The sequence below is a fragment of the Pogoniulus pusillus genome, chromosome Z (genome assembly GCF_015220805.1).
Source record: "Pogoniulus pusillus isolate bPogPus1 chromosome Z, bPogPus1.pri, whole genome shotgun sequence".
Classification (NCBI taxonomy): domain Eukaryota; kingdom Metazoa; phylum Chordata; class Aves; order Piciformes; family Lybiidae; genus Pogoniulus; species Pogoniulus pusillus.
Genome location: NC_087309.1, coordinates 112,340,736 through 112,453,143, shown reverse-complemented (window position 1 = coordinate 112,453,143; position 112,408 = coordinate 112,340,736). Strand labels below are relative to the sequence as shown.

Sequence of the window (112,408 nt, the reverse complement as noted above, 5' to 3'; positions counted from 1 at the left end):
TTATTTATAAGCAGGGATAAGATCCTCTCTCAGTCTTCTCCAGGATCAGAAGCCCCAAGTGCCTCAGCCTCCATTCATGAGAGAGATGTTGTAGTCCCTTGATCATTTTTATAGGCCTTTGATGTACTCTCTCAAGCAGTTCCCTGTCCTTGAACTGGGGAGCCCAGAACTGGACACAGTACTCCAAATGAGATCTCACCAGGGCAGAGTTGAGGGGGAGGAGAACCTCTCTTGGCCTGCTTGCCAAACTCTTCCTGGGTTTGTCATTAGTGTTTGGGATTAGGGTTTATAGAATCATAGAATCAACCAGGTTGGAAGAGACCTCCAAGAGCATCCAGTCCAACCTAGCACCCAGCCCTAGCCAGTCAACCAGACCATGGCACTAAGTGCCTCAGCCAGGCTTTTCTTTCTGAACACCTCCAGGGATGGTGACTCCACCACCTCCCTGGGCAGCCCATTCCAATGCCAATCACTCTCTCTGACAACAACTTCCTCCTAACATCCAGCCTAGACCTCCTCTGGCACAACTTGAGACTCTGTCCCCTTGTTCTGTTGCTGGTTGCCTGGCAGAAGAGACCAACCCTCACCTGGCTACAGCCTCCCTTCAGGTAATTGTAGACAGCAATGAGGCCACCTCTGAGCCTCCTCTTCTCCAGGCTAAACACCCCCAGCTCCCTCAGCCTCTCCTCATAGGGTTTCTGTTCCAGGCCCCTCACCAGCTTTGTTGACCATCTCTGGACACCTTCCAGCACCTCAAAATCTTTCTTGAACTGAGGAGCCCAGAGCTGGACACAGTACTCAAGGTGTGGCCTGACCAGTGCTGAGTACAGGGGCAGAATAACCTCCCTTGTCCTACTGGCCACACTGTTCCTGATGCAGGCCAGGATGCCATTGGCCCTCTTGGCCACCTGGGCACACTGCTGGCTCATCTTCAGCTACTCTCTACCAGCACCCCCAGGTCCCTTTCCTTCTGGCTGCTCTCCAGCCACTCTGTCCCCAGCCTATAGCACTGCTTGGGGTTGTTGTGGAGTCTCTAAGGTTGGGTTTTTTTGGCTAAGTTTAGGTCCTACAATTCACTTTTGTTAGGCTTGGGCTTAGGATTTGCGATTTGGGTTAAGGGTTGGGGCTAGGGTTACGATTAGGGTTGTTAGATTTACTCTTAGGGTTAGTGTTAGGGCCTAACGTTTAGGTTTGTGGTTAGGGGTTAGGCTAAGGATGTGTCTCAGTGATAGGCTTAGCATTAGAGGTTAGGGTTTAGGGTTGCAGTGCTTGCAGTGCTTGCAGTTAGGGTTTAGGGTTAGCATTATGCTGAAGCTGTGCTGAGCCTGTTGTGGTCGTTTTAGCTTTCAGATTTGTCTCTCCAGCTGCATTTTCCCTTTCCTTCCTGCGATGTCCTGTTTCTCCTCCGTTTGCAACCAACCCGGACAGCTCAGACACGAACTCCTGGTAGCTGTCTTCAACCCTGGGCTCTGCTGCCACCTAGCATTGGAGTGAACTCAAGTGTCTGAAATGTCCTGCCCCAGACTGCTGATCTCTTAATATTCCTGGTGGAAAACAAAGACCCGTGTCCAGGGACTCCACCATCTGTTGGAAGCACTCAACCCTCGTGTCCTCCAGCTTTTAGAGGATCTTCCCTGTCATAGAATCATAGAATCATAGAATCATAGAATCAACCAGGTTGGAAGAGACCTCCAAGATCATCCAGTCCAACCTAGCACCCAGCCCTGTCCAATCAACCAGACCATGGCACTAAGTGCCTCATCCAGTCTTTTCTTGAAGACTCCCAGGGATAGTGACTCCACTACCTCCCTGGGCAGCCCATTCCAATGCCAATCACTCTCTCTGTGAAGAACTTCTTCCTGACATCCAGCCTATACCTACCCTGGCACAACTTGAGACTGTGTCCCCTTGTTCTGTTGCTGGTTACCTGGCAGAAGAGGCCACCCCCCACCTGGCTACAATGCCCCTTCAGGTAGTTGTAGACAGCAATGAGGTCACCCCTGAGCCTCCTCTTCTCCAGGCTAAACACCCCCAGCTCCCTCAGCCTCTCCTCACAGGATTTGTGTTCCAGGCCCCTCACCAGCTTTGTTGCCCTTCTCTGGACATGTTCCAGCACCTCAACATCTCTCTTGAATTGAGGGGCCCAGAACTGGACACAGGACTCAAGGTGTGGCCTGACCAGTGCTGAGCACAGGGGCAGAATAACCTCCCTTGTCCTACTGGCCACACTGTTCCTGATGCAGGCCAGGATGCCATTGGCTGTCTTGGCCACCTGGGCACACTGCTGGCTCACCTCAGCCCTCCCCCGGGGCTCCTTACACCCCCACTATTACAAAGAGCCCTGATGTTTTGAACTACCTGCATGGCAGACAGCTGAGCTGTCACCACCTGGTGAGAAGGCTGCTCCGTGAGGTGGATCAAAATCTGCTCGACGGCAGAGTTCAGAGGGCTGTCATCAGTGGCACTGAGTCAAGTTGGAGGCCTGTGGCTAGTGGTGGTCCTCAGGGATCAGTACTCAGTCAATATCTTTACCAGTGACTTGGGTGAGGACAGTGAGTGCACCCTCAGCAAGTTCACTGATGATACAAAACTGGGGGGGTGGCTGACACCCCTCAGGCTGTGCTGTCATCCAACCAGACCTGGACAGGCTGAGTGCTGGATGAAGGCAAACCACAAGAAACTGGGATGTATCAGGAAAAGTGTGGCCAGCAGGACTGGGGAGATTCTTCTTCCCCTCTACTCTGCCCTGGGGAGACCACACCTGCAATACCATGTCAAATTTTGGGCTCCCCAGTTCAGGAGAGACAGGGACCTGCTGGAAAGAGTCCAGCAGAGAGCCACAAAGATGACTGGGGGACTTGAGCATCTCCCCTACAAAGGGAGACTGAGAGCCCTGGGGCTGTTTAGTCTGGAGAAGAAGGCTGAGAGGAGATCTGATCAATGTGTACAAATATCTGAGGGGTGGGGGTCAAGTGCCTGGGGCCAATCTCTTTTTGGTGGTCAGCAGCAATAAGCCAAGGAGCAACAGCTACAAACTGGAACAGAGAAGGTTTCAGCTCAACATGAGGAGAAACTTCTTTTCAGTGAGGGTGATGGAGCCCTGGAGCAGGCTGCTCAGAGGTTGTGGAGTCTCCTTGTGTGGAGACTTTCCAAACCCACCTGGGTGCATTCCTGTGTGAACTACCCTCGATGATCCCTCCTTGGCAGGAGGTTGGATTCAATGATCCCTGGAGGTCCCTTCCCACCTTTAAGGCTCTGTGATTCTGTCATTCTGTGATATGCATATGTACAAACATATATAAACACAGGAATTTCGATGCCTTAGTTGATACCAATTCCCTAAAGGCTCTCTGGCCTATCTTCTGCAAGCACAATTGCTTTTCCTTTAACTTTCCTTTCCCTGAAACAAAGACTTCAGGACATGAATAAATTTCATCTGATGCAAATATGTGTCCCTGTGTGTATATGTGTCTTGTCTACATATATAACTAGGGGAGAGTGATATGTCTCCTGTAAAAACAAGGTAGTATGATTGTTTTTAACTTCAATTTTGACATTAGGTTGCAGATGTTATTTAGGATTTGTCTGAATGCTTTACTTTCCCCTAGGAACTGCTATAGGATCATAGAACCATACAATGGTGGTGGCTTTAAAAGACCTCTGAGATCACCAGGTCAGACCATCAACCTAGGACCACTATGGCCATCCAATCATGTCCTAAAGTGCCATGTTTACACATGAAGTGACCTCAACACCTCCCTAGGAAACCTACTCCAATGCCTGACCACTCTTTCCATAAAGAATTTTCCCTAATAGCCAGTGGCAACCTCCCCTGGCACAATTTCAGGTCGTTCCCTTTCTCTACAGCACCTGATACTAGGAAGAAGAGACCAACCTGACTCCCTCCTCACTACAACCTTCTTTCAGGTAGTTGTAGACAGCAGTGAGGTCTTCCCTCAGCCTCCTCTTCTCCAGACTAAAGAATTCCAGTTCACTCAGCCTCTCCTCCTATGCCTTGTTCTCTAGACCCTTCGCCACCTCTGTTGTCTTTCTGTGGACACTCTCCAGCAGCTCAGTGTCTTCTTGTCAGTGAAGGCCCCAAACTGAACAGAGTATGAGATGTAGTTTCACCAGTGCTAATGACAGGGGCACAATCACTTCCCTGCTCAAGCTGGCCACACTACTCCTGATCCTGGCCAGGGTGCTGTTGGTCTCTGCTTGGCCACCTGAGCACTTTGATGTGCAGTACTCATACAGCTATCAACGAGTACCCTCAGGTCCTTTTCCACCAGGCAACTTTTCAGCCACTCTGCCCCAGGCCTGTAGCTTTGCATGGAGTTGGTGTGACCCAAGTGCAGGACCTGGCATTTGGCTTCATTAAACCTCATACAGCTGACTTTGGCCCATCAATTTGGCCTGCCCAGATCACTTTGCAGAGCCTTTCTACCCTCCAGCAGGTCAAAGCTCCCACACGGTTCAGTGTCATCTGCCAACTTAATGAGGGTACAGTGTAATGAACTTTAACATCCTAGTTGTTGTACTAGCAGATTTTCATTAATGGTGGGGAAAGCTTCCACTCTTTATCTCTGTTCTTTTCAATGATTACCTGTTGCCTGTACATCAGTCTGTAGCTCAGACTTCAATGCAACACAGAAAAGGGAAAGGGAAAAAAAAAGAGAGGGGAGGGAAACTGCCTTCAGTTGTATTATTCTTCAGCAATTTTATAACAACAAGTCATTCAAATAAATTATTGTTTACCCCTACAGCTTGTTCTGTCTGGTGTTATCCTGGAACACATCAGGGAGTGGTAGAAGCTGGGACAGATTATGATGAGCTATTTCTCTCCATCGTAGCAAGGATGTTTCTCACAGACATTCTGGCACTCCAAAAGGAAAAAAAAAAACCACCCAACACAAAAGTTATTTCTTATCTCATAATGGTATCCACTGCTGTGGTGTTTTTGTTGGCATTGTGTAAGTCCAGAAGTAAGTGATTAGTCAACAGCACCCTTCAGTAGTTTCTCGTGCACGGCGTTACAACAGGTAAGGAAGATAAAAGAAGCCACACAGCATGTTCTCAAAAGGAAACCACCAACAGCTGCATGCCTGTAGTAAAGGTTTGCTGGCATATTCCTTCCTGCCAGCAGGTAATCTGTCAAAAGAGATGTCCCAAAATGGATGTGGATTTATCTGCAGGGTACCAGCGTAGTCATAGAATCATAGAATCAACCAGGTTGGAAGAGACCTCTGAGATCATCCAATCCAACCTAGCACCCAGCCCTATCCAGTCAACTAGACCATGGCACTAAGTGCCTCAGCCAGGCTTTTCTTGAACACCTCCAGGGACAGTGCCTCCACCACCTCCCTGGGCAGCCCATTCCAATGCCAATCACTCTCTCTGCCAACAACTTCCTCCTAACATCCAACCTAGACCTCCCCCAGCACAACTTCAGACTCTGTCCCCTTGTTCTATTGCTGGTTGCCTGGCAGAAGAGGCCACTCCCCACCTGGCTACAGCCTCCCTTCAGGTAGTTGTAGACAGCAATGAGGTCATCCCTGAGCCTCCTCTTCTGCAGGCTAAACACCCCCATCTCCCTCAGCCTCTCCTCATAGGGTTTGTGTTCCTCTCACAGTCCTCTTAAAGATGTGGCATAACAAATAAATATAGCACACACACACACATGGTTTTATTCTATCAATAATCTAAACATTACATTGCATAGATCTGACACCCACATAGCATAGATCTGATAACCACTGGAGGTGTTGATAGCCTCTGGTGTATCCAAAGTCTGGCCATTAGCAATTAGCAGCAGCTGTGATACTGTGGAGCTTATGTGTCCACTTAATTTAATGAAGTACTTCATTACACCCTCTAAATTCTGAGCCTTGGGATTAAAAAGAAAACCAAACAACCCTCCTTTGTTTCCCCGTGTGCTTATGGATCAGAGTAGCACTGTAACAGTGCTATGGTTAGCCTTCCTAGCATGTCCAGCAGCTCTAGGGAGGTTCTACTCTGCCCTAGGGATACCACACCTGCTATACTGTGTCCAGCTTTGGCCTCCCCAGTTCAGGAGAGACAGGGACCTGCTGGAGAGAGTCCATCAGAGAGCCACGAGGATGACTGGAGGACTTGAGCATCTCCCTTACAAAGACAGACTGAGAGCCCTGGGGCTGTTTAGTCTGGAGAAGAGAAGGCTGGGAGGAGATCTGATCAATGTGTACAAATTCAGGTGAGAATAATGAAAATCTGTGACTTCCACTTCTCTTTGTGCCTACAAAGTTCAGCTTTACAGAGAGTAATTAAGTCCTTTTGGCACTGGCCACCTGGGTAAGTGATACGAATCCTTGTGGAAAAAAAGCATCCTATGTGAATAAAAAAACCAAACAAAATCAATATGAATGTATCTCCTCGTGTGGTGGAGGAAAACACAGTTCAAAGACACTTTTAGAGGTCTTATTGTATCTGCAGTACCTATCCAAGTTCTCCTACAATTTTGCTCTTGATACTTAAGCTGAATACTGCCACAAGCTTTGCATGCATTCAGTTGTTCTGATGCAACCTGTAAGTATAAAATCTGAAGTAGTGAAATGCTGGTTACACAGCAGAGTGCTCAGTGTGGCCACTATGCCCAAAGGCATCCTTGCCTGTGGAAAGAATAGTGTGGCCAGCAGGAATAAGGAAGTTATCATGCCTACCTACTACCTGAAGGGACATTGTAGCCAGGTGGGGGGTGGCCTCTTCTCCCAGGCAACCAGCAATAGAACAAGGGGACACAGTCTCAAGTTGTGCCAGGGTAGGTATAGGCTGGATGTTAAGAGGAAGTTGTTGGCAGAGACAGTGATTGGCATTGGAATGGGCTGCCCAGGGAGGTGGTGGAGGCATTGCCCCTGGAGGTGTTCAACTGTTGACTGTCTGAGGCACTTAGTGCCATGGTCTAGTTGACTGGATAGGGCTGGGGGATAGGCTGGACTGGATGACCTTGGAGGTCTCTTCCAACCTGGTTGATTCTATGACTCTGATTCTATGCCCCCTGTAGTCAGTGCTGCTGCAACTGCACCTCAAATACTGTGTTCAGTTTCGGGCCCCACGCTGCAAGACAGACATTGAGTTGCTGGAATGCATCCAGAGATGGGCAACAAAGCTGGTGGAGGGTCTAGAGAACAAGTCTTGTGGGGAATGGCTGGGGGAACTGGCATTGTTTAGTCTGAAGAAGAGGAGGCTGAGGAGAGACCTCATTGCCTTCTACAACTACCTGAAAAGAGATTGTAGTGAACTGAGTGTTGTTGGTATTTTCTCTCCAGTATGAAGCAACAGAACAAGAGCAAATGGCCTCAAATTTGTGCCAGAGGAAGTTTCACTTGGATATTACAAAGCATTTATTCAGTGAAAGAGAGGTCAGGCATTGGAATAGTCTGTCCAGGGAAGTGGTGGAGTCACCATTCCTAGAGGTGTTTAAAAGACATGCAAACATGGAACTTGAACACGTGGTTTAACAGCTGTGGTGGCATAAGACCAACTGTTGGACTCAGGGACATTAAGGGTCTTTGTCAAGTGAAGTGATTCTGTGGTTCTGTGATTCCACAGGTCTCCCTTGCTGTGAAAAGCAGAAGGGAAGGGCCAGAGCACTCACAGAGAGCTTTTTAATAGTAACAGGACACATAGGTACAATTGCAGTGGCACTTGCTGGTGCTGTCTTACCAGTAGCCATAATCACTTCCCAGACAGGTTACTGGGACACATTTCATGGTGTTTATTTTCACTGAACTAATGCAGTAAATGCATGTTCTTGAATATGCAGAGAAATGCTAATGGCAGCAGCACCTAACTATGTACATTTCAGGTCACTGCAGCAGGCAAATATCTTCTGGATGTTAACAAATGTGCCCTTACAGCATTACAAGGAATAAAAATTAATCACAGAATGCCAGGGGCTGGAATGGACCTTGAAAGGTCATCCAGTCCAACCCCTCTGCCAGAGCAGGATCTCCCATAGCAGACCACACAGGAGCACATCCAGGCAGCTCTGGAATATCTCTAGAGAGGGAGATCCCACGACCCTCCTGGGCAGCCTGTCACCCTCACAAGGAAAACATTCCTCTTCATCTCTACATGAAACCTCCTATGCCTCGGTCATTATCCTATTTTACATAGTGAAAACAACAAACAGAGAAGAAAAGTGCTCAGAGCGGCACGGGGAGCATTATGCAAAGGTGGGAACAGGCGGCACTTAGACCACAGGCATTAACTCATCCCTATTATAGCTCAAGTTCCTACACACAGTCTTTCCCACTGTCACCAGGCTGGCTCTTCTTGTGATCCAAAGAAAGGAAAAACAGCCTTCAGGAGAGGCAGAGGGGCTTGGACTTTAACCTGGTCTTTGCTTTCCTCTGCAGCCTCTGTAGAGACTGCCGTTAAGCTGAGCTATGGCAAAACTGATTGCTGGGGAAGATGCTGAGTGCTCCCCAGAAATCTGATAAAGGAACTTAGAGACTGAACCCTGTGCAGTTAAGATTAGGGTTTCACAGCGACTGGGACACTATATCACTCTGAAATAAGCTGCTCCACAGTTGACACGGGTAAGGAAGTTCCTACACACACACACACACACACACACACACACACACACACACACACCCATCTGAAATGTACCAGGCTAGCCCAGAGAGCTTGGAAGTAAGATGAAGCTGCATTTACAGCATGGGAAGATTTACAAGCATATGCACACAACAGATGCAAGTCGCTCCAATTATATGCAAATTAGGAGCAATACTGAAGTCCAGACTCCCTCTGGGACAAACTGCCCAGAAGGGATCAATGCTACCCTCTCTTTCTCCCGCTCTGTCTCCTTTCCCAGCCAGAAACCAAAACAAGTGAGTCAACAAAGCTTACCTTGTCAGTTGTTAGCCGAGATTAGAGGAGAGATACCAGAGCAGATCAAAGGAGAAATGAACAGGGCAATGTTACAAGGCGAAGTGAGTGTCCCAAGATGAAGTGTTTATATTTTGGCTTTGTATCCCTCTCATCAAACCAATGAATGATACAGACATCATCATTACTTTCTTTTCACGACCAATGACCTAATTTCTCTCATTAAAACACTCCAATTAGCCTCAGGCCAGCACACATGCACTTAAAGATCTGGTGACCAACCCACAGCTCGTGTTTGTAAGAAGTGCAGTGATAACAGAACTTATTTCAGTGTTTGGGATTTGGAAACTGTTGAGGCACCCATGCTGGAGCACACATGAGCACATCTGCATTGGTGCAGCCACCTAGAAGCGAGGCTTTGGCTGTTTCTGTGCTTTGATAGGAAGGGTAAAACACTTGAATTCTGAATCAGAATTAAGACCACGTTTCTAGCCTGAAGCAGCACTGGGGTAGCTGGGATTTGCAGTGTAACAAGGGTTTCAAACACAGCTAGTTTCAAGCTTCTCAGCCAAATTCTCAGCCAGTAGGACAAGGGAGGTTATTCTTCCCCTCTACTCAGCACTGTGTCCAGTTCTGGGCCCCTCAATTCAAGAGAGATGTTGAGGTGCTGGAAGGTGTCCAGAGAAGGGCAACAAAGCTGGTGAGGGGCCTGGAACACAAACCCTATGAGGAGAGGCTGAGGGAGCTGGGGGTGTTTAGCCTGGAGAAGAGGAGGCTCAGGGCAGACCTCATTGCTGTCTACAACTATCTAAAGGGACATTGTAGACAGATGGGGGTGGCCGCTTCTCCCAGGAAATCAGCAACAGAACAAGGGGACACAGTCTCGAGTTGTGCGAGGGGAGGTCTGGGTTGGATGTTGGGAGGAAGTTGTTGGCAGAGAGAGTGATTGGCATTGGAATGGGCTGCCCAGGGAGGTGGTGGAGGCACCGTCCCTGGGGGTCTTCAAGCAAAGCCTGGATGAGGCACTTAGTGCCATGGTCTGGTTGATTGGCTAGGGCTGGGTGCTAGGTTGGACTGGATGATCTTGGAGGTCTCTTCCAACCTGGTTGATTCTATGATTCAAATTAATTTTTGCCCTAGGAAACTCCGTGCTTTAACACCTGAGCACAGATAGTTGGCTTATGTGAGCTTTTCCTGAAAGTTCCAGATTGGTTTAACCAATCAAAATTGCTCTAACAAATATGGAGCCTGCCCTTTTTCAAAAGTAAAGTCTGCTTTCACTTCCAAAACCTTCTGAAAGGAGGACTCACTCTCCCTGGGAGATGTTTGACATAGAAAAGACACTGGACACATCTATATTCTCAAGACAATACAGCATTGAGATGAGAGATGAGAGATGCTGAGATACTGGAATGTGTCCAGAGAAGGGCAATGAAGCTGGTGAGAGGCTTGGAGCACAGCCCTGTGAGGAGAGGCTGAGGGAGCTGGGGGTGTGCAGCCTGGAAAAGAGGAGGCTCAGGGCTGACCTCATTGCTCTCTACAGCTGCCTGGAGGCTGTAGCCAGGTGGGTTTGGTCTTTTCTACCAGGCAACCAGCAACAGAACAAGTAGACACAGTCTCAAGTTGTGCTGGGGGAGGTCTAGGCTGGATGTTAGGAGGAAGTTGTTGGCAGAGAGAGTGACTGGCATTGGAATGGGCTGCCCAGGGAGGTGGTGGAGTCACCATCCCTGGAGGTGTTGAAGCAAATCCTGGATGAGGCACTTAGTGCCATGGTCTGGTTGACTGGCTAGGGCTGGGTGCTGGGTTGGACTGGATGATTTTGGAGGTCTCTTCCAACCTGGTTGATTCTATGATTCTAAGAGCACATCTACTAAACCTTAGTAACCATTGAGCTGTATTTCTTGAGTAAGATTCTTGACAGGTTTGTCATGGAGGTGACTTACTCCATGGGAGCTGGCTGAGAAAAGACTCTTTCCCTGCTGCTGCGTTGGGTTATGTCAGATGCAGTGCTGAAGGAGTCAGCAGGTCTCAGACTAGCTTGTCAGCGCTGTGCTGCTCCAGTACTTCCCTCAGTGAAAACTAGCCATCTTTAAACAGGGCAACACTTTAAACACTTCAGGAATAAATTGGCCAACCCAGAATGCTCCTAGATGAGACAGGGAGATGAACCCAGTAACAAACCTCTCTGAACGTCAGGGAGGTGCTCTCAGGTTGTGGCTCAACATGAGCTCGTACACAGAATCACAGATCACAGAACTTTAGAGGTTGGAAGGGACCTCTAGAGATCATCAAGTCCATCCCACCTGCCAAGGCAGGATCCCCTAGGGTAATTCACACAGGGATGCATCCAGATGGGTTTGGAAAGGCTCCAGGGCTCTCTCACCCTCACTGTAATGAAGTTTCTCGTCATGTTGAGCTGAAACCTTCTCTGTCCCAGTTTGTAGCTGTTGCTCCTTGGCTTACTGCTGCTGACCATGGAAAAGAGATTGGCCCCAGGCACTTGACACCCACCCCTCAGATATTTGTACACACTGATCAGATCTCCTCTCAGCCTTCTCTTCTCCAGACTAAACAGCTCCAGGGCTCTCAGTCTCTCTTTGCAGGGTTGATGCTCAAGTTCCCAAGTCATCCTCATGGCTCTCTGCTGAGCTCTTTCCAGCAGGTCCCTGTCTCTCCTGAACTGGGGAGGCCAAAATTGGACACAGTATTGCAGGTGTGGTCTCAGCAGGGCACCACAGTTAACACTGTTTCTCATCCTGAGCAGCCACTTTGCTCTGTGGTGAGTGGCTGATACCGAGACAGACACTACTTTTGCCATGTCAACTTTTCAGCACATTTCAAGTGGATGGAGAAGGCTTCAGGACTCAGAAATGGCCTTGGTGATCCATAGACTCCTGATTCAATGCTGCAAGCAGCCTTCACACCAACAGATGTACTTTTCCAATACTGGGGCACAACATAAATCTTGGTCACAAGGGCATTAAACCCAGAGATTTCTGTTCCTATTGCACTGGGTAGGAGAACTCTCCTGGGAGAGGAAATTTAGAGTAATGACAAAACTCACTGGAAAACACCAAAGTGAGGGCATTGGGAAGCATGGGAGAAGGAAGAGAAATTGTATCATATGAAGTCACTGGACAATATATTAATGAATTCCTGATTTCTCTCCACTTCTGTATGGAGGCACTGGCAGCAGCAGGATATTTGCCCCCCTACATTTGCCTGGATCTGCTTCTTTTTCTTGGAATGCTTGGTACAACAGGACTCTCAGGACTAGCAAAGACTGAGGAATGAGAACACTCCAATCATAGAATCATAGAATCAAGCAGGTTGGAAGATACATCCAAGATCATCCAGTCCAACCTGGCACCCAGCCCTGTACAATCAATTAAACCATGGCACTGAGTGCCTCATCCAGGCTTTTCTTGAGCACCTTCAGTGACTCCACACCTCCCTGGGGAGCCCATTCCAATGCCAATCACTCTCCCTGGGAAGAACTTCCTCCTAACATCCAGCCTAGGCCTCCCCCAGCACAACTTGAGACTGTCCCCCCTTGTTCTGTTGCTGGTTGCCTGGCAGAAGAGACCAACCCCACCTGGCTACAGCCTCTATTCAGGTAACTGTAGAGGGCAATGAGGTCACTCCTGAGCCTCCTCTTTCTCCAAGCTGCACACACCCAGTTCCCTCAGCCTCTCCTCATAGGGCTATGCTCCAGATCTCTCACCAGCTTCGTCACCCTTCTCTGGACATGTTCCATTACATTGATCAGGCAGAACTTGCTCCAGCAAAACAGAATCACAGAATCACAGAATCAGTCAGGGTTGGAAGGGACCACAAGGATTATCCAGTTCCAACCCCCCTGCCATGCCCAGGGACACCCTACCCTAGAGCAGGCTGCACACAGCATCAGCCAGCCTGGCCTCAAACACCTCCAGCCATGGGGCCTCAACCACCTACCTGGGCAACCCATTCCAGCCTCTCAGCACTCTCATGCTCAACAACTTCCTCCCCATCTCCAGTCTCAATCTCCCCACCTCCAGCTTTGCGCCATTCCCCCTAGCCTGTCACTCCCTGGTAGCCTTAAAAGTCCCTCCCCAGCTTTTTTGTCGGTCCCCTTCAGATGCTGGAAGGCCACAAGAAGGTCACCTGAAAGCCTGCTCTTCTCCAGACTGAACAGTCCCAACTCTTTCAGTCTGCCCTCATAGCAGAGCTGCTGCAGCCCTCTGAGCATCCTCCTGGCCCTGCTCTGGACACGCTCCAGCATCTCCACATCCCTCTTGCAATGAGGGCTCCAGAACTGGATGCAGTACTCCAGGTGGGGTCTCAGCAGAGCAGAGTAAAAGGGGAGAGTCACACCCTTGACCTGCTGGCCACATTTCTGATATAGGACATCTCCTGAAACCAGGATATCCTCTGTCACAAGAAGTGAGGAGTAAATATAGTCAGAGATTAATCCCCTTGCATTCTAGCAGAGTTTTCAGAGATTTAGAGGGGCTAAGTGCTAGGACTTCTCTCTCAATAGGTATGCTAGCTTGGAGAGGTTGCTATAGGTCCAACACTACACACACTAACATCCCAATTCTTGCAGCAGGCCCTTTGAAGGGCACCGTTGGATGCATGGATAACAAAACAATTCCCCATGGTCATGGGTCCAACCCCAGGTGAAAGAACAGCTGCATTTCCATCTGCATTTCAGTAGTCAGATGTACAAATAACATGTTTTATTTTCAGTTGCAACATACACACACATCCTTTACAATGGTCAGTGAGAGAAACTTAGGTGGACAAAGGGATACACAGTGTTAAGAGAATACAATCACAGAATAACGTAATTACCCAGGTTGAAAAAGACCTCTGAGATCATTGAGTCCAACCTATCACCTAACACCTTCTCATTAACAAAACCATGGGACCAAGTGCCTCATCCAGCCTCCTTTTAAACACCTCCAGGGATGGTGACTCCACCACCTCCCTGGGCAGCCCATTCCAATGCCAACCACTCTTGCTGTGAAGAACTTCTTCCTAATATTCAGCCTAAACCTGCCCTGGTGCAGCTTGGGGCTGTGTCCTCTTGTTCTGTCACTGGGTGCCTGGCAGAAGAGACCAACCCCACCTGGCTACAGCCTCCCTTCAGGTAGTTGTAGACAGCAATGAGGTCTGCCCTGAGCCTCCTCTTCTCCAGGCTGCACACCCCCAGCTCCCTCAGCCTCTCCTCATAGGGTTGTGCTCCAGGCCCCTCATCAGCCTCGGTGCCCTCCTGTGGACACGTTCCAGCACCTCAGCATCACTCTTGAATTGAGGGGCCCAGAACTGGACACAGCACTCAAGGTGTGGCCTGACCAGTGTTGAGTACAGGGGCAGAATAACCTCCCTTGTCCTGCTGGCCACACTGTTCCTGATGCAGGCCAGGATGCCATTGGCTCTCTTGGCCACCTGGGCACACTGCTGCCTCACGTTCAGCTGTCAACAGGTACCTCCAGGTCTCTTTCCTCTTGGCTGCTCTCCAGCCACTCAGTCCCCAGCCTGTAGTGCTGCACGGGGTTGTTGTGGCCACAGTGCAGAACCTGGCATTTGGCCTTGTTAAAACTCATGGCACTGGACTGTGCCTGTCTGCCCAAACTGGTGAGGTCCCAACTTGGTGTTGTCTGCAGACTTCCTGATGGTGAAATGCACTTAGACATGTAATTAACCTGGAACAAAATATATTCAATAGCATAGCTGAGGAAGCTACTTTGCAAAAGATCATCTCTTCTGGGGAAGGTAAGGAGGATTAAGCCAGTCAGTGTTTCCCCAGGGCTTGCTTGAATTCTCATCCACAATTTGGGTTCCAAAAGGACTACTATTTATACCTTGGTTTTCTATTGTGTAAAGTGTGGAGATGAGACTGTAGAAATATCAGTAAGTGACCATTTCAGTTGCACAAACATTTCACAGAATCATACAATCATACAATTGTCTCAGTTGTAAAAGATCTCTTAAGATCACTGAGTCCAACCACCAACCTAAACCCACTGCAGCCATTAAACCATGTGCTGAAGTGCACCCTTGCTACCAGAGTCAGCTTGCTCTTCCATAGTCCCTTCACTGTTCTGCCTGAGTCCACATTTAACCCCATCCAGCAGCCCATTTCTCAATGGGCCTTTCACACTTCATGTCTTCCATGGGGAAAAATCAACTTCTGCTGGGAAAAGTTGGTTGTGGATGAGAATAGTTAACTACTGTGATAAGCAGGACAAAAGGAATGCCAGGGCCACACCTCCCCAGTCAACATTCCTTTTTGATCCCATCACAACAGAGCTGGGCCTTCACCCGGTTGCACTGTCTGTTTTAGACCTGGATGCCTTCCAGCAGTTAGGAGCTTTCCAATTTCCAGTATCTGCTCTTCCAACACCTTCCTACCCTGACCTTTGCAACACGCACAACACCAACAAGACTGGGTTCCTCAGCAGTTTTGTACATTTCAGGTGTTTCCTTTATGCACTGTTATGATCCAGTCAGGTAGTTGGGGAATTTATATATATATATATATACACACACATATATATATATATGAATCTTTCAAACATGTTTCTTTTAGTGACAAAGCCATACCTGGCCTGGCTCTACAACTGGTTGAACGTTCTCTGAATCATTCTTGGCTGGCTTAGACTAATTGGATAATGCAGGGAGATTCTTTTTCTTTTTTTTTGTAAACAAGACATTTATTTTTCTTTTCATGACAAGTCTCTCAGTTTTTCTGGCTAAGCAAAATTGAGGCAGTGTGAAGGGATGAGTGGAGCCTGAGACAGGATTAAGCAAGTTGTGGCAGATCGGACAGAAATGGAATTACTTTTCACGTATTAAACCACTTTGAGAAGTGATTCACTGCAATGAACACTCTTTGGAATTTTTGTCTTTTGTGCTTGACTAAAAGTGGCAGCCAGCCATGCTGTCCCACAGCTGAGAGAACTCAGCCAGATATCTGTGCAATGATTCAACAGCAGTCCTACTGGTGTGTTAAATATGCACATGCTTGGGATTTAATTGTAGACATAACAAATGAAACAGAAGACTATAAAAACTATCAAAGTTTCCAAGCTAGGCTGGAGCAACTCAGATGGCTGAAGAGAGAAGGACCAATTCTAATGTTCACAGAGGCTGGAGATTACGCTTGAATAAATGCTTTCTGCTATGACAGTGATGGGCAAACTTATCACAGAAACATTTTAGTTGAAAAAGACCCCCAGGATCACCAAGCCAAACCATTATCCCTATTCTACAAAGTTCATCCTTAAACCACATCCTCAAGCACCACATCTAAATGACTTTTAAACACACCCAGGGTTGGTGACTCCACCACTTCCCTGTGCAGCTCATTCCAGTGTCTGACCACTCTTGCTGGGAAAAAAAAATGTTTCCTAATGTCAATCTAAGCCTAATCAGTTGCAGCTTGAGGCCATTCCCTCTTCTACTATCACTACTCACCTGTGAGAAGAAGCCAGCAGCAGCGTCTCCACAATGTCCTTTCAGGTAGCCGTAGACAGTGATGAAGTCTCTCCTCAGCCTCCTCTTCTTCAGACTAACCATCCCAAGCTCCCTCAGTCACTCTTATTCTCGAGACCCTTCCCCAGGTTCCTTTCCCTCCTCTGCACTCCCTCCAGCAAGTCAAGTGCCCATTGCATCAGTGTCAAGCATCTTGTTCACAAAATGATCTTCAAGAGCAGGTGAGCAAAGAACACAAGAACATGATTAGTCCTACATCTTACATTCCTCTTCTTACAGAAAGAGAGGAATTGTTTAAAAAGCACACATTTGGCATACAGATTGTAGAATATTCAAGGATCTGCTGGGTGCTGGGGCTGTGGCTGCCAATCACCCTGGTAGAGAGTTCTCTACCGGTCTCTTTCATTTTTTTTATTTCCAGACATTCATTTTGGCAGAAACAGACCAGAGAAGTGGGACAAAAAACAAAACAAAACAAAACCCCAAATGCTTTGGTGCTTGGAGACTGAGCAGAAGAGAAAAGGAGCTGTTTCACTATTGTGTGACGGACAGAACTAAAAGACAAGAGTCTATCAATAAATTTGTTCTCAATTTTTTCACTGTATCACAGTGAACCCATAGAGTAGCCCCTGAGATCTGCACAGAAATCACTTGCTGATGTAATAAACTGGTGTTCTCAGATAACCTGGAGATGAGTATCACATCCAGCTTATGAAAGGCAGAATAGGCAGTTCAGTGGAGCACTCATTAAGAAACACAATAGTAACAGGTTTTTTTTTCAGAATAACTATCTCTATAGGTTTGGGAATGTGTGTTCTTTGAAGTCATTAGGGTGTTGCGTGCACTATGGATGATGTTCAATCTCTCACTGTACACACTGAAAGGAGTTAGATACCACTGCACTCACTGTCGTTTACACAAACAGACAGAACTGGACTTTCTTTGGAGAACCAAAGTGTTGCACAGTGACTGAGTGACTTTCAATTTACTCAGGGGTGCCACCCCATATAGTGTACTGCAGAATGCATGTCCACAGCTATTCACATGCCCATGAGCACTTCTAGTTCAACAGAACTCTTGAACCCATGGAATAATGTAATTTTGCTGGAGGTGCAGGAGTCAAGTACAGCCAGCAACCATAGTGTGAACAGCAGACTCATGCAAGATTGTTCAGACTCAGACTCTTTGTTCACACAGTCTCTGAAAATAGCCAAGAGAGTTCTCCTGCTCCCATGAACAGGCAATAAAATGTACAGAGATCAAAAGGGCTGATTTCAGAAGTGGTCATGTTGGACAGAGGTCTGAGCAACTAGATCTGGCAGAAGTTGTTCTTGTCATCACAAGCAGGGTTGTACCAGATGATTTTTTAAAGTCCCTTCTAACCCAAACTACTTTATGAGTATACCTTGACTATGATCCTATGATTTATGTTGATTTGTTGGAGGAGAAAGTCTGTTCTGAATTATTCAAAGTATCAGCTCTTTCAAAGTACCACTTCCCAGGGAAGTGGTGGAGTCATCTTCCCTGGAGGTATTTAAATGGTGTGTAGAGGTTGCACTTAGAAACACAGTTTGGCAGTAACTTAGCAGTGCTGGGTTAACAGCAGGACTTGATGACCTTAAAGGTCAAAACAGCTCTATGATTCCGTGATCACCTGCCTTTATTCATAGAGAAAACAAACAAACAAAAACCAAACCCACAAACCCAAAACAAACTCCAAACTACACAATATCATAAAAGTATCTTTTATGTTTAAAACCCTCTGCACTTCACCATTCTCTACTAAGAAAAGACCACAGATAGTAGCTGCTATACCTACACATCCTCCCTTTGAATCTGCAGTGAATATTTTAGAGGGATACAGAGAATTGCTAACATTTCTTCTCATTAAAAAAAAAATCTTTGCCCAAGACCAATGCATGTGAATAAACACTAGATTTTTATCAAGTCCTCAGTGTATAATCAGTGACCACCAGTGTCTTTCCATGGTCAGATTATGAATATTCAAAACCTGGTGAAACCTGAGGGCTTCAAGTGGACAGTGTAAAAGGCTGCAAGGATTGGGTACAGAAAGTACCTCTGTTGTTTGTGTGAGTTATGGTAGTGTAATTGACCAGTCCTGCCATTTGACCACATCTGAACAATCTGAAACTGTTTAAAGATGCTTTCATTATTTCAAAGCATGCAGCTCTGCATCTGGATTACCAGTAAGACCATTGCAAAGTTTCCCATCACATATCATGGCCATGCATAGACATCTAAAAACCAGCAGACTCCATATAAATGGAAGCCATTAGCCTTGTATTGAGTCCAACTGAATGAAATATCTGACAAAGAGGACACAGATACAAGGGATAGGAGTAATTTATTAAATAATCAGAGCAGCCTTGGTTGCCCTTCAGCATGTGTCAATGTACACATCACTGAACCATTTTGTTTAGAAGCACAATGCCTCTGCAGTGACACAGAAGTGCAGAAGGCTAGAAAATTATATTGTAAATGGCTGTTGTTGGCTCTTGCAGGTTTGAAGCAACGCTTGATCTGGATTAGCAGGAACAATATTCTTCTTTAAAGCTGCAAGAGCAGGAAATCAACTGCAAAATATACACTAACCTCCCAACAGAGGGGAGAAACTGTAGTTCTTTCTGTGGTAAACAAAACCTCAGGAGAATGAAGTAGGACAAGACCTCTGAAAGTCATTAATTCATTCTTCTGCTTGAAGGTGGGCAATGTTAAAACACAACAGGATACTCTGTTTGCATTGTAGATTTGGGAAATTTTAGAATCAAAGTTGCATGCAGAAACTTAATTCAAGACCTTACTTGCAAATGTTATAATTTAACCTTTAATTACAGAATTATGTTTACATATAATTCAGGCTCCAACTGGACCAACTGGATGGATTGCATGTTGGGAGCCAGTGTTCAACATTAACTTCCTTTCTTGTTTCACACATGGAGCAACACCTCATCGTCTACAGACCAGCTCTCAAAACAGGATTATGAAACTTCTCATATTATCCTGTCCCAGTAGTTGCCACCTGTGTATTTCAGAAGCATCTATATATAATCACTTGCCCAATTGTTGAGGCTGAACTCACTGTGCTACAGTTCCTGCACCAGCCTTTTGCAGGAATGTAAATGTTTATAGGTGGATGCCTTAATTTCATGGAGTCTCTAGATTTGAGCTCCACCTCAATTTGTTGCAATTGATCAATGCAAGTTAATTTTTCTTATCACACAGAACTTTTTATGTGTCTGTGCTAATGCTCTGCTGAGGAGCTCATTTTGAAGAGATGTTCACTTCCAATTCCTGATCAGTGAAAATTATGGAGTGGAATGATTCTGATTTTTTTTTTCTGGGAATGTACACCTGTTGACTCCTGTAAAGCACTATTTCTTATTATCACATTGAAAAAGTATTTAGTAATCCCGAGCCTGGTGTGAATAAGGGCTAAAAGGTGTCAATCAGGGCTAGATGATTTCCTGAGATCTCTTCCTACCCCTATCATTCTGTGATTCATACTTTTATAGAACAACACAGGTCACCTGTACATTAAAACCTGTTTCCTGTGTATCCTTAAGGGACACACAGACATAAATTTTATTCTAGTGTCCCAACAGCAAGTGCCATAAATAAACAACAGGAATGTGGCTTTACATTGGGAATTCTTCTGCTGACAGATAGCATCAGTTTGGCCACAAAATAACAAGCATAAACCCACACATTGTGGAAAGGTTAAGAAATACATATATAAACTTTGAAATGTACTACTAACCAAGGTCATTCAACACTATCATCTAAGTTCTTAAGGCTTTACACCACTTGAGAACTTTACACCACTTGCCTATAAGGAAATGAACAGATGCAACTATTGACCTTGCCGTACAGTGCAAGTGCCAATTTATGTGAATGTTGGATTTCTTGTAAAAGGAATTCTTCAGAGCCTTATCCTGAAACTGGAAATGTGATAATAAGCACTTCTTAAGGATAAACTAGCTCCTCATATATGCCATTTCTGAAAGCAGGAAAATCTGATCTTCCTAGTATTCCTGCATTTAGTCACACACATGCGTAGAAACAAAAATACTGAAAGCTTTTATAGCCCAGGAGTAACAACAATGATCTGTAATCATTACCTGAATGTGATGCAATATAGGCAAACAAGAGGAAATCAAATGCATTATAGATGCTACACACTCTTTTTGAACTGATATTCCAATAAGCATGTCAAGGAATAGAACTTGGTAACTGAGTTACCAAGAAGTGCATCAAGGAACAGAACATTTCTCTGCTTTCTGACAGCTGTTATTAATCTGCTAAAGACTTGTGATTTTTTGTCTAACCCAAAGCCATAGTAACCAGAAAGGTTCTTCTTTACTTCAGGCTTTGCTATGGGTGTTTCACTGTGAAGAATGATTAATTCATCCAGAAAGTTCTTTGCTCTGTATGTTACTTGTTCCCTTTTCTTCTCAATCTTAAATTGAAATGCCCTGCACTCAGTTCTGTACTGCAGCACTTATTACACGTGGGAACCACAGCATGAAAGGAAACAAATGTCTTCTGAATTCCAGAGTAGCTGCTACTTAACTTCATTACTTGATTAAGTTAATAATAGGAGTGTGCACACTAAGTCAGAACAAACAAACAACTTGCATGCAATAATACACACATATCGAATGCCAGCTCTTCCTTCAGTCTCAGTGGTGATAAGAATCTCTCTACTACTCATTCTCTAGGTTGAAACAAATTGAAACCCTCTCCTGGTACTTCTACTTTTCAGGCATCAACATGTTCAATTCAGATTGTAACATTAAGGTTTGTATTTCACAGAGAAGTTTTAAGGAAGTTAATTTTCACCACTACTCTGCCAATCCTATGTTAAAAAAGCAACCCAGAAATCAACAAAGCTCTGGAAAGATGAAGCCTACTTCCTCCAAAAAGCTATGTGTAAATGTCTCAGAGCACGGACTAGGAATGCTACAGCTGCAGAATCATAGAATCAACCAGGTTGGAAGAGACCTCCAAGATCACCCAGTCCAACCTAGCACCCAGCCCTAGCCAGTCAACCCTACACAAGCACGCATGGGGTTGGAAAGTAGCCTCTGCTCATTCAAGAATGCTGTGATTCTTGCAGTCTCAGGCTGGAACAACCTCTGAGATTTTTCATGCTCCACAGGCAATAGAATTTTTTTTTTTTTTTTTTTGCTATACATACCTTTATTTTTTCATTCAAAGGGTATCATACAGGTTAGGCTTTTCCTGGGGTTATCCAGTATGCTCATTTTTGTGTTGTCTCACATTACTGAGATGTGGTGGTAGGTAAATTAACCTCTAAAATGTTAGGGAAGTTGTCCTGCATTGATGTAATTTTGCTTACCTGTCACTCCAAGCCTGTTAAAGTCTCAGAAAATACGTGGTTCCTCCTTAAGCCACAAGGGACAGCACCTGCTTGGGTTTGGGGAACTCCTGGGGCCTTCCTCCTGCTTCCATGCCCTCATGCTGGAGCCAGCTTCTTGGTGGAAAGACTGGCAGAATAAGAATTAGAGAGCTGACAGACTTCTAGGTAACAAGATTCTTTGAGTGTTAGAGAAATTGAAACTCGTGTTGCTATGGGGGAAAAAAATGCTCTATATATAAAGTGGCCTAGAACATGACTGATAGATAGTAAGCTGAAGATGAGCCAGCAGTGTGCCCAGGTGGCCAAGAGAGCCAATGGTATCCTGGCCTGTCTCATGAAGTGTGGCCAGTAGGACATGGGAGGTTATTCTTCCCCTGTACTCAGCACTGGTCAGACCACACCTTGAGTGCTGTGTCCAGTTCTGGGCCCCTCAATTCAAGAAAGATGTTGAGGTGCTGGAACATGTCCAGAGAAGGGCAACAAAGCTGGTGGGGGGCCTAGAGCACAAATCCTATGAGGAGAGGCTGAGGGAGCTGGGCCTGTGTAGCCTGGAGAAGAGGAGGCTCAGGGGTGATCTTATTACTGTCTACAACTACCTGAAGGGGCATTGTAGCCAGCTGGGGGGTGGCCTCTTCTCCCAGGCAACCAGCAACAGAACAAGGGGATACAGTCTCAAGTTGTGCCTGGGTAGATATAGGCTGGATATTAGGAAGAAGTTCTTCACAGAGAGAGTGATTTCCCATTGGAATGGGCTGCCCGGGGAGGTGGTGGAGGCACCGTCCCTGGGGGTCTTCAAGAAAAGACTGGATGAGGCACTTAGTGCCATGGTCTGGTTGACTGGCTAGGGCTGGGTGCTAGGTTGGACTGGATGATCTTGGAGGTCTCTTCCAACCTGGTTGATTCTATGATTCTATGACATTCATAGAAATGAGCTGGGAGTCTTGCAACTGAAAGACCCTGGTGCTAGCCAGGCAAGAAATAGGACACTTGTTGGACTCTGAAGTTGTTCTGAAAAAAAAACAAAAACCAAAAAAAGTTAATAAAGCCAGACAGGATAAATATGCCAGCCAGAAATATGAGAACAGCATTAAGGATGTAAAACCATGAACATTTCCAATTTGTCAAACCAGTAAAGAAGCATTCCACCTTCCTTTCCACACAAGCCGATGGCAGCGCTGCAGGAAATCTGGGCCTCCCAGTTTAGGAGGGACATTGAGATGCTTGAGTGTGTCCAGAGAAGGGCAACGAGGCTGGGGAGAGGCCTTGAGCACAGCCCTATGAGGAGAGGCTGAGGGAGCTGGGGTTGTTTAGCCTGGAGAAGAGGAGGCTCAGGGGTGACCTTATTGCTGTCTACAACTACCTGAGGGGTGGTTGTAGCCAGGAGGTTGCTCTCTTCTCTCAGGTGGCCAGCACCAGAACAAGAGGACACAGCCTCAGGCTACGCCAGGGAAAATTTAGGCTGGAGGTGAGGAGAAAGTTCTTCACTGAGAGAGTCATTGGACACTGGAATGGGCTGCCCGGGGAGGTGGTGGAGTCGCTGTCCCTGGAGCTGTTCAAGCCAGGGTTGGACGTGGCACTTGGTGCCATGGTCTAGCCTTGAGCTCTGTGGTAAAGGGTTGGACTTGATGATCTGTGAGGTCTCTTCCAACCCTGATGATACTGTGTGATACTGTGTGAAATCCTGCCAAGAAGTAATTATTATCAAACTCTGTGTTCAGAGCAGAGGAGATGTTTTCAAGTCACTAAAGCTAACAACATATCTTCAGCAAGCTGCATGAAAATGATCAAACTGAAGGAATTCATCTGAGTTCAAATGAAAGGAGAGGCTTCATGTAGAGAGCATGCTGCCAAGTGCAAGGTTAAAATGGTCCACAAGACCAGATAAAACTTTGACATAGGAATTCAATCCATCTTTAACACATAAAGATGATTAACTCATAAAGATAACTAACTCCATTCTGCCCCCATGCCACCCAGAAGCTATGGCTGGAGCAAGTGTGTCTTATATAGCTTTGTAGACGTGCTTCAGCAGTATTAACAGGGCACTATGTGGGTAACTTGAAAGGGTTCTAACTTCTTTACCCTCCTCTACTCTTGGAGAAAATAAGAAGAGGTATATTGCCCGATTAAAAGCAACAGCACAAAACATGATTAGCTTCTGACACCTTCAACAGCAGTCTTCAAAGACTCCGTAACACTGCCTTCACATCTTCAGAATGGGCCTACATCTTAGTCATAGAATCAACCAGGTTGGAAGAGGCCTCCAAGAGCATCCAGTCCAACCTAGCACCCAGCCCTAGACAGTCAACCAGACCATGGCACTAAGTGCCTCATCCCGGCTTCTCTTGAACACCTCCAGGGATGGCGACTCCACCACTTCCCTGGGCAGCCCATTCCAATGTCAATCACTCTCTCTGGGAAGAACTTCCTCCTAACCTCCAGGCTATACTTCCCCGGGCACAGCTTGAGACTGTGTCCCCTTGTTCTATTGCTGGTTGCCTGGGAGAAGAGACCAACCCCACCTGGCTACAGCCTCCCCTCAGGTAGTTGTAGAGAGCAGTAAGATCACCCCTGAGCCTCCTCTTCTCTAGGCTAAACAACCCCAGCTCCCACAGTCTCTCCAGGCCACCTCATTTGCACAGAAAGCATGTTAGTACCTCAGCTGTTCATGTTAAAAACATGTCCATTGCTCCTAATGAAACTGGCATGCTCTTGTGCAGACTTCTGACCTGTGTGAGAACAACAGAACTCTTGAGCTGCAGTTTACCAGCTTGCTCATCTCTCTGCATTTGTGAGCTTAGAGCAACAGGGAGCTGGTGCTTTACACAAAAGCAGAGATCTGGAAAACCCTGTCACAGATGTGAATGGTTCAAACTTAAGGAATGAAAAGATAATCCCAAAAGGAAAAAAGCAACCACCTTAATACTGCTTGTATTAATGGGTCTGAACTGTTATTAGTGGAAGTCTCTCAAAGATGTAATTGTGAGGCCTCCTCCACCCTTATTTGCAGTTAAATTCTACCTGTGCAGTGCAGACAAAACAATCACAACAAAATCTCCCTGTCCCAGATCAGCCTGTACAATCAAAGTACCACAGGCCAAGCTACCATCTGACTAGTTCTTTTGCCTGCTAAACTTCTTTCCTGTGGCAGAGGTCAAAAACGGGCCTGGAGACATCACCCTAAGGATATTCCTCTCCACACCTGAACATCCACTCAATGCCTCCAGCTTTCTCTAAGGCTGGACTAAATGAGTAAGAGTAACACTCAGGTAACGCCATCACATCTGGGTGGGAAGAACATCAACTATAGCACAGATGTTTACCTTCAGGCAGATGGAGAAAGTCAAAAAGAGCAATAGAATCATAGAATCAACCAGGTTGAAAGAGACCTCCAAGATCATCCAGTCCAACCTAGCACCCAGCCCTAGCCAGTCAACCAGACCATGGCACTAAGTGCTTCATCCAGGCTTTTCTTGAACACCTCCAGGAACGGTGCCTCCACCACCTCCCCGGGCAGCCCATTCCAATGCCAATCATTCTCTCTGTGAAGAACTTCCTCCTAACATCCAGCCTATACCTACCCTGGCATATCTTGAGACTGTGTCCCCTTGTTCTATTGCTGGTTGCCTGGGAGAAGAGGCCACCCCCCAGCTGGCTACAATGCCCCTTCAGGTAGTTGTAGACAGCAATGAGGTCACCCCTGAGCCTCCTCTTCTCCACGCTGCACACCCCCAGCTCCCTCAGCCTCTCCTCATAGGATTTGTCACAGCTGTGGTGGCCCAGAAAGTGCCAAACCTTCCTGGCAATGTGCAATCTAAGCAGCATTATTCACACAGGTAGTATACCTACATCTGATTTACTGTAGGTCTCACCTAGAAACACACCTGGGAAGGACACCTACCAGGGAAATATAAAATATCTTGTTTGCTTAACATCAGCTGTGGCTGGTGGATTTAGTGCCCTTTTGGGGAGGCCACTTGACCCCACCCCAAGACTTCCTATCCCACCGAAGCAATGGGAGGGCCTCGGGTACCAGAAACGCCAGGGCCCAAACCGTGCAGGAAGTGGCTGCGGCCACACAGCCCTGGCTGCAGGTGTCCCAGCCCCTGCAGACGACGAGCCGGCGAGCAGAGCCTCAGGAAGCTCAAGCCTTCCAGGCCGGGAAAGGCGAGCAGACGTGCCCCTGCTCCTCGTCGGCGCAGACGAGGCCCTCCGCCCACCCACGGAAGCGGAGCGGAAGCCTCGGCGGGCCCCACCCGCGGCAGCACCGGCCTGGCGGGGCCGGACGCGGCCCTCCTGCGTCCTTTCTGCCGCGAAGCTCTGCAGGAAGCCGTGAGGACACTGCCCGCTCTCCACGCTTACTGCTGCTGCGCGCTGCTCCCCTCCCGGCCCTTGCGAGGGGACGAGAGGTGTAGCAGCGAAACAGGCCTCAGCACGGCGCTCGGCAGCGCCTCTGTCGCCGGCGCGCAGCGCTCCGCACAGCCACCGCCCACCGGCACCTGGCCCGGCCCCGCCCGGCGCTCCCCGCCCCGGGCCGCGGCAGGGGGCGGGCCTGGAGGGCGAGGCCTGCGTGCTGGATGGGAACCCGCCGCCCCGGTGCGCGCTGAGGTCTGGGCTGTGCGGGACAAATGCGGAGGAGTGCGGGCTGTGCTCGCCAACGCTCCGCGGCCACGGGGGACGCTAGACAGCTGCGGCCGCCCAGCTCGGGTCCAGAGCGATTCCGCCCCGCCGGGAAGTCGGGTGCCTGAGCGGGGCCTCTCCAGGCTTTGGCAGAGCAGAGCGGCGTGTGCTTGGAGGAAGGTGCCGGGTCCTCCCCCCCTGCCCGCCCTGCTGCTTCATGCCGGCGGCGGCGCCGAGCAGGGCTGGCGCCCGGCGCTGAGAGGCCGCAGCTGGGCGAGACGATGGCCAAATGGCTGAACAAGTACTTCAGCCTGGGCAATAACACCACCAAGAGCAGCCCGCAGCCGCCGCGGCCCGACTACCGAGAGAAACGCAACGGTGCCGGCAGCGCGCCCCGCCCCGACAGGCCGCCGCACCTCTACCTTCACCACCACACCTCGCCTGGCTTCCCGCACCGCCGCGTGTGCGACGACACCAGCGACCTGCTCCGCGCCTACCGAGCCCAGAAGGACCGCGATTTCGAGGACCCGTACAGCGGGCCCGGCTCGTCCCTGCTCAAGCTGCGTGCCATGTGCCGCCCAGACTGTTCCGCGTCTGAGGACGTGGGCGAGGTGAGCCCCAAGGTGTTCTCCTCCTCGTCGTGCTGCGCCGCGCCCCCTGCCACCCGTGCGGCCGGCTCCCTGCACCTGTTTCGCAGCTACAGCGAGCGCGGCCCGGCGACTCCACCCGACGTGAAGTACATCTCCCCCAGGCACCGGCTTATCAAGGTTGAGAGCGGCACGGATGGCATAGGCAAGAAGCTGAACAAGGGGTCCAAGCAGCCGGCGACGTCCGTCCCCTCTGACATGAAAGATAAAGTAAGTGTGTTCCTGCTCTTGCCCCTGTAGACCAGGTGGTAGGAGTGGGGCTATGTGAGCCGCTGAAAGGAGGCTAGCTTCTGTTTGAATACGTGTGGGGCGGCCACTGCTCTCCATCGTGCTTCACTAGGTTGCATGACCTTTTTAATATCTCGGGGCAGGGCGGGCCTGTGTAAGGCTAGCACACGAAGTGTCTTGTCTTGTCCACTGGGCTTTCAAACTCATCTCCCTTCAGATAGATTGAGTTTGCAGGTAAGCTTAGCCCTGCTCTGGGACACGGTGCCCAGTGCCAACCTCAGGAGTAGTTCCAAGGCTCTTGAGTTGGCATTCTACTGCAGAACAGGACGTGAGTCTCTGAGCTGGTACTTGGGGAGCACTAGAGTCATAGAATCATAGAATCAACCAGGTTGAAAGAGACCTCCAAGATCATCCAGTCCAACCTAGCACCCAGCCCTAGACAGTCAGCTAGACCATGGCACTAAGTGCCTCATCCAGGCTTTTCTTGAACACCTCCAGGGACGGTGCCTCCACCACCTCCCTGGGCAGCCCATTCCAATGCCAATCACTCTCTCTGTGAAGAACTTCCTCCTAACATCCAGCCTATACTTTCCCCGGCACAACTTGAGACTGTGTCCCCTTGTTCTATTGCTGGTTGCCTGGAAGAAGAGGCCACTCCCCACCTGGCTACAGCCTCCCTTCAGGTAGTTGTAGACAGCAATGAGGTCTGCCCTGAGCCTCCTCTTCTCCAGGCTAAACACGCCCAGCTCCCTCAGCCTCTCCTCATAAGGTTTGTGTTCCAGGCCCCTCACCAGCTTTGTTGCCCTTCTCTGGATGACACAAAATTGTCACCTCATCCCCTCTGCATGCAGTATGGAGCAGTCATATATAAAGCAATATGAAAAAATAAGAATCTGATGCCATCATGCATTGGGCTGTCGTTTTTAAGGAGATCATTTGTCACACATTTAGCAGTAAGTTCTTTGCCCCCTAATTCAGTGTCAAAAGCAAAGTTGTCCAAAGCCTTCTCTGAGAACAGCATCACAACTTCTGTGATAACTGTTTTTCCAACTGGCAGGTACCTGAAGCAAAATCTGTAGCTGCTGTCTCGGTTGTGAGTGTCCTCCAGTCTTCTACTGGTTGCACTGTACAAATATTAGCAAAATGCTGTAGTTACAACACTGGAAAATGCTGGGCTAAGGAATTTGGGTTATAGCTAGGAAGCTTTGTGATGGAAAGTGGTGTTAATTATTTTATGAGCACAGTACATGCACTCCTACCTCTGCTGGTCCTGTGACTACAGGCCTTTTTTTTTTATTATTTGCTACATTAAAAGTTAATATTTCTCCATTTTGTAAATCAGCATTTACGACTTCAGTGTAACAGTCACATCAGAGGAATCCTAAGCATGTCCTGAATGTTATCAATTTAAACGATCTGTTTGTACATGTTTAATTGCGTAGTAGGATTGCATCGAGTAGTGTCACACTTCCATGGCAACTCGATAAACTATATCCTGTCCAGGTGGAATTCCAAAGAAATCAGCCTATGATGGCAATGATACAAGATTAAAAGCCTGAAATTTACTGTGGTGTCATTTTAACTGTGATTGAGTCCAGCATCAGTAAGTTTGCAGATGACACCAAGCTAGGAGCAGGTGTTGATCTGTTGGAAGGTAGGAGAGCCCTGCAGAGGGACCTGGACAGGCTGGATAGGTGGGCAGAGGGCAATGAGATGAGATTTAACAAGGCCAAGTGCAGGGTTCTGCACCTTGGCCACAACAGCCAAGTGCAGGGTTCTGCACTTTGGCCACAACAACCCCAAGCAGTGCTACAGGCTGGAGACTGAGTGGCTGGAAAGCAGCCAAGAGGAAAGGGACCTGGGGGTACTGATAGATAGTAGCTGAAGATGAGCCATCAGTGTGCCCAGGTGGCCAAGAGAGCCAATGGCATCCTGGCCTGCATCAGGAACAGTGTGGCCAGCAGGACAAGGGAGGTTATTCTTCCCCTGTACTCAACACTGGTCAGGCCACATCTTGAGTGCTGTGTCCAGTTCTGGGCCCCTCAGTTCAAGAGAGATGTTGAGGTGCTGGAAGGTGTCCAGAGAAGGGCGACAAAGCTGGTTGAGGGGCCTGGAACACAAAGCCTATGAGGAGAGGCTGAGGGAGCTGGGGGTGTTTAGCCTGGAGAAGAGGAGGCTCAAGGGTGACCTCATTGCAGTCTACAACTACCTGAAGGGAGGTTGTAGCCAGGTGGGGGTTGGCCTCTTTTCCCAGGCAACGAGCAATGGAACAAGGGGACACAGTCTCAAGTTGTGCTAGGGGAGGTCTGGGCTGGATGTTAGGAGGAAGTTCTTCACAGAGAGAGTGATTGGCATTGGAATGGGCTGCCCAGGGAGGTGGTGGAGTCACCGTCCCTGGAGGTGTTCAAGAAAAGCCTGGCTGAGGCACTTAGTGCTATGGTCTGGTTGACTGGCTAGGGCTGGGTGCTGGGTTGGACTGGATGATCTTGGAGGTCTCTTCCAACCTGATTGATTCTATGATTCTAATTCCTGATTGGAAGTAACTTTGGTGTAAGTGATTCAGTGTATCACCGTGTTTGTCTCTTCACTTGCTGATGTTGATACTATGTATTTGCATCCAGCAACTTGACAGAGACAGTAACTGCTTCGAGCAAAATACTTACACATGCAGTCGTGGGCTTTTCATTGACGTTTTGTTTTGTTTCTTTGCTGTCTTTTAATATAGGGTAAGGTTTTAAATAATAATAATTAAAAAAAACCCAACAACAAACAAAACCAATAAAAAACAAGCCTCATTATATTTTATTATATTCAAAGCAGAAACTACATCTGTTGCTAGGTAACCTGCTACTTTCTGTGGTCATAAATCTGTGTGATGGTCCCAAGCCCTTACAGTTTCTGCTAAAAACAGGTACCAAACACTTGTGTCCCGGTCACATTCTCTGTTTCGAGAGACAGAACTACAAGCAGGGCAGTCTTCACATATCTGCCAACTAAAATCATCCTTTCACTTCAAAAGCTGTGTGAGCTCCTGAAAGGACTCGGTCGTGGGGGCTATCTTTATGTGCCATTGGTTCAGCTACGTTGTTTCGGCCAGTTGCTGAGAACGAGTGCTTCAAAACTCAGCAGAGAAGCATTACTTCTCGGCATGCAGAGGGTTTCCTGAGGTTTTCTCTTGGAAACAAACGCCAGAGGAGCTGAGAGAGAACTGCCAGGAATCGGCAGCTCTTCTGGTAGAAGGAGACGAGTCGTGGGCGTTGCCAGGGCAATGGTGACCACACGCACGCCTATAAAAGAAACCCTCAGGAAGCACAGTGACCAGGTTGCTGCACACTGAGCAGACAAACAGGGTGTGTAGGACATCAGCCAGGGTGTGGCACAGCAGGTTGGCAACTGTGTGCAGAAGGGCAGGCAAGGAAGGCGCTGACGCTTGGCTGGCTCGACCAGGGCACGATGGTATTTGCCTAGCAGAACGCTGTAGTGTTCCTGAGCCCTACACTGCTAGGTCTGGAGATCAGGTGGGAACACTCTGTCACCCAAGTGACAAGTTGTGGGGTGTACCTCTCTTCTTCTGTCAGGGTCAAATGGAAGCCTGAGGGAGGTGTGCCCGGGTATAGAAATCATATAATTGTTTTAACTGGAAAGGACCTTTAAGATCATCAGGTCCAGCCATTGTTTAACTCTACCAAGTCTGGTGTTAAACCTGTGTCCCTTAGCACCACATCTGTGCATCTTCTAAATGCCTCCAGGGATGGTAATTCATACCTTTGTTCAGCCAACCTGGAACCTGTTCTGGAGATGGATAACACTTTCAGTAAAGAAATTTCTTCTAATATCTTATTTAAACCTCCTCTGGTGCCGTTTGAGGTAACTTCCTCTTATATTATCGCTTTTTACTAGGGGGAAAAGACCAGCACCCACCTCCCTACAGCCTCCTTTCAGGAATTGTAGAGAGCAATAAAGTCTCCCCTTAGCCTCATTCTCTCCATACCAAACAACTCTCAGCTTCTCTTTTAAGACCTGTTCTCCAGAATCTTCATGAGCTTTATTGGTCTTCTCTAGATCTGCTCCAGCAACTTAATGTCTGTCTTGCAGTGAGTCTCCCAAAACTGAACAGAATACTCAAGGTGTGGCTTCACCAGTGGTGAGTGCAGGAGGAGAATCACTTCCACAGTCCTGCTTATCACACTATTCCTAAGTACAGGACAGGATACTGTTGCCCTGGGTGATGTTCAGCCAGCTGTTGATCAGCATGCCCAGGTCCTTCTCTGGTGGGCAATTTCCCAGACAGTCTTCTTTCCCAAGCTTTTAGTATTGTGACCAAAGTGCATGGCATGGCACTTGGCCTTGTTCAGTCTCATACAGTTGGCCTTGGCCCAAAGATGTAGCCTGTCCAGGTCCTTCTCTAGAGCCTTGCTATGCTCAAGTAGATCAGTACTTCCTCCCATGTAAAAAACATCCACAGTCTTCTTCTTGTTCATGATGTGAGTTTTCTTGTCATAGAAGTCAATTAGGTTCAGTAAGCAGAACCTGTCTTTCATGAACCCATGCTGACTGGGCCTGATCACCTTCTTGCTCTGCACATGCTGCATAAAGGCACTCATGGTGACCTACTCCATGAACTGGCCTTTCACTGAGGTCAGATTGACAGGTCTGAAGTTCCCTGGGTCTTTCTTACAGCCCTTCTTGTTACTGGGCATCACATTTGCCCATCTCTAGTTGTCTGGTAGCCAGGACTGCTAGTAAATGATGAAAAGTGGGTTGGAAACACTTCCACCAATTCCATCAGTACTCAGGGTGTATGGCACCCAGCCCCATGAACTTGTGTGTGTCTGAGCGGTGCAACAGCTCACTAGCCATCTCCTCTTAGACAATGAGGACTTCATTCTCCTCCCTGTCCCTATTTTCCAGCTCAGAGGACTGGGTATCCGGCAAACACACGGTTCTGCTACTAAAGACTAAGGCAAAGAATGTATTGAGTACTTCAGTCTTTTCCTCATCCTTGACTACTATGTTCCCTCCTGTGTCTAATATTGGACAGAGATTCTCCTTAGTCCTCTTTCTGCTGCAATATATATTTGTAGAGACATTCCTTGTTTTCTTTAACACCTGAAACCAAATTAATTTCCAGCTGGACTTTGGCCCTTTTAATGTTCTCCCTGCACAGCCCCAGCTCAACATGGTAGTTTCATTAACAGCACATGCCCTTTCTTCCAATAGCCATAACCCCTTCTTTTTTACCATGGAGTTGGAATCAGATCTCTCTGTTCAGCTAGGCTGGCTGTCTTCCCTGCTGACTCATCTTGTGGAACATGGGGATGATCTGTTTCTGCACATTTAAGACTTCAGTTTTTTGAAGAATGTCCAGCCTTCCTGGACTACTTTCTGTTCTGCCTCCCAGTACTTCTGGGATTGCTTCCTCTCTGCATTTCCAGCAGACATTGAGGAAGACAAGTCCCTCATGAGAGCAAGGGTGAGTGATTGTAAGGCTTTATCCTGGTTGAGCAGTCTGTAACAGATTTCCACCATGATATCTGATGTGATATGGTAAATCCTGGGAGCAATTTTTCCACTGTGAGAATTGAACAAGAACTGGGACCCTTTAGCTTGCAGAAGTGGAGACTGAGGTGTGACCTCATTAATGTTTGTGAACGAGTAAAGGGTGAATGCCAAGAGCATGGAGCTAGGCTCTACTTAGTGATGCCCAATGACAGGACAAAGGGCCATAGGTGAAAGTTGAGGCATAGGAGGTTCCATGTAAACATGAGGAGGAATTTTATCCCTGTGAGGGTGACAGAACACTGGAACAGGCTGACTAGAGGGGTTGTGGAGTCTCTCTTTCTGGAGATATTAACAATCCCACTGGGCCCATTCTTTTGTGATCTGCTATAGGAGATCCTGCTCTGCAGGGGAGTTGGACTGAATGTGTTTTCGAGGTCCCTTCCAGCCCCTGTCATGATGTGATTCTGTGTGTCAAAGGTAGATATGGATCAGAAGCCTGCAACTTAGGAGAAACTGAAAACTGCCAAAGGTTCTGAGATTGCAATAGCAAGGTTGAAAGCTGCCCAGAATGCTTGTTGTGTTCTGTTTTGGGAAGAACAAGTGTGCCTGAATCTGTAAATACCTGTTACCCTGCCTCTTTCCCTTCCATCCAGATTATGAAGCTCACACAGAAGTTCTCATGGGACACTCAGTTTCCAGATCCCAGCTGTAGTGTGTGGCACTACACTCTGGGTTAATGAATAGTTGATTTGGCCTTTACATGTCTGTGAAGCTGTATGCACTGAAATACATGATTAGGTGTAATCTGGGCTCACTGAGCTGCACAGCTACTGCTGACAGGCTTCCACTTGGTTTTCAGGGATGATGAAAAATATCAGAGGAAGCACAGGTGCTGCTGAATTGGGCTTGATGTCACTATATGTCTGAGGGTGCTACGTGGTATATGTATCTGTGACATATGGAATTGATTTTAACTGCTGACCTGGTGTGAGTAAGGAGACACTAAATTGTGGCATACAAGGAGTAGAAATCAAGTCCAGGAGCAATTTCAGTTGAAAGCCCTGAGCCATGATGTAGGGAGCTTGACCAATCAGTAAGGAAAGCTTGTCTTAGGATTGTTTTCCCCTGGTCTGTTGTGGATTGAGTGGTGGGCTATAATGTCTCTCTGCTCCATTAAATAGGCTTAAGTAAAGCTGAGCACCAAACTGGAGAGTGGGAAGCTCTGGAGTGACTTTCCACGTGGGACACTGCAACTCAGTGAGTCCTGAGCTGTGCAGGGAAATATGCTAATCCAACAGAGTTTTCCATCATCATTGCACTATTAGGAACATTTTCAGGGAGTCTGTGGCTGGTCATTCTTTGGCACTAGGTCTACAGAAGTCGTGTGGTAATAGACAGCTGTTGCTGGCTTATATCAAGGTTATTGTATTGGGCTTGCATCACAGAGTGGCTCTCTTGCAGCTGGAAAGTCTGCACAGAGGCTCTTCTACCAATCTGAAGTTAAGAGCATTTAGCGTATTGGAGAACTCTGTGTACTTCTATTGCTGAAGGGAAGGTGGAAAGGGGCACAAACTCTGCAGTGGCAGCTGGAAGTGAAACACTCTGACACCAGAAGTGGCCATCTTTGTGCAAACTTCTGGGCAGAACAGCAGGATGTTGGCTTTGTTTCTCTTTACTGGGTCATAGGCTAGAGTTACACATCTGGGGCTTCTCAGAACCAGCAGAAGGATATATCTCCTTCTGTCTCTGTTCAGCTTCCTCATGCAAAAAGAGCAGATGTATGGCTCCTCTACTGCTGCTTAGCAGGTTGCTGTCTTGTCTTTGAAAGGTTAGGTGGACTGCAGGGATGCTCCTGTAAGGATATTGCTGCATGCAGTACCTTTCCAGCCCTAGCACTGGCATGCTCCTTACAAGCTTTCCTTGTATGTTTTGTGGTTAGTTTACCTCTTACTGCTTCTGCATGAGTTCACCACTTAATCTTTCTACTCCAAAAAGCCAGCTGTGGGAAAGTAAGTAATCCATCGCTTTTACATGTCTTTGCTGACTCAGCAGTGATGACTTTGACCTAGTTCCAGCAGCTGATGACTACATGGAGACAGAAAAGAAAGCTGAATGCTGTGGGTGAAGTTCATACTCTTGCAGTATCTGTAGATTGCTATGTCACATATGAAGATGTTGAAGATGTTAGAGTATTCTTTGTTAAAGTTCAATTTGCATCTGTGAACAAGCTGACCTTACAAAAATTATAAGAGAAGAAAATTATAGTAGTAATAGTGAGATATGTTCCTATGATTACACTTTCTTTTGTGTTTTATGTTTGAACAGCAATTCCAATTAAAGTCTTAAGGTGGATACAGCTAATAAATGTTGGAGGTGGGGAGGTATATTGTTTAACCTCAAAAGGTAATAACAATCTCACATGGCTAGATGTGGGGTAAGGCTAAATTAGATAGTGAAAGGGAAAAAAAAAATATCTAAAAATGAAAGCAGTGTTGAAGTTTGCACAGATGGCAAATGAAGGTAGGAGAAAAGAGTCAAAGTGCCAACAGAGGATCTGTTGCCTCATGGGTTCTAACTTAAAATACAAGTGATAGTTACATTGTGGACACCATGTATTGCCTGTGGATGGATTATTCTAACTTGCTGAGCCCAGGCCAGGACAGTCCATCAGTGTAGCACCTGCACGCTTTCCATCTGCATGGACACCATAACATCTGTGCTCAGGGTGACCTCATTGCTGTCTTAACTACCTGCAGGGAGGCTGTAGCCAGGTGGGGGTTGATCTCTTCTCCCAGGCATCCAGCAACACAACAAGGGGACACAGTCTCAAGTTGTGCCAGGGGAGGTCTAGGCTGGATGTTAGGAGGAAATTCTGCACTTTGGCCACAACAACCCGAAGCAGCGCTACAGGCTGGGAACGGGGTGGCTGGAGAGCAGCCAGGAGAGGGACCTAGGGGTACTGGTAGATAGTAGCTGAAGATGAGCCAGCAGTGTGCCCAGGGGGCCAAGAGAGCCAATAGCATCCTGGCCTGCATCAGGAACAGTGTGGCCAGTAGGACAAGAGAGGTTATTCTGGCCCTGTACTCAGCACTGGTCAGGCCACACCTTGAGTGCTGCGTCCAGTTCTGGGTCCCTCAATTCAAGAGAGATGTTGAGGTGCTGGAACATGTCCAGAGAAGGGCAACAAGGCTGGTGAGGGACCTGGAACACAAACCCTATGAGGAGAGGTTGAGGGAGCTGGGGTTGTTTAGCCTAGAGAAGAGGAGCCTCAGGGGTGACCTCATTGCTGTCTACAACTACCTGAAGGGAGGTTGTAGCCAGGTGGGGGGCCTTTTGTCCCAAGCAATCAGCAACAGAACAAGAGGACACAGTGTCAAGTTGTGCGAGGGGTAAGTATAGGCTGGATGTTAGGAGGAAGTTCTTCACAGAGAGAGTGATTGGCATTGGAATGGGCTGCCCAGGGAGGTGGTGGAGTCACTGTCCCTGGAGGTGTTCAAGAAAAGCCTGGATGAGGCAATTAGTGCCGTGGTCTAGTTGTCTGGACAGGGCTGGGTGCTAGTTTGGACTGGATGCTCTTGGAGGTTTCTTCCAACCTGGTTGATTCTATGATCTGTGAGTGGAATCCAAATACCTACTTAACCACATCCTCTGATCTCCACGTCCTCTGTCTCTCTGGCGTAAGCATCTTCTGTCAGATCTAAAACTGTTGCTGTGATCTAACAGTTTAAGTAAATTTTGTATTTTCTTCTTACATGTGTTGAAATGATTTGTAAAGTCCTGAAATCTACATTGTGTGCATGCACACATATAAACAAAATGTGATTGCTATAAAAAACGTGTAGTAGTTACTACCTGTTATTTTATATACATAAACATGCATACTGCTGAGAAGGAAATTGTGGACCATCTCTCTTTTGTAGAGTTGCAAAACTTGTATGGGCAAAACCCTGAACAACCTGTTTCATCTCCTGCTTTGAGGAGAAGAGTGGTTTAATTGTTTCAGAGATCTCATGGGACCAAAGTCTTAATGTTAAAAAATTGCCCTGGGGCCTGAGTGTTGCCAACAGACTTATGCCCTTTAAGGACAGTAGTGCAGGATCCAGGTACAGCTCTGTCAAGCTGGAGTGTTTTTCCCCATTTTGTAGATGAATCTATGCAGTAGGTAAATGGATTTAGTCTGCCTCACTCTCTAAAACATGCAGACATCCCTCCATCTGCAAAAGCATGGAAGAATGAATAGGCATTGTTCAGATATATATGTGCATGTATATAGAGCTGGACATGGCTGGTTGAGTCAATAGAAAAGAATTATCACAGTATCACCAAGGTTGGAAGAGACCTCACAGATCATCAAGTCCAACCCTTTACCACAGAGCTCAAGGCTAGACCATGGCACCAAGTGCCACGTCCAGTCCTGCCTTGAACAGCTTCAGGGACGGCGACTCCACCACCTCCCCGGGCAGCCCATTCCAGTGTCCAATGACTCTCTCAGGGAAGAACTTTCTCCTCACCTCCAGCCTAAATCTCCCCTGGTGTAGTTTGAGGCTGTGTCCTCTTGTTCTGGTGCTGGCCACCTGAGAGAAGGGAGCAACCTCCTCCTAGCTACAACCTCCCCTCAGGTAGTTGTATACAGCAATGAAGTCTCCCCTGAGCCTCTTCCTCTCAAGGCTAAACAATCCCAGCTGTGAGGACACTAAAGCAGCACCGAATACTGCTGCTGATCAGGAAGAAGAAATGAACTGTGCTTGCTTCTCTAGACCTTTCACAAAGTGCATGTGTGCAGGAGCTGTGTTAGTGAAGCCTGCATGTGAATGCAGAGGTACTAAGATGCTGCCGAAGCAGCATTACACAATCCTGTTTAAACAGGTGGGCCACCATAAATCCAACTTTGATACTACTGCATAGCAGTACAGATATTATCAGAAGCCTTTCCTTCAAAACTGCTCAGGTAAGAGAAGACATCTGTGTTGTATTTTTTTACACATTCAACTTAAAGCAAATTCAGAAGCAAATTTACCATTAGGACTATTCTAATGTAACAAATTGGTCTTGAAATGCTGTTATTGAATACTGGCTTGGGTGGTGTTTTTTGTTGTTGTGGTTTTTTTTTTATTCTAGCACCTTGCTCCTAGCCCACATCTGTCTCAGAAATGTAGGAACTATCTTCTCCAGTTTGTGCTTTGGTTATATTTTAGACAAGGGATATGTTCCTCTATGGAAATCAAAGCTATCAGTGAGGCCTATTGTTTCTTCCAGGGGCAAAGCTGATGGAGATCTTTGCAACACTCAGATTCAGGAGGAGAAAGAAAGGCTCTATACACAAAGATGACCTAAATTTCTGACTCATTAGCAAGACATGAAAAATCCTCTCATACTCTTCCTGGTCTTTCTGGTGATCCTTTTTAGGTATCAATCAGTGTACAGGTCACTATATTGCAGGTTTTCCAAGGCCATGAATTTACTTTGAAAATTGGCAGTTCTGAGGCCATGAGGAGGATTACCCAACAGGTTCTTTAATGTAGTGCTTCATGAAAGAAAGTGTGAATGAAAACCTTTATTCACTTGGAAAACAAATCCAGACCAAACTTTGCAGTCCTTCTGTATGCAGATTGAGCTTTGTCCAGGTTTCATCATCAGAGACCTTTCTGATTTGGCAGAGGAGAGGCAGATTCATGTCTACCACTCCAAAGGTCAGACCCTGTATGGGACTGCCTACATTTGTAAAACTTCAGCGTGTTTCCACTCCCCTGACTGGCTCTAAGGCAGAGCAGCAGGTACAGCATTAGATCCTGGGTAGCCTGACTAGCTGAGATTTCATGGACAGCTGCATTTGTAGGTGATGGATCACATCCATTCTCTTCTCTTTCCCATCTTGTGTTTGTCAGTCATTAGCATGAAAAATCCATTTGGAGACCAGTTGAACAAGTTTAACCATTTGCCATAGTCCAAGATGTGGGGAGAAGTACTACATCCAGGCCTCAAGCTTAAATCTGTGCTAGCCTTGACCTCTGGACCAAAACAAATGCCTGATTAAGATTAGTTTGCTGGACAGTGGCTGAAAGCTTGTTGGGAAAACAAGCAAACAACCAAAGGACTAACCCAACAACACAAACAAAACCCAACCAACCAATCAAGAAAAACCAACAATCAACAAACCACAACCAACCAAAACTCCACAATTATCCCTCTCTACAACAGCAGTGAACCCTGGTGAACGTGAGTGTATTCTGATTAGCACACATGGGGGAGAGGTGACAGCATTGTGCTCTCACGTTGAATCTTTCCCATATGGCATAGAGGCAATTAAGATCATGATCTGCAGAGCCCCATTTCAGATGAAAGAGATGTAACTGGGATATTCACAGACTTGTGAGTGAAACTTGCATGTAAGTTGCGAAAGCATGTGCTTTGTAAGGATGGCATGAAAGGGTATGAGGAATTCCTACCCTCTGGCATGGCACAAATGTTTTGTTCATTGTGCATACCATGACTAGAATAATCTTGTACCAGAACTCTGTTGTTCTGTTGGAGGGTAGGAGAGCCCTGCAGAAGGACCTGGACAGGCTGGCTGCATGAGTGAGCAGAAGACAATGAGTTGAGATTTAACAAGGCCAAGTGCAGGATTCTACACTTTGGCCACAACAACCCCAAGCAGCACTACAGGTTGGGGAAAGAGTGGCTGAGAGCAGCCAGGAGGAAAGGGACCTGGGGGTACTGGTAGATAGTAGCTGAAGATGAGCCAGCAGTGTGCCCAGGTGGCCAAGAGAGCCAATGGCATCCTGGCCTGCATCAGGAACAGTGTGGCCAGTAGCATGAGGGAGGTTATTCTGCCCCTGTGCTCAAACTGGTCAGGCCACACCTTGAGTGCTGTGTCCAGTTCTGGGCCCCTCAATTCAAGAGAGATGTTGAGATACTGGAATGTGTCCAGAGAAGGGTGACAAAGCTGGTGAGGGGCCTGGAACATAGCTCTATGAAGAGAGGCTGAGGGAACTGGGGATGTGCATCTTGGTGAAAAAGGAGGCTCAGGGGTGACCTCATTGCTCTCTACAATTACCTGAATAGAGGCTACAGCCAAATATGAAATGGGTTTGCTCTCTTGTCCCAAGCAACCAGCAACAGAACAAGGGGACACAGTCTCAAGTTGTGCGAGGGGAGGTCTAGGCTGGATGTTAGGAGGAAGTTGTTGGCAGAGAGAGTGATTGGCATTGGAATGGGCTGCCCAGGGAGGTGGTGGAGTCTCCATCCCTGGAGGTGTTGAAGCAAAGCCTGGATGAGGCACTTAGTGCCATGGTCTAATTGACTGGCTAGGGCTGGGTGCTAGGTTGGACTGGGATGATCTATGAGCTCTCTTCCAACCTGGTTGATTCTATGAGTCTATGATTCATCAAAGGCTTTTTGTGACTTTCACTTACTGCATATAGGCTTGGAAGATGAGCTTGGTCAAAAAGCAATTTGCAGACAGATATCACAAAGACTTGTAGAGAAGGAACCCTTCTCTTAGCTGGGATCTCCAAGAATAGGAAGAAGAATCTTCTATAGTAGGACTGAAAATGAGTTTAGACATTCGCAGTAGGTATGTTGTAATAGACTCAATGAGCACACTCATTTGAGGTTTTAAAACCCTCCAGAATGTTTTGAAATAAGTAGAAAAACTTAAAGCTTCCTGAAAGTGGAGATTTTATAGCTGTTAGCAAGTATTGAACACATAGAAATTTGTCACTGGCCAGCTGCTGTATTTAGGCTGAGAATTATTAAGTTTTAATACATGTGGAAATGGTAGCGGTCACCTGGGGAATCTTCTGCAAGCTCAGAACCCTAAAGGTACTTTTAATAAGGAAATACAGACACACAGCTCCAGGGTGAAGCATTTTGCTGTTGCTGCCTGACTGAGTGCTGAAATGGGTGTTTGTGATTTGTTTGAGGGATTTTGTTTGTTTTTTGTTTTGAGTGGGTGATTGAGGGTTTGTCTTTTTTAAGGGGACATCAAGGTGTGGTCAGGCCACACCTTGAGTACTGTGTCCAGTTCACAGTATCACAGTATCTCCAAGGTTGGAAGAGACCTCACAGATCATCAAGTCCAACCCTTTACCACAGTGCCCAAGGCTAGACCATGGCACCAGTTCTGGGCTTCTCAATTCAAGAGAGAAGTTGAAGTACTGGAATGTGTCCAGAGAAGGGCAACAAAGCTGGTGAGGGGCCAGGAACACAAACCCTATGAGGAGAGGCTGAGGGAGCTGGGGGTGTGCAGCCTGGAGAAGAGGAGTCTCAGCGGTGACCTCATTGCTGTCTACAAGTACCTGAAGGGAGGCTGTAGCCAGGTGGGGGTTGGTCTTGTCTCCCAGACAACCAGCAACAGAACAAGGGGACACAGTCTCAAGTTGTGCCAGGGGAGGTCTAGGCTGGATGTTAGGAGGAAGTTGTTGCCAGAGAGTGTGATTGGCATTGGAATGGGCTGCCCAGGGAGGTGGTGGAGGCACCGTCCCTGGAGGTGTTGAAGCAAAGCCTGGCTGAGGCACTTAGTGCCATGGTGTAGTTGGTCATCTAGGGCTGGGTGCTAGGTTGGAGTGGATGCTCTTGGAGGTCTCTTCCAACCTGGTTGATTCTATGATTCTATATGAGGAAATTACTAGGTGACATGATTGAAAGCATAGAGTGAGCTGTACAGGATTTCACAGTGCTTATGCCCCTATTATTTATCCAAAGGGGAGGAGTGTACACCCACTGTCCAATCTAGGGGACATTTTCACTTTAGGGATTACTATGGTGAGTGTGTTTCCAGTCAGATTTGGCACAGGTTTGCACATAATATATATCAAAGGAGATCACTGCCTTTCCTAACGTAGTACTAATTTATTCCATGTCATTTGTGCAGGTGTTTGATCTGTAAATACTTGTGTGTTCCTCTTTTATCATGGTGTGGTGTGGTGCGCTGGCAACAGGCGACAGCAGCTTGGGTCTCATAGCTGTCTATGTACTCTTGGGTCCTTGCTGAAAAGATTGAAGTTGTTGCCATACACAGCAGTCTGCTGTCAGTGTTTCTGGCTTTAAAGATGTAAGGTGACTGGTGGGACAAAGTCTTGGTTGAAAAAACCCTCTTAAAGAGAACAGGCCTTCAGGGCTGAACCCTTTATGTTTGACCCAGTTGCATGAGGGGTTGGAAAGGGTACTCTTCTGGGAGGGTCTTGATGCTGAGACCTGTCTTTACTTTACATGCTTCAGATTCTTGCCTGTCCTATGTTACATCTCTATGCTCTGTACTAATTGCCATTTGAGGACTTTTTTCTTTGCCTTGGTCCTCCTTACTTCTTCTAGAATCCAAGATTAGTGTTTCCAAGGTTGTTTTGTATCTTGCTTCTTTTCAATTGAGAACTAGAGTTGCAAATATTCTTATTAATGCAGTGAGAATAGACTTGGACAATTTAATTGAAAAAAAAAAATACAAAAGCACTATTGTCTGTTGTAGCTGTGCCCTTGTGGCCAAGAAGACCAGTGAGATCCTGGGGTGCACTGTGAGGAATGTGGCCAGCAGATCAAGGGAGGTTCTTCTTCCCCTCTACTCTGCCCTGGTGAGACCTCACCTGGAATACTGCCTTCAGTTTTGGGCTCCCCAGTTCAAGAGGGATAGGGACCTACTCGAGAAAGTCCAGGGGAGGGCTGCAAAGATGCTGAAGGGGCTGGAGTACTGCCCTGTGAGGAGAGGCTGAGGGACCTGGGGCTTTTTGTTCTGGTGAAGAGAAGACTGAGAGGGGATCTAATCAGTATTTATAAATATCTGAGGGCTGGGGGTCAAGAGGGAGGGGACAAACTCTTCTCAGTTGCACCCAGAGACAGGACAAGGGGTAGTGAGTATGAACTACAGCACATGAAGTTCCACCTCAACAGGAAGAGGAACTTCTTGACTGTAAAGGTGATAGAGCCCTGGAACAGGCTACCCAGAGAGGTTGTGGAATCTCCTTCTCTGGAGACCTGTCTGGATGTGTTCCCGTGTGGCCTGAGCTAGATTGTATAGTCCTGCTCTGACAGTGGGGGTGGGACTTGATCTCTGGAGGTCCCTACCATACTGTGACCCTGTGATAAACCTAAAAAGAAAGGGTGTGAAATAAGAGCACCTTAAGTGTGTTTCCTTTTCTGAATATTAGCAAACTCTGATAAGAATTTCACTGAACAGAATATGCTGACTGCTTTGATCTCTCTACTTTGTCAACCCAAATTATTCCTTTTCATATTCTATTCCACTCTGCATTTATGAGGTTTCTGCTATGAACAGCGCAAATTTCCATTATCATCACAGGCTGGGGGATGAAGGGATAAAAAGCAGCCCTTGCAAGAATGATTTGGGGGTACTAGTGGATCAAAAGCTGTATGTGAGACAACAATGTGCATTTACATCCCATAAGGCCAATCATATTCTGGGCTACAACCCAGAAGAAGCATGGCCAGCAGGTCAAGGGAAATCACTCTCCCACTCTGTTCTGGTGAGACTTCATAGAATCACAGAGTTATCAGGTTGGAAAAGACCTTCAAGATCATCAAATCCACCTAACGCTCTCTCATTAACTAACTATGGCACTCAAGTACTGTGTCCATCTCTGGGTATCTCAGCAAAAGAAGGACTTAACCTGTCAGAGCAGGGCCAGAGGAGGGCAAAAAAGATGATCAGAGGGCTGAAATACCTCTCCTATGAGGAAACAGGGAGAGAGTTAGTGTTGTTCAGCCTGGAGAAGAGAAGTTTCTGGGGAGACCTTGTTGCAGCCTTCCAATACTTAACAGGACACCTATAAGAAAGGTGTGAACGATCTTTTCAGAAGGGCCTGTTGGGATAGGACTGAGGAGTAATGGTTTTAAACTAAAAAGGTGTAGATTTAGACTAGATCCAAGGAAGAATCTTTTAGTTTTTGTTTTCCTACAGTGAGAGTGGCAAAACACCAGGGCATGTTGCTCAGAGAGGTGGTCGATGTGCTGTCCCTGGAGATATTCGAGGTCATCCTGGAGGGGGTCATGATCTTCTGAGCAGCCAGACCTACTGAAGACATCCCTGCTTACTGCAGGAGAGTTGGACTAGGTGACCTTTATATTTCCTTTCACCTCAAAGCATTCTGTGATTTTAGCAGGAGCACTTCTCAGTGATTCAGCGTCATTTAGTAACTGATTTGTGGCAATTGCGGTTTTGTCCTCTGAAATGAGACTGTACTTTGAAGTGTAGTATGCAGCTGTGTGAAACTTGGTTCTGTGTTTTGGTTGTTGTGGGTTTGGTTGTTTGTTGGGGTTTTTTTTTGCTGGTAGGGTGTTACTGTCTAGTTTGTCTGACTGGATGTAACAGTTTCTTTCTTATCTTTCAGGTATTGATAGCTGATGACTACTCAGATCCGTTTGATGCCAAAAGTGAGTTGAACAGCATGGGAAAAGGGGAAAACACTGGCTATATGGAACCATATGAAGCTCAGAGAATAATGACTGGTAAGAAAAGACAGTTGCACATGTGAGATTTAATTGCAGGGCAGCTACAGCTACTGTGAAATAGAAATCACAGAATCGTGTCCTCTGGCATGCATAGCCCTGTTTCTGAAGATAATTAGGCAGTCAGTAGTAAATGCCATGGAGGCTTTTTACATGCCTGCACATGCTTTGATATCTAAAACCAGTGCTCTGGACCTTGCTGTTGATTAGAGGTGGTTTGTCCTGTCATGTGGAAATAGAGGTGGTTTACACTGTCACTTGGGAAGATGAAAATGTAAGCAATGGGAGCTGAATTGTGTTGCTCGTCTTGACAAGGTCGAGGCTGTCGTCTGCGTACATATTAGATATGCCTAAAGCATGGTATTAGTTCACTTAAAAACTGTTGATGAATTTACTTAGAATCATAGAATCAACCAGGTTGGAAGAGACCTCCAAGATCATCCAGTCCAAACGAACACCCAGCCCTAGCCAGTCAACTGCCCCATCCAGTCTTTTCTTGAACATCTCCAGGCATGGTGCCTCCACCACCTCCCTGGGCAGCCCATTCCAATGCCAATCACTCTCTCTGGCAACAACTTCTTCCTAAAATCCAGCCTAGACCTCCCCCCGCACAACTTGAGACTGTGTCCCCTTGTTCTGTTGCTGGTTGCCTGGGAGAAGAGGCCAACCCCCACCTGGCTACAGCCTCCCTTCAGGTACTTGTAGACAGCAATGAGGTCACCCCTGAGCCTCCTCTTCTCTAGGCTAAACACCCCCAGCTCCCTCAGCCTCTCCTCATAGGGTTTGTGTTCCAGGCCCCTCACCAGCTTTGTTGCCCTTCTCTGGACACGTTTCTGTATCTCAACATCTCTCTTGAATTGAGAAGCCCAGAACTGGACACAGCACTCAAGGTGTGGCCTGACCAGTGCTGAGTACAGGGGCAGAATAACCTCCCTTGTCCTACTGGCCACACTGCTCCTGATGCAGGCCAGGATGCCATTGGCTCTCTTGGCCACCTGGGCACACTGCTGGCCATCTTCAGCTACTATCTCTCAGTACCCCAGGTCCCTTTCTGCCCGGCTGTTCTCCAGCCACTCTGTCCCCTGCCTGTAGCATTGCTTGGGGTTACTTATGGCCTTTTTAGCCCAGTCAGACCCAGACTTGTTAGTCTTCCCTCTGCTGGAGGAGGGGCTGTAAAGCTACATCTTTGTGTAGCTCCTTTCTTTCCTTCCTTGCCGCTCTGACATCTCAATCTGACCATTGGTACAAGAATCACTTTAGGGTACCTGTGAGTTTTCAACTGCTGTTCTTGGTAGCGTCTTTCCTGTTCTTTCATGTAGGGAGGTGATCAATAGTGGCATTGTTGTATGAGTTTGGATGGTCTGAACTGCTTGTCCTGGCATTATTTACTGTATTTTTAATGCATTTTCTCCATACCTGCATCCATTTCCCATGTGTTGGCTGTGCAGACTGTGAAATTTTGTGAGGGGCATAGAGCCATGTGATTTTAATGTAGGGTTATTTTCTTGGTGACACATGTCTCTGTGCAGACCGGTTGTGCATTTCTTGGATTTGCAAAGCAGGTCCTCTTTTTCTCATTCTGAGGTTAAAGTCACTCTTGTGCCCAGTTGAGTTGATTCTGTGCTTTCCTTTTCTATTGGCAGCTCCTGGTTTGGGTCGTCAGGAAAGATTAATCAGTGGGGGAAGATGAGGCTGTTGGATGCAAAGATCCTTTTTTCATGCAAGTGTTCCTATTTTTCTTCTCTTAAGTAACATATTTGAAGACAGAAACAGGAAAGTAAATGTAGATTACATTGTTTAGAGGTTGTCAGTGTCATATAGCAGCTTTTATTGTGGGATCTTATGAGAGCTTTTATTTTCATTCAGGTAAATCTGTTGAGTAATTGAGTGGCTTTTTATGATGAAGTCACAGCAACAGTGGATAAGGGAAGGGCAGCAGACTTCATCTACCTGGACCTGAGTAAGGCATTTGACTCTGTCCCACATGACATCCTGGTCACCAAACTGGGAAAGCACGAACTTGATGGGTGGAGCACTGCTGGATAAGGAATACACAGAGAGTGGTGGTCAAGGACACAATGCCCACCTGGAGACCAGTGCCAAGTGGCTCCCTCAGGAGTCGGTGCTGGCACCAGTGCTGTTTAATATCTTTGTCAGTGATGTGGACAGTGGAATTAAATGCACCCTCAGCAAGTCTGCAGATGACATCAAACTGTGTGCACAGTCGACTTGCTAGAGGGCAGGGATCCATCCTCAGGGACCTGGACAGGCTGGAGAGGTGGGCCCAGGCCAATCTCATGACATTCAACAAGGCCAAGTGTAAGGTTCTACACCTGGGTCAGTGCAATCCCAAGCACAAATCCAGGCTGGGTGGGGAATGGCTGAGAGCAGCCCTGAGGAAAAGGACCTGGGGTCACCAACCTTTCCTATGGGTTGGTGAAGAGCTCAACATGAGCCTGCAGTGTGAGTGCAGCCCAGCCAGCAACTGTGTGCTGGGCTGCAGCAAGAGCAGTGTGGGCAGCAGGGCAAGGGAGGGGATTCTGCCCCTTGGCTCTGCTCTCCTGAAACCCCACCTGGAGTACTGTGTGCAGTTCTGGAGCCCCCAACAAAAGAACAACATGGAACTGTTGGAACAAATCCAGAGAAGGGCCACAAAGATGCTCAGAGGGCTGCAGCAGCTCTGCTATGAGGACAGACTGTGAGAGTTGGGTCTCTGCAGCCTGGAGAAAAGAAAGCTTCAAGGAGACCTTATAGTGGCCTTGCAGTATCCAAAGGGGCCTACAGGAACACTTAGGAGGGACTACTGACAAGGTCTTGTAATGAAGGGTGAGGAGCAATGGGTTTGAACTGGCAGAGGGGAGATATAAACTGGATGTTAGGAAGAAGTCCTTTCCAGTGAGGGTGGTGAGACACTGGCACAGGTTGCCCATGGAAGTTGTGGCTGCTTCCTCCCTGGAGGTGTTCAAGGCCAGGTTGGATGAGGCCTTGAGGGACCTGTCCTGGTGGGAGGTGTCCCTGCCTATGGCAGGGAGTTGGAACTGGATGATCTTTGAGGTCCTTTCCAACATAAACCATTCTGTGATTCTCAGGAAAAAAAGAATTAGTCCAAGTAAGTTCTTGCTCTTTATACAGCAGTGATGAACAGTCTAATTTTAACTCTTAAGTTTACAGTGCTTTTATTCTTATGTTTAGGGCAGGACCTCATTTGATCTCCTTTTCTGGATTAACTATAATAAATGTTTAGTGAACAGGACTGGATGGCTTAGCTAGAGTAATGTACCATAAATTCTGTACCTTTGCAATTGCAAGACACAATTTTGCCAAACTGCAGTTTGGTGCAGCTGTTGTATCTGCTCCACCTGAGCCAACGTGAGGAGGCCTCAAAGATGCTAAAGGCACTTCTGAAACTGAATATGATGATAGAGCAAGAGTTCTGAATGTGCATTTGATTGAGCCAGTAGAAGATGCCTGAAGGTGTTCAGTATTTTGAGATCTGGATACTTTGCTTCCAATATCTTGTTCTAAAGCCAGTACAGACAGAGATCTTTCCAAAATCCTCAGTGAGGTCAGGTTGTATTCCACTATGTTTAAGCTGAGCTGGCAGCTCACGGCTTGGACATATTCACTCTGTGCTGGGTCAGGAACTGGATGGATGGCAGAGCCCAGAGAGCGGTGGTGAATGGTGCCACATCCAGTTGGCAGCTGTCACTAGTGGTGTTCTCCAAGGATCAGTGCTGGGCCCAGTCCTGTTCAACATCTTTACTGATGACCTGGACGAGGGGATTGAGTTCTTCATCAGTAAGTTTGCAGATGACACCAAGCTAGGAGCAGGTGCTGATCTGTTGGAAGGTAGGAGAGCCCTGCAGAGGGACCTGGACAGGCTGGATGGGTGGGCAGAGGACAATGGGATGAGATTGAACAAGGCCAAGCACAGAGTTCTGCACCTTGGCCACAGCAACCCCAAGCAGCAGTACAGGTTGGGGACAGAGTGGCTGGAGAGCAGCCGGGAAGAAAGGGACCTGGAGGTACTGATAGTAGATAGTAGCTGAAGATGAGCCAGCAGTGTGCCCAGATGGCCAAGAGAGCCAATGGCATCCTGGCCTGCATCAGGAACAGTGTGGCCAGTAGGACAAGGGAGGTTATTCTTGCCCTGTACTCAGCACTGGTCAGGCCACACCTTGAGTGCTGTGTCCAGTTCTGGGCCCCTCAATTCAAGAGAGATGTTGAGGTGCTGGAAGGTGTCCAGAAAAGGGCAACAAAGCTGATGAGGGGCCTGGAACACAAACCCTGTGAGGAGAGGCTGAGGGAGCTGGGAGTGTGCAGCCTGGAGAAGGCTCAGGGGTGACCTCATTGCTGTCTACAACTACCTGAAGGGAGGTTGTAGCCAGGTGGGGGTTGGTCTCTTCTGCCAGGCAACCAGCAACAGAACAAGGGGACACAGTCTCAAGTTGTGCCAGGGGAGGTATAGGCTGGATGTGAGGAGGAAGTTGTTGGCAGAGAGAGTGATTGGCATTGGAATGGGCTGCCCAGGGAGGTGGTGGAGTCGCCATCCCTGGAGGTGTTGAAGCAAAGCCTGGATGAGGCACTTAGTGCCATGGTCTAGTTGACTGGCTAGGGCTGGGTGCTAGGTTGGACTGGATGATCTTGGAGGTCTCTTCCAACCTGGTTGATTCTATGATTCTATGATTCTAAGCATGTGGGTTGATGTTTTTGGCTTTGAATTGCACAGAAGTTGCCTTTGCATTTTACTTGACAAATTAAAATCTAAGGCATGTTTGTTTTTGGGGACTCTCTAAAGTTTCAGTTTGTATCTTCCCCAGTGAATTCTATTACATATTTACCACTCCTAAAGAAGATCTTTGGACTGCAATTTGATTGGCTTCAAAATGTTTGCTTCTTAGCTGTGTTGTCTGTTGAACAAAAGAAAGTTCTATGGCTATCTGTTTGGCTTAACTAATCTGGTGAAGCCCTTCTGGGCTAATTCCAGAGAGACAAAAGTCTAAGCAGTTTTTTGTCAGTTGTTTGTTTTTTACTGAAGTATTCTAACCCTTGATCAGTTCTAGAAACCAGGTGTAGTTTGAAACAGGAGTCTAAAGTTTTTGTGCATGCCGCATGCTTCTTGACTTAGCAAATGATTATGCAAAAGCCAACATCTATATGAAATATATTGAAATTATTTCATAAACTTATTTCAAACTAAGCTTGCATCTCATTGGAAAGGTGTGATGTCTGAAATCAGAGTCATAGAAATCACAGAATCACCTGGGTTGGAAGGGATCTCTGAAAGTCATCTAGTTCAGTACCCCCTGCAGTCAGCAGGGACATCCTCAACTAGATCAGGCTGCCCAAAGCCCTGCAGAGCCTCACCTAGAATGTCTTCAGGGGTGAGTCCCCAACCAACTCCCCAGGCAACCTGTTCCACTGTTCCACTATCCTTATGGTAAAGAACTTTGTCCCTAACATCCAACCTAAATTTACTCATCTCTAGTTTGAAGCCATTACCTTCATCTTGTCACTGCAGGCCTTTGTAAACAGTTTCTCTCTATCCTTCCCCACTTCAAGTACTGCAAGGTCACTATTAGGTCTCCTTGGAGCCTTTTCTTCTCCATGGTGAACAACACCTGCTCCCTCAGCCTGTCTTCATAGCAGAGCTGCTCCAACCCCTGACCATTTTCATGGCCCTCCTCTGGACCTGCTCCATCTAATCCATGTCTTCCCTGTATTGAGGACTCCAGCCCTTGACACAGTACTCCAGATGAGGTCTCACCAGAGCAGAGCAAAGTGGCAGAATCACCTCTCTAGATCTGCTGGCAGTGCATCTTTTGATGTAGTCCAGGATGGGATTGGCTGCAAGCTTACATTCTCTGCTCAGGTCCAGCTTCTCATCTGTCAACACCCCACAGTCCTTTTTCACAGGGCTGCTTTCTATCACCTCCTCCCCCAGTCTGTACTGATCGTAAGGATAATTCTGGCTTAGGTGCAGAACCCTGCACTTACTCTTGTTGAACCTCATGAGGTTCACCTGGACCCACCTCTCCACTTTGTCCAGGTCCCTCTGGATGACCTCCTGTCCCTCTGGCACATCGACAGCACCACTCAGCGTGGTGTCATCTGCCCCATAAGTGGCTGCATGAAGTTCTGGCACCTGTATCACACATTTGCATCAAAGATGTGGTAGAGAAGGAGAAACCCCTCTATGTATCTCAGAGTTATGTAGCCTTCAATAGGTAGCATTTCTGACAATAGCTGCTTTCCCTGAGGTGTAACATGCCATGTAGTTATTCCTCATGGAGCAAATGCTGTGTTGTGAACAGACTTGAGAAGATTGTGTGGAAATTTATGAGGAATTAGTTCAGGACCTGCTGAGCCACCTGGACACCCACAAGTCCATGGGACCAGATGGGATCCATCCCAGGGTGCTGAGAGAGCTGGCAGCTGAGCTGGCCAAGCTGCTCTCCATCATTTATCAGCAGTCCTGGCTCACTGGAGAGGTCCCAGGAGACTGGAAACTGCCAGCGTGGTCCCCATCCACAAGAAGGGTCGGATGGAGGAACCTGGGAACTACAGATCTGTCAGCCTGACCTCAGTGCCAGGGAAACTGATGGAGCAGGTTATCTTGGGGGTGATAAGAGCACACCTAAGGGATGGCAAAGGGCTCAGGTCCAGCCAGCATGGATTTAGGAAGGGCAGATCCTGCCTCTCCAACCTGATCTCCTTCTATGATCAGGTGACCCGCTGTGGGAGGCCTGTAGATGTGGTCTATCTGGACTTCAGCAAGGCCTTTGACACTGTCCCCCACAGCAAACTGCTGGCTAAGCTGTCAGCCCATGGCTTGGATGGCAACACTCTGTGCTGGGTTAGGAACTGGCTGGAGGGCCGGACCCAGAGAGTGGTGGTGAATGGTGCCACATCCAGCTGGCAGCTGTCACTAGTGGTGTCCCTCAGGGATCAGTGCTGGGCCCCATCCTCTTTAACATCTTCATAGATGATCTGGATGAGGGCATGGAGTCAGTCATCAGCAAGTGTGCAGATGACACTAAGCTGGGGTCAGATGGCTGGGTTGGAGGGCAGAAGGGCTCTGCAGTGGGACCTTGACCGCCTGGACAGATGGGCAGAGTCCAAGGGGATGGCATTCAATAGCTCCAAGTGCAGGGTGCTGCACTTTGGCCACAACAACCCCATGCAGAGATACAGGCTGGGGTCGGAGTGGCTGGAGAGCAGCCAGACAGAGAGGGATCTGGGGGTGCTGATTGATACCCGCCTGAACATGAGCCAGCAGTGTGCCCAGGTGGCCAAGAGAGCCAGTGGCATCCTGGCCTGCATCAGGAATGGTGTGGTCAGCAGGAGCAGGGAGGTCATTCTGCCCCTGTACTCTGCACTGGTTAGACCACACCTTGAGTCCTGTGTTCAGTTCTGGGCCCCCCAGTTTAGGAAGGACATTGAGATGCTTGAGCATGTCCGGAGAAGGGCAACGAGGCTGGGGAGAGGCCTTGAGCACAGCCCTACGAGGAGAGGCTGAGGGAGCTGGGATTGGTTAGCCTGGAGAAGAGGAGGCTCAGGGGGCACCTCATTGCTGTCTACAACTACCTGAGGGGTGGTTGTGGCCAGGAGGAGGTTGCTCTCCTCTCTCAGGTGGCCAGCACCAGAACGAGAGGACATAGCCTCAGGCTGTGCCAGGGGAGACTTAGGCTGGAGGTGAGGAGAAAGTTCTTCCCTGAGAGAGTCATTGGACACTGGAATGGGCTGCCCGGGGAGGTGGTGGAGTCGCCGTCCCTGGAGCTGTTCAAGGCAGGATTGGACGTGGCACTTGGTGCCATGGTCTAGCCTTGAGCTCTGTGGTAAAGGGTTGGACTTGATGATCTATGAGGCCTCTTCCAACCTTGATGATACTCTGATGCTGTGAACTCCATCAATAAAATGTATACTGCATCTCTCTTTTGCTTGGAGTAATTTTAGTAGCTGCTCAGGGCATAAAAATACATCCTTCCAGACAGTAAAAGCAGGTGTTTGAGAAACAAGGAATTCAGTTTTGTTACTGTTGAATTTTCCACAAGAGGCTAGTCATGAAGTTGTCCTGGTAACTCAGTATGGATATGCTGACCCATGAGAGCAGGGGAAGTGCTTAATGTGTATTAAGCCAATACCTCTTGATGACTGTAAGATCTAAGTAAGACACAAAAGAGCTTCTGGTCATAAAGGGAAGGTGAATTCAAGTATCCCAGATGTAGTTAAACCTGAAAAGTGCATAGCCTTCCCTATTGTTGTGTTCTCAGCCCAGCTGGCAGAGAAGCACCACATGGCTGCTTGCTCACTCGTGCCTTGATAGAGGTCCTGGGGAAGAGAAGTATAAGGAAAGGCTCATGGACAGAGAAATCACTCACCAATTATGGTCACAGATGAAACAGATTCAACTTGGGGGAAAAATCAATTTAATTCATTATCAATCAGATCAGAGTAGGATAATGATAGGTAAATCCAAATCTTAAGGAGATCTTCTCCCTACTCTTCTTCCCTTCTTCCTGGGCCAAACTTTTCTCCTGAATTCTCTAACTCCTCCCCACCAGCAACACAGGGGCACAGGAATGGAGGTTGCAGTTAGATCAACGTACATTGCCTCTGCCCCTTCTTTCTCCTCAGGAAGACTCCTTGCACTCTCCCCTCCTCCAATGTGGAGTCCTTCCCACAGGAGATAATTCTTTATGAACTCCGGCATGAGTCCTTCCCGTGGGCTACAGTTCATCATTAGCTGCTCCAGGATGGAATGACATAATCACAGAATAAACACAGAGTGGTAGGGGTTGGATGTGACCTCCCAAAATTTTCTAGTCCAACCCTCCTGCTAAAGCAAGTTTGTGCAGATCAGGTTGTATAGGAACACACCCAGGAGGGTTTTGAAAGCTTTTCCCTTCATAAGGAAAACTCTGCCCAACTCTCCAGCCTGTCCAGCTCTCACTGAATGGCAGCTGAGCCTTCTGGCATGTCAGCCACTCCTCCCCTTTTGTATCATCAGCAGTCTTGCTAAGAATGCACTTTGTTCCTTCAGCCAGTTTGTTGATGAGTATGCTGAGCAAGACTGGACCCAGTACTGACCTACAGTGAACACTGCCAGCTACATGCCTCCAGATAGACTCTGTACCACTGAGCACAAACCTCTGAGCTCTGTCATTTAGCCAGTTCTTAATCCACCTCTGCTCTCATGTCATCCACACTTCCTGAGCTTACCTATGAGGATGCTATGGAAGGTAATGTCAGAAGCCTTTCTGTAGTCAAGGTAGACAGCATCCACTGCTTCTCCCCCCATCTGGTTACATCATCATAGAAGATTATCAGATTGATCAAGCAGAATTTCCATTTTGTCAATCCATGTTGGCTGCTCCTGATAATCTACTTTACCTCCAAGTGCTTACAGGGGTCCTCCAGAATGAGCTGTTTTATCACCTTTCTGGGGAAGCAAGTGAGGCTGACTGGCCTGTAGTTTCCTGAGTTCTTTTTCCTGCCATTTTCTATGATTGAAGTGGCTCAGGCACCTCTCCTGTTTTCCATGACTTTTCAAAAACGATAGAGAGTGGCTTAGCAGTAACCTCAGCCAACTCCCTCAGTACTCACAGGCACATCCCTTTGTGACCTGTGAATCCCTCTTCAGCTAAGGGAGAGTCTTCCTTCCTCCAGACTTTCTCTGTTACCTCCAGGGACTGTGATCCCTAAGGGATAGCTTTAGCAGTGAAGACCGAAGCAAAGAAGGCTTACAGTAATCCCTTTGCCATCAAGACACTGTTGTGGAGGGGTATTCTGCCACCTACACCGATTGTGGCGGAGGGGAGAAATTAATTGATGTGAGAGGGTATTTTATAAAAATATATATTTATTAACTTCAATATTTCAACTCTCGCCACCCCCAACCACTGAACTTTAATATTAATATTCATTCTACATGGTTATGAAGACATTATGGGAATATATCAAACATTAACTATTATAACAACTAGCATATATTCAAACTATTAACAGAGGGAGTTTTCCCCGTGGCTTAATGCCGCTTGGGGTCATATACTACTTGCCTAGCAAGCGTGGGCTGAAAGCTGTTTTTCTGCTCTATGGCAGAGATAATAGAAATTACAGAGGCATTGAAGCATTTACTCACAATTCTGATTAATCAGTGATCACCCTCTGGGGCTACGTCACCGCCTATGCCTAGTGTCCAGTTCTTCAGGGTTTCTGTCTGTGGACTTTGAGGCTGGAATCCTCTGGCTTCAGGGGAAATTACAATCTCTGACCTTGTGCTGTTGGCTCCTTCTGGATGCTCTGTCCAGGGAATTCGTAGGCAGGATCTCAGGTGCAGAGGCAGGATTCTATGCAGTCTGAGCAAGGGTCTGATGCTGACTACTCAGGCTGATTGAATACAGACAGGTGGGTCTGCTCCTGGTGACTTGTGGCAGTGGCACACACCAGGTAATCACAGAAAGCCAGGCACAAGTGAGCTGTGCAAGTATACAATCATAGAATCAGTCAGGGTTGGAAGGGACCACAAGGATCATCCAGTTCTAACTCCCCTGCCATGACCAGGGATACCCTACCCTAGAGCAGGCTGGCCACAGCCTCATCCAGCCTGGCCTTAAACACCTCCAGGCATGAAGCCTCAACCACCTCCCTGGGCAACCCATTCCAGCCTCTCACCATTCTCATACTCGACAACTTCCTCCTCACGTCCAGCCTGAGCCTACCCAATTCCACCTTTGCTCCATTCCCCCCAGTCCTGTCACTACTGATATCCTGGAAAGTCCTTCCCCAGCTCTTTTGTAGGCCCCCTTCAGATACTGATTGACTTTATGTTTCTTGGTTTTATATCAGAAGAACCTGTGAGTGATAGAGACATCACTCCTCTCTTCTTTTCACAGCCAATGATCTAATCTCTCTCATTAAAATATTCCAATTAGCCTCGAACCAGCACAAGGTCCCTTCCAACCTCTAAAGTTCTGTGATTCCATGATTTGTTATAGAATCATAGAATCAACCAGGTTGGAAGAGACCTCCAAGATCATCCAGTCCAACCTAGCACCCAGCCCTATCCAATCAACCAGACCATGGCACTAAGTGCCTCATCCAGGCTTTGCTTCAACACCTCCAGGGACGGCAACTCCACCACCTCCCTGGGCAGCCCATTCCAATGCCAATCACTCTCTCTGACAACAACTTCCTCCTAACATCCAGCCTAGACCTCCCCTGGCACAACTTGAGCCTGTGTCCCCTTGTTCTGTTGCTACTTTCCTGGGAGAAGAGACCAACACCACCTGTTTCCAGCCTCCCTTCAGGTAGTTGTAGAGAGCAATGAGGTCACCCCTGAGCCTCCTCTTCTCCAGGCTGCACACCCCCAGCTCCCTCAGCCTCTCCTCACAGGGTTTGTGTTCCAGGCCCCTCACCAGCTTTGTTGCCCTTCTCTGGACATGTTCCAGCACCTCAACATCTCTCTTGAATTGAGGGGCCCCGAACTGGACACAGGACTCAAGATTTGGCCTGACCAGTGCTGAGTACAGGGCAAGAATAACCTCCCTCATCCTACTGGCCACACTGTTCCTGATGCAGGCCAGGATGCCACTGGCTGTCTTGGCCACCTGGGCACACTGCTGGCTCATCTTCAGCTACTATCTACCAGTACCCCAGGTCCCTTTCCTCCTGGCTGCTCTCCAGCCATTTTGTCCTCAGCCTGTAGCACTGCTTGGGGTATCTCTTTTCTCTTTGGAAGTACTTCAAGAAAAGAGTGCTCCAGCATGAGCTTCCCACAGAGCCACAGCAACAGCATTCTTTGGCATGAGGTCTTTCATATGCTGCAGGTGGGCTTGCAAGGGAACAGCCTGACATCTCACCATGGACTTCAGGGCAGTCCCTCCCCATGGACCCAGAAAGCCCGGCCTTCTTTCTAGGAGCAGGTACTATTAAGAGGCTAAATGCCACCATGCACTTCACTGCCTTTTTCTAGGCACTGTAGTTAAGGGTCTGTGCATGAATCATGGTGGAATCTCCAGTGCATGATGTGCAGCCTAGCACAAACAGTGTACACATCTTGACACAGCTCCCCATGGCATGCAGGGAGATCTGACTTACTGCACGCTGTCACAGACGTGGTGGGGGTATGTGCATTCCCACGAACCTGCACCACTTCAAAAGGTCTCAGTTGACAGCTTCTCTTGTAACTGGAGAGGTCCTTTTTTGTTTTGTTCAGAGCTGTGACTTCAGCTGTGTAGCCACTACAGCATGCTGGTGATGAGTCAGTTCTTGTAAAAATCCTCTACCAGGTGTCCTCTGGCATGTCATGAGTGGGCACCAAGTTTACCACTGCAAATAATCTAAAGAGAGTAGTGATAATTACTTCAATAAACATTCAGGCCTGTTGAAGGTTGTTGCATCTGGCAAGCCAACCTGTGATCTTTAAGCACTGTAGTGGCTTTGATTAGGATTTGCTGTCTGATCGTACCTGAGCATGCCAAAGAGGTGTAGCCAACACAGAAGAGGCAGCATGTTTGCCCACTAAGTTCAAGAGATGGCATAGTTTTCTTCTTGTTCCTACACTTATGTTTCAATTCTGGATTCCATCTGAGGATCAAACACTGGACTAGATGGCTAGAATTGGTTGATGTGAGCTGGTAGTGTGTGTGAGCAGCCCAGACATCAACTGTGTGCTGGGATACAGCAAGAGCAGTGTGGCCAGCAGGGCAAGGGAGGGGATTCTCTCTTTACTCTGCTCTCATGAGACCCCACCTGGAGTACTGTGTACAATTCTGGAGCCCCAAACATGAGAAGGACATGGAACTGTTGGACTGAGTCCAGAGGAGGCCATGAAGATGCTCAGAAGCCTGGAGCAACTCTACTATGAGGACAGGCTGTGAGAGTTGGGGCTCTGCTGCCTGGAGAAGAGAAGGCTTCGAGAAGACCTTGGAGTGGCCTTCCAGTGTCTGAAGGAAAGCTGGGGAGGGACTACTGACAAGGTCTTGTAATGACAGGATGAGGGGTAATGGGTTTAGAGTGGCAGAGGGGAGATTGAAAGTGGATGTTTAAACTGGACATTCTTTGCAGTGAGGGTGGTGAGACACAGGCACAGGTTTCCCAGGGAGCTTGTGGCTGTTGCCTCCTTGGAGGTGTTCAAGGCGAGGTTGGATGAGGCCTTGAGTGACCTGTTCTAGTGGGAGCTGTCCCTGCCTATGGTGAGGGTATGGAACTGGATGATCTTTGAGGTCTCTTCCAACCTGAACCGCTCTATCATTCTACGAATTCAGCCTAAAACAGGAGTTTATCCACTATCAGTCCATCTTGTATGTATTGTGGTTTCCTTGCTAGGACTCTTCTGCTCATTGTTCTGTTGACAGATGGTATGAATAAGAGCATGTTCTAGCAGAACAAGTTCTGAGATTTTTTGTTTCATTTAAAAGAAGTGGGAAAAGGCTCAAGGTAGGTCTTAACTATTGGAATTTGATGTATATTTTCTCTCACCTCATCATTTGCAATGTGGAGAATAGGTGAGATTTGAAGACATTCAGTAGCACGCAGAAGTAGACTGGTGACTGGTAACAGGATGGCTTTGCTTACATTTTGGGAGCTTTCTAAAAGGCTGGACTGGAAATCTTGGTGAGCTCTTCCTAAAGCTGATAAAGGAGCTGAGTTAGATTGCCTGTCATTTGAAGCGTAGTGCTGCTGTAACTGTGTGTGTTTATAGAGTTCACCTGCTGCTAGCCTCGTAGAGCAGAAGTCCCTGACTCCAAATGAGAACATATGTTCTGAACAGCTGTGCTCTGTTAAAATATACTAGAAATAATGTTAGTTAGAAATTCGTGGGCTTTAGCAACTATATATAGCAACACAGAAGAGCCACTGGGATTTTCAGAGGGTTGGAGCACCTCTCCCATGAGGACAGACTGAAAGAGCTGGGGCAGTTCAGCCTGGAAAAGAGGAGGCTCCCAGGTGACTTTCTTGTGGACTTCCAGTATCTGAAGGGGGCTGACAAAAGAGTTGGGGAGGGACTTTCCAGGATATCAGTAGTGACAGGACTGGGGGGAGTGGAGCAAAGCTGGGGTTGGGTAGGTTCAGGCTGGACATGAGGAGGAAGTAGTTGAGTATGAGAATGGTGAGAGGCTGGAATGGGTTGCCCAGGGAGGTGGTTGAGGCTTCATGCCTGGAGGTGTTTAAGGCCAGACTGGATGAGGCTGTGGGCAGCCTGCTCTAGGGTAGGGTGTCCCTGGTCATGGCAGGGGGGTTGGAACTGGATGATCACAGTATCACAGTATCACAGTATTATCAGGTTTGGAAGAGACCTCACAGATCATCAAGTCCAACCCTTTACCACAGAGCTCAAGGCTAGACTATGGCACCAAGTGCCACGTCCAATCCTGCCTTGAACAGCCCCAGGGACAGCGACTCCACCACCTCCCCGGGCAGCCCATTCCAGTGTCCAATGACTCTCTCAGGGAAGAACTTTCTCCTCACCTCCAGCTTAAATTTCCCCTGGCGCAGCCTGAGGCTGTGTCCTCTTGTTCTGGTGCTGGCCACCTGAGAGAAGAGAGCAACCTCCTCCTGGCCACAACCACCCCTCAGGTAGCTGTAGACAGCAATGAGGTGCCCCCTGAGCCTCCTCTTCTCCAGGCTAACCAATCCCAGCTCCCTCAGCCTCTCCTCATAGGGCTGTGCTCGAGGCCTCTCCCCAGCCTTGTCGCCCTTCTCTGGACACGCTCAAGCATCTCAATGTCCCTCCTAAACTGGGGGGCCCCAAAACTGGACACAGTACTAAAGGTGTGGTCTAACCAGTGCAGAGTACAGAGGCAGAATGACCTCCCTGCTCCTGCTGACCACACCATTCCTGATGCAGGCCAGGATGCCACTGGCTCTCTTGGCCACCTGGGCACACTGCTGGCTCATGTTCAGGTGGGTATCAATCAGCACCCCCAGATCCCTCTCTGTCTGGCTGCTCTCCAGCCACTCCGACCCCAGCCTGTATCTCTGCATGGGGTTGTTGTGGCCAAAGTGCAGCACCCTGCACTTGGAGCTATTGAATGCCATCCCATTGGACTCTGCCCATCTGTCCAGGCAGTCAAGGTCCCACTGCAGAGCCCTTCTGCCCTCCAATCCAGTCACATCTGACCCCAGCTTGGTGTCATCTGCAAACTTGCTGATGACTGACTCCATGCCCTCATTCAGATCATCTATGAAGATGTTAAAGAGGATGGGGCCCAGCACAGATCCCTGAGGGACACCACTAGTGACAGCTGCCAGCTGGATGTGGCACCATTCACCACCACTCTCTGGGTCCGGCCCTCCAGCCAGTTCCTAACCCAGCACAGAGTGTTGCCATCCAAGCCATGGGCTGACAGCTTAGCTAGCAGTTTGCTGTGGGGGACAGTGTCAAAGGCCTTGCTGAAGTCCAGATAGACCACATCTACAGGCCTCCCACAGCGGGTCACCTGATCATAGAAGGAGATCAGGTTAGAAAGGCAGGATCTCCCCTTCCTAAACCCATGCTGGCTGGACCTGAGCCCTTTGCCATCCCTTAGGTGTGCTCTTATCACCCCCAAGATAACCTGCTCCATCAGTTTCCCTGGCACTGAGGTCAGGCTGACAGGTCTGTAGTTCCCAGGTTCCTCCATCCAACCCTTCTTGTGGATGGGGACCACGTTGGCCATTTTCCAGTCTCCTGGGACCTCTCCGGTGAGCCAGGACTGCTGGAAAATGATGGAGAGCAGCTTGGCCAGCTCAGCTGCCAGCTCTCTCAGCACCCTGGGATGGATCCCATCTGGTCCCATGGACTTGTGGGTGTCCAGATGGCTCAGCAGGTCCTGAACTGATTCTTCATGAATTTCCAGGGGAACACACTGCTCCCTGACCCCATCCCCCAGTTCAAGAGGCCACTTGCCCTGAACTCCTCCCTCCTTACTGTTGAAAACTGAGGCGAAGAAGGGATTCAGGACCTCAGCCTTTTCTACATCATCAGTTATAGTGTTCCCCTCCTGGTCCAGTAAGCAGTGGAGGCTCTTCTTGCCCTTCCTTTTAGCATTGATAAATTTATCAAAGTGCTTTTTGTTATCCTTCACAGAGGTGGCAGCCTAAGTTCTAGCTGGGCCTTAGCCTCTCTAATTTTTCTCCTGATAGTCTGGCTACCTCCTTAAACACATCAGGAGAAGCCTTCCCCTCCTTCCAAAGGTGATATACCCTCTTTTTTTCCCCCAATTCCTTCAGGAGCTGTTTACTCATCCAGGCTGGTCGCCTTCCCCACCGGCTCATCTTTCGGCACATGGGAACTGCCAGTTCCTGTGCCTTCAAGAGCTCCTGTTTAAAGTAGGTCCAACCATCCTGGACCCCTTTGTTCTCAAGGACTGCTGCCCAGGGGACTTAGGAAATAAGTTTCTTAAGCAAATTGAAGTTTGCCCTCCGAAAGTCCAAGGTGTAGGTTTTGTTGCAGTGCCTCCCTATCTCCCTGCATATTGAAAACTCCACTAACTCATGATCACTACACCCCAGGCAGCCTCCCACTGTCACATCTCCTACCAGCCCTTCTCTGTTGGAGAGCAGCAGGTCAAGCTGAGCTTGACCCCTAGTAGGCTCCATTAACAGCTGGGACATGAAGCTGTCCTCCATACACTCTAGAAATCTCCTGGACTGCCTCTTCTCTGCTGAATTAAGTTCCCAGCAGATGTCTGGCAGGTTGAAGTCACCCACAAGGACAAGATCTGATGATCTTGAGACAGCCTCCAACTGTTTGTAAAATATCTCATCTGTTTCCTCATCCTGGTTGGGTGGTCTATAACAGACTCCAACCAGTTTCAAGTCACTTCAATCAGGAGGTTCTTTTAGACAAGACCAGTCTGCTTTCACAGTATCATCAGGGTTGGAAGAGACCTCACAGATCAGCAAGTCCAACCCTTTACCACAGAGCTCAAGGCTAGACCATGGCACCAAGTGCCACGTCCAATCCTGCCTTGAACAGCCCCAGGGACGGCGACTCCACCACCTCCCCGGGCAGCCCATTCCAGTGTCCAATGACTCTCTCAGTGAAGAACTTTCTCCTCACCTCCAGCCTAAATTTCCCCCTGTGTATCTTGAGGCTGTGTCCCCTTGTTCTGGTGCTGGCCACCTGAGAGAAGAGAGCAACCTCCTCCTGGCCACAACCACCCCTCAGGTAGTTGTAGACAGCAATGAGGTCTCCCCTGAGCCTCCTCTTCTCCAGGCTAACCAATCCCAGCTCCCTCAGCCTCTCCTCATAGGGCTGTGCTCAAGGCCTCTCACCAGCCTCGTTGCCCTTCTCTGGACACGCTCAAGCATCTCAATGTCCCTCCTAAACTGGGGGGCCCAGAACTGAACACAGGACTCAAGGTGTGGTCTAACCAGTGCCGAGTACAGAGGCAGAATGACCTCCCTGCTTCTGCTGACCACACCATTCCTGATGCAGGCCAGGATGCCACTGGCTCTCTTGGCCACCCGGGCACACTGTGTTCCCAACACAGGCTTCATCTGTAGCATATGATGGCACCTGCATGCAGTCTGAACACCTTTGACATGGAAGGTTGTATCTAAGTTTCTGAAATTCTTCTTCTATTCTGTGCCTGGTTTAGCCTACTGGTTGTAAAAGGTTTTCCCTCTACCCCACCACTCTCGCCCTAGACAAGTGTCACATCTTTGAGCTTTGAACAGTGGTCCTTTTAACACTGGATGTGAATTGCATGTCCCTCCCAGATGTGAATGCTACTGGCAGCAGTGTGAATAGCACTGAGGTCAGTGCAGGGCAAGAGGATCTGCCATTTTAAAACTCTAGCAGCTGTCTCTTGAGACTTATAAAGAAGAGAACTTTCACTCTAGAGTAAGAATTCAGTGAAGACTGGTGTGCTGGTGTGCTAGTTTGGAGCTAGCTAGAATGTTTTGGTGAGAAGAATTAGATCACAGGCTGTGAAAAGAAAACAGTGGTGATGTCTACTTCACTCATAGGCTTGCTGAGATAAGGCAGTTGCTCTCTGGGCTTTTTGGGCTGCATCTCTAACCTAACCTGACGTCTTTGTGACTAATTCACCTGCTTCCTAACCCTCCCACTGGCCGACTCTTCAATCTACTTTAAACATAAGGCAAGATCTAGGGTAAGGTAGAAGAGTGGGAGGAAGGTAAAAGGGCAGTTGGGAGCCTCTCCTGGGGACTCTGGTTTCTGTGAGGGCTGTTGTGTTTCTGTATTGCTTTTAGCTTGTCTATTTCTGTCTATAGCTGTCTACATTGTAAATAACTGTTTGTATATTATGCTAAGCTGCAAATATAAAGCTTCATTCAATTTCCAGAGTGGCTGAATCTAGTCTATGTGATTTCCAAAGTGTGTGTGGGGAGGGTAACACCCAAACCATCACAGCTGGTTTGAGGCTTATGGGAACATTCTAACGAGATAAATTAGATCATAGGTTGTAAAAAGAAAATAATGATAAAGTCTATGTCATTCACTGATTTGCTAAAAGGGACAAAAAAAGCCAAAGTGTAAGCAGTTTGTCCTTCTTTTTTCTCTGGGGTGCTGGATCTCTTCACTTCTCCTTTGCTGTGCTCTAATCCCTTCCACTAACCTTGGCTAACAGATGACAGGTAAGCCTTGCTGGTTGTTTTCTCTCTGGGAGAGAGAGTGGTGTTGGGCCCTTCTGAGATTCTTTCCTTTGCCCCAGGGCAGGGGAAGTTTGTGTTTCTGTGTTATTTCTCAACTGTCTGTAATTGTAAATAGATGTAAATATATTGTGTATGTATGCTGGTACATTTAACTTGGCTGTAAAGAGAGATTTATCTTACTTCCAAGATGTCTGAGCTGATCTGGTTAATTTCAGATGGGGAGAAGGGAACTTCCCAACCCACTACAACTGGAAATCTTAGAAATCTTTTGGCTAGAAATACCAATGACCTTATTGTTTTCTCATTTCCTGTCTGGCAGGATAAAACAGTTTGCTGCCACTCAGTTCAAAGTTATTTTAGTCTCTCTTCCATTTCAATCCCAACCCTCTCCCTTTACCCCTGCCTCTGCACCAGGTATGTTGAATTTAAGATGTTTTACTGCTTTTGTCACCCAGTAGGACAGTAAAGATGAACGTCAACTTGCTACAAGGGAATCTCTTAGGTAGAACATGCCTGTATATGAGTTCCTGTGGCTTCTGAGGTGACTTTTCCCTGCTCCATAAAGATTTGTGTGGGTTGTGTAAACTCTTAAAATAGATTAAGTAAACTAAAATGAAACTGCTTTGTAGTTTCCCTTCAAAGCGCAGTTCTGTAGAGTGCCATCCCTTCTGATTTAATTACTGTCCCATCTGTCCCATCCATGCCTGAAAATGGTGAGAGGTGATGAACATAAACTGGAATGAGAGGGTCCAACTGAATGTAATGAAAAAGAAATAATTCCCCTTGTGAGGACAGTATATGGTGGAGAAGGTTGCCTAGTGAGAGTGTGTAGCGTCCATCTTTGGAATTTCTCAAGACTGGACTGAGGAACCAGAACCTGAATAACCTCATCTGGCTTCATAGCTGACCCTGCTTTGAGTAGGAGCTTGGACAAGATGACTTCCTTGAGGTCTTATTTAGCCTAGCTTAATCCTGTGATCCTGCAACTAATTAGTGCTTGCTATATGAAAGTGAAACATGGCTGCGAGTATCCGGATATCCCAGGCTAGCTTGTGGGAATCCATGTTTGGTCTGAGTTCATTTCCAGCTTTGCCACCATGTCAGTATTCTCCCATTACTGGTCTTTTGAAACTTAATCACTGGAAAGACCAATGATTGTGAGACCTGAAGAAGTAACCTGCTCAAATGCAGCTTGAGCAGGAACTCATCCATAAATATTCCAGTTTTTGAGAGGTAATCCTGGATGGGGGAGCTGTTGTAGCAGGAAGTGTGACTCTGTTGTCTGTTCACTGTCTCTTCTTGAGATGAAGAAGCAGAAACTGGACAGGTAGTCTTGCAGGCTGGACTGAATCTGTATTTGTATGCCTGGACTCTGTAGGCAAGAATTCTTGCTGCTTTCCGACTGGAAGTGTGATGAAGACCCCTGTGGTCTGAATAAAAAGGGAGGTAGTGCTGTAAGCTCTTGTGTTTGGCTCCAGCTGGGTGTTGTACCACTGATGCCCTCTATCTAGTAAAGTAACGTCTTTCTAACCTACCGTTTCATCCCTCAGTCTTCCCAAACTGGTCCCAGTCATGTTTTACTTCTGTAACATTAATCAAAAGCAGAATGAAGGGAATTTGTGACAAGAAATTGTTACAGCTGGCCTTGATGATCTTAATGGTGGCTCCTAGTCCAGCGATTCTATGATTCTGCAAAGAGCCAGCAGTTTGGAAGAAATGTGGACTGTTACTAATGAGATTTAAATGAATTTGCTAATTGGAACTGAACCCTGAACCAGTGGTGCTAGAAGTTAAAAAAAAGAGACTGCATTTTAGTAACCAAGTTACTACCAGGATTACAGGATTTCTACTCTCTTCCCAGCTCAAGTCAAAGGTCCTTGTTGGTTTAACTGTTGAGGACTTTCTTAGTCAGAAGTACTTTCTGAATTATCTCTTCATCTTATATTCTGTCTTACTCCATTTTCCCCCTCTAGTACAGGAATCTTAGCTAAGCTCAAATGAGGTGGTACAGTATTAGTTAAATGTGAAATGAAGGAAATATAATACTTCTCAAGAGGAAGGAGATGCCCTTTCAGCTGTGATAATTTGTCATCTTTATTGTGCTTAGCTTGCTGGTAATGGCACAGAACTTTGTCTGCTGGTTGTGCATCCGAACTCTGAAAGAATTCAGTGGCAGAGCACCAATGAAACCTTAAGTAAATAGAGCCTGTTTCCTACGTCAGCTGTAGCTACAGTTTCTCTTGCTTCTTTTGGGGGCTTTTGGCCCATCCAGAAGAGATTTTTCTTAAAAGGATGTTGAAAGTTCAGCCAGTTCTCTGCTTTCACAGAGACTGAACATCTTGCCACATCTAACAACATTTTAATATGTTTTCACAGCAGCATCATAAAATGGGTTGAAAGATTTAGTGGGAAGTGGTCAGAAACACAACTGGTTTTGTGCTTTGTGCACTTTAAGTAGGTTGGCAACAACTAGGAGTCCGTCCCCTCCATCCCCGCCCTGGTTTCTGGCTAAGAAGAACTCTGCTTGAAAGTGCTCTTTTGGAGGAGCTCAAATACCTGTGCAAGCTTTGCTTTCAGTAGTATGCTGTTCCTAAAATCTTCAGAGGCTATTGTCTGAGGGAGCATCTTGGGGGGTGAGGGGGTCAGATAAACCTCACCTGGTTTTGATGGTGTTGGTGTGCCAGTATTTCATACTGTCATGCCTACTTGAGCAAAGCCTGCAGGAAGCCTATGGTGTGTTTCTGCTTGAGGCTGGGCCATGATATGCTTTCGTGACTGAATTTCTAGAGCAATATCAACATAGGCAAAAAAAGAAGATGAAAATACTCAGTTTCTGTGTTGGTGACTTGGAGTGGCAGAGTTGTCATCTAACTTCGTTTTATGGAGCAAGTGTAGACAGGCGAAACTGATGTGTTGTAGGTCAGACTAGCAAGTTAGAAGAAACTAGGCAAACACTGGGGAAAATTAAGGCTTGCCTGGAATAACTCTGGGCTTGCTTTGAGTTCTGCATTCTTTTTCTGTGGACTGGGTGGTTCGAAAAGTTATGTGAGGGAGCAGTGGTGGTTGTGGCTTTTGTGCTGTTGTAACTCCTGTATGGTCTGTCAAACAGTTGCTCTTGGATAGGATGTGCTGCAAAGCAGAAGAGTGTAATGGCATAGCAGAGCTCTCTTGACCTCTTCATAAGCAAGTTCTGTAGCAGCTGTTATTGTAATGCAGCCTGAGGTGGGTTAGAAACTGCCTATGCTGCTGTCTCAATTGAAGTCGAAAGGGAAGAGGGAAACAAAGGGGGGAAAATTGGTGCCTTTCAGATATACCCATTCTTTTATATCTTGCTTTTATATCTTGCTCTGAATGGAACTTACTGCCGTTTATTCTGGCTGTGAGAAGCACTGTCACTGAGAAAACTTGGCATCATGGTACAACACAGACCATAGGAACAGAGAGCCTCTGCTGGTCACTTCTTATTTAAGGATTTTTTGGGTGTATTTTTTCTTAAAACAAAGAACAAAACTCCTGGGGGGAGGGAAAAAAAAAAAAATCTAGCTTTCCACAACTGTCTCAACAGGTGTGGTTTAGTGGAAATGGTGACATGCATTTTGGCTGGTGGTTTGGAGATGCATATTGGAAAGTAAAATTGTACCTGGAAAAACTGCCTGAGACTGTTGAGTTGGTTGTATACTTGGAGATCATGGCTGGTATGAATTTTCATAACATGATATTTTCTGAGCTGACCTAAGTGCTAGATGTTCCTAACCATGATTTGTGATGCTTTTGTTGCAAGGACAACTGATTTATGGTGTTGGCACGGTGGTGGTTTGCTTTCCTTGAGAGTAGAGTCACATCTCAGTGATGGTTTGCTGGGTGCTAACCAGGTCTCATAGTGATGTGGGTTAAGAACCTTACCCCCCCATACCTCTATCTGAAATTTCCCAGACTAGCTCAGACAACTTGAAAGTAAGGTGAAGCTGCATTTACAGCATGACAAAAATTACAAGCATATATACACAATACTTACAAGTATTTACAATTATATACAAACTAGAAACAATACTGAAATCCAGACTCTCTCCTGGACAAAGGAAGCTGCCCAGAAGGGCTCCACACTACCCTCTCTTTCTCCCTCCCTGTCTCCCTAGCCAGAAACCAAAACAAACAAATCAGCAAAGCTTACCTTGTTAGTTGTTAGCTGAGGTTAGAGGAGAGATACCAGAGCAGATCAAAGGAGAAACAAACAGGGCAATGTCCCAAGACAAAGTGAGGGAAGATTGCTTATATTTTGACTTTTTATTCCTCTCAGTGAACCAAAGAATGATGCAGATATCATCATTATTTTCTTTTCACAACCAATGATCTAATTTATTTCATTAAAATATTCCAATTAGCCTTAAACCAGCACACATAGAATCACAGAATTTCTTAGATTGGAAAAGACCTTCAAGCTCATTGAGTCCAATCATTAGTTTCACACTGACAAGTCCTTGACTAAAGCAAATCCCTTTAGCACAACATCTAATTGCTATGAATTGCTATGGTTGGAAAGGACCACCAGGATCATCCAGTCCAACCTTCATCCCTGCATCCTTCATCACTAGATCTGGAATGAGGGTTGGACTGGAATCCATAGAATAATTTGCATCATTTGCTGTTGTCAGATATCTGCATAAGCATAAATGCTCTTGAGCAATGATGTAAGAGACTGCATACTTCAGAGCATTTTGTCAACAGCTGCACACATTCAAGCACTACTTCACATCCAGTACTGTTACGTAAATGTGTTGTCCAAGGAAGAAAAGCTGCACTGCTGCAACACAGCACTGCATTACTAATTGAAAGCCCACTTAGAGAGCAATCTATTACAGTATCACAGTATCATCAGGGTTGGAAGAGACCTCACAAGTCATCAAGTCCAACCCTTTACCACAGAGCTCAAGGCTAGACCATGGCACCAAGTGCCACGTCCAACCTTGCCTTGAACAGCTCCAGGGACGGCGACTCCACCACCTCCCCGGGCAGCCCATTCCAGTGTCCAATGACTCTCTCAGTGAAGAACTTTCTCCTCACCTCCAGCCTAAATCTCCCCTGGTGCAGCCTGAGGCTGTGTCCTCTCATTCTGGCGCTGTACACCTGAGAGAAGAGAGCAACCTCCTCCTGGCCACAACCTCCCCTCAGGTAGTTGTAGACAGCAATAAGGTCACCCCTGAGCCTCCTCTTCTCCAGGCTAACCAATCCCAGCTCCCTCAGCCTCTCCTCGTAGGGCTGTGCTCAAGGCCTCTCCCCAGCCTCGTCGCCCTTCTCTGGACATGCTCAAGCATCTCAATGTCCCTCCTAAACTGGGGGGCCCAGAACTGAACACAGGACTCAAGGTGTGGTCTAACCAGTGCAGAGTACAGGGGCAGAATGACCTCCCTGCTCCTGCTGACCACACCATTCCTGATGCAGGCCAGGATGCCACTGGCTCTCTTGGCCACCTGGGCACACTGCTGGCTCATGTTCAGGTGGGTATCAATCAGCACCCCCAGATCCCTCTCTGTCTGGCTGCTCTCCAGCCACTCCGACCCCAGCCTGTATCTCTGCATGGGGTTGTTGTGGCCAAAGTGCAGCACCCTGCACTTGGAGCTATTGAATGCCATCCCCTTGGACTCTGCCCATCTGTCCAGGTGGTCAAGGTCCCACTGCAGAGCCCTTCTGCCCTCCAACCCAGCCACATCTGCCCCCAGCTTGGTGTCATCTGCAAACTTGCTGATGACTGACTCCATGCCCTCATCCAGATCATCTATGAAGATGTTAAAGAGGATGGGGCCCAGCACTGATCCCTGAGGGACACCACTAGTGACTAGGGACTGGCTTCTCAGCAGGATTTGCCTTTGTAGTATCAGGACTACAGACAAATCTGCAAATAAGTGCAAATGCCACAAGTAGCAAGATGGAATCTAACTACAGGACATAGTAGTCATATGGGCTGCAAGATTCTCTGCACTGACACTGGAGAGTGTTAGATTGTGTAATATAGCCACAGCGCTTCAGTCTTAGAATGCTTTTCAAGGAGAATGGATTCTGCTTGGTCTCATCTTAGTACATTTTTTTCAGGGACACCGCATTTTGTGTCACGGGCTGGTGAGAACCATTGTACTAACAGGTGTATGTGCACTCAGTTTCCAAGAGGGCCTCCATTCCCTTTTACTACAAGGAGTTCATTGTCTTTTACCCAGCATAGATGCTTCAGAGTGTAGAATGAGAATCACAGGTTTTGATTATGCTGACGTCTTGTTTTGCACTGTTGCTGCTTGAATTCCTCCATTTAGCCAATGGAACAATGATCCTTGGAATCCTAAGGTCAGTGCTTCTGATCAGAAAGGTCACAAAAACTACAATGAATCCATGGATATAGTACTATGATGCAGCTGTTTGTAGCAACATCTGGAGCTGGTTGTTGGCCATACAATTGTAAATGTACAGAATCTAACATGGAATCATAGAATCAACCAGGTTGGAAGAGACCTCCAAGATCATCCAGTCCAACCTATCACCCAGCCCTGTCCAGTCAGCTAGAGATAGTTTGGATTCTTTTTCCTCTCTCTGAAATGAAAAGGGCATCCCTACTTGTCATAGAATCAACCAGGTTGGAGGAGACCTCTGAGATCATCCACTCCAACCCAGCACCCAGCCCTATCCAGTCAACCAGACCATGGCACTAAGTGCCTCATCCAGGCTTTTCTGGAACACCACCAGGCACAGAGACTCCACCACCTCCCTGGGCGGCCCATTCCAGTGCCAATCACTCTCTCTGCCAACAACTTCCTCCTAACATCCAGCCTAGACCTCCCCCACCACAACTTGAGACTGTGTCCCCTTCTTCTGTTGCTGGTTGCCTGGCAGAATAGGCCAACCCCACCTGGTTACAACCTCCCTTCAGGTAGTTGTAGACAGCAATGAGGTCACCCCTGAGCCTCCTTTTCTGCAGGCTAAACACCCCCAGCTCCCTCAGCCTCTCCTCATAGGGTTTGTGTTCCAGGCCCCTCACCAGCTTTGTCGCCCTTCTCTGGACATGTTCCAGTATCTCAACATCTCTCTTGAATTGAGGAGCCCTGAACTGGACACAGCACTCAAGGTATGGCCTGACCAGTGCTGAGTACAGGGCAAGAATAACCTCCCTTGTCCTGCTGGCCACACTGTTCCTGATGAAGGCCAGGATGCCATTGGCTCTCTTGGGCCACCTGGGCACACTGCTGGCTCATCTTCAGCTACTATCTACCAGTACCCCCAGGTCCCTTTCCTCCTGGTTGCTCTCCAGCCACTCTGTCCCCAGCCTGTAGTGCTGCTTGGGGTTGTTGTGGCCGAAGTGCAGAACTCTGTGCTTGGCCTTGTTCAATCTCATCCCATTGGCCTCTGCCCACCCATCCAGCCTGTCCAGGTCCCTCTGCAGGGCTCTCCTACCCTCCAACAGATCCACACCTGCTCCTAGCTTGGTGTCATCTGCAAACTTACTGATGCTGGACTCAATCCCCTCGTCCAGATCATCAATAAAGATATTGAACAGACTGGGCCCAGTACTGATCCTTGGGGAACACCACTAGTGACAGATGCCAACTGCATGTGGCACCATGTCTTCCATGTCTTTCTGAGAAATGTGTAAGGAGCAAGTATCTAAGCAGCATCAAAGCACCTCTGAAGAAGTAAAGTCTGCAGAAATCATGAATGTTAAGATGGCAGTTACAATATTTGGTCACTTCATATTTAACAAAAAAAAAAAAAAAAAAAAAAAGGTATTGAGGGGGAAGTGTTTGTAGCATAAACTTCTTCCATCCAGGAACAGAAGAAATTTAGTTTCTTTGCTTGTGCCATAAAAGGAATATGCCTCCAGGGACAATTTTCATGTACTTTGGAAGTCCACAAAGGTTTAAGTTTTCTTCCAATGTGGTTTTTTTTCCCTTCCCTTTGTTTTTAACCAGCCTCTCATGCCTACACCAGTACCTTCTCCTCTTCTTCCCCACCTCTGCACAGGTCTTTTGGCTCACCATAAAGGAACTTCTCTCATCCTGCACTTGCTCTGACTGGCCTAATAGTCTTTCTTTATTAGGATTGTTGGAATGTAAGTTTGCTTTGAATGCTTCTTCCTGGAGTAATGAGTCATACTTGGACTTTAGTAGGATTTTTATCATGATTCAAGACAGTGTTTCTCATATCAAATGCTTATGCCAAACGCAAGGGAGCAAATGTCTGTCTTATTTTCCTGAAAAGGTGTTCATTTCTGAGTCACTGCTCTGCAAAAGAGGGAAGATTTTCTCATATCCAGGTTTTCCTGCAGGAAGATCTGGAATTGTGAGCTTTAGGAGACCGTTGGTGCTGTTTCAAAGCAAAACAGCCCTCCTTGCTATTGTAATGTTATTGCTGTTCTCTCAAGTCCTAGCAGTTGGAGGCATCCAGCTGACTTCTGGTGGCCTGAGATAAAATCTGAACAGAAGTAGAACAGCTTCTGTGCTCAATAGACTTTGCACTAATACAATGAGAATTCTGCAGCATGAATTCTGAAATGTTTCCAGTTTATCTTGCCAAAATGGACACAAAATAAACACTGATGATGAGGCTTGAAGTAAGAAAGCAGTTGGCTCAGTATATGGAAAGGGAGAGGAAATGGAGCCAGAAAGAGCAAACTTTCTTGTATGATGGTGGTCTTTGCATCAGCATCTGCCTTTGACCTCTGGCCAACTGGTAAGTTATTGGTTGATGCTTGACCTATTCTTATCCATAGTGCAAACAGCTGACTGCCCTTTAATGGGCTTACATCACAGGACTGCATGCTGATTCCATTGCTCTCCATTCTAATTCCTGATTCCATTGCTCTCCATTCCAATTCCTAGGAGCAAAGGTTTGGGCCAATTTAGCAAGGTCTGTTCCCTGACAGAAAACGAGAAGGGGTCTAAATGAGACTTAGCTTTTGTATTCAGACCTGACTCTGATGTGTCCTTCACCTGCTGGAAATGACTGAGCGTCAGGAGGGTGTCTGAGGAGATGCATCAGATATTCATCAGTGCCTCTCAATGTCAGCCTGAGCCATCCCAAATTGCTTTCTGCTCTCACTGATAACTTCAAGTTTTCAGTGACAGGTGGAATACAAATGGCTGTGTCAACAAACAGGCCTCATTCTTGTGCTGTGTTCTGTGTTGTGCTTCTTTACTATTCCAGACTTGTCTATAAAACCCCAGTGTGCTACAGCAAGATGTCCAAACACTTCACAGACTTCTGTTCTGGGATATGAAATATCTGAAACCACATTCCAAAAGTTGCATTACTGATAACTCTGCTCCCACTATTCCAGTTGATGTCAGGTTAACCTCTTCCATATCTCCTAAATCACACAGAAACATCCAGGTTGGAAAAGCCCCTGAGGATCACCAAGTCCAACCTATAACCCTACTCCACAGGATTCACCTTAAATCATATCCCTAAGCACCACATACAAATGACCCTTAAACACATCCAGGGTCAGTGACTCTGCCACATCCCTGGGCAGCTTCTTCCAGTGCCCGACCACTCTCTCCATGAAAAACTTTTTCCTAGTATCTCATCCAAACCTACCCAGTCTCAGCTTGACTCTATTCTCCCTTGTCCTGTCTCCTTTTCCCTTTGGGGCACTTTGTTTAAACAGGAGAGCAAGATGCAGATGATTCACTCTATCAAGGGATCATGGTTTGGCTCCTTGCTTTTTTTCATAGAATCAACCAGGTTGGAAGAGACCTCCAAGATCATCCAGTCCAACCTAGCACCCAGCCCTTTCCAGTCAACCAGACCATGGCACCAAGTGCCTCATCCAGGCTTTGCTTCAACACCTCCAGGGACGGTGCCTCCACCACCTCCCTGGGCAGCCCATTCCAATGCCAATCACTCTCTCTGCCAACAACTTCCTCCTAACATCCAGCCCAGACCTCCCCCACCACAACTTGAGACTGTGCCCCCTTGTTCTGTTGCTGGTTGCCTGGCAGAAGAGGCCAACCCCCACCTGGCTACAACCTCCCTTCAGGTAGTTGTAGACAGCAATGAGGTCACCCCTGAGCCTCCTCTTCTCCAGGCTAAACACCCCCAGCTCCCTCAGCCTCTCCTCATAGGGTTTGTGTTCCAGCCCCCTCACCAGCCTTGTTGCCCTTCTCTGGACACCTTCCAGCACCTCAACATCTCTCTTGAATTGAGGGGCCCAGAACTGGACACAGTACTCAAGGTGTGGCCTGACCAGTGCTGAGTACAGGGCCAGAATACCCTCCCTTATCCTGCTGGCCACACTGTTCCTGATGCAGGCCAGGATGCCATTGGCTCTCTTGGCCACCTGGGCACACTGCTGGCTCATCTTCAGCTACTATCTACCAGCACCCCCAGGTCCCTTTCTTCCTGGCTGCTCTCCAGCCACTCTGTCCCCAACCTGTAGTGCTGCTTGGGGTTGTTGTGGCCAAAGTGCAGAACTCTGTGCTTGGCCTTGTTCAGTCTCATCCCATTGGCCTCTGCCCACCCATCCAGCCTGTCCAGGTCCCTCTGCAGGGCTCTCCTACCTTCCAACAGATCAACACCTGCTCCTAGCTTGGTGTCATCTGCAAACTTACTGATGCTGGACTCAATCCTCATTTAAAAATCCCTACCTTTTAGATAATAGATGTTTGGTTTGTCTGCATGCCTTGGAAACTTGATAGCAGAAAGAAATGTGATTTCCAAATCAAGTTGCTTCAGTGCAGCTGGAATTACCTAGTTAGACTTGAGTAAGGCAAATGTACTGAGAATTGCATCACAGTACTACTCCTATTTAGTTGCAGCTTTGGATGTTGTGTACTTGATATCACTTGGCATTTTTTAATGTGATTAGCAGGAAATTGTATCCAAGTCCCATGGACTGAAAATGTTTAGCTGCTGACTTCTGCGAAAACAGTGTAAGCAAAGCAACCACCTGGGGAAGAGACAGGGGCTCAGAAATTCTTACAACTGACAGCGGTTGTCTGCAAGCCTATTCCAGCAGTGTTTACATGTTAAAATGTATGAAATAAATGAATGGATAATCTTCCTGGGCTTCCTTCAAAGAGCTATGTCTCTAAACAAAGTTAAATGCCAGCACAGATAGCCTTAATAGGTCATGATACTCATGCAGAGAATCATAGAATCAATCAGGTTGGAAGAGATCTCCAAGATCATCCAGTCCAACCTAGCAGCCAGCCCTAGACGATCGACTAGACCATGGCACTAAGTGCCTCATCCAGGCTTTGCTTCAACACCTCCAGGGACAGTGACTCCACCACCTCCCTGGGCAGCCCATTCCAATGCCAATCACTCTTTCTGTGAAGAACTTCTTCCTTACATCCAGCCTAGAGCTCCCCCAGCACAATTTGAGACTGTGCCCCCTTGTTCTGTTGCTGGTTGCCTGGGAGAAAAGACCAAGCCCCACCTGGCTACAGTGTCCCTTCAGGTAGTTGTAGACAGCAATGAGGTCACCCCTGAGCCTCCTCTTCTCTTCAAGGACTTCTATCAACAGCTATTTGTTTGGGTTAAGAGTATTGCCAAGTATTGAGGAAATAGGGTTAGGAAATAGGATGAAATCCACCCACAAGTATAAACAGTTTAAACGCTGCATTGAGTTCTGTGCTGTTGAATAGAGATAGGTGCAACTAAGTGTGCTGTGCAAAATCACAGCAGCAGAATTCCAGCACCTGCTTTGATTTCTGCCTTCAGGCTTGTCAGGTACAAGCTTGTCAAGAATGTGACAGCTCCTCTGCTTCATTTGAAATGCAACCTCAGTGCTAGCTTTTCAGAAGCTGACCTTGCCTGGCAATACTATTTCCAGTGTGTGACCTTCCTAGCTGGTTTAGGCTCACTAGGACAGGGCTTTCCTTGATAGTTGTCCCAGTTTATGGCCACGAGCTACCCAGGACTGGGGGATGGAGGTGACTCTTACTCCTTTTCAAGAGTAAGGATGAAGATACTGCACACTGATTGGAAGTTTAAAGGGAGATTCTATTCATAGGTGTGTATATATGAAAAGCAATGTGGTAGAATGAATACAACCACAGGCTAGGCCACATTTATCAGACTAAAACCTACTGGAATCCTCCATCCCTTCCTCCCTCAGCAGGCCTGAGAGTAGGCCAGAACTGCTCTCCCCAGCTTAGTCCTACATGGCCTCAACAGGCTGCATGATGCAGCTCACAATTCCCTGCCAGATAGAAGCCTTCTCCCACACACAAACCATGCGATAAGTAGGGATGCGCTCTGCCCAGAGCAAAGAAGTGAAGGGAGGAAAGGCAGGGAGAGGAAGTAAAGTGAGGAGACATCAGCCAGGCACTGCCATTTAAACTGTGATACCAGAAGGTGGAATAGATAACAGTATTACAATATCCTGGGATGAGTAGGTTTGGCCCCAGGGATGGGGTTTTTTGTCTCTGTAGTTTTCTTAAGGGAATCTAGCCTCCCCACCCCCCAGCTACCACAATGGTAGAGAGAGCATCCAAGGAGCTGGCAGGAGTGTCATTTAAAATCCTACACTGAAGTTTTATCACAGTGACACCTGGTATAGATGTGTCCACACTTCGAGGTCAGGCATACTTGGTGAGTCAAAACACCTTTGCTGCGCTGCGGTTAGTCTGGAAGGCAGCACGCTTGTGCCTATTGTGGACATTGTAGATGCATCCGTTTCTCAGAGAGGCATGAATAAATCACTGCTTGCTGTGAGAGTGATAAGGGAAGCTTCTGTGCCACTGTTACCACAGATCCGGTGAATTCCTTGCCTGTAAAACATGTTAAAGATTTCCCAGCTGAGTCGAAGAGGTTGGGAAAAAAAGCAACACAAAACCAAACAACAAAGCAGGGGATTTCATAGAATCATAGATTCAACCAGGTTGGAAGAGAGCTCCAAGATCATCCAGTCCGACCTAGCACCCAGCCCTAGCCAATCAACCAGACCATGGCACTAAGTGCCTCATCCAGGCTTTGCTTGAATACCTCCAGGCATGGTGACTCCACCACCTCCCCTGGCAGCCCATTCCAATGCCAATCACTCTCTCTACCAACAACTTCTTCCTAACCTCCAGCCTAAACCTGCCCTGGTTGAGGCTGTGTCCTCTTATTCTGTCACTGGGTGTGTGGCAGAAGAGACCAACCCCACCTGGCTGAAGCCTCCCTTCAGGTAGCTGTAAAGAGTAATAAGGTGTGCCCTGAGCTTACTCTTCTCCAGGCTAAACACCCCCAGCTCCTTCAGCCTCTTCTCACAGGGCTGTGCTCCAGCCCCACCCCCCCCACTTTGATAACATTCTCTGGACACATTCAAGCACCTCAACATCTTTCTGAAATGGAAGGTCACAGAACTGGACAGAGGACTCAAGATGTGGCCTGACCAGTGCTGAGTACAGGGGTAGAAGGACTACCCTGGTCCTACTTGCCACACTATTCCTGATATAGGCTAGGATGCCATTGGCCTTCTTGGCCACCTGGGCACACTGCTGGCTCATGTTCAGTTGCCAACCAGCACCGCCAGGTCCCTCTTTTCCTGGCTGCTCTCCAGCCACTCTGTCCCCAGCCTGTAGCACTGCTTTGGGTTGTTGTGTGTGTGTAGACCCCTGCACTTGAACTCATTAACATTTATGGCACTGGACTTTGCCCATCTGTCCAGCCTGTCCAGGTCCCTCTGCAGAGCACTGCTGTCCTCTAACAGATCAACACATGGTCCCAACTTGGTGTCATCTGGAAACTTACTGATGGTAGGCTCAATCTCCTCGTCCAGATCACCAATAAAGATACTGAACAGGACTGGGCCCTGCACTGATTCCTGGGGGACTCCCACTGGTGGCTTGTTACAGTGTGCTTTAGTTTGAAATGAAGGAAGCATCTACTGGCATCTGTATACTGTAGAAGAATCCAATGGTTTGCTTGTCTGTTGCATTCTCTTGGAAGAAAAGATGCAGAGTATCACCTAATGGATTCTGTCAGGAAGCAATACTGTGTTCAAAGTTTCCTTTTGCTGGCTTCACAGCTGTTCTGTTTTCTTGATGATATAGCCTCTACCCCTCTTCACTCCACCTCAGGAGTACAGTACATCTGTGAGTAATGCTGATGAATAAGGTCATTAAAAAGTTTAGTGTGGCTGCTGGAAAGGTTGTCTGCTTGCCTTGTGAAGCTTTGCCTGTTCTGTATGTGACTGTCAGCATTTTTCATCAAATGGGAAGAAGAAAGTCAGTTTTGGTCTTGTATGTCATAATCCTGTATTCCCAGATGTACCAGTTTCTGTACTGTGCTGGTCATGTTCTAGGGCTCTGCTACACCAGCAGATGAAGTGCTCTGCTTGGATCTCTCAAGCTACATCTTGTTTCTCTTTCTCTTTATTGCATCTTCTGACATTGTTTGAGTAGGGTTTGGCTCTCATTGACTTTTGGGCTCTTAGTTTTCTGCTCATCACATTAACCAAACCCATCTCTCCTCATTGAAGCCCCATGGCCCTGCTATCTTGGTAGCTCTGCACTAGCTCATTTCTAGTTTTATGAATTAGATCACTTCATTGCATACTTCTTCTCTGCAGACTGGACACAGTGGGGCCCACCTGTTGATGAGTATAGCCTTACTGGGGCCAAGGCTGAAGGCAGGACAGCTTGCTTCTTGGTTTGCTAGCTCTGCTTCTCCTAACAGAGATGACTTTTCAGTTAGCTGTGTTGCTGGGGCCAAGGCTGAAGGCAGGACAGCCTGCTTCTTGGTTTGCTAGCTCTGCTTCTCCTAGCAGAGATGACTTTTCAGTTAGCTGTGTTGCTGGGGCCAAGGCTGAAGGCAGGACAGCCTGCTTCTTGGTTTGCTAGCTCTGCTTCTCCTAGCAGAGATGACTTTTCAGTTAGCTGTGCTCAGGAGGCAGTACATTGGACCTTTCTGTGCAGCTTCATCATGCTTACTTTTTTAGAAGGTCAGTGTTAATTTAAAGAAATAGTTGATCCTTAATGCAGTGTGAGCTAAGATGTGGTTACCATTTTCTGTTGATCTCCTGTACAGGTAACTGCAGAGAATTTTTTTTCTATCAGCATATACTGTAGGATTTGGATTTTGTGGTCTTTGTATGTTCAAACTGCACTTCTGCACAATCTGCTTTTGAAGAGATAAGTGCATACACACACAAATTTCAGTGTTCTTGGGGACTTATGTGCAGTTACTTATAAGTGTGCTTTACAGAGGCTGACAGGGATTGTGTGCTTCCTGTGATCTGTCCCTTTGTAAGATGAGGAGTGATGGCAGAGGCACAAGAGTCTTTGTGATCCCAATGGAATCCTGGGGTGTATTAGGAAGAGTGTGTCCAGCAGATCAAGGGAGGGTCTCCTCCCCCTCTACTCTGCCCTCATGAGACCTCATCTTGAGTATTGTATTCAGTTTTGGGCTCCCCAGTTCGAGGGATCTGCTGGAGAGGGTCCAGCAGAGGACTACAAGGATAATTAGGGGACTGGAACACTGCCTTATGAGGAGAAGCTGAGGGATTTGGGGCTGTTTAGTCTGGAGAAGAGAAGACTGAGAGGGGATTTAATAAATGTTTATAAATATCTGAGGGCTGAGGGTCAGGAGGAGTGGGACAGGCTCTGCTCACTTGCTCTCTGGGATAGGACAAGGAGCAATGGATGTGAGCTGCAGCACAGGAGGTCCCACCTCAACACAAGGGAGAATTTCTTTACTTTATGGGTCCCAGAGCACTGGAACAGGCTTCCCAGAGAGGTTTTGGAGTTTCCTTCTCTGGAGACTTTCAAGGACCATCTGGATGCATTCCTCTGTGACCTGAGCTAGATGGTTCTGCTCTGGCAGGAGAGTTAGTCTTGATGATCTCGTTGGGTCCCTTCCAACCCCTGACATCCTATGATTGGTAGCTGGAGATAGTTACCAAAAGCAGAGGTAGAATTTAGAAGTCTTGTATAAGCTTGACATCTGCATAATTATGTGGCTACTAAGGCATGGATGGAAGTTGAACACTCTAAAACTGTTGACCGTAATGATAAGGCTTGGTTGGTAGTGATGATGATGCAATTTTCTTTCTTGCCAACAGAGTTTCAGAAGCAGGAAGATGTGAAGACCCATCAGAAGAACATGCAGCTTTATGACACACCTTATGAACCAGAAGGCAGTGTGCAGTCTGATTCTGAAAGTGCAGTGAGTCACCACTTACAGGAAAGCAAGTTGCCACAGGATGATGACAGGCCTGCAGATGAGTATGATCAGCCATGGGAGTGGAACAAAATCACCATCCCAGCTCTGGCAGGTAGGATTCCCAGATCCCAACCAGCAAATTCTCTCTCATACTCATAGCATACCTGTACTTACCTTTGGCAGAATTCAAGTATTCTTGCTCTTTTGGTCTGTATATGGGGAGAAGCCTCTGAAAAGCAGATGTGGGTAGTCTCAGATCTTTACCTGCTGCAGAAATGTGGCAACTGCTTGGTGCTTCAGCTAACTTGTTGTCAACATCTCAGCACTTGGTTCACATTAGCAGAACTTCTATTTCTTCCACTTCTTATCCCTACTCCAGTTTTAATGAAGGTGATGTTTATGGTTAAGTGGTTCTATGACAAAAAAGTTGCTTTGCAAGGTCCTTAAACTGTGGGCAATTCTTAAAGGTGCAGGTTCGGAAAGCAGCTGTGTAACATGCATGCAGCCACGTGCTTCTAGATAGTGATCACTTCCTTGATGTTTGGAGTGTTTTCCTTACAACTGCAGGCATTTCTGTAGACATGGAGACCTTGGTTTGGGCTTATTTGTTTTGAACTGCTGAAGTTCTTCCATGTCAGAACTTGTCAGTCAGGAAGATCTCACACAAACTGTTTTCCCTCTCTCTGGGAATGTTCATCTTCGTTTTTAGGAGGGAGCTACCTAGTCAGAAAGCTTGGAAAGGAGAGTTGTGTGTGATGATAATTGTGGGGATTGGCAAGGGGAAGAAAAAATATGTGGCTCTAGCAGGGAGCATGGAAGAAGTCTGGGAGCAATGCTCCTGATTAGTAGTCAGTGTGCATTTACTCTGGGTAAATCCTTTTGACAAACCAGTTTGCTTTCTGCAGTGAAACTACTAGATCCATTAATGGAAGGAGGGCATTAGGTGTTGTCTGTGTTTACTTTGGCCTTCAGCATGTTGTGCTGTGGCATCAACGATGCTCTCCCAAAGATATGCATCTGGAGCAGACAAACATCCTGCAACAATATGGGCTGAGGACTGGATGGATTACAGCTTTGTGGCAAGGAGCTTAAGAAGGTCTGGAGCAAAGTGGCTCTTACACAGTGCTCTTCAGCAGTGCTAGAGGCTAGTAGCATCCTGACTTCTTTGTAAAGAGGAACATAACCAGTAGATCAAACAAAGTGATTGTTCCTTTTTGCTTCCTATTTCTTGGACAACATGTGATACAGTGTCCAATATTCTTGTGCTGAATCATAGAATCATAGAATCAGCCAGGTTGGAAGAGACCTCCAAGATCATCCAGTCCAACCTAGCACCCAGCCCTATCCAATCAACTAGACCATGGCACTAAGTGCCTCATCCAGTCTTTTCTTGAAGACCCCCAGGGACAGTGCCTCCACCACCTCCCTGGGCAGCCCATTCCAATGCCAATCACTCTCTCTGTGAAGAACTTCTTCCTAATATCCAGGCCATACCTCCCCTGGCACAACTTGAGACTGTGTCCCCTTGTTCTATTGCTGGTTGCCTGGGAGAAGAGGCCAACCCCCACCTGGCTACAATGTCCCTTCAGGTAGTTGTAGACAGTAATAAGATCACCCCTGAACCTCCTCTTCTCCAGGCTAAACACCCCCAGCTCCCTCAACCTCTCCTCATAGGATTTGTGCTCCAGGCCCCTCACCAGCTTTGTTGCCCTTCTCTGGACATGTTCCAGCACCTCAACATCTTTCTTGAATTGAGGGGCCCAGAACTGGACACAAGACTCAAGGTGTGGCCTGACCAGTGCTGAGTACAGGGCAAGAATAACCTCCCTTGTCCTGCTGGCCACACTGTTCCTGATGCAGGCCAGGATGCCATTGGCTCTCTTGGCCACCTGGGCACACTGCTGGCTCATCTTCAGCTTACTGTCTATCAGTACCCCCAGGTCCCTTTCCTCCTGGCTGCTCTCCAGCCACTCAGTCCCCAGCCTATAGCGCTGCTCGGAGGAAGCAGATAATTGTTGGTGTCTGCAGAAAGCAACCAAATTGTCAGGAAACTGGAACACATTAAATGTGTGATGGCACTGAGAGAAATAGGCATCCTTAGCCTGGAGAAGAGACAGCTTTGGGAAGATGTAATAGCAACTTTCTAATGCCTGTGAGCAGATAAAGCCAGGCTCTTAAAAAATGAGCAGAGGTGTGGTGGATCAATGAGACAGGAAGGAGAGGTTCTGACTGCACATGAGGAAAAGGTTTTTCTCTGCAAGGACAGTCAGGCATTGGAACCAATTCTCCAGGGAGCTCTTGCAGTCTCCATCTTCAAACATTTTAATCCTGTGTGAAGGGGTGACTGGACAGAATTCTGAGAAACATGATCACATAGCAGACTGTGAGTAGATTTGGACTAGACACCTCCCACAGTCCTTTTCTACTTGGGTTCTTTTATGATTTTGATGATCTTTGTGCCACAATATTACTATGCTGCAGAAATGAGAAGTAACTTCTCTTCACAGCTATGTAGGGCTAATGTCCTACAAACAGAGCCTGCTGTGACAATACCTTTCTTGAGTGTTTCTGAGCTGATCCCCTGATAGTTGGGTGGATGTGGGTGACAGAAAGGTTCTTCTCTTCTAGTACCTTGGTGTAGAGGACTGGTGATGTGTTGTGAGAGTAGTTCTACCTCTCTGCTTCATTTGCTCTTACATCTTTAGGTTGTACTTTGGTTTATTTCCATTCCAAGCTGGTGTCTGCAGCATCCACATAGATGAACCTGAAGCAGGTGCTTAAAAAGAAACCTCTTGCTCTGCATCCTCTATTTTTTTTCCCTATCAACGTGCTTTACTGTTGCATGTGAGCTGTCAGTAACTTTGCAATGTTCAAGGCTCAGTGAGTTTCCCATTAAACATATGCTGATAGTGCTTCAGAGCCTGGATCTAAAGAGCATCCAGTTCTGCTGGGTGCTACACAGGCAAAGGTGTCATCTCAGACAAATTGTCTATTTTGCAGATGATGAGTGTCAGTCTGGAATATGTGCATAAAACCTCCTGCTTTGGGTTTACTCTATGGCATTTCAGTCTGCCCAGTTATTTCCATGCCTTCTCATGTGTCCGTATGATGGCAGCTATGCTGCCTTTGCCCAACACAAAGGTGCACCCTCCATCTCCTGACAGTTTGTCCCTGCCACACAGCAACACTGTCCACAGTAGCTCTGTTGCAAAGGTAGAATACCAGCTACCCAGAAGGATCCATAAGCTACACACAGCACATGCAGGAGCTGTGCAAAGCCACAAGCAGTGGATTTGAATGGATGTTAGGCTGCTTGCTCCACTTTTTTATTTCCCAGGGGATTTCTCTATTCTCTATTCCAGATGTTGCAGTCCTCCACCATTCACCCTCTGCTACTGTGTCTGCTTCTTGCTTATCTTACTTTTGCTCATGGATTTATTTTCCATTTTCTTTTTGTCCCTGTGATGGTTTGGGTGTTCCCTGCCCCCCCACACTTTAGAAATCACCCAGACTACTCTCAGACGGCTCTGGGAATATAAATGAAGCTTATATTTACAGCTAGCACAATATACAAGCAGATATTTACAGTATATACAGTTATAGACAGAAATAGACAAGGTAAAAAGGTAATACAGAAACACAACTCTCCTCCCAGAAACCTGAGTCCCCAAGAGGGGCTCTCAACCACCCCTCACCTTCCCCCTACCCCTCTCAACCTTACCACAGTCCTAAAGAAGAATAGAGGTTTGGCCAAGAGGATAAGAGGCAAAGTGGGTTAGTCTAAATGGAAGGTGAGGTTAGGGAGTAAGATGTTGCTCAGCCAGCAGCTCAAAGCAGAGTCAGACAAAATGGCCAGAGTGTTATCTAATGTTTTAATTTCTTGTTCAGCAAGACTGTGAGCAAAGTAGACATCACCATTGTTTTCCTTTCACAGCCTATGATCTAGTTCTTCTCAACAAAACATTCTACCCTGCTTCAAACTAGCATGGTCCCACAAAATTGCATTCATCCTCCTAGCTGACATATGGCCACTCTGTTAGTTTCTTACACCTCCTTGGGTTTTGTCTTCTCCTACCTTCAGACACTCACACCCTATCACCCAAACCTCTCTTAGCTGTGTGTGCATTTTTTCTCACAAGAAAGAAGGATGTTGTGACTCCTCATTCATTCCCACTCTTCTAGACCTCTGAGCTAGATGAGATGCCATGGGAATATCTGGGCCACAGTAATTGCAGATTGCTGTTGAGGAGCTCCTGCAAGGAAGCTGAACAGCTAATTCATGCTGACTTCACAGGATCACAGGATGTTAGAGGATGGAAGGGAACCAAAGAGATTATTGAGTTCAAACCCCTGCCAGAGCAGGACCATACAATCTATCTCTTTGCCAACCTGTCCAGTGTTTGCTTGGATGTATGCTCAGTCATTCTCGTATGTGTTCTTGAACTGTTTGGGGCTAGAGCTACTTTTGAGAAGGAAAAAGCTTTACCTGAGGGTGAGATTTTAAGAAAAGCTGCATAGAAGAGCAGGTGGCACTCAGGTCTTCTGAGGCTGAATTCTTTAGGGCTGTTTATCTCTCAAGCTTGTTTCTGTGGCTTACCATAGCACAAGGATTCTATGAATTGAAATTTTCCTTACATACTAGTTTTGATAATTTTCCAAAGGCTGAGAGCAACATCAGAGTTACTGTGAGCTTCCCACAAAAGGGTGGAAATTGTGTGAATATCCAGAAGTAATTTTCCTTTCAAACTACATAAAACACCTAGACCAGAAACTTTGTTGTGTGTCAACAGTGAGGTGCAAGCTGTTGGAGCAGTGCAAGTCTGTCTGCAGTGAGATAACATTTGACACATTTCTCAACTAATAATAGAGCAGAAATGGGATTGTTCATTCTAACTCATTGTCTTAAGAGTCATATGTGTGGATATGGAAAACTTAAGACATTATTCTTCATGTATTGTGCATCTTATACAGAAAGGCTGACTTTTTTAGTCATTGAATCTAGAGAACAAATTCATTAGTTTCTACTGCCTACATTTTTGTGCATGACTCATTGGTGTTTATTAAGTCTTTCAGCTCTATAATCATCTTCCTTCCCAGTTTGTTTTGTCTTTACCAGTTAAATTCTGGAATATACATCTTTCAGCTATGTTTTTCATAGAATCATAGAATCAACCAGGTTGGAAGAGACCTCCAAGATCATCCAGTCCAACCTAGCAGCCAGCCCTAGCCAGTCAACTAGACCATGGCACTGAGTGCCTCAGCCAGGCTTTTCTTGAACACCTCCAGGGATGGTGACTCCACCACCTCCCTGGGCAGCCCATTCCAATGCCAATCACTCTCTCTGTGAAGAACTTCCTCCTAACATCCAGCCTAGATCTCCCCTGGCACAACTTGAGACTGTGTCCCCTTGTTCTGTTGCTGGTTGCCTGGGAGAAGAGACCAAGCACCACCTGGCTACAGTGTCCCTTCAGGTAGTTGTAGACAGCAATGAGGTCACCCCTGAGCCTCCTCTTCTCCAGGCTAAACACCCCCAGCTCCCTCAGCCTCTCCTCTGAAGTAGTTTGAGTCTTGATTTAAAAACAAACAAACAAACAAACCAAAACACAGTTTTGTCACTTGTTTTTTTCTTCATCTATAGAGTTTAATTTCATGTAACTGTTACTTCATAATGCACAGTGCATCCAACAGGAGAGTTTTTTTGTTGTCCTACTGTGGTAGTTTAACCCTGGCTGGAGGCCAAATGACCACCAAAGCAGCTTTCTCACTTCCTTTCTTAGACAGACAGAGGAGAAGGGAAATTATAACAAAAGGCTGGTAATGAGGTAGAAGCAATTTAATAGTGTTAAGCAGAGGCAAAACGCTGAGCACAGAAGCCAAATCAGAGAGATGTTATTCTCTGCAGCCCCTCGGCACACAGTACTCAGTCGCTCCCAGGGAGCAGGGCTCTAAGATGTGTAGTTGTTGCTCTGGAGGACAGACTCGTGAGTGAATATCCTCACACTTCCTTCTTTCACTTCATTCTTATACCTTGGCTGATGCCATATGGCATGGAGTATCCCCTTGGCCAACTGGGTCAGCTGGCTCTGCTGTGTCCCCTCCCAATATCTTGCCCACCCCTCAGCATACTCTCAGGATGGAGAAGTGTTGGAAAAGCACAGCCTGGATACTTGTTCAAAAGTGGCCAAAACACTGCTGTGTGTGCTAGTTTGAAGCAGGGTAGAATGTTTTGGTGAGAAGAACTAGATCACAGGCTGTGAAAGGAAAACAATGGTGATGTCTACTTCCCTCAGAGTTGCTGAAGAAGAAAGTAAACATTAGATAACACTCTCCCCATTTTGTCGCACTCTGCCTTGGGCTTCTGACTGAGCTGCAGCTCCCTAACCTCACCTTCCACTCACCTTTGCTTCTTAACCTCTTGGCTGAACCTCCATTCTTATTTAGGACTGGGGTAAGGTTGAGAGGGGCAGGGGGAAGGTGCAGGGTGGTTGAGAGCCCCTCCTGGGGACTCAGGTCGCTGGGAGGGGAGTTGTGTTTCTGTATTACTTTTACCTTGTCTATTTCTGTCTATAACTGTATATACTGTAAATATCTGCTTGTATATTGTGCCAGCTGTAAATATAAGCTTCATTCATATTCCCAGAGCCGACTGAGACTAGTCTGGGTGATTTATAAGAGGGGGGGGGGGGGGAGGGAACACCCAAACCATCACAGCTACAGCACTGCAAAACATAGCTCTAGAAAGATGCTCTGAGGAGAAATAACTCCAGCTCAGCCAAACCTAATACACCTGCATATAAATCACAGAATCACAGAACCATAGAGGTTGGAAGGGACCTCCAGAGACCATCGAGTCCAATCCCCCTGCCAAGGCAGGATCCCCTAAGGTAATTCACACAGGAATGCATCCAGGTGGGTTTGGAAAGTCTCCAGATAAGGAGACTCCACAACCTCTCTGGGCAGCCTGTACCAGGGCTCCATCACCCTCACTGTAAAGAAGTTTCTCCTCATGTTAAGCTGAAACCTTCTCTGTTCCAGTTTGTAGCTGTTGCTCCTTGGCTTATTGTTACTGACCACCAAAAAGAGATTGGCCCCAGGCACTTGACTCCCACCTCTCAGGAATCATAGAATTAACCAGTCTGGAAGAGACCTCCAGCTAATCAACTGTGGCACCAAGTCTCCTCCTGAAGACCTCCAGGGATGGTGCCTCCACCACGTCCCTGGACAGCCCATTCCAATGCCAATCACTCTCTCTGTGAAGAACTTCCTGCCAGCATCCAGCCTACACCTCCCCTGGCACAACCCGAGACCAGGTCCCCTTGTTCTGTTGCTGATTGCCTAGGAGAAGAGACCAACCCCACCTGGCTACAGCCTCCCCTCAGGCAGCTGTAGACATCAATGAAGTCACCTCTGAGCATCCTCTTCTGCAGGCTGCACACCCCCAGCTCCCTCAGCCTCTCCTCATAGGGCCCTCACCAGCTTCTTCACCCTTCTCTGAACACATTCCAGTATCTCACAAATTGATCAAATCTCCTCTCAGTCTTCTCTTCTCCAGACTAAACTGTCTCGAAGCTCTCAGTCTCTCTTTGTAGGGGAGATGTTCAAGTCCTCCAGTCATCTTCCACTGGGCTCTCCACTGGACTCTCTCCAACAGGTCTCTGTCTCTCCTGAACTGAGGAGCCCAAAATTTGACACAGTATTCCAGGCACATTCCAGTTTCTATGAAAACACACTAAATTGAAATATTGCTTTACAAAAATAATAGGCTGAAAATTAATTTTTAACTTATGATATAGCAGAATTTTTTATACACTCAGTTTTAGAATTTCCATATAGATTCAGTTTTAAAATGCTAAAAGAGTAAGTATGAGGATAGCCCATGGCATCCTGGCCTGGATCAGGAACAGTGTGGCCAGTAGGACAAGGGAGGTTCTTTTTCCCCTGTACTCAGCACTGGTCAGGCCACACCTTGTGTCCTGTGTCCAGTTCTGGACTCCTCAATATAAGAGAGATGTTGAGGTACTGGAACATGTCCAGAGAAGGGTGACAGAGATGGTGAGGGGTCTGGAGCACAGCCCTTTGAGGAGAGGCTGAGGGAGCTGGGGGTGTGCAGCCTGGAGAAGAGGAGGCTCAGGAGTGACCTCATTGCTGTCTACAACTACCTGAAGGGAGGCTGTAGCCAGCTGTGGGTGGCCTCTTCTGCCAGGCAACCAGCAACAGAATGAGGGGACACAAGAAGGAGGAGACACAGTCTCAGGTTGTGCCAGGTGAGGTCTAGGCTGGATGTTAGGAGGAAGTTGTTGGTAGAGCACTGGAATGGGCTGCCCAGGGAGGTGGTGGAGTCACCGTCCCTGGAGGTGTTGAAGCAAAGCCTGGATGAGGCACTTAGTGCCATGGTCTGGTTGACTGGCTAGGGCTGGGTGCTAGGTTGGACTGGATGATCTTGGAGGTCTCCTCCAACCTGGTTGATTCTATGATTCTATGACTGCCTGTAGCTTTAGTTCTTTCACAAACACATTTTCTTTTGCTTCTTTGGCAGCTGTACAGATGAAGTTGAAATCTGTCTTTTATGGCTTTTATGTGAGGTGAACAGGTCTTATTAGACCTCCTGCTCAGCTGGGCAAACTGGTTAGCCCCAAATAGCTGAGACTGGCATAATAACGAGTAAAGTAGCTTTCTGGTACATAAGTCTGGCTTGAAAAGTAGATAGCAGCGCTGGAGAGCTCTTCAGAAATGTCAGGCCGACAGTGGCTCCCAGCTGATTGTGTGAACAGTCAAGCCTTTCCAGGCTGTCATGTGGGGACAACAAACTTTTGGATAAGGGGGAAGCACGTGGAGTCTGTAGATCCCATCTTGTTATTGCTTTGCAAAATAAGTGGCCTTCTGTTATAAAGTTAACATCTGATAATAATTCTCGTCACTGAAGATGAACTCCTCGGAGGAGGATCTGTCCGTGCCAGGTTTGGACATCTCGGCTGCCTGCAGCTCCTGTTGCACCGCAATCCGGTGCCTATGGCCCTAGCGGACTGACTGACAGCAGGGTAATTCTAGCGTGCTGCCACTAGAGGGCGGTGCAAGATCAGTGCGGAGCAGAGGAGGATGCGCAGGCAGCTCCGCAGCTGCGATGGCTAACGTGTGCCTGGGGTCTGGCTGGGCGGCAGCATCAGCTAGGACAGCCGGCGGGCACTGAGTACCATGCTGGTGTCATGCTCGCTGTGTAAGGAAAGGGCTGACTGGGACAGAGGAGGATGGGAGTTTGTACTGTGACTTGTGACGCTTCCTCTTTCCACTATTTTCTCTTCTTCCACTGCTGAGGTTTTGTGCTCTTTCTCTTTTTGCTTCACCTCCCTTCACTCACTTGCCCTGAAAAAAATCTAGTGTCTTTTTGTACTGTTACATTAAACTCTTATTTCAACCCTTAGTGCTCCTGATCCTTCCTGGGCCACCAGGGAGACTGAGCTGCTAGCTGAGTCGAGATCACAGCACTATGTAAGCCGAAGTACCATAGCAACACAAAAATTCACACTCTCAGCCACGTGGAACTGGGCTGGTGAACTCTCAACCTTCAAAGTGTATACTGCAGCTTTGGTTAGAAGGTGTCTTTAGCAGCTGAAACATGGTTCTGATTAAAAACATCATCTGGGTTAATGCTTGACTGAATATCATACTTTTCAGCTGAATCTGCCTCAATATCCCTTTCTGTCTGTTTCTTCCTGCCAGTTTAATTCACATACACACACAAACAACATAAAAACAAGACCCAAGACCAAAACAAAGCACCAAGAAAAACCCAACTGAACAAAACCTAACCAAACCAAAAAAACCCAGACAAAACATTCACACTTTTCATCTCAATCTGCCTCAGTATCCCTTGCTGTCTGTTTCTTCCTGCCAATTTAATTCACACACACACACAAACAAATCAACCAAACAAAAAAAGACACCAAACCAAAACAAAGCACCAAGAAAAACCCAACTGAACAAAACCTAACCAAACCAAAAAAGAAAACCAGACAAAACATTCAAAAGCATCTGGAAGTCATGTTGCAATCGTGTTGCAATAATATTGCTGTTTGCAACCAGACCTCAGTTCCATGTTTGTTTTGTGAACTGAATTTTCTGGTGTCTGAAAGATGTTGCTTTGTCAGAACCTGACATTAATTTCACTGGATTTCATAGAGTTGCCAAATTACAACCAGGTGTTTTCCTTACAGTTGAAATAATAGTGCTGTCCATATGTCACATGGAATGTTTATCCCTCTTATGGTAATTAGTTTTCATTATCCAGTAATGGGGCTAAGTCTGAGTGTCTAGTTTAAGAAACATCCACCATGTTTCTGCCATGCAATACTTCAGAATATGATTGAATAAATTGGTTCAACTTTTTTTTCCCCCAGTAATATGTGCCTACTTTCTCAAAGTAGGCAGGGGGAATCTGGAAGTGTCTTAAAGCCCACAAGGAAAGCATAGGGAAGTATAGGCTGTATGTTAGGAGGAAGTTGTTGGCAGAGAGAGTGATTGGCATTGGAATGGGCTGCCCAGGGAGGTGGTGGAGGCACCGTCCCTGGAGGTGTTCAAGAAAAGCCTGGATGAGGCACTTAGTGCCATGGTCTAGTTGACTGGATAGGGCTGGGTGCTAGGTTGGACTGGATGATCTTGGAGGTCTCTTCCAACCTGGTTGATTCTACGATTCTATATAATAAAGGGCAGATGAACAAAACCATCTCCAAAACATTTTCCACATCCAGCACATCTCTGTTCTGTATTCATTACCTTTTTCAACCTTTACAGCTATCATCTATTATACAGCTGTGCTGTTTTAAACCAGTACTACCTGTCACATGCCAAACTGACTGTGCATTATAACAAACTGAAGTCTGAATCCATGCTCCTTAGGAGGAGCCACCTGAATTGTCTCTGTAAGATTTCCTCTGAAACTCAGAGGAGCTGTTTGTACCACATTATAAACGTTTGCTTCCTCATACAGTGGAGTTCTTTCTGCCTTTGTCCCTCCACTGAATGACCTTAAAACAGTAATCATAGAATCAACCAGGTGCAGTTCTGGGCCCCCCAGTTTAGGAGGGACATTGAGATGCTTGAGCATGTCCAGAGAAGGGCGACGAGGCTGGGGAGAGGCCTTGAGCACAGCCCTAGGAGGAGAGGCTGAGGGAGCTGGGATTGGTTAGCCTGGAGAAGAGGAGGCTCAGGGGAGACCTTATTGCTGTCTACAACTACCTGAGGGGAGGTTGTGGCCAGGAGGAGGTTGCTCTCTTCTCTCAGGTGGCCAGCACCAGAACAAGAGGACACAGCCTCAAGCTACGCCAGGGGAAATTTAGGCTGGAGGTGAGGAGAAAGTTCTTCCCTGAGAGAGTCATTGGACACTGGAATGGGCTGCCTGGGGAGGTGGTGGAGTCGCTGTCCCTGGAGCTGTTCAAGGCAGGATTGGACGTGGCACTTGGTGCCATGGTCTAGCCTTGAGCTCCGTGGTAAAGGGTTGGACTTGATGATCTGTGAGGTCTCTTCCAACCCTGATAATACTGTGATAATGTGATACTGTGACCTCCAAAATCATCCAGTCCAACCTAGCACCCAGCCCTATCCAGTCAACTAGACCATGGCACTAAGTGCCTCATCCAGTCTCTTCTTGAAGACCTCCAGGCATGGTGCCTCCACCACCTCCCTGGGCAGCCCATTCCAATGCCAATCACTCTCTCTGTCAACAACTTCCTCCTAACACCCTGGCACAACTTCAGTCTGTGCCCCCTTCTTCTGTTCCTGGTTGCCTGGGAGAAGAGGCCACCCACAGCTGGCTACAGCCTCCCTTCAGGTAGTTGTAGACAGCAATGAGGTCACCCCTGAGCCTCCTCTTCTCCAGGCTAAACCCCCCAGCTCCCTCATAGGGTTTGTGTTCCAGGCCCCTCACCAGCTTTGTTGCCCTTCTCTGGACACCTTCCAGCACCTCAACATCTCTCTTGAATTGAGGGGCCCAGAACTGGACACAGCACTCAAGGTGTGGCCTGAGCAGTGCTGAGTACAGGGGAAGAATAACCTCCCTGCTCCTACTGGCCACACTGTTCCTGATGCAGGCCAGGATGCCTTCTGCAGCTGAACCATTAATTTTTGTAGAAGGAAGCTAGAGAAGGCAGTAATGGTATAGGTAGTTCCTCTCACTGCTCCTGTCAATATTCTGTCCTTTATTTTATTTTTAAATTGAAGGTATGCAGAATCTGTAAGTGTAATAATTTTAAGTGCAATAGGTGTAGAATGATGATGTTGGCATTAGTATGTGCTTTGCTTCCAGTGTTGCAGTGCTCTAACAGATTTCTCTACAGGTTTGCAAAACAAGCTGCATTGCTTTTATTGCAATAATACAGCTTTTGAGAGAAACCAACAAATACCATTTTCCTTTTTCATCACTTTCTATCCAGTTTTGTATAACTCAATACACTTTCAATTCCTCCCTGCTTTCCACTGTTTCAGAGGTGGATAGATGAGTGTTACCTGTCTAGATTTGCACCTAGATCATTGTTAGGATGATTCCATGTAAAGTCATGGATTATTGATCTAGCTTGTTTTTGTAATGAACATGACTGAAATCTTGTCTCTGTCCCTGTTAACTTGTTTAACAAGCAAGGAGGGCATCGAATGTTAAGACAAGCACGAGGTATTGTAACAAGGTTTGGAAGAAGGATTTTGTTAGTGGAAAACCTGTTGTATGTTTGCATAGTTAGAAACACCTTTGCATGATACTGAAGGCTGTGTAGAGAAACCACTACGTCCTGATGCTCATGGGTGCATGTTTATTTTTCTTGGAAAGTGTGAGACCTCTCTAAGAGCTACAGCTATTTTGGTCCTTGTTTACTTTGCCTGGAGAGGTAACTGTTGTGTATCTTGCAGCACAATTAAATGGAAGTGAGAAACGGCAAGCACCTCCTTCTCCCTCAAATGACCAGCACAGGCAGTTAAGAGCACCTGGAGGAGAGTTTAAACCCATCAGATATGGCAGTCCAGAATTTTGTGAGATCGTGGGAGAGAGAATAGATCCAACTATTCAACTGGAAAAGCAGATGTAAGTAAGCACAGTAATTGCTCTTCGGCTTTTTGCCTCCTCACTTACAGGAGCAGCTGTAAGTCCCAGGTCCCGCTGCCCAGCTCCCTTCCCCTCACTGTCCTCACAGTCTCTGTGTTAGTGCTCACCAAAACCCCTCTATTCCTATTAATCCTGCAAAATGTAAATAACTTTTGTGGGATATAAAATAAACTGGAAGCTCATCTCAGGAACAGTGGATTTTATAAGCCAGGTGCATGCAGTTATTTCAGTTTCAAACCACTTTGATGGTATTGCATTAGGAAAACCACAGTGTGTATCACAAGCATGCAAATTGTGCTTTAAAGCTGCATGAGTTCCATGTCTTTGTGGGGGCATAGCATGTTTGTGCTATCTCAGACATGCCCTGCATCTGGCTGTAAGACTGCTTCAGTAGGAGACTGGTAAGACCACTTGGAGAGCTTGCAGAAAAGAGACTGTTGCTTCTGCTTTGGAGGTATGCAATTTGAGGGTGGTATTTTTGAGGAAGCTTTCTCAGCTCTATCTATTCAAGTTTTGTTATCCACAAGGGTGGTCTCTACCCTTCCTCAGTGTTACTTTTACTTGAACTATTTGGACTGAATGGCTGGTATGATAGCATGGCTCATCATCCTGTATCCACTTTGTGGATGAAAGAAAGGCTGTGGATGTTGTTTACCTTGCCTTTAGTAAGGCTTTTGACACTGTTTGCCACAGTGTTCTCCTGGAGAAACTGACTGCTCATGACTTGGATGGGCATATATATATATGTGCAGGATAAAAAAGGTCTCTCTCACCAGAGAGCTGCAGTGAATGGAGTCAAACCTAGTTGGCATCCAGTTGCAAGTGGTGTTCCTTAAGGCTCACTACTGGGGCCTGGTTTATTTAATTTCTTTATCAGTTATCTAAACAAGTGGATGGAGTGCACTCTAAGTTTTCAGATGATGCCAGATAGAGCAGGAGTGTTGATCTGCCTGAGGGTAGGAAGGCATTATGGAGAGATCTGGTTAGAGTGGATTGATGGGCCAAATCCAGCAGTATGACATTAAGCAGGGCCAAGTGACAGGTTCTGTGCTTTGATCACAAGACTGTAAAATGCTACAGTCGTGGAGAAGAGTGGATGAAAAACTGCCCAGTGGCAAAAGACCTGGAAGTGTTGTTTGACAGCTAGCTGAATATGAGCCTGCAGTGTGTCCATGTGGTCAAGAAGACCAGTGATATCCTGTACAGGTCTGTATCAGAAATAGCCTTGCAAGCAGGACCAAACAAATGATCACCCTTCTGTACTCAGCACAGGTCAGACTTCACCTTGAATATTTTATAGAATCATAGAATCAACCAGGTTGGAAGAGAGCTCCAAGATCATCCAGTCCAACCTAGCACCCAGCCCTAGCCAGTCAACCAGACCATGGCACTAAGTGCCTCATCCAGGCTTTTCTTGAACACCTCCAGGCACAGTGACTCCACCACCTCCCTGGGCAGCCCATTCCAATGCCATTCACTCTCTCTGCCAACAACTTCCTCCTAACATCCAGCCTAGACCTCCCCCAGCACAACTTGAGACTGTGTCCCCTCATTCTGTTGCTGGTTGTCTGGGAGAAGAGACCAACCCCCACCTGGCTACAGCCTCCCTTCAGGTAGTTGCAGACAGCAATGAGGTCTGCCCTGAGCCTCCTCTTCTGCAGGCTAAACAACCCCAGCTCACTCAACCTCTCCTCATAAGGCTTGTGTTCTAGGCCTTTGGGCCCCTCACTACAAGAAAGACATCAAGGTGCTGGAATGAGTCCAGAAAAGGGCAGTGAAGCTGGAAAAGTGTCTAGAGGGCAAGTCCTGTGAAGAGTAGCTGAGGGACCTGCTGAGTCTTAGAAAAAAGGGAGGCTGAGGGAGACCTCGTTGGTCTCAACTACAGGAAAGGAGATTATAGCCAGGTGAGTGTCAGTATCTTCTCCCAAGGAACAAGCAATAAGACAAGATGAAATTGCTGGAAGTTTTGTTAGGGTAAGATATTATGAAAAATTTCTTTACAGAAGGAATTGTAACAGGCTGCCCAGGGAAGTGGTGGAGTCATCATCCATGGAGGTAATGAATAGACATATAGATGTTGTGGGAGGGACATGGTTTAGTGGTGATCTGGCAGTGCTAGGTTCATGGTTGGATGTAAATGTCTTAAAGTTCTCTTCCAACCAGAACAACTCTGTGATTCTATGAAAGTAAGCATGCAAGTTGACAACCAGGGTAGGTAGGTTAGGAGATTTCCCAAGGAAGGGAATCACAACATCTATCAAAACAATACTTCTATTTGCTTGTGATTAAGGAATCAGTAGCTATGAACTTCACAACTTACGGACTGGCTGGGGGAAATTGAGTGCATGTCCTCAGTTTGCTCAAAGGCAGCAGAAAGAAGAAAATGCATTCTGCAGTTCCATTGTCTTAATGAAAGTTAAACCCTCCCAGTCTCAGTTACAGAATCTGATGAGTTCCTGTTTTGCTCTGATCAATTGAGAAGCAGAGTAATGTGCAGCTGTCCTGTCTTCAGTGGAGCTGTGGCCACTTAGTGGTGGAAATACCACTATTGAAAAAGTAAGAGACATCAGGAAGAGCATTCTGTGAACCACAATCAGGAAGCTTTCAGTCCTAGATGACGTGCTGATAGGGGCCAAAGTGTGTGATTATAGGTGGATTTTGCTTTCAGGGTTTTTTGTGCACTTAGACTTTTCAGGATGTCTTAGAAGACATGCATGTCTTCAGATTTTTATGTCATAGAATCATAAAATGGTCTAGGTTGGAAGGAACCTATGAAGGTCATCTAGTCCAATCCCCCCCAAGGTCATCAGGGACATCCTCAACTAGATCAGGTTGCCCAGAGCCCTGTTGAGCCTCACCTTGAATATCTCCAGGGATGATGCCTCAATTACTTTCCAGGCAGCGTGTTGCAATGTTTGACTGTTCTCATGGTGAAGAACTTATTCCTAACATCCAACCAAATCTACTCTTCTCCAGTTTGAAGCCATTGCTCTCATCCTGTCACCACAGGCCTTTGTAAACAGTCTCTCCCCATCCTTCTTGTAGACTCCCCTCAGGTACTGGCAGGCTGCTGTTAGGTCTCCCTGGATCCTACTCTCTTCCAGGATGAACAATTGCAGCTCCCTCAGTCTGTCCTTCTAGCAGAGCTGCTCCAACCCTCTGGTGATTTTCATGGATCTCCTCTGCACTCAATCCATCAGGTCCATGTCCTGCCTGTATGTGGGCTCCAGCCCTGGGTGCAGTACTGCAGGTGAGGTCTCTCCAGAGCAGAGCAAAGTGGCAGAATCACCTCTCTAGATCTGCTGGCAGTGCATCTTTTGATGCAGTCCAGGATGGGATTGGCCTCCTGGGCTGCAGGTGCACAATGCCTACTCATGTCCAGCTTCTCATCCATCAGCACCCCCAAGTCCTTTTCCACAGGGCTGCTTTCTATCACCTCCTCCCCCAGTCTGTATTGTTTGTGGCGATTGTTCTTGCCCAGGTGCAGAACCCTGCACTTGCTCTTGTTGAACCTCATGAGGTTCACCTGGGCCCACCTCTCCAGCTTGTCCAGGTCCTTCTGGATGACCTCCTGTCCCTCTGGCACATCAACAGCACCACTCAGCTTGCTGTCATCTGCATGCTTGCTGGTGGTGCACTGGATTCCACTGTCTATCTCAGTGATAAAAACATTCACAGCACAGGTCCCAGCAGGGACTCCTGAGGGACACCACTTGTCACTGCTCCCCATCTGGACTTCAAGCCATTGAGCATGGATGCAACCATCCAGCCAATTCCTTACCCAATGAACAATCCACCCATCAAATATGTATCTCTCGAGTCTGGGCAGCAGGATGTTGTGGGTGACCATGTCGAAGGCCTTGCAGAAGTGCAGATAGATCACATCCATAGGTCATCCCCTACCTGACATAGTCACTCTGTCATAGAGAGCCATGAGGTTGGTCAGGCAGGATTTGCCTCTGGTGAAGCCATGCTGACTGTCTTGAATCACCTCCCTGTCCTCCCTGTGCCTTAGCACATCCGATGATTTGCTGTCTCTCACAAGTGGTCAGTTTACGGTTTAGAGGTCACAGAATTGATGTTTGAATCTCTGACCTTCCTGCCCAAATTCTTCTATGCTGACATATATAAAATAGACACACCCAGGTGAAAAAAGACCCAAAACAGCTGAAATAGCAAGTTAATCTCTAACTCTAAGACGAAGATAACTATAGCACTACGCTTCACTTGCTAGCTCGCTGGAACAAGAGCAATGTGATGCATGGAGATGTGACTGACAAACATTGACACTTCTGTATACTGCTGTTTGTTGTCAGCTGTTCTCAAAACAGCTTCCAGACCTGAATTCTGGATCAGATATTGTCCCATCAGTCTTCATTCTTCACTGGTTTACTTCCAACTGTTTAAAAGCAGATTTTGCTTCCTGGAATCAGCCCTAAATTCTTCTTTCATAGACCTCTCTGCCAACTGGGGAACAGCATATCTGAAGAATACCTTAAATGCATCCCTCTGGACATGGAGTCCAGGATGTCTTCCTGGTTTGGGACAGGTCATATTTTACTTTGATTTAATTTGGCCCCTGGGGTGACAAAAAGTAAGGAAAACATTTCTATCTAATATGAATAGGTTTTTAGACTCTCTCAAATCCATTTTCTGCTTTACACTTAGTGTTGATGCTCTTCCTCTTAAAAAAGCAGCCTAGTCTTTAAACTGCTTGTTGAGAAATATCCTTCAACAGTAAACAGCTAATGGGAGATGGGAAGAAAGCTCCCTGAAAGCATTCCCATCTGTGTCTCTATTTGTAAAGGGAGGCAGCTGTCAGTGCTTCCCCTTTCTAGTATCTCTTGAATACACAAAACTGTAGCACTGTGTTTAGCTTTCTCTAGCGCAGAGTTTGCTGTAACCAGGCACACTGAGGTTTTTATTTCAGCACCAACTTTTTATTAGTATTTCATCAGATTTGGCAGTGGAGCTGACATCAGAACAAGGTAATTAAGAGTGTGATTTCTAAATGGTCTTTATTCACTTGCCTTATAGCTGAAACATCTTCCTTAGCGTAACTTCAGCAGAGAAATGAAACGAGAACAAATGGAAGAAACTTTTTTGCCCCTGGCCAGTGCCAATTCCTGGTAACAACAGACAGAGAGCTCTTCTGATGTATGCATTATCCTGCTTAGGCAAGCATGATAGGGTCACATTGGGCTTCAAATTACACTGGGCCATTGCAGGAAGGGAAACATCTCCCTCAGAGATGTGGTTGATCCAGTCCTGGACCAGGCACACTAAACTGCTCAGGGAAATTGGGAGAAGGGTCAAAGCATTTACTACTGACTACGAGATTGCAATTGCTGGTATGGCAGCAGGTACTGAGAAGGTTCTTTGTGTGCAGTGGTCAGCTTAGTGAAAGACCAACATCTCCACACTTATTTCATCCCTGAAGTGATCACACCCAGCCAGCAGATTGTATTGGAGATTTACTTACAGCTGTGTTTAAAACAAATGTCTTTGCTGTAGGTCTTCACACTGTCACCTTTCTCAAAGACCTGTTTTAGCAAATCTTTTCTACTATTGACCATTCATGCTACTCAGATGTTTTCTTTTTCTTGAGCTTTTTTCTCCTGTATAACATACTTTTTCCCTCCTACATATTATATTATTGCTCTCTACAGCTACCTGAAGGGAGGTTGTAGCCAGAAGGGGTTGGTCTCTTCTCCCAGGCAACCAGGGACAGAACAAGAGGACACAGCCTCAAGCTGCTCAAGGGCAGGTTTAGGCTGGAGGTTGGGAAGAAGTTCTTCACAGCCAGAATGATTGGCATTGGAATGGGCTGCCCAGGGAGGTGGTGGAGTCCCCATCACTGAAGGTGTTTAAAAGGAGACTGGATGAGGCACTTAGTGCCGTGGTCTGGTTGCTTGGACAGGGCTGGTGCTAGGTTGGACTGGATGACCTTGCAGGTCTCTTCCAACCTGGTTGATTCTATGAGTCTATGACTCATTGAAGACTTTTTGTGACTTTCACCTACTGCATATAGGCTTGGAAGATGAGCTTGGTCAATAAGTAATTTGCAGACAGATATCACAAAGACTTGTAGAGAAGGAACCCTTTTCTTAGCTGGGATCTCCAAGATCCCAGGTGAGAAGGTGTTAGGTGATAGGTTGGACTCGATGGTCTCAAAGGTCATTTCCAACCTGGTTGATTCTGTGATTAGTCAAAATACTGTTACAGGCATTAAATAGACTGTTTATACTGTGGGGTTAGTGCTTGTAAGATAGAGATTATGATGTGTGGCTCTCAGTGAGAATTTGTTACTTAAATATGCCTACCAGTCTTGTTGCATGGCCCATTTCTTTTCAGCTGACAGGAGCTACAGTCCTTCACAAGCTGTAATGTTAGCTTCAGGTAATGCAAGAAATTATGTGTTAGATCTTAAAGTTATTCATCTGGTATCAACCACTACTCATCCATTAAAGGAATTAAGTAGTGAAAGGAGTTGGGGTATGTGTGTGTATTAATCTTTGTTGTTTCTTTTCCTAGATGGTATCATGGAGCAATCACTCGAACTGATGCAGAAAACCTCTTACGCCTCTGTAAAGAGTGTAGCTACCTTGTAAGAAACAGTCAAACAAGCAAGCATGACTATTCCCTTTCATTGAAGTAAGTGCACCTTAGTAAAACATAATAAATGTTATTTATAAGCCATAATTTCTCTGATGCAAGATGAGAAAATGATCCAGTGTGTTGCTATATATACACGTATATATACACAGGTGGGGTTGGTCTCTTCTGCCAGGCACCCAGCAATAGAACAAGGGGACACAGTCTCAAGTTGTGCCAGGGGAGGTCTAGGCTGGATGTTAGGAGGAAGTTCTTCCCAGAGAGAGTGATTGGCATTGGAATGGGCTGCCCAAGGAGGTGGTGGAGTCACTGTCCCTGAAGGTGTTCAAGAAACTAGCGGAGTCCCTCAGGGATCAGTGCTGGGCCCCATCCTCTTTAATATCTTCATAGATGATCTGGATGAGGGCATCGAATCAGTCAACAGCAAGTTTGCAGATGACACCAAGCTGGGGGCAGATGTGTCTGGGTTGGAGGGCAGAAGGGCTCTGCAATGGAACCTTGACCACCTGGGCAGATGGGCAGAGTCCAATGGGATGGCATTCAATAGCTCCAAGTGCAGGGTGCTGCACTTTGGCCACAGCAACCCCATGCAGAGATACAGGCTGGGGTCGGAGTGGCTGGAGAGCAGCCAGACAGAGAGGGATCTGGGGGTACTGATTGATACCTGCCTGAACATGAGCCAGCAGTGTGCCCAGGTGGCCAAGAGAGCCAGTGGCATCCTGGCCTGCATCAGGAATGGTGTGGTCAGCAGGAGCAGGGAGGTCATTCTGCCTCTCTACTCTGCACTGGTTAGACCACACCTTGAGTCCTGTGTTCAGTTCTGGGCCCCCCAGTTTAGGAGGGACATTGAGATGCTTGAGCGTGTCCAGAGAAGGGCGACGAGGCTGGGGAGAGGCTTTGAGCACAGCCCTACGAGGAGAGGCTGAGGGAGCTGGGATTGGTTAGCCTGGAGAAGAGGAGGCTCAGGGGTGACCTTATTGCTGTCTACAACTACCTGAGGGGTGGTTGTGGCCAGGGGGAGGTTGCTCTCTTCTCTCAGGTGGCCAGCGCCAGAACGAGAGGACACAGCCTCAGGCTGCGCCAGGGGAGATTTAGGCTGGAGGTGAGGAGAAAGTTCTTCCCTGAGAGAGTCATTGGACACTGGAATGGGCTGCCCGGGGAGGTGGTGGAGTCGCCGTCCCTGGAGCTGTTCAAGGCAGGATTGGACGTGGCACTTGGTGCCATGGTCTAGCCTTGAGCTCTGTGGTAAAGGGTTGGACTTGATCTGTGAGGTCTCTTCCAACCTTGGTGATACTGTGATACTGTGAAAAGCCTGGATGAGGCACTCAGTGCCATGGTCTAGTTGACTGGACAGGGCTGGGTGCTAGGTTGGGCTGGATTATCTTGGAGGTCTCTTCCAACCTGGTTTATTCTGTGATTCTACACTAGTTCAGCTCAGAGGGGTACCCAGAGAGTTTGAGGCTGTCAGTTTGCATGTTGTACAGTGACTGAATTAGGACCTTGCAATCTGAGGATGTGAAAAGATTTTTAGTCTTCATTTGTTGCCTGTTTAACTAAATAAACTAAAAAAATGTTGTTTTTTTTTTTTTCCTTCTCTGGTTCTGATTTGAAATGTCCCTACTGCTTCTACTTCAGGATGAATAGGCAACTGTATTGTTTGGGGTTTTTACTCCTTTGACTTCCTACAGTGAAGAAAGATTTCATGTGGTTTACTGTATTAGAGCTCTACAGTATTGTTACGGTAGTGGAAAGTAAAAAGCCCAGAAGGAAGGATGAAAGATCTACACAATAAGGAAATAAAAGTTGTTCCAGTCTTAGTGCTACTTTGATCTTGCCTCACCTACCTTAGGCTGATCAGGGTATGCTACAGGTATTGGCTTCCACATATCATTGAACAGAGTTACAGAATTATTTGAGTTAGAAAGGGGCCTTTGAAGATCATCTTGTCCAACCCTTCTGCCATGAGCAGGGACAAAAGCTCACTTGCAGTTCAAATAAAACTTATGAAGAGTGTTTGAGGGAGCTGGGGATGATTAGTTTGAAGAAGGGGAGACCTCACTGCTGTCTTAGAACTACCTGCAAGGAGGTTGTGGAGAGGCTGCTGCTGGTCTCTTCTCACATGTAAGTAGTGATAAAACTTGCAATGGCCTCAAGCTGTCACTGGGTAGGTTTAAACTGAACATTAGAGAACACTTTTTTTCCCAGCAAGAGTGGTCAGGCACTGGAATGAGCTCCCAGGGAGGTGTTGGAGTCACCAACCTTGGATGTGTTTAAAAGTCATTTGGATGTGATGCTTAGGGATATGTTTTAAGGGTGAACTTTGTGGAGTAGGGTTACGGGTTGGGCTTGGTGACCTTGGGGGGTCCTTCCCAACCTGGATGTTTCTGTGATTCTGTGAATAGAGAAAAGGTTTTGAGGTTTTCCTTGAAAGAGAACAAGAAAGCCCTTGACCTTGGCATAGGCTGTGCAAGTGCAAAGAGAGAATTGTTTCCTTTCACACCTTCTTACCAGGTAGTCTGATGAGGAACCAGCCCCTCCAAGAAGGTGTGGGACACAGGCCTGCTTACATTTTTACTAGCATTGCTCATGACATTGGGCTTTTACATGATTTCTTCATAGTCCCAAGTGTGTCTATGCTTAGGGTCTCCATAATACTTAGCCAGCAACCACAGTGTGCCCAGTGGTCTGGAGATGTACCAGAGGAGCAGAGAAGCCCTTCACTGACAGAAGTGAAAGGCTACTATCCTTAGCTAGTTCTGGGAGTGCTTTTAGTGATGGAGTCTGCTTGCTACCCCAGATATCTAATGAAGCCTGCTGTTTCTTCTGTTCTCTTTTTCTGATGCTTTTCCATCTTTACCATCATAATATGCAGGCAGGTACAAGCAGAGCACCTCAAAAGTAAGGCACAGGCCCTACAAAGAGAGGCTGAGGAAGCTGCAGTTGTTTGGCCTGGAGAACAGGAGGCTCAGGAGGACCTTATTGCTCTCTACAACTCCCTGAAGGGAGGTGATAGCCAGAAGGGGTTGGTCTCTTCTCCCAGGCAACCAGCAACAGAACAAGAGAACACAGGCTCAAGCTGCATCAGGGCAAGTTTAGGCTGGATGTTAGGAGCAAGTTCTTCACGGCAAGAATGATTTGCATTGGAATGGGCTGCTCTGGGAGGTGGTGGAGTCCCTGTCCCTGGGGTTAAAAGGAGACTGGATGAGGCACTTAGTGCCATGGTTTAGTTAATTAGGTGTTAGGTTGGACTCAGTGATCTCAAAGGTCTTTTCAACCTGGTTGATTCTGTGAATGTGAGAACTGAGAGGTGACAACCTCCCCAGGGTCAGACAGTGGATCAGCAAAAGGAAGAGAAATAATATAATATCTTTTTTTTTTGATGATCCATGAAATATGAGAAGAGAGCTGATCTCCAGCTGGCTCTTGGAGCAAATGGGCAAGCTGACATATATCTCAGCATGGAATAGGGACCTATAAGGAGCAGGCAGAATACCTCTATACTCTCATGGATGACTACATGAAATAAAAGGGCACATATGCTGAGGGAAACACTATAGAAAAGCTGAATTTACACAACACATGCAGGAATGAACTCACAGTTCCTCCTAGTTTTGTGAAGAGCACTTGAGTGAAGACAAAGACTGCAGTCAATACAAGCAGGATGTAGAAGTGCTGGAGCAAATGCAGAGGAGGACGACAAAGCTGGGAAGGGCCTGGAGCATAAATCCTATGAGGAGTGATTGAGGGAGCTGGACATGGTTAGTTTGAAGGAGAAGAAGCTGAGGAGAGACCTCATGGCTGTCTACATCTACCTGAAAGAACATTGTGGAGAGGCTGCTGCTGGTATCACAGTATCACCAAGGTTGGAAGAGACCTCATAGATCATCAAGTCCAACCCTTTACCACAGAGCTCAAGGCTAGACCATGGCACCAAGTGCCACGTCCAGTCCTGCCTTGAACAGCCCCAGGGACAGCGACTCCACCACCTCCCCGGGCAGCCCATTCCAGTGCCCAATGACTCTCTCAGTGAAGAACTTTCTCCTCACCTCCAGCCTAAATTTCCCCTGGAGCAGCTTGAGGCTGTGTCCTCTCGTTCTGGCGCTGGCCACCTGAGAGAAGAGAGCAACCTCCTCCTGGCCACAACCACCCCTCAGGTAGTTGTAGACAGCAATAAGGTCTCCCCTGAGCCTCCTCTTCTCCAGGCTAACCAATCCCAGCTCCCTCAGCCTCTCCTCATAGGGCTTGTGCTCAAGCCCTGGTCTCTCCTCACAGGGAAATAGTGATAGAACAAGAGGGAATGGCCTCAAGCTGCCACTGAGTAGGTTTAAACTGGACATCAGGATACATTTTTTCCCCAGCAAGGAACTGAAATGGGCTGCCCAGGGAGAGGTGGTGGAGTCACCAAGCCTGGATGTGTTTAAAAGTCATTTGGTGGTCTTCTCAGTGATGCCTGATGGAAGGACAAGGGACAGTGGGTGGAAGCTGAGGCATAGGACGTTCCATGTAAACATGAGGATGATTTTTTTCCCTGTGAGAGTGACAGAAGACTGGAACAGGCTGCACGGGGGGGTTGTGGAGCCTCCCTCTCTGGAGATATTCAAAACCCACCTGGATGTGTTCCTGTGTGATCTGCTATAGAAGATTGTGCTCTGGTGGGGGGGTGTTAGACTGGATGAGCTTTTAAGGTCCTTTCCAGCCCCTGACATCCTGTGGTTCTGTGACTCTGTGGATGTAGTGCTTGGGAATACGGTTTAGGGTGCACCTTGTAGAGTAGGGTTATTGGTTGGACTCCGTGACCTTGAGGGTCTTTTCCAACCTGAATATCTGAGGGGTGGGGGTGAAGTGCCTGGGGCCAATCTCTTTTCAGTGGTCAGCAGCAGTAAGCCAAGGAGCAACAGCTACAAACTGGAACAGAGAAGGTTCCAGCTCAGCATGAGGAGAAATTTCTTTACAGTGAGGGTGGCAGAGCCCTGGAACAGGCTGCCCAGAGAGGTTGTGGAGTCTCTTTCTCTGGAGACTTTCCAAACCCACCTGGATGCATTCCTGTATGAACTACCCTAGGGGATCCTGGTTGGCAGAGGGAGTTGGACTGGATGGTGTCTGGAGGTCCCTTCCAGCCTCTAAGGTTCTGTGATTCTGCGATTCATATAAGTAAGAGTTCTGATACCTGGTGGAGCTGATAATCTAATCTGTTACTTCTGTCCTCTGTGATTGCAGTGCTTGGTTGACAACTCTGGGTTTAGCTTTTTGACACCTATCTGAAGACCATATTTCACAAGAGCTGTGGGCTTTGAGGCAGCCAGACAGTCCTAACTCACATGGGAAATTTGCTTGTGAGTCATCTGTTTAAATTCCAAGAAGGACTGTGTAAAAGATGTGTAAAAAAACCACCACAGTTGCTTCATCACTGAGTAAAAATGCATCAGTAGATAAGGGGTAGTTAACTTGCTCATGTCAGTGTCTGTTGCTTAGCTTAGCCAGAGAAAATTAATTGCCTGTGATTGGCTTACCTCTGGGGGTATCTGAGGAAGCCTTAGTGATATACAGATTAATGTGTTGATCATTTCAGTTAGTAAGATGAATTGTCAATGTCCATGACAAGTGTTTGAGGCAAAAAGCATCTCTCTGTAGGTGGTGATGCAGAGAGTTAGGCCTCCTAGTCAGCACTGCTTTCTCCATCTCAGAAGGAGGGCAGGAACATGATCCACCTTCCCAGAAAAAAAGTGATCCCAAAGCCCTGAAGGGCAGCTCTGCATTCTCTTGTACATCTTTCAATAGCCCTGCATTGTTCCTTGTGTTTCCTCATCTCATATTCCTTCAGGGGTGTAGGTACTTGGCTCACTCGTACCCTTCCACTCCTTACTTACACCTGGGTTTAACTGCATAAGGCTGCAGAGAGAGATGGGAAACGTGTGGGGAGGAGAGTCCAACAGAGAGCAGCAAGGATGATTAGGGGACTGGAGCATTTCTGCTATGAGGAAAGGCTGAGAGAACCAGGGCTGTTCACCCTGGAAAAGACTGAGAGGCTATCTTATCAATGTCTATATGTATCTAAACTATGGCAGTCTTGAGAATGGGGCTGGGCTCTCCTCAGTGGTGCCCAGTCACAGGATAAGGGGCAACAGGCACGACCCAGAACACTGTTGGAAGTTCCAGCTAAACATATGGGAAAATTTCCTTGTTTTGAGGGTGACAAAGCACTGGAGGTTGTGGAAGTCCACTTCTCTGGAGACATTCAAAACCTGTCTGGGTGTGTTCCTGTGCAAACTACCTTAGGGGATCCTGCCTTGGCAGGGGGCTTGGACTCGATGATCTCTGGAGGCCCCTTCCAACCTCTAAGGTTCTGTGGTTCTGTGATTTACATGTAGGTGTATTAGGTTTGGCTGAGCTGGAGTTAATTCTCCTCAGAGCATCTTCCAACCCCTACCATTCTGTGATTCTGTGGATCTGTAACTCCTTTCCTGTCCTCACTCAGCTTTGCAAACTAAAGGAAAATGTGGCAAGGCTGTAATTCAAAGTCATTTGGATTTATGGTTGTGTTGATAAACATTTTGAACAAAGTGTGACTGTTACTAATAGATCAAATATTATGTCTGAGCAAACATCTGTGCTTGAGAGTTCCAAAGCAATTTGGTGCCAGGTATTAGAAACTAAGCCTCCTCCTGTTCTGTGTTTGAAACTCATGGGAACAATTGCAATAAGGAAGGAGTGAATATTGTCTGTAATGGCATTGTTTCATCATAGCAGAAATGCTCCAGTCTCCTAATCATCCTTGTAGCCCTCTCCACTGGGTCCCCATCTCTTTTTGCATGCAGCCTTATGCAGTTTGTGCTTGCAGATTCTGAGCAGCTTCAGGCTTCTCTGTGACTCTCCCATTTAAGCAACGTATGGCTGCAACCTAGCACCCTCTGTCTCAGCTCTTCTTCAGGCTGAACAGGCACAGTTCCCTCTGCCTATCCTTGTATATCAGGTGGTCCCACCCCCAGACCATGTTTAGTGGCTGTGCTCTGGACTTACTCCAGTGATGGGTACTTTTTTTTATGGGCAGCTAGCTGCAAATCCAGATGCAGCCTCAACAGTGCTCTGTAGAGGAAGCAGTCACTTTCTTCTAGCAGCTGGCTGCACTTCTGTTGTGCAGCCTGGGCTGGGTTAGGCCTTCATGGGCAGACTGTTGAATTGTGTTTTGTGTCCTGTCTGCTACAGTTCCTTTTCTAGCCAGTCACATCCCAAGCTTCACTCTATATTTGGTTTATTCCACCCCAAGGGCAGAAGCCTTTTACTTGTCTTCACTGAACTCCATTAGGCTGCTATCTATAACCTCTAGGACCCATTCTTTTTACTCACCTTCATGAACAGTGTAGCTTGTGAAAATGCTGACCTGGCATTGTATAGGGGAAATACTCTTTCTGGGAGGTGGTGGAGTCACTGTCCCTGGACGTATCACAGTATCACCAAGGTTGGAAGAGACCTCACAGATCATCAAGTCCAACCCTTTACCACAGAGCTCAAGGCTAGACCATGGCACCAAGTGCCACGTCCAATCCTGCCTTGAACAGCTCCAGGGACGGCGACTCCACCACCTCCCCGGGCAGCCCATTCCAGTGTCCAATGACTCTCTCAGTGAAGAACTTTCTCTTCACCTCCAGCCTAAATCTCCCCTGGCACAGCCTGAGGCTGTGTCCTCTTGTTCTGGTGCTGGCCACCTGAGAGAAGAGAGCAACCTCCCCCTGGCTACAACCTCCCCTCAGGTAGTTGTAGACAGCAATAAGGTCTCCCCTGAGCCTCCTCTTCTCCAGGCTAACCAATCCCAGCTCCCTCAGCCTCTCCTCGTAGGGCTGTGCTCAAGGCCTCTCCCCAGCCTTGTTGCCCTTCTCTGGACATGCTCAAGCATCTCAATGTCCCTCCTAATCTGGGGGTCTTTAGGAAAAGACTGGATGTGGCACTTGGTGGCATGGTTTATCTGATATCGTGGTGGGCTGGGCTTGGACTCAGAGGTCTTTTCCAGCCTCAGTGATTCTGTGTGAATTCAGAGCACCAAACTGCATGTTTCATCCAATAGGCACCAGAGGATTCACAGTGAGGTAGTTTTAGGTGTTACTAGAAGTGAGCATCCTTGGTGGGAAGGTTACATCTCCAATTGAAAAATAGATCAGGGCAGATCTATTAACTCAGGCACAAAACCTACAAGGTAGCAGGCTTTGGATGACAGAGCATAGCTGTTTTGCCAGCATTCTGGCAGGGTGTTGGGCTATCTCGTTTAATTTAAGGCATTTTGTATCAAAGCAGATGCTTTGAAGGCAGCAGTGTGTCCATCCTCATAACAAAGCATTTAAAGGTGCTGCCCTTGATAAAAGGAAATAATTCTAAAAGTAATTTTGACTCAAAAGGGAGTTTTGTGTTGTTGGGTTTATTTTTTTAAAGAAATTGATATTTAAAGCAAGATTTTAAGTGTGTAGAGCTTAAATGACAGACCCCACAGTGGTTTCAGCTCCCCAGAAAGTGTTGCATGTGAAGAACAGGGCTGGAAGATGTAAGCTTGATTGTACCAAAAGAGGCAGTGTGCTATGGAGGCAGACAGGTCACCTAGGAATTGAGTACTTCTGTTGTGGAGGTCACAGGCTGGTTTCTGCCTGGAGAAAGACTGTGGGATAGCAGCCTTTGCTCAGAACAGTGCAGTGGAAAGTCTTTATGCCACAAGTTTTGGGAATGGGCTTATCTGAGGAAGTCTTCCCAGCTAAAGCAACCAACTTCTGCACACAGTCGTGTTCTGGGCAGTTGCAGATAGGATGGGAAGGGAATGGTTGGTCCTGAGGTCTGGACAGGACAGGCTTCTGTGCATCACTGGAGAAAGCATCAGGCCAAAACTGGTGCTGCCTTTCAGTCCCGAAGTAATGATGTGCTGTAGTGAAAAACAACTGCTCACAGGAAAACATTCTAGGGGAGCAAGAAAGGTGCTGTCCTCTGGCACACCTCTGCATAAATGTCCTGTTCAGTATCTTTATTGATGATCTGGATGAGGGTATTGAGTCCAGCATCAGTAAGTTTGCAGATGACACCAAGCTAGGAGCAGGTGTGGATCTGTTGGAGAGTAGGAGAGCCCTGCAGAGGGACCTGGACAGGCTGGATGGGTGGGCAGAGGCCAATGGGATGAAATTTAACAAGGCCAAGAACAGGGTTCTGCACTTTGGCCACAACAACCCCAAGCAGCACTACAGGTTGGGGACAGAGTGTCTGGAGAGCAGCCAGGAAGAAAGGGACCTGGGGGCACTGTAGATAGTAGCTGAAGATGAGCCAACAGTGTGCCCAGGTGGCCAAGAAAGCCAATGGTATCCTGGGCTGACTCTGGAACAGTGTGGCCAGCAGGACAAGGGAGGTTATTCTTGCCCTGCGCTCAGCACTGGTCAGGCCACACCTTGAGTGCTGTGTCCAGTTCTGGGCCCCTCAATTCAAGAGAGATGTTGAGGTGCTGGAATGTGTGCAGAGAAGGGCAACAAAGCTGGTGAGGGGCCTGGAGCACAAACCCTATGAGGAGAGGCTGAGGGAGCTGGGGGTGTTTAGCCTGGAGAAGAGGAGGCTCAGGGGTGACCTCATTGCTGTCTGCAACTACCTGAAGGGAGGCTGTAGCCAGGTGGGGTTTGTCTCTTCTCCCAGACAACCAGCAACAGAACAAGGGGACACAGTCTCAAGTTGTGCCAGGGGAGGTCTGGGCTGGATGTTAGGAGGAAATTGTTGGCAGAGAGAGTGATTGGCATTGGAATGGGCTGCCCAGGGAGGTGGTGGAGGCACCGTCCCTGGAGGTGTTCAAGAAAAGCCTGGATGAGGCACTTAGTGCCATGGCCTAGTTGACTGTCTAGGGCTGGGTGCTAGGTTGGACTGGATGATCTTGGAGGTCTCTTCCAACCTGGTTGAATCTAATTCTAAATGCCAGGGTAATCCAGCCTTGCACAGACAACACAGCTGGTGACAACAGAATCCTAGCTCAGGCTGCCTTGGTGCTGGGCTGCCCATTAAGGTTTGCAGTGGCACTGCAGTGGCCTGTTGCTGAGCAGTTACTTGCACTGTATTCTCCTTTACTCCCTGATACCCTGAAGGGAGGTTCAACACGGTGCTGCTCCCCTCTTCTCTAGGCACAAGCATGAACTAACACTTTGCTTTCCTTGCAGGAGCAGTCAAGGCTTTATGCACATGAAACTGATGAAGACCAAAGAGAAATACGTCCTGGGCCAGAACAGCCCTCCCTTCAGCAGCGTTCCTGAAGTCATCCACTACTACACCACCAAGAAGCTGCCTATCAAAGGAGCAGAGCACCTGTCCCTGCTCTACCCTGTGGCTGTGCGGACCCTCTAACAACCTACCCTCACCTTTCCTGTGGATGGGAGGCGAGAGGTGAGCTGGGTTGCATAAAATCAATTGCCAGAATTCCATGCTGGAGCCTGTGCTGGAGACTGGCAGACTTTAGTCCTGGAAACATGGGAGCTCTGTGGGGATGTGCATTGGGTTGTGTGTGTACTACTGTGATGCTGCAGCATGCCCCTAGCACTGGGCTTCTACAAAAGGCTGAGAAATCCAAGTGTTGTGCAAACAGATCAAGTAACCTTCACAAACATTGGCTGTGAATGAAAGTACTTCCCAGAGAGCATTCATACTCCATGTTTTGAGAAGAATTGATGCATTCTCAGCTGTAAACTTCTCCATGTCAAAGAGTAACCTGACTCTGAGGTACTTTAGGCTGTACTTGGGCCTGAGAATGAGCTGCCTAGCAGGCCAGTCCCTGTGACTCTGGTCACTGAAGTTGATGAGGTTTAGTTTTTTTCCCTAATGCAGTTTCTTGGGGTGGTCAAATATTGAACTCCTATTGGGCACAAAATGTCAACAGAATTTTGTGAGAGCCAAACACAGTGAATTATTTAAGAACAATGAATGTAATTAAATGCAGTTTGTAACATATATATATATATATTAATCCCTCTTGGTACAATAATCTCTTAAAGGTTGATGTCTTCATTTGCAAGTTTCTTTCATAGATGCAGGTAACTAATTGTGTCTGGACCACTTAAACTGTAATGTTTTAAGCAGCTGAGAGTGGGTCATTTTAATACATGGGCTAGTATACATGCATGGCACTGCTCAAAGCTTTCTTCAAAGCCATAGTAGCAAAATCTCTGCGTGCTCATTCATCAGTTTTCCCACTGAGGTAGCAGACTAACAAGTGTGTGTACACTGCCTTTCCCTAAGATGTTTTTTTGCAGCTCTATGAGTGAGGACTATGGTGTGTAGCAGAGCAGAATTTGTTTTTCCTGGTGTACCTGGGCAGTTTTAAAGTGTGGTCCCTTGACAGCTACTCTCTAGCCAGTCTACATTTTCACCATGAGCAGTAGCCTCTTGCTATATTACAGTTGCTGTCAGCCAGAAGCACTGCAGAAGCTGCTCTGTACCTTAGTCCTGCCACTGTTATGTTTTACGTGTTCTGTTTGCTTGTTGAATGGGATAAGTGAAAAAAAAAAAGCTGTTGTATAGAAACTGTAACTGGAGAAGCAATAGGGCTGATAGTGCTCACTTTGTGCCATCCCCCACCAGTGTCTAGAGTGTTGTGCATTACCCCACCAGCTGTTGTAGCAGCAAACTTGTAATGTGCAGTTCGTGCCTCTTACAGGCTGCAGCAGGACTGTGAAACTGTGTGTTGTTTAGTTCAGCTTACCTAACTGCAACCTCTTTTACGAGGGCTCAGGAAGAAGTGGAAATCTGAAAACAGTAATGGAATCATCACTTACTGCCTGTAGCAATAGTGCTTTGTTATGCTGCCTCTGGGAAGACCCTCCAGAATGCTCCACAGAATGTCATTAGTGATGAATGTTGTGCTTCCGTTTAAGCTTAACTCGTTCTTTAGATGATGCCCAGCACAGTCTGAACAGGACTCACACACATGTGAGTGACCCAGTGCCATTCCGTGGTGCAGCAGTAGTGGGTCAGACTCTTCCCATCTTACCCAGAACTCGAAGCTGCATTGGATTGGGTTCTTACTGACATTCTAAGAGAAGGGTGGCACAAGGGAGTACAAAGGCACAACATTTCCTCTCCAGGTGAAACCGAATGTCTTTCTCATGTGCCTACTTATATGGTCTTTTTATTTTCCTGAAGACTTTGCAGAACTCTTTGTCAGGACTCCTTTTATCACCCAACTGGCAGGAACATTCAGGCACTCTTAAATCAGCATATTCTTCTCTCACCAGAATAGGAGTTCTCCTGGTTTAGGACAGCCCGCTCACATAAGCCACGTGCACACACAGATGGGGAGGAAAAATAACACACACAAACACCCAAAAACCACTTGGGTTGAGGTAAGGAGTTTAATGAGATGATACAAGGTGCAATTACCTTAGTCTGTTTCACAGGGAAAAAAAAAACCCTACAGCAAAAGCAGAAGCAGCAGCAGAAGCCAGATATAAAACTATTCCCCCCATCCCCGAAGCCTGCAGCCAGCCCAGCAGAAAAGACCAACGCTCCAAACTTGGAAACTGGGAGCAGCAACCAAGAGCAGGAAGCCTCTCATGTTATACGTTTCTCCAGCCAGCACTGCCATTTGAAAAGCATGGTATTGGATGCTCATCCACAGACTCAGTTGGCTACACCTGTGACAGAGCTCATGAAAGTGGCACAGCTCTCAGAGAGACTGCATCTGCTACTATCCTGAGCCTGTGTTTTGTGGGGATACCTGACAGCTCTGCCACACCCCCCGGGGCAGAAATATGTCATGATTGTTCTTTTGCATGTTGAAGTGCATATTTCAGACTGTCGTTGCTGCTGTCCTAGGGCCTGCTTTTTTCTTTTTCTGTAATGAAAAGTAAGCCTCTACCCTCTCTAACAGCAATTACAGGTGAAAAACAACAGCATCAGTAACCAAGACTTTGCCAGGCTTCCTTAAGTACACTGTCCTTAGCTCATGGAGAGGTTTGCTACACAGAACCTTGCTTGCCATGAGCCTGATGGAAAGTCAGCTGAAGCCAGCAGATGCCTCTTTATCACTGCTTGAAGACTGGGGGTTGGGATCCCTGGCTTCACACAGATCCTGAGTTCATTACAGCCTCAAGGGGTCAGGCTCAGCGAGAGAGAATAATCTCAGAGAATGTTGCTGTCTGTTGAAAGGGTTTGGTTGTTGTTTTTTTTAATGATGATTTTTTAAAAACTCTTTTAGAAACTACTCAGTAACTGCAGAATAAGCAAATAAAAGCAGGATTTTGTTTGAACTATAATGCTGTCTTTGTTTATTTAAGTGATTGCATGGTAATTTTTTTTTTCCTTGCACAGTGAAGGAATAATATTCCCAGAACTTTTGGTGTTCAGCAAAAACAAAAAGCAATGTGTTGCAGTGTGTATTGCCTATAGGTGGAAGCTCTCACAGCAGTCATGCCTATGTAGCACTCTAAAAGTTTATTAAAATATATATATATATATAAATAATTTTAAGACTCTTTCTTTTCTTCATCTAATTGTTGATGTGTGCTCAGGTTGCCTTGAACAGCTAATAGCTGAAGCAGCCTTTCAGAGCAACTGGTATTTGTGTGTCTTAATGTTGTAGTGAAAGCAAACATAGAATAGAATCATAGAATCAATCAGGTTGGAAGAGACTTCCAAGAGCATCCAATCCAACCTAGCACCCAGCCCTAGCCAATCAACTAGACCATGGCACTAAGTGACCTGGGGGTGCTGGTGGCTAACAAGTTAACCATCGCACAGCAATGTGCCTGTCATGGAAGGTAGCAG

General features: G+C 47.1%; 1 protein-coding gene across 1 annotated transcript; it reads left to right on the top strand.

Annotated features, from left to right (window-relative positions):
• The first annotated feature begins 26,305 nt into the window (after positions 1–26,305).
• Positions 26,306–112,105, top strand: SHB (SH2 domain containing adaptor protein B). Its single transcript, XM_064140267.1, has 6 exons — positions 26,306–27,231; positions 44,091–44,208; positions 78,845–79,057; positions 91,840–92,011; positions 98,567–98,686; positions 108,811–112,105. The coding sequence occupies exons 1-6, from the start codon at positions 26,656–26,658 to the stop codon at positions 108,992–108,994; spliced, it is 1,383 nt and encodes a 460-aa protein (XP_063996337.1). The 5' UTR covers positions 26,306–26,655; the 3' UTR covers positions 108,995–112,105.
• Positions 112,106–112,408: the final 303 nt, after the last annotated feature.

Bases quoted from the DNA above. Each gene is read 5' to 3' on its own strand.
- SHB (XM_064140267.1), top strand. From the start codon at position 26,656: ATGGCCAAATGGCTGAACAAGTACTTCAGCCTGGGCAATAACACCACC. The intron at 27,232-44,090 runs GTAAGTGTGTTC...CTTATCTTTCAG, and splicing joins CCTCTGACATGAAAGATAAA to GTATTGATAGCTGATGACTA. The intron at 79,058-91,839 runs GTAGGATTCCCA...TGTATCTTGCAG, and splicing joins CACCATCCCAGCTCTGGCAG to CACAATTAAATGGAAGTGAG.